General features: G+C 31.8%; 13 protein-coding genes and 2 pseudogenes across 16 annotated transcripts; 2 read left to right on the top strand and 13 right to left on the bottom strand.

Moving 5' to 3' along the window:
• Positions 1–1,731: 1,731 nt before the first annotated feature.
• On the bottom strand, positions 1,732–3,151 carry LOC105633248 (protein VASCULATURE COMPLEXITY AND CONNECTIVITY). Of its 2 annotated transcripts, none has more exons than XM_020678828.3 (3): positions 2,712–3,151; positions 2,121–2,305; positions 1,732–2,009 (listed from the first exon to the last, which is right to left on the bottom strand). In XM_020678828.3, the coding sequence occupies exons 1-3, from the start codon at positions 2,805–2,807 to the stop codon at positions 1,817–1,819; spliced, it is 474 nt and encodes a 157-aa protein (XP_020534487.1). In that variant the 5' UTR covers positions 2,808–3,151; the 3' UTR covers positions 1,732–1,816. The 2 variants fall into 2 exon arrangements, with proteins under 2 accessions (XP_020534487.1, XP_012071213.1); XM_012215823.4 differs by having other exon boundaries at positions 2,097–2,305; positions 2,712–3,145.
• An 8,073-nt stretch (positions 3,152–11,224) lies between these two features.
• On the top strand, positions 11,225–14,011 carry LOC149495029 (zinc finger protein-like protein). Its single transcript, XM_089724100.1, has 2 exons — positions 11,225–12,550; positions 13,160–14,011. The coding sequence occupies exons 1-2, from the start codon at positions 11,878–11,880 to the stop codon at positions 13,789–13,791; spliced, it is 1,305 nt and encodes a 434-aa protein (XP_089580226.1). The 5' UTR covers positions 11,225–11,877; the 3' UTR covers positions 13,792–14,011.
• Positions 14,012–16,925: 2,914 nt separating this feature from the next.
• Positions 16,926–19,637, bottom strand: LOC149495028 (NAD(P)-binding Rossmann-fold superfamily protein). The gene is made up of 6 exons (XM_089724101.1): positions 19,388–19,637; positions 18,345–18,512; positions 18,020–18,237; positions 17,769–17,928; positions 17,324–17,534; positions 16,926–17,248 (listed from the first exon to the last, which is right to left on the bottom strand). The coding sequence occupies exons 1-6, from the start codon at positions 19,527–19,529 to the stop codon at positions 17,092–17,094; spliced, it is 1,056 nt and encodes a 351-aa protein (XP_089580227.1). The 5' UTR covers positions 19,530–19,637; the 3' UTR covers positions 16,926–17,091.
• An 800-nt stretch (positions 19,638–20,437) lies between these two features.
• On the bottom strand, positions 20,438–23,301 carry RPL24 (Translation protein SH3-like family protein). Its single transcript, XM_089723580.1, has 4 exons — positions 23,143–23,301; positions 22,192–22,230; positions 21,350–21,580; positions 20,438–20,845 (listed from the first exon to the last, which is right to left on the bottom strand). The coding sequence occupies exons 1-4, from the start codon at positions 23,245–23,247 to the stop codon at positions 20,639–20,641; spliced, it is 582 nt and encodes a 193-aa protein (XP_089579706.1). The 5' UTR covers positions 23,248–23,301; the 3' UTR covers positions 20,438–20,638.
• A 723-nt stretch (positions 23,302–24,024) lies between these two features.
• Positions 24,025–29,213, bottom strand: CRLK1 (Protein kinase superfamily protein). Its single transcript, XM_089724328.1, has 8 exons — positions 28,925–29,213; positions 27,529–27,892; positions 27,065–27,218; positions 26,208–26,334; positions 25,286–25,371; positions 25,104–25,175; positions 24,795–24,998; positions 24,025–24,671 (listed from the first exon to the last, which is right to left on the bottom strand). The coding sequence occupies exons 2-8, from the start codon at positions 27,840–27,842 to the stop codon at positions 24,336–24,338; spliced, it is 1,293 nt and encodes a 430-aa protein (XP_089580454.1). The 5' UTR covers positions 27,843–27,892; positions 28,925–29,213; the 3' UTR covers positions 24,025–24,335.
• A 10,668-nt stretch (positions 29,214–39,881) lies between these two features.
• On the top strand, positions 39,882–43,188 carry LOC149495025 (chitin-inducible gibberellin-responsive protein 1-like). Of its 2 annotated transcripts, XM_089724026.1 has the most exons (3): positions 40,026–40,198; positions 41,170–41,333; positions 41,418–43,188. In XM_089724026.1, exons 2-3 carry the CDS (start codon positions 41,300–41,302, stop codon positions 43,004–43,006), a joined length of 1,623 nt encoding a protein of 540 aa, XP_089580152.1. In that variant the 5' UTR covers positions 40,026–40,198; positions 41,170–41,299; the 3' UTR covers positions 43,007–43,188. The 2 variants fall into 2 exon arrangements, with proteins under 2 accessions (XP_089580151.1, XP_089580152.1); XM_089724025.1 differs by having other exon boundaries at positions 39,882–40,198; positions 41,170–43,188.
• Positions 43,189–43,541: 353 nt separating this feature from the next.
• On the bottom strand, positions 43,542–44,749 carry LOC149495024 (desmethyl-deoxy-podophyllotoxin synthase-like). Its single transcript, XM_089724027.1, has 2 exons — positions 44,363–44,749; positions 43,542–44,225 (listed from the first exon to the last, which is right to left on the bottom strand). The coding sequence occupies exons 1-2, from the start codon at positions 44,732–44,734 to the stop codon at positions 43,599–43,601; spliced, it is 999 nt and encodes a 332-aa protein (XP_089580153.1). The 5' UTR covers positions 44,735–44,749; the 3' UTR covers positions 43,542–43,598.
• An 8,513-nt stretch (positions 44,750–53,262) lies between these two features.
• Positions 53,263–53,817, bottom strand: LOC149495023 (alpha-copaene synthase-like). The gene is made up of 2 exons (XM_089724488.1): positions 53,635–53,817; positions 53,263–53,550 (listed from the first exon to the last, which is right to left on the bottom strand). Exons 1-2 carry the CDS (start codon positions 53,815–53,817, stop codon positions 53,263–53,265), a joined length of 471 nt encoding a protein of 156 aa, XP_089580614.1.
• A 5,443-nt stretch (positions 53,818–59,260) lies between these two features.
• On the bottom strand, positions 59,261–61,518 carry LOC149495022 (desmethyl-deoxy-podophyllotoxin synthase pseudogene; annotated as a pseudogene).
• A 2,992-nt stretch (positions 61,519–64,510) lies between these two features.
• Positions 64,511–67,514, bottom strand: LOC105633241 (alpha-copaene synthase). The gene is made up of 7 exons (XM_089724183.1): positions 67,378–67,514; positions 67,014–67,272; positions 66,522–66,894; positions 66,201–66,419; positions 65,594–65,732; positions 65,209–65,457; positions 64,511–65,124 (listed from the first exon to the last, which is right to left on the bottom strand). Exons 1-7 carry the CDS (start codon positions 67,489–67,491, stop codon positions 64,837–64,839), a joined length of 1,641 nt encoding a protein of 546 aa, XP_089580309.1. The 5' UTR covers positions 67,492–67,514; the 3' UTR covers positions 64,511–64,836.
• A 1,697-nt stretch (positions 67,515–69,211) lies between these two features.
• Positions 69,212–71,093, bottom strand: LOC105633244 (premnaspirodiene oxygenase). Its single transcript, XM_089723574.1, has 2 exons — positions 70,118–71,093; positions 69,212–69,942 (listed from the first exon to the last, which is right to left on the bottom strand). The coding sequence occupies exons 1-2, from the start codon at positions 71,003–71,005 to the stop codon at positions 69,313–69,315; spliced, it is 1,518 nt and encodes a 505-aa protein (XP_089579700.1). The 5' UTR covers positions 71,006–71,093; the 3' UTR covers positions 69,212–69,312.
• A 6,688-nt stretch (positions 71,094–77,781) lies between these two features.
• On the bottom strand, positions 77,782–79,609 carry LOC119369059 (premnaspirodiene oxygenase-like; annotated as a pseudogene). Its single transcript, XR_016321587.1, has 2 exons — positions 78,691–79,609; positions 77,782–78,555 (listed from the first exon to the last, which is right to left on the bottom strand). The product of XR_016321587.1 is annotated as a premnaspirodiene oxygenase-like (transcript).
• A 3,904-nt stretch (positions 79,610–83,513) lies between these two features.
• Positions 83,514–85,367, bottom strand: LOC119371486 (premnaspirodiene oxygenase-like). Its single transcript, XM_089724173.1, has 2 exons — positions 84,474–85,367; positions 83,514–84,368 (listed from the first exon to the last, which is right to left on the bottom strand). Exons 1-2 carry the CDS (start codon positions 85,359–85,361, stop codon positions 83,742–83,744), a joined length of 1,515 nt encoding a protein of 504 aa, XP_089580299.1. The 5' UTR covers positions 85,362–85,367; the 3' UTR covers positions 83,514–83,741.
• Positions 85,368–88,628: 3,261 nt separating this feature from the next.
• Positions 88,629–91,372, bottom strand: LOC119369127 (alpha-copaene synthase-like). The gene is made up of 7 exons (XM_089724228.1): positions 91,236–91,372; positions 90,872–91,133; positions 90,380–90,752; positions 90,059–90,277; positions 89,452–89,590; positions 89,094–89,351; positions 88,629–89,009 (listed from the first exon to the last, which is right to left on the bottom strand). The coding sequence occupies exons 1-7, from the start codon at positions 91,347–91,349 to the stop codon at positions 88,722–88,724; spliced, it is 1,653 nt and encodes a 550-aa protein (XP_089580354.1). The 5' UTR covers positions 91,350–91,372; the 3' UTR covers positions 88,629–88,721.
• Positions 91,373–100,680: 9,308 nt separating this feature from the next.
• On the bottom strand, positions 100,681–102,671 carry LOC105633239 (premnaspirodiene oxygenase). Its single transcript, XM_089723670.1, has 2 exons — positions 101,766–102,671; positions 100,681–101,657 (listed from the first exon to the last, which is right to left on the bottom strand). The coding sequence occupies exons 1-2, from the start codon at positions 102,648–102,650 to the stop codon at positions 101,031–101,033; spliced, it is 1,512 nt and encodes a 503-aa protein (XP_089579796.1). The 5' UTR covers positions 102,651–102,671; the 3' UTR covers positions 100,681–101,030.
• Positions 102,672–102,930: the final 259 nt, after the last annotated feature.

Genomic DNA, 102,930 nt, shown 5'->3' with positions numbered 1-102,930 from the left:
CGAGAAATGATAGAGTTTTGATGTACTGAGTCATGACTAACGAATCAAACTTTAGTATTAATTAGAAATGTCCGTCTCCAGTTTCATAAAAACTCCAAAATTTGTAGCTTCAATCTCTGCATGATCTGTTTTGGTAGGATTGTTATAACTCTTAGAATGAGCTCTCATAATTTTAACTCGTTCCTTCCTAACTACAAACCTCAACCTGCATCCTTTATTCGTAAAAATTGCAGCACCAATGTTAAGCTAATACCATCCACCAAGAGGTGGAATCCATCACTGATGAACAGAAACTGATCCTTCTGACGCTACCATCAGCATCGATATAGCGAACAAAGGTCGAAACTCAAATAATAAACTCGTGCCTTGATGAATAAATTTATATCTATCGTAACTCTACTTTGAAACTTGTAGAGAGTTCCTTGCTTTTTATATGGTCCAAGCTATCATAGCAAACATTTCCAACTATATTACCTCAAAATCTGCAGATAGCAAACTCAACCAACCAAAAAAAAAAAAAAAAAAAAGAATTTGCACTAAACATGTCAGCATCAAGTGGAAGAGGACATAGTATCCAAACTCTCTTCGCTGAACAAGCTTTAAGAGCGTGGATAACATTTTCAACATCTTCACTGCATACACTACATGTAATGTTCAGATATCCATTCCTCAGTTAGTTAGAGATCTTAACACAGAAAATTAGTTTGTAAAAGCTCGAAAAACAAAAAGTGTTTAACTTTGGGGAATGATTAATGGTGCATACACTAATATAATTTCAAATTGTATAAGAACTAAAGAAGTATCAAACAACTTTAATTCTAAAAAAAAAACATTGCAATTAAGAAAAATAGTTGCATTTAATTACATTATCCTTTTATAGTTCTCTGAGTGTTATGGTTGCTGCATTTACAATTAATGAATTCATATATATTTATGATCTTATTTGCAAATTCATAGATTGAATCTAGGGATCACATTTTAAAGAAGCAGTCTTGCTATTTTATAATGGATTATGACCATTTATATCCATAAAATATATTTTCTTTCTCTCTTCGTTTCTTTTTCCTCGTTTTAGAAGATGGCTATTTTTAGAATCATTGGCATATATTAAATTTAGGGGTGTTCAAGATCAACCTGATCAAAATCTTTTTAGAATCATTTCATTTGTTATCTTATATTTGAATTAGATCTTGTTCTGAAATAAGTTTTCATGTAATGTTTAGTGTTTTAACTTGATTAAAATCACCATTTATCAGTAATATAGCATTTCTACTAATTTTTATAATTTGAAAATTTTGATTATAAAATGCTAATAAATAACTGAGCTAAAACACTTAATTTTGCCGATCAAGGTCTTAATCTAAATCAGCTACTATTTATTAACTACTTTATAGTAAAATAGGATTTTGGACAAAGTTCTGCAGTTTGGATTTTAAACAGCCCTAAATTGAAATATATGAAAATGATAAATGGGTTAATTGTTATGTAATGTTGGGCTTTGGGTCCAACTGGGGATGAAGGAAGGCTGGGCCTTGTCAGTGTGCAATGGACAATGAGTTCTCTTTGTTTGTGTTTGTGGAATTTATTATATTGCAAACATTTTGCTTTTTTTAGTTTTGTTAGAAAAAAATATATATATATATTTATTGTTTATATTAACAATTGTTTTTACTAATTTTTGTGTAGTGATTTACTTTATATTTGAACAATTATAAACCTCAACAACCATGGTTCGCTTCAAGATTTGAATTTTATATACTAATTAATTCAAGATAAACTGAATGGTAGATACATTAGGAATGGAATCCATGTCGATTTAATTTGTTCTTCCATTTCCAAAGCTAATAGTTGCAGAAATACAGAGAAGAAAGCAGAATAAACCATGTACAAAGCAAAATATTCCACCAATGAAAAGAAGATGACTATGCAAGGCTGTGCAGGACTCTCTTGATTTGGAAATTTCTAATGTTCCTGTAACAAGCATAGGAAATGCAATGGCAGCCACAATCCTGCAATTGGAAAAACAACTTGAAACTTCAATTTTGTTTAATTAAGAATCAACATGGCTTATATATATATATAATAATTAGATGTACCATGCAAAAACAAGACATGCAAACCATTGTCGCCTGTTAATGTTGGGCAATCTTTCGAGCTCTTCCATGCAACAAATGCACATGAAACCTCCATGCAAGTTAGCTGTAAGGTGAGCTACTGCTAAAAGTGCAGCTGCAGCTACTCCAAACCTCAATCCATCACCGCTTTCTCTACACCTAAAATTCTTCCTGTTTGTGTGTATGATCATCTGTTCAAGATTTTTATTAGAACTAGGTAGCTGAGATGATTAATTTGATATTACTGTTTCAGCAGATACTGACAAAATTATAATCAATAAGTTTTAATGCAATTCAGACCTAATAGCTCTCAAGTTCGAACCGTAATTAGATCTAAAAAATTACCCAAATGGTGATTTTGTTACAATAATTTCAATTCTAATACCAAATAATGTGTTTATAGTAAATATAGCAATTGAAAGGCATCTAACTATTATTTCAGATTTTGCGAATTTACAGTTTTGAAAATGGCTCTATCGTGTCATTAAGTTAAAACATTTTGCTTAATATTAATTTTAATTTTGATCTCACTATGTAGTTACAAATCACAAATGAAACACTTCTGCAAATGGAATGAACAGCTTCAACATTAATTACCTTATTTCGAGCAATCTCAGCCTCAATGCCAAGAATTCCAGCAACAACATCCATACCCACAACCATTACACAAACAAAAGCTTCAATTCTTGCCATACCCTTTATCTTTTCAAGCAAAAGAAAGAAATGATTTGGCTTACTATTTAGAAAGAAGAGGAAGAAGGTGAAAAAAAATTAGAGAAGTAAAGCAATAACTTAGTTATTAGAGAATTGAGGAGGAAAGAGAGCAATTTGTAAATTCGTAATGAAAGCTAGAACAGAATCATTCATGGCCGTTTTGGATCCATAAAAGATTTTAATGCGACAAAGAAAGCCATCTTCTTTTGTCAACAAGTTCTTTTGAACTTGCACTTTTCTTTCTTGTTATGATTCATTTTCTCCCTATGCATGCTTAGATTCCCATTTCAGACTAACTTTCTGTCCTTCCCAACCAATACGTACTCTACGCACGTTGCGTCTGCCAAATTATAAGCTGTTAGTCTGGCAATTAATTAACCATAAAGCTGAACCGGAGACAGGGTCACATGGCCGTTCCTGCTCTTAAAAGTTGAGAGTTGAAACCAAGTAGCATGAACCAGCCCAGAAATGACTGGTTTGGGGCCCATTTAGTTCTGCTAAAAAATAAAAAACAAATGATTCCAAGATAATTCTAGTATTAGGCATGAAAAAATCAATGGAAATCTTAAAAAAAATGTAACCAGTCTAATTTATTTCAATTCTATAATTATATATTCAATTTATTTAATAATATAAAAATAGAATAAAATATTATTTAGTTCTTGAAATTTGACCTAATTCACTACTTCATTCCGCTAGTTTTATCAACCTAACAAGTAGTCTTCCACATTTAATCTCATCAAACTATTTGGTTCTTCCGTCTTTTTTTTTTTTTTTTTTTTTTAACCATGAATCAATTCATTTTTGCATTGAGAGATTGGTGCTGTGTTTAGAAACATGAAGATATTCATTGCCTTATGCATGATGTGTATTTTGGTGATTTTAATTTTGAAAATCATTATGCTGAGAAAGATGGTTGATTTTGGTGTTGCCCAATACATGCAGTAAAGTGAGGTTGGTGTTGTAGGAGTTATGGCTTATGTCCAACTAATTTATGCACCCACACCCACACCCACCTACATTGCAAGTTGTAATGACCTCTTTCTTGTCCATTTTCAGTACATATCTTCCTTAGTGGCATGATCTTTGAGGGCTTTCACATCCAAAAATGTCTTGCTTCAAATATGGTATAATCCATCTTTTGGCACATATAGATTGTCATAGATTCTTCTAAGAGGATATGTCTTTTATCTCTTTCTACAACCAATTCTAATCTAGTCATTATTTTCATCACTTGACTCCTTTTTTGCACTTATATTAGAACCACCATCAAACAAAACATCATCACCATTGTTGTCAGATTGAATATTTTCATCTACATTTCTTGGCGTTGTTCTCATTTTCAACATCATCTTCACCATCATTTTCAGAGCTACTGAACTCATACTTAGCATCATTGTTTTTCCGTCTTACTTAGGGGTGGCCAAAATCCAGTGGGAAGTGAAAGCGTCCGAATCGGAATCAGAACCGGTTCCACCAGTTTTGGAACCATGAACCGGCGGTTCCAATTTCAGTCGGAACCGATGGTTCTTGTTCCGTTTGAAACCGGTCGGAACCGTTCAAAATCAGCCAGAACCAGTACGAAATCGACCGGAATCATCGAAAAATCGGCTAAATAACCGGCCAAAACCGTCGATTTTGGAACCATTGAGAAACCGAAACTGGAATCGTTCGGTTCCAAACCGTAACTGAACCGTTAATTTTCGGTTCGATTCTGATTCCAAAAAATTTGGAACAAAAACCGGTGATTCCGAAACCGTAGCCACCCCTAGTCTTACTACCCTCTTCCTCTAGCCACCCCAAATCTTCTTTTGCCGCCACCATTAGTTGCACTATCCTATTTACATGATTAGAACCTAAAATACTAATCCAATTAAAAGCCCCAATAGTAAATTTTCTCCTCTAAATTAGTTGCATTTATACCTATTATGTCCCTATTATCTCTGACTTCATTATAACCATTTCTTTCCCTTTTTTCTTTAACACCATCAACACCTGCAATTGGAGTGTCGTTATTTTGCCTACTATCTCGACCTTAATTATCCATATTATCCTTGATTGGTGCACATCCATCACCAACATTATTAGCTTCATAATTATAGCCCCTAATACCAAGGGCGGACGCCGGCCCTGGCCAAGGGGGTTGTGCGCTCCTCTCCCTCCCCCAAAAAAAAACAAAATCAATTTTTTGTGTAAAAATTTTTTTAAAAATTATATTTTAGTTTTGTCACCCCTAAGTAAAAAATTATTTTTGGGTCTCCTAACTATTTAGGCTAAATTCGCTACTATAAATACCTGTGACCGACCATAAACGATATTACCGAGAGCATCTTCAAATATTAGAACACTATCATTAGAATTCTCTACAAATTGACAACCCAAATGTGCAGGATTCTCAACAGCAATTGCTATATTCCTGGTTATAACACGAATAGGTACAGCGACAATTTCTTTAAACATTTCAAACATAAAAAGCATATCATCATCATTTTTCAACTTAATACTTGCTCCAAACACATACTCAATAAGATCAACATATAGTGTAAATGACCTATAAGCATCGTTCGTCAAATCTAGATATGAGTACTTATCATATCTAGATTCATGTTATTAACAAATCCCTCTTCATCTCCATGTTTGAGCTCCAAAGTGTAATGTCAGCAAACAGCAATTTGTGCAAAATAGGTGCAAGCTGAGGGAAAACTCTTATCACCACTTTTAACACAATACTCGGTAAATGGAAAGCAAGCTTCGAATCGAGGAAGAGCAATTTACTAAAAAAAGGCAATCTTGCTTTGTAATGTATATGCGTCTTTTACAATTTTCTTTTCTCATTTTTCTTTAAAGAGGCATTTAGATCTTTACATGTCATCGTAACTATAAAAAAAGAAAAAGAAAAAGAAAAAAAAAAAAGATGAGAAGACGAAGTAGTTTGACGAGATCAAACGTCAGAGATTATTTATTAAGTTTGCTTAACTATAAAAATAAAGTAATAAATTAGGTTAAACTTTAAGGACTAATAGTTATTTACCCTCAAATATATTAAAAAATTATTAGAAAATATTTAATCATTAACTTCTAAATTGAATTGCATGCAAGGAGTGACTCGAGTAGAATATATTTACTAAAGGGGCTCAGTTGTATGAAAGCAAAAAAAAAAAAAAAATTGAAAAATGACTATCATATTTTTTTTCTATATTATCTCTATGCTTCTCACCCTACATTTTTTATTTTTTTATAAAAAAAAAAAGTTATTTTGAGTAAATTATTAATTAAATATAATAAAATTAAATAGATTTGACAAAATTTAGGTAGTGTAAATTAAGTTTAGTAATAAATGAATTTGAAGGGATTTGATATGGACACAGAATAGTAAAATTATTAACAAATATGAAATGCATATTCACAAGGCTGGTTTGGATTAGAACGGATCTGGATTTCCAGTTCCCAACTGAAACTGGCTCAGAATCATCAATTACGGTATTGAACCTGCAGAGCCTCCCGCACCCTTATAAGCTCCGCCATAGATGAACTGGGCCTAAAAATTTACAATTAGACTTTTATTGGGCCTAAAGCTTGTTTCCATTCCTAATGCCCAATGACGAAATCCTATTTAGAGAATTTACATTTATTTATAATCACCACGTTGACTATGCACGTTATATGTTGATTTTTTATACTCATTTAATTTTTTATTTATGTAATATTAAAGTATAAATTCTTATTTAAATTTAGTGATTAAATTATATTACACTTTATAAATATAGTAAATATTTTTTTGATCATATGTCAACACGTTGATTCATATAATTTTTATTATACGTTAGTTGTTTTCATTTTTTTTTTTTTAAGGAAAAACCAAATTGATTTATAAAAATCATCATATAGCTTCTATTATACGATTTATAATTAATTTACATGTTTTGTTAATAACTTTCGTTGTAATCTCTTGTAGTAAATAAATATACGTTAATAATAGAATAAGAAAACAATCTAATAAATCAAATTAAATATCTATAAATAATAATATTTTTTTTTTTTGGCAATCAAAATCATGAAAAAATTTTAAAAAATTATTAATAAAATTATATTCTTTAATAGAAATAGGATTTGAATTATATAAGATATCAATATAACTAACTAAATTTGAGATGTTTAAAAATGATAATTTTTTATCTTATTTTTTGGCTAATTAAAAAGAGTGCAATTTGTAATTAAAGAAATTTAATTGTATCCTTTTTAAATCAAATCTAAATCATCTAAATATATTTATTTGAAATAAATTCAAAAAAATATAAAAATTTTCAAATGCCTCATTTATATATATTATTTAAAATAATAATGTTGAAGCTAAATTATAAATAACAGTAATAATAATAAATTATTAAATTATTATTAATAATTTACATAATAATATAATAAAATAAAATAAAATTAGACACAATAAGATAATAATAGTAAAAATTTAAAATTTTGAAATTATTAAGTATCTATATTTATTTATCTATTAAAAATTCAAAAAAAAATCCAATCAAATTATAGAAATATTATATATACTTTCAGGTTAAAATTTTTTTAATTGGTTAAAACTAATGTTATTTTAAAATATCTTAAATTTCATAAGGACAATATCGGTAATCTCATTATTCTCCTTATTCCCACTGTTATATATGGTATAGAAGCATAGATAGATAGATAATACATGCTGCCAATAAATTATGTTAACAATACAATGATAATAATTTTTTGTTTGTTATTAAATATAAGCAAATTCTATGAATAAAAAGAAAAACTTTAAAGTGACATTGAACAACAAACTTTTAAACTAGCTTTTAACATTTCGATTACATCAAAACTTTATCTCTATTAATTATATTGTTAGACAATATAATTTTTATAGATGTTAAATGAATTTTTTTATAAAATATTAAACACTCTAGATTAATTAAAATTTTTTTAACAACCATATTTATTGTTTTTTTCTCTCAATTCAATTAATTAAATAAATAATTTTATTTTTTGTCATTTTAAGTTAAACAATTATTTCTATTTAATAATTCTAATTTAAACTGTTATATAAATAATTATCAGCTAAAAGCTAACAGTTAACCACTAGAACATCAACATGCGTTGACATCTCAGGTTCGATATGGACTCGTTTAACACACGACACGATTGGAATCAACATAAACATAACCTATTTAATTATCATGTCAAATATTTGAGCACGAAAATTAAACGAGTAACACAAACATGACACATGTAACTCATTTAATTAAATGTATCATAAGCGTCAAAAATTAAACCAAATTTAATAAAATGGACTGTATACAAGTGAGAAACACGATAAAAATAACACGTATAACTACAAAACTCGCTTAATTAATATATATATATATATTATATGAAATTATATTTTTATCTTTAAAAAATGGGTTAAATAGGGACAAGCGGAGAGGATTTTAGGGAGATCTCAAATTAAAAATTTTAAAATTTTTAGAGAGAAGTTTTTTGAAAAAATATTTTAGTTTTCTCCCTATAACTAGTAAATTATTTTTTGGCCCCCTAACTATTTAGGTTAAGTTTGCTATTGCGTTAGACTAGTCAATCTATTACATAATCTATTTAAATTCGTATCATATACGAATCACACATTTATGATAAAAACATATTTAGTTATAAACCTGTTTAGACTCAACTCTAAACTATTTAATTTTTATATTAAATAAATCGTGTTATTGTATCATAATTTATTTTGACACTCTAAAATAATTAATAATTATTGAAAGAACTAATTTCGTCCAAGAACGTTAAAACAAAACATCAGAACAAGAGACCGTCAATGTTTTACTTTTCGTTTATTTGTTTATTTCTGCTAATTATATCATTGTGGGAGCAGTTTTTTAAATTCAAAAATGACACCTTTTCTTTTTAATTTCAAAAAATAAACTTTATTTATTTCTTCAAAAAAGCATTATTTATTTATTTATTTATTTTTGAGAGGTGGTTGGAGGCTGCAACATTTAATGAGGAGGGAAGGTACGAGAGGTGCATGGATTTTTGCAATTTTGCAATTCCACCTCCACGTTTGAATTTATGAAACCACCTCAGTAAGATCAAAAATTTCGATTTCGTAAAGACAGTTATGAAAAAGATAGATATAAACACTGAAATGAAATTAAGCTGATATTCAAAAATTTTCAAATTATTATTATTAATCAAGAGAAATTTCATGTTTAAGATGATAAATTTATATGTAATGGGTAAAAATTGAAGGTCAAATATAATATTCACTCTTAAACTTTATTATTTTTCATTTCATGACACCTTTAATCTTTATTTTGACTTATCAAATACTTCAACTCATAAAATTACATTTGTTAAACACTATAATTTGTAAACTTATTTAATTAGACACTTCATCTCAATTAAATATGTATTAGATAGTTAAAAAATTATTATTATTACAAAAATTATATTAACTACACATCAAAATATTACTAAAATTAGTGTAAAATATTACTAAAATTAGTGTAAAAATTGTATATAATATTACTAAAATTTAAAAGTTGAAAGTAATTATATGATTAAAGTTATAAAGTTAAAAGCCTGAATTTTATATATCCGGCAAAAAATAATTCAAACCTTAGAATTAAGAGAAGTGAAGAAACATAATTGTGGTTGCATTGCATTTATAAAGCCGACCCTTTAAATATGGAATTCATGTTTGGGGGATGCTTTCGTGGCTTTTATTACCCAAATGCTTAATAAATATGGTTTTATTATTATTCAATCTAAAATTCGTGGGCAGATGCCTTTTAACGTGATTTACAGCAACAAGACAAAATTCTCTCTCTCTCTCTATATAGATAGTTCCTGGAATAAATTTTTTTTTTCCAAAAGAGAGATAAAAAGCAAATCACGAAATAATTTGATCTATGGACAACATTGTTATGATAAAGAACATAATACTAGAAGAATCGTTGTCACAAGATACAGGATGTTATAAGCGTCCAATCACATATCAGTTAATGCAATTGTATGACAATTTTGTTGATATAATTTAGAAATAAATCTAAATTCAAGTCTCTTCCCATGATATACAAATTAATAAAAATTAAAAAGAAAAAAAAAACATTAAACACTTGAAGACATTTGAAATGCTACCAAATAGAGAGGTGATATATCCTTGTCACTTCTAATTGCTGTACATCCAATTCTTTTTATATATTAATTATAGTCACAATAAGTACAATAATGAGATTGCTAAATAGTTTACTACATGATTACTGTGTTATATAACTTCTTGTACTTATAATTAGCAATTAATTTTGTACATTTTGTTAAATTGACTCAGGGAAGAGTAGCACCAAGACGAGCAACATTTTCCCTCCTGCTTCAAATTACAGGCAATGGTTTTGTAATTTTGTGCATTTGTCTGTTGTTGGTGCATATAAAAAGAATTGAAATCCTAACCTTTTGATGCTAGGTGCATTTGAAATTTCGATTTTCTATTTATTTGATTTTAGTAATACAACTAAAATAATTTTCTATTTGAAAAAACATAAAATTGTGTCTATAGTAATACATATCAAAAAAAAAAAAAAAAAGAGTTATAGTTCCATTAAACCAATTAATAAGCTCATGAGCCTAATGAATGAACTTGTTCTCTCAGTCGGGCTCATTAAATGAACAGGCTTGTGAGCCTAATACACAAATCAATTGGCGAGCCTATTAAATGAGCTCGCATACAATCGAGTCAGTTCAAAAGCTGGTTTGCAAGTTTAATAAACGAGTTAGTTTTCAAATTCAATAAATGATTGTCCTCGTAAATTTATTTCATCTGTCTCATAAATAAGGCAGTTTGCAAGCCTTATCAAGTCGAATTATTTTATGTTTATGCTTGATTTGTTTAGAAATCGAAATTGAATTGAATGAAATTTTATCACGGTGAACATCAAATAATTTGCAAATATTTTCTGGTGTCAATTTGAGCTTTTACTGTATTGAAATTTATACCTTCGTACTTGGCGTTTATTTGATGTGTCCAATCTCAAGGACCCAAAAGAATAAAAAACAAAAACAAAAGTCAAAATCAACTTTAAAATTTAGTTTATACTAATAATTATTAAAGTTTCATTTATATCAATGAATCTTAATCATTTCTGCTAGTCAAGATCATAGTTCTATCCATTTCTTTTAGTAATAAAAAAATATATAGCTTTACCTTTTTTTTGTAATTTCCACAAAGCTATATAATTTCCGTATTTATTACAAAATCTACAGAAGGTAGAACAGATTTTTAATCTTTTTTTTTTATTTACAAAATCTAAAATAAGTAAAAATCAAAGCCTAGATTTCTATGACACGCAAAGAGTCCATTTTCAGCATTCTTTTTAAGTTTTATGATTTATTTTTCTCAGAAATCCTTACTGCCTATCAGCCATTTAATAGTGTCATCTTCTGTATTGACCATGGTTTTTTTCATGTTACCCATGGACTAATAAAGATTCTCCATGGTTTGTCTTTTTCTTTTATGATGGCACTTTCTTGGTGTTTGGTTTTGTTTTGAGTCTACCTCTCCCTCTCTTTTTTTTTGTCCTTCTTCCATGAAAACCCATTTCAGTAAAAGCTTCAAATTTTGCTTATGAAGAAGGTTACTTGTGTTTTATTGTGGATTGCAGACAATACATTTGTGCTTAGAAATTTCTGACTTTTTGTGGGTGTTTCATAAAAAGTTCGATTCTTTTTTAATTTTGTTACTGTTATCATTATCATCAGATTGACTTGTTGGTTTCTCAAAGTAGAATAGAAATTGCAGAGAAAGAAAGCTTTCTATCAAAGCTAGATATTAGTATACGTGGAAGCTACTGGTATATTAAGGTTCTCCTTTTCATTTTTTATGGTGGACAAGCAAAGAAAAGGAAAATGCGAAGAGATTTGCTTTGTTGGGAAATGGAAAGTGGTGAAGAAGAGTATTTACTGTTTATATTGAAAAGTTTTGATTTTTAAAATTAAGAAAAACAAGGAGGATACAGTGAGGTGAAGTATGCCAACAGTTTGGTTCTCTCTGAAGAAGTCCCTACACTGCAAATCAGAGCAATCAGATGTTCATGACCCAAAATCAAGAAAGCAATTAAGCACAATCTTGACAAGAAAAGCAGGCAGGTCAGGTTGTTCGAGGTCTATAGCAAATCTAAAGGATGTAATCCATGGAAGCAAACGACATACAGAGAAACCACCAAGTTGTAGCCCAAGATCTATAGGGAGTAGTGAGTTTCTTAACCCAATAACCCATGAAGTTATTTTGAGTAACTCAAGATGTGAGCTTAAAATCACTGGTTTTGGTGGGTTCCAAGAAGGGATTGGTAATGGTGCTAATAATAGTAGCAATGGTAGTGGTGGTTCAACTTTTGTGGGTACTTTAAGGCCGGGTACTCCTGGGCCTGGAGGGCACCCAACCATGCACTATTTCAATCCTTCGTTTAGAAACTCAACATCTACTCCTCCAAGAAAATCCCCACATCTTTTATCAGAAAGGGAAGGTTCAGGATTTGGAGGGTCTGTTATTTTTGGTGCTGGAGGCGGCGGCGGGCATTCAAGCACTAGGGTTTCTCTTGAAACAGATTCTAATGGGTCTTCTACAATCACTTGCCATAAATGTGGAGATCAGTTTACCAAATTTGACGCTGCAGAAAGCCACCATTTATCTAAACATGCTGGTACGGGGTTTTCTTCAATTTTAGTCATTATACAAATTATAACGATTTTATCTTTTGGGATTGTTTATATTTTTGTCCAAAGAAATCTCCTTTTGTTCTCTTAGCCTCACTGTATCAACCCACATACATTCTTCTGACCAAAGATTTGAGTCAGCCTTTTACCCTTTTCACTTTTGGAAAAGGGATCACTCAGTAGTCTTTAGATACAGGTGAAGCTTTTTATTTTATTTTATTTTTTAAAAAATTAGATATTTTTCTGACTTTATGCCTATGAACTGAGTTTCATGCTGCATCAGTTTGCTTTTAATTAGAAAACAGAGACTTTGTTTATTAAAGTTTGCTTATTTATTTTTCTATTTAACAGGGTAGTGATCACTAGCCATTTCTGTTTGAGTGCAAAGGTTTTACTGATTAAGAGAAGAACACTTGAGATCATTAATCATTCTTATCTATTTTTCTTGATTTGATTGTGGGATTGTTTTGTTGTTCTGATCTTATAATTTGGTGTTAAATCTCTTACTGTCAATTTGTTCAAGTGATTTGCTGCGTTTCTGAGATTTTTACAGCAGCTTTATCCGTTAACAACTTGGTTGATTTCTCCTTTGACAGTTACTGAACTTGTGGAAGGTGACTCATCAAGAAAGATTGTTGAAATAATATGCCGGACAAGCTGGTTAAAGAGTGAAAATCATTGTGGTAGGATTGAGAGAGTACTGAAAGTTCATAATATGCAAAAAACTCTAGCTCGGTTTGAAGAATACAGAGAAATGGTGAAAATTAAGGCCAGCAAACTCCCCAAGAAACATCCTCGGTGTATTGCTGATGGAAATGAACTTTTACGGTTCTATGGCACCACTATAGCTTGCTCTCTTGGTGTAAATGGGTCCTCAAGTTTATGTGTATCAGAGAAATGCTCTGTTTGTCGAATTATTCGAAATGGATTTTCCGCTAAAAAGGAACTTAAAGGTGGTATTGGTGTATTCACAACTTCCACTAGTGGCAGAGCTTTTGAATCTATTGAAATATTTGAAGAAGATCAATCTATTAGGAAAGCTTTGATATTATGCAGAGTAATAGCAGGAAGAGTTCATAGGCCCTTGGAGAATATACAAGAAATATCTGGCCAAACTGGGTTTGATTCATTAGCAGGGAAAGTTGGTCTCTACTCAAATATTGAGGAGCTTTATCTTCTAAATCCTAGGGCTCTCCTTCCTTGCTTTGTGGTAATCTGCAAACCCTGAAGGAAAGTTTAAAAAAAAAAAAAAATTAATGTCAATTGTCAAATCTCTTTTTCTAAATATTTTGATAAGAGGATTCTTCTCAATCTCCTATTTGGAAGAATTTTGATTCTTCTTTTTCTTATAATCTTCCTGTCACATGTTAGTATATCAGAATTTTTTCCTTTGCTTCTGTAAGTTCTTCTCTAAAGCCCGTTTCTGATGGAAACACTTTTTTTAACAATGCTAATGTTTTCTTTTCCATTTTTGAAGTCATAAAGAGTTCTTCTCAGCTTGTACCTATGCACATAGAGACAATTTTATGATTTAATGACAGATTTAAGTAGAACAAGTGGCCCATCATACAGGTCAAAACAAATTGAGAGCATGTCTAATAATTGATTAACAATTTAAGTTCACAATGCAATTTCTGTTTTAACTATAACACGACTTTTTACAAAAGCTAGGGCTTCAAGACACAGTGCATAGCAATCCAAGCTGAGTAATGAGCTGTCAATTCAATTTGAAATGAACATGGTGCAGAACTTTAAAAAGCATCAAGGACTCTACACACGCGAAGACAAAGTAACAGAATAAAAAAATTTGCTTCTTGCATAGATTCCATTTATTGTTAAAAACATACAGGTATTATGGACCCATCTTTGTTCATCTTAATTTTAAGAATTCAAATTGTTCTATATCAGCAAGAACCATTTGTTTATGACTTGCTATGCATACTTACAAGTTACAAGAATTATAAATATTTATGTCCACAAACTTTTATATCTATTTTATTTAAGTTGCAAAGTGCACATGTGGTCCTTGTTGGAGGGTACGCTTCAAACAAGGATTAATTTAAAACAGAGGACAAAAATTTAGAAGAGTTAGATGTTATATGCTCACTGTAAGACAGATTAATTTTGTCTTTTCTTTTCACATCCCTACTTGAATTTATTCATGCTTAAAATCTTTGTTCTGGTTCTTGTTTTTCTTCACAGTAGCTTCTTGCAGATCTTATTGGTGAAGGAGCAGCTAATTTTTAAAGATAAGGTTAGGTCCTCTTCTCTCTTTCTTTCTCTTTCTTTCTCTTCCTCTCTCTCTCTTTTGAATTTCAAAATGGTAAATTTATTATTCACTATCTTTAGCAGGGACTTGCTGCAAAATCTGTGAGGCCTTTAATGCTGGCACATGCACCTCATAAATATAGACAAACACTTGCTCAATTTCCCTGGATTTTTTACTATTCCAGGAAAATTTCAAATTCTAGTGTTAAATGGTAAAAACTTATCTAAATTGATAGCATGGCTTTATTTTATACACTAAATAATAAAATTAAAGATTCTTATTGAAAAGATAATATTTTTTATTATACATTTGAAAAAAAAAAATTAAAACACTTTTTGAAAAATTTTTAATTTCATTTATTTGGTCCATAAGTGAGATTATAGATTCGGTCTAGATAAATATTTTCTATATTAAATAGTTGTACGATGTAAGTTTTTAGAGCATATGAACACAAATGAAGATATTTAGTGCAGTTGGTATGGGCCCCATGATTCAGACTCCTCATTTGGCTGGTGGGATCCACCAAACGAGACCAACACCTAGTTTGCCATGTCATTTTTCTTGGAAACATTATATGTAAACATGCCTTTACGTTAATGTTCTCTGGGAAGACAATTAACATTAACAATATAGTTATAGTATAAACAACAGAAAATATGAAAAAATGAGAGTGGAACAGGGAATAGAAACATTGTCGTTTTGCTCCATCTTACAAAATCATCCCCCTCCCCTTCCCCATTCTATCCTGCTCTCATCTTCTGCTTCTAGGTATAAGGTGGCCATGTTACTAGCATGTGTAGTCTTTGTTGATACGAAACAAATGTCCTTTTTGAACAAGAATAAGATAAACTAGGCCAAAAAATTAGATTGCTGTCTTATGAGCTCTCCAATACCATTGTTATCCAGTGAGTGACTTTAAAACACTTAATACAGGCTAGGGATATTGCTCAATTGTGGTCCTGTTATGGAGTACCATAAAATATTACAGGTCATGTCCAAACAGCAAGATAATGAAATAGCAATCTGCAATTAGTTGAGAAAGTAGCTTTTACATTAAAGCTGCTTAACTTTTTTTTTCTTTTTCCTTTTTTTTCTTTAATTATAAAGATGGGTATTACTTTTTAAACCTATTCTCCGGTATTATGAGACAAATACTCGATCATTGTTCTACTGAATTCTAGACCTACGACAAAGCTGCATAACTTTATACCTTCGGCTTATTTTATGATTTCCTCTAATTTTTGAAAGAATCCTTGCTACATCTACTTAATCTAATTATTGGTCAACTGCAATTAACTGGTCAATGTACATAATTCTATGATCCCACTTCACAATCAATGTTGTATTCTATTTTTGGGCAATTATTTATCTTTCTGAAGGTAGTTAGACCCCATATATGGTTCTGCATTTGGTATATGGTGACTGGTAACTTTTGTCTTATTTCTATTCAATTCATGATCATGTCTAGCTATGTTTACAATGAATGATTATTCGAAAGTGCGTTGATTCAAATTGCAGAGTTAAGGCAGATGCAATTGCCGGTCACAATTCATGAATTGGTGCTTGATAGCATTTATAACAGCAATGAATTTGGTCAACTGAGACTAGGCGAGGCGGTTCTGTATTTATTCCTTTTTGACGACTATAAGGCCTGCGTGTTGACATGGGTATTTGACTTCTTATTTTCTAAGCCCGTTTTGGTCCAGAAAACTTGGGAGAGAGATCGGAACCTAGTCCACCCTTGGGGCTAGTCATGTTCCAATTGAGGATTGGTGTTTCTAGGCAGGTTTCGGTCCAAGCTTATATGGGGCTTGGTACTGGTCTGAACTTTTTCAGGTCTAGTTTCAGACTCATTTAGACCTGTGGCCGCACTAGTTTCCGCATTCTTTTATCAACAGAATTCATGTCTCGCCATTTAAAACAGTAATGAATTCAAGAACTCAAAGTCTAGGATTTTGAAAAAATTAAGGCATGGAAAAGAATGCTCTACAGTTTTGTTCATTCTAAATATGCCCTTTCATTTATTTCTATCTTACTACTCTGCTTGCATGTAGAACAGGTAGCACTATTCTATTCTCCTTTCCTCTTAAACATGTGCAAGAGCGTAGCGTATTAGCATTAGATTTGTTATATCTAACAATGTTTCATCATTTACATAGCTGACCTCAAGCTTATAAAACTATCCTGACATGGTTTTAGCCATAGCAGAAGTTAGTCTACTGGAGATGGTTAAAGGGTTCCCAACAGCATCAACAACCTTCACTTTCTGAAACGTGGTAGAAAGCCGAAATCCACGCCACAGGCGATAGTTTCACGAATAATATCTTTAATGCCATGCTTGTAATGGAACCCCAAGTCTCTTAATTTCTTTGAAGAAATTTCAGAAGGTATTGAATCTTCTTTTCCCCTTGCAAACCTGAAGGTATAAAGAAAAATTAGTGTTTAAGTAGCAATTATTAATTTATCTTTGAATACTGTGAAGAAAACTTACCTCTGGATGTTTAAGCAAGGATACTCTTCTGCAAGATGATTGACTAATTCAGTCATTGGACAACTTTGAGAACAACATATGTATCTACCTTCTGCTTTTGTTTGCTCCATCAGAAATATATGTGCATTACAAATATCTTCAATGTGGACTAAAGCAATTGAACCCATTCTAGCATTCACTGCTGATAATATTGAGAAAAACTTTGGGTCACCTGTAGAAGTAGCAGATTTATCAGTTACTGCGTACTGTATTTTTGTATGTGCATTTTCTACATGCAAAATTTATCAGTTACAACGTACATAAGTTTCATAGAATTAGTAAAGTCTTTGGTTTATAACTTCTTTCAATGTTTTAAACTCTGGTGAAGAAGGTGAAGAGCGAGCAAAAGAGAAGTTAGTTGTGACATGTAGAATTGCGAGGACAGAAGTTGAAATTTTCTAGTAACCTGTTATTGGAGATAAGAGGACTTGAATACTTGCTGGAATACTTGAAGTCAGGAATGCACCACCAACTGTAGTTGTAATTACTGAAACAAGATCTATACCATTCTGCTTTGCATATTTGAATGCTACTTCTTCCGTGACAAGCTTGGAAAGGACATAAACCTATGAAACACATGAAGATAATTCTCAATATCATTCTGTTAAATTAAATTTTATTGACAATGTTATTAAACAAAGAATTAGAAATTTTTACCCATCCACTTGCTTTTGTGTTCCAGACATGACGAATTGGAGTCTGGCAAGTTTCATCAACTACATGTCTCCATTTTCCAGTGCTGTCTTTACCAGTTTGAGTACTAATGGAGGATGTGAAAACAACCCTTTTAACAGATTTTGATTTTGAGCAAGATTTGAGAAGATTTAATGTTCCTTTGACTGCAGGATCAATTACTTTTGACTGGACATAGTTCTCTTCAAGAATAAGAAAAAAAGAATAAGAAAACAACCTTTTCTTGTTAACAGAAAATAAGAAAACAAGAATGATGTCTTTGCAAGCTTTTCTGGTTTGTTGGCATTACCAACGTTGCAATTTTCGAGTGTGCTGAATTCCATTGAAGCTGCAACATGAAATACACCATCACAGCCCTTGATTGCCTCATCAAAGCTACCTTCTTCTGCCAAATCTGCTTTGAACAATCTCAACCGGTCGCCTCCGTTCCACAGCGATAATAGATGCAACGACTTTGCTGAAAATTAATTCAAATGCTATTTAATTCTTTTGTTTGGGATCAAATTATCAAATCATAGAACAAAAAAGAAAGATTTTGAGTCCGGTTCATGGGCTTGATTCGACTCTAGTGTAATTGATTAAATTGCAATTAACGAACCATAAAATTTTGCTCGACTCCAATTAAAATCAAATTCAAGCTTGATTCAAGTTGAAAATATTGAATTCGAGCTTGGGTTATTCATAATTTATAGTTTAAAAAACAGTTCTTAATAAGTGAATAACTTAGCTCATTTACAGTAATTCAAACTAACATTATAATATATTATTTCTTATTAATAGGAAATTTTATAAATGTATAAATATATGTTTGTATCAAAATTTACATTTTCCAACAAATTTATAGTATATACTTAACTAATATTTATTAAACAAACCATAATATTAAATAATAAATTGAAAAAGACAAACAGGTTTCTTTTTTCTTTCTTTCTTTTTTTTTTAATAAATTCTAATAAACCAAAATGTTAATAATCTAAGATGTGTTAGGAAGGGGTGGAGTCATTCTCATTCCGTTGACAATAGTGGAAAAAGATTCAGTCCAACATTTTAAAATAAAAACTCAATGAAACAAAATGTTCAATTTCTTCATATTTTATTATAATAAATGAAAAAAATATTAAACTATATTAGACATGCCTGTAATAAATAAATTAATGATAATTACGATTAATTAGGTTTAATAAATTCTTCCAAACCCATGATTGGTGACATTTTTTTCTTGATTTAACAAGAATCTGATACTGATATTGTAGTTCAAATGCCACAAATTGAATATTTATATACAGAGAGGGAGAGAGACAGAGAGATGAAAGAAAAAGAAAGAAGACAAACCAGGATGACGAACAGTAGCATGAACTCTATAGCCTCTTTCAAGAAGAATCTTCACCAAGAATGAACCTATATATCCATTTGCACCAGTTACGCAGTATGTAACACCATTACCACCTCCATTCATCTTCTTTCTATTCTCCATTTTTCTTTAATTTGCTCTGTTTCCCTCCTCTGTTTCTGTGTATCTCTATCTGATCTGCATGTGATTGCTATATATATATACACGTCATGTGTTGTATTATAGTAAAATTAAACGTATGGTACCTTTTTATGTATGATACAGATGATACATGATGATGGGATTTGTCAAGTTGTGAATTAGCTTTGAAAATTAGGTGCCGTCTAATCTTTACTTTTCCATTATGGTCTGGAGAGATTTTTTTTTTTTTTTTAAATTTGCATCTTTAAATAATTTCTTTCCGGGCACTATTGTTAATTAGAAACGTGAAATCCAGCAGTCTCTTTCCTTTTTCAAGAAAATGTCGATCACAAATTGGAAATAATAGACAGTTGTACTGAGAATATATTATTAAGAGCAACTTGAGCAATTTGCTTGAGATTTTTATAATAAAGAAAGGTTTATTATATGTAGTTGCCATTTGCACCGAGGCTCATGCAATCTAAAATTACTAGATAGAATCAGAACCAAAAAGATATAAGGAAGATATGGAGCTAAAAAGGAAAGATTTGGAGCTTTATCTATTGGATTTAAGCGGATATTGCTCACAAGGCACCTGTAATTTTTATTTTAAATGGTTGAAAAAAAGGGATTTTTTATTTTACAATTTTTATTAATCATAAGTCAAATCAATATTTTACCACCTTTGATAAGTCTCAGGTAAAATATAGAATGACAATTTTAGGGCATAAAAATTTTTACTCTCTCAGCAAAGCGTGCTTCCTGGAAAAGTGAAGTTTTTTGCACTATCGACAGTTAAATTTATGAATCTGGTCATCATTTTAAATGATCATTAGCTGTCCAAGTTGATATAAAGAAAGATCAGAAATTGAATATTCGGTTTGAGTAATGAAGATAAAAAGCTAAGCAGATTTTCAATCAACAAGTTGCATTAGATACAGTACAGAACAACTTGCAGTACAACCAATAGTCTGATTTAACTTTGGTGATAGACTAATGTGGACTGCAGAAGGCGTCACGACAAATACTTTGACCAAAAATGAAAAGCATACATAACTCATCCTAGAGTTATAGAACCGATATGATCAATTAAAAACTCTTGCATTGTATTCTTATGAAGCAGCAGCAGCTACTTCAGTTTTCTTGTTCTTGTCTTCCTTCAGTTTCTTCCAGTTCTCTGAAGTATCGATGATTTCACCAGTTTTTATGAGGTAACGAACTCGTTTCCCATTGTCGAGGATTTTATGACCTACCCGGCTTACTACATCCTGTTCTTTAGAGTAGAGCATTACGTTCGAACTGTGAATAGGCGCTTCGATCTGTAATACCAAATTCAAAAATCCACTCACTCCATAAGACAGGTTATTAGAAATCAAATCTGTATAGGAAGTGTAAAATATGCTGAAGTAGGTAAAGATTGAAGCAATAGTATCTCAACAACTAGGGTTGAATGGGACAACATAACATAAATCTTATTTTAAGTAGCACTTGTAAAAAGTGAAGATTAAATAAGAAATGAAACGCACAATTACACAAAGAAAACATTAAAGAAACTTAATAATAAATTAAATAAGAAGTAATAGATATGCTCCTGCATCAAATACACAAACTGATAAGTTAAACCAATACAGAAGAAACATCCAAATTTCAGTGATGATATACAATTCGAAGCAGCAAACAAACCGAAAAGCAGTTGAAATACAAAATTTTGAATTAGATGTATAGTAGCACGGCCCTTAAGAAATGGATAACAATAAAGTATAAGAACATTCTATAATTAAAATGAACTCTTGTAATTTGACAAGAAACAGGGTGAAAATAACCTTAATAATCTGGCCAGGTTCTCCTTCTTCTTTGCTCTTCACATGCTTTGTCTTCAAATTTATTTCATTGATTACCACAGTGCTATTGTGCCTGAAGATTTTTGTAACTTCTCCAACTTTCCCTTTATCATCTCCAGATATCACTTTAACCGTGTCCCCTACTTTAACATGCATTTTGTGTAAAATTGGAAGACTGTTTGGCTTACATTCTTTCCGCTCCCATCGCTTAATCTGTAAGGGGGAAAAATAGAATATCGGTATATAAAAACCTGATTCATCAAACCTCAAAAGATGTTAAATTGCACTAATCATATCCCACTGAGCAAAATGGTATATGAAATTAAAAAAGAAGAAAAAAAAAAATACTAGAGTGCTCGAGTAAGCTGTCATTCATAAGCCTTCATGTCGTCAACAGCAAGCTCATTTGTAAGAGCCACTAACCGACTTTTACTACCACAGACAAATTATTCAGATGTAGAACAATGCACTGGGGCAGGCAATCGTCTTCCTCAACAAATTTTCAGGCAGAAGTGTATCCCTCTGTGCTAACTCCCGGAACACATTAGCTAATGTGTACACAGGTGAAAATAATAAAATGGACCCTTACGCATGGGAGATTCTTGAAGTCTTTATATAATATAATTTCTAGAAACATGAATTGAACACTATCAGTCATGTATGAGTCCTTTATACTCTCCTCCTTCCTCTTATTGCTTAGCAATTTTTTGTACTTTTTCTTCTCAGAATGCACACCTCAAAAAGTACTCAAATAAACCAAAAAGAAAAATAAAAAGAAAACAAAAGAAGATAGAATTAGTATGAGAAGAATCTGAGATACCAACCCTTGCAACAATAAGACCTGGATTCTCTGGCGACTTGACCTGTTTGTGAAACAAGCAGAAAGATTGTTATCAAATGGCTACAGCAGTTAACAATTAATATCTAATTAAGTTGAACTGCAATAGGTGAGATATAAACTATAATTAATGTTAATGAGAAAATCAACGGCTAGGTTCAACCATCAAAATTACATCAAGATATACTATAATTAATAACTAATCTAGTGAAGCAGTGAAGTAGAGATGTTTGTCAATTGAACAGCTATAAGATGATAAAAACGGATACATGCATCCAGTTTATAGCGGAACTGCTTGCATGGTTTACTACAAAAAAGCACACTTAAGAATCAAAAAATCCCCAAACTCCGCCCCTTCCGCTGAAAAATATACCAGGCCCGTATGCCCAACATCAGAAACAATATTCTTAAAAATTATCAACAGAAAAAGCTAACACTCTATGAGCTCAGTAGTACTTATTATTAAGATTCAAAAGACTTAAAATCACAGCCCCTCAATTTATTATTTTTAGCACAACTATGTTTCACTTGAGAGGAAAAGAAATTCAACAATAGGAAGAAGAGGCCCAAACTACCATACTAACTAAAAAAAGAAGAACAAATCAACTTATTTCAGTATCATTAAGAAAATCCATAAGGAATTTCTTCAATTTGGTCAAACCCACAAGGAAATCACTATCAAAAGTCCATGAAAGACAATGTAGTTGGGTGAAAATGCTATACTTTAAATGATTCTATAAAATTAACCCAATAAAGAAGCAGAAATTCGAGTTCAAGCAAGACCCTTTCTAATACAGCAAACAATTAAGCGAAGTTAGTGAAAAGATATCAAATTTGAGAATTCAGATGTAAATGTGAATAAATAAATGAACAAACAGAGAACTGAGAATCTTAAAACAAATAGGAACAGCAGAGAAATTTGGAGAAGATAACGTACAAGTACAGGGGATACAGAGGGGAAAGAAAGGCGTTGGCCAAAAAAAGAGTTGGAGGAGATAGAAAGCGAGGTCATTGAGCTCTGAAGCGCAGCCATGGCTGCCATTTTTTGCTGCTTCTTCTTCTTCTGAATTTCGACAATAAACGGATAACAAGAAAGTGCTCAACAGAGGATATTGTGAGATATACGACGCCGTTGCTGAGTTGGCTTGGGCCTCTCGAGCGCCCTCATGCGGGCCCAAAAATTTATCTTAGGCACCGCTCTTCTTTCATACTCCCCCTTTTTTTTTTTTTGGAAAGGACGTTAACCCACCATTTAAACAATGCATTAATTATTTTATAATATTAATTAAAAGAATATTCACAATTTCCTCCCTTATTTTTTAAGAAAATTATAAAAAATGTTAACTTTTCTCTTTATTAATTTCACTGATTGTGAATATAAATTTTAATGTTTATTACCATTATCATTTCAAATCATCACACAAATTTAACCACAATTAAAAGAAAAGAAGAAAAAAAACCCAACTAGTTTGGTTCAATTTTAATATTATCTGGCTTGATTTCAGTTTGTATAGAAAAATCAGAACTTTTTTTGGTTCCAATCGGTTTCTATAATATAATATAATATAAAATAGAAAACTTAAAAACAAAAAAATGAAGAAAAAAAAAAAAAGTTAAACCGAACCAAATCGAATCAATTCAATCAATTGATTTTCCCTGCATAAAATTCGATTTATTTGATTTACGCCAATTCAATTCACTTTGAACCAAACCAGCCAAAAGAATTTCCTATAATTTGCTAATGACTATGAAATGTTTCCTTCTCGGTCATGACCAGCAACAAATAAAATAAAGATAAAAATAAAAATAAAAAAAAAGAGAAAAAAAATTCTTCCATTTCCATTTCTGAAAGACCAATATACAAAATCAGAGATATTTGATTTTACCAAAGCAGATAAAACAAAAAGAAAAAACCTAATTATGTTACAAAAATTACAAGAGAACTGAAATTTTGAATCCTTCATGCCTAACTCACTCAGGCAGAAATTAGAGGAACTAGGATGAATCTACTTGCTTCCTTAGTCCTTTTGGACTGGATGTGTATATCACAAAAGCAAATGAAAACTCAGAACCAAAAAACCAAGGATTTTAACAAATTAAAAAAAAAAAAAAAAACAAGCAAACAAACATCTAAACTTCAAAAGTACCAGCACTGTCCAAAGACTCCTCCCTCCGGTGGCATTCTGAGACAGGAGTCTTTATTTCTGATTGGTCCATATCAATGGAAACTTCTTCTGCTGTAGCAGAAAGAGACTGTTTATGATGCCTTCTATTGTGTCTCAGTTTAAGAATCCTTGCAAGTACTTGCACAATGTCTCTCATGGCAGGTCTTTTTCTCGGTACACGGTTTATACATTTATATGCTAGAGCTGCCACTTCATTCAGCTCCTGAACATCAAATTTCCCATCTAGACGCGAATCCATGATTTCCTCCCACCCAACTTTCCCATCACTATTCATTGCAGCCTATTTATTGTCACAAAATATTCAAATTAAAAAACAAAAAAAAAATGCCACTAACATGATTGATGCAATACTGCATTTAGTTTCTATTAGTAACAAATGAAGATGAAAAGGGAGAATGCTTACAAGCTCAACATATTCCATGAGACCCTGTTGAGGATTTCTGCCAGCTATAAGTTCAAAGAGCAACACTCCATAGCTATAGACATCAGATTTCTTTGTAAAGGTCCTTGTTGATATGTACTCAGGATCAAGATATCCAAAAGTTCCCCTAACATTAGCAGCATGTTTGTCTACCATCTCTTCTCTTGAAAGCCCAAAATCAGCTACCTAGGATGGATCAAAAATCAAGAAAGAAAATATAAAAGGTATTCTGCATATTGCTAGATCTTTAAGCAGAGACTGCAAAGATGTAACATTGAACAACAGACATACCCTGGCTCTCATGGAGTGGTCCAACAAAATATTGGATGATTTAATATCACGGTGAATCACAGGAGGAACTGCCTGGAGAAAAACAAATATATTAACCAATGAGCTATAACTAAGTTACATGAATGCCAAGACATGCACAAAGACTCATACATACAATTGTCTAAATAAAAATGTAAGTTTACCCCATCGTGAAGATACTCCAAACCCCTTGCTACATCTAAAGCGATATGAACCCTCAAATCCCAGCTCAATGGTTCATAGTTTTCATCTGCATGAGAAAGAAAGGCATATGATTTTCAGAATATGAATATGCTGTATACAAGTACTGCAAACCTAGACTCTGGTCCTATTTGGCCTTTCAAAGAAAAGAAAAAACAGGTTGTACGAGAATAAACAGCATATGTTAGTTTCACAACACCAGTTACCTAAACCCACAAAGGATTTGTTTTCACTTTTCACCACAAAATGAGATAACTAGAGGATCATAAATGCAAAACGCATAAACCTTGTTCCTGCCGGCCATCCCCTTTGCCAGTATGGCAAAGATTAGGCATTGCCCAATAGTTAGAATTTAGGATTGCTCTGGGTAATCATAATTACCAAATCATGTTAGTGACAAAGGTTAACGAGTGATGCATTTGCAGAGAATCTATTCCTTGAGGCAAATGATCATAAACAATTTGGCATGTGTACTAGATTCCTAACCAACAATTCCAAAAAAATAAATCAATAGTTAGAATTTAGGATTGCTCTGGGTAATCATAATTACCAAATCATGTTAGTGACAAAGGTTAACGAGTGATGCATTTGCAGAGAATCTATTCCTTGAGGCAAATGATCATAAACAATTTGGCATGTGTACTAGATTCCTAACCAACAATTCCAAAAAAATAAATCAATAGTTAGAATTTAGGATTGCTCTGGGTAATCATAATTACCAAATCATGTTAGTGACAAAGGTTAACGAGTGATGCATTTGCAGAGAATCTATTCCTTGAGGCAAATGATCATAAACAATTTGGCATGTGTACTAGATTCCTAACCAACAATTCCAAAAAAATAAATCAATTTTATGTATCATACACGGTATTGATGCTGACTTACTATACAAATGAGAAGCCAAACTGCCTTTACTCATGTAGACATATATAAGCATATGTTGGCCCTTCTCCGCACAATATCCTACCAAATTCACCAGGTTCCTATGATGCAACCTTCCCAATAGCATAACCTGAAAATAGTCCAAAGAAGTTAAAATTTTGAAAGTGACAAGCAATATGGATGTAAGTTAATTAGTTGCATACGTATGAAACACATGAATTGCACTCATAATTTCATGTTGCTTAAGTTTTGTACAGAGGCAGAAACAAGAACAAATTTTCCATAGAATTGAGTAATTTACTAAACATGTCCATAAGTTACCATCCAGCATCTGTATTCCCTAAAGTTACCATCCAGAATTCATTAAACTCCTATCAGTTGTCCAAGACTCATGTAAAATTTACGTTCATAGCAGTGCAGCTATGTTCTATTTCATATTATTTAATATATTCTTGTGTTCTGTTTTTTCTTTAGCTTACAACAAAACTTTCACCAAATTCTTTCTCTCCCTGTATCTATTGCTCATTTCAAAGGAAAAAATTATACATAGTCAAAAAATGAGAAAACCATGGCAGAAAATTCACAAAGTCAGACCTTGAACACATAATTAAGGATACTGATTCAGAAACCAGATCTAGTGTGGCTCAAGAAATGTCTGTGCAAGTTGTCATTAATATATACATAAAAATAAACATTATTGTATGTTATACATCTCTCAGTCATATTTTAAGACTTAACATAAACATATGAATTAATGTTCACAGCACATGCTTTGGGCAAGTAGTAACATGTTTTGGCAATAAACCAATATTTTTCAGAATGCCTAAGCTAATGAGACATTAACTGTTAAACAACGATACCTCGGTGTGAAATTCTTTCTCCCCTTGCTTCGAATCAGTTGCAAGCGCTTTAACAGCAACAGTCTCACCAGTTGACATCTGAGCCTTATAAACAGGACCAAATGCTCCTTGCCCTATTATTGTCGTAAAATTATAGGTTGCTTTTTGCAAATCCCTGCACGAACAGCACCAGAAACAAAATAATAAGCACGAATAAAGGAAAAAGAAACTTGTAGACTATTAATAGTGATTTTAATGATGGTTTCATAAAATGTCCACTATTTATTGCAATTTCAACCAAACTATGGTCATAATAGCATATTAACCAGAAATGAATGCATAATACCACCAGTTATGAACAAAAGAGATAGCATAGCTTACTCATTAAGGTTTCCATGGCAACACAGATAATAGAGAAAAATCATATAACGCATTCAAAATCAACTTGTAAAACATTATCCACAATGATTTAAAGGAGAACGTACTTATAAGAATACTCAGGTATTCCAGACACTGCCACCACATTACTCCGCTTAAATCCTTCAAGCCACAAGGACATTCCATTGAGCCCAGATTTAACTGGTGATTCTGGACCTAGAGTTGAGTCTGACAATATAGTACATGAATCAGCACCATTTGCTCGGATAGGGATGGTAGCTGCCCTTCTTGAACTGCTATTCCCTATTTGGGATCGCTTCCTGTGATACCTAAAACAAAAGAGTGATAAAATAGCCAAAAGCACTCCTATCACCACCCCTATTGAGATCCCTATAATCAATCCAGATGATTCCCCTTTCATTTCCTTGTTGTTTGCTATTCGCTACAGAAGCCTCCAGTCCATTGATTGATCTACAGCAGAAATAAAAGTCAAAAACCATAAACTACGGCAGGCGTACTACAGAACAAAACTTTCTGCAATTGACCTTTCAATTATCAAATTTCAAGAATTAAATATTGCAAGAAAATGCACATACATACATTTATTGGAAAACTGAAAGGTCAAATTTAGAAAAGAAAAATGCTTAAAATATTCATAGCCAAGAGGGGAAGAGAGTCATTTGGACACAAATGTTGAATTGGTAAAGAAACAAAGAAAGCAACAACTCTCTGTTCAAATAGAATAGTCTAGCTGCAACTGATTCATTATGTCTACACTGCGTAAAAATCCACCAAAACTATTCAATTATTGTCCTTAATTAACTTGTTAAACATGGAATTATTTCACTAAGACAGCAAATTAGAAGAAAAAAAAACCCACCAACATTCCTTTAAAGATCAAACTTTTCACTAACAAGGTTGAAAAAAAGAATTGAAAATTTCACTAAGTTAGCAATGGCAACCAAGTAAGAAAGATGAAGCGAGAAACCCAGTAATAATACTAAATTCTAAACATCAATTTATCTCAAATTAGATTTTCTAAATGGGATTTTCATTGTAATAATCAACGCCAGCTGAATCAATGCTAATAAATAAACCCACCAACTTTATCAGTATAGTAGCATTAATTAACCAAAACTACTCACTCAAATCAGAAACCATTAGTAAACTTTTCACCGTCTGATAAATTTTCTTTGAATACATTAACAAATCTATACTTGGAACTTAAAAAATGGTCAACCATTGATCCGTTCGTTTCTAGAGAGAAAGCAAGAAAAGAAAATAAAAAATTTTCTTTTACATAGTTGTTTCTGTTACCAAACAATCTTTAAAAGAACAAATATCAAGAAAAAGATTAACAAATTGAATCCACAGATCAAGAAAAGATGAGAGAACAGAATTAAAAAGCAAAAGATAAGAGCAAAGAAATGCTTTAAAGAAAAAAAACCTTTAACTCATTAAATATAGAAAACGCAAAGACTAACATTTCCGTTTGAAACTCACCAGTAAACGGTTAAGGGCCGAGACAGTTACAACTTACAAGTGATTTCTAAGCAATAACAAGAACAGGAAACTGAATATTTTCAAAGAAAGCAAGAAGAAGAGAAGAGAGGAAACAAAAATGATATTGGGTAAGTTTCAAAATTCAAGAGAATGAGAGAAAAGAATCCAAACGGAGCACCAATAGGATATGCTTCTTCAAGAAAACACTAAAAAGGCGAAAGCTTTGGCCATAGGACATGAACGAGAACTAAAAACAGTTCTAGTTTTTGTTTTTAATTAACATTTTTTAATTTTTAAATTCCGTGAGTCGCCGTTTGTGTTCTGCAGTAATAAAACGCGTCTCGGGTGTAAGGAATTAGGAGAGAGAATTATGATTTGACGAATATATCCTCAGACAACTTATTTATGTTGTATTGAGGGGTTGGGATTGGCTGTGGTGTGGGACCAGATTTGGCTTGGGGAACAGGACACTTGAGGCATCTAGGGTTTAGCAATTATTATGGAGCACCAAAATTCCAAAACAAAAAAGGAAAAAGAAAGTTTAAGTGCTGCTATATGTCCACACCAATGAAGAGTAGTTAAATTATTTTCTGGCATGGAATTTTCTCATTTTTATTTGCATTTTTCCTGGCATGAAATAAGTTTCACCAGAAACCCCCTTTTTTTTCTTTTTCGAAGCACGTTCGGCCCGATTACATCCGACTTAAGTACTGCATAACCTATATAGGATATAACTCTCTCAGTATGACAATTTTCATATTCAATACTCGAATTCAAGACTTTTTGTTAAACAAAAATGAGTCTCAACCACTCTATTCCAACCAATATTAGTAAAAAATTTTCTTATTTATTATTTGATAAGAGTTAAATAAAAATAGCCTACCGGATTATATTTTAAAAATTTTAGACGAAACGGAAGAATTGAAATTAATGTCTAGCCATCAATGAGAAGTGACTCAAGTAGTAAGAAACCGCTTGTGTAAAATTAGAAGTTGGATTTATAAAATGAAATAAAAAGAGAAAATGATAAATTGGTGTTTGAGTTATATATAGTCAGATTAACATATAAGGACCTATATTTTCAAAAATTGACTATAAAGTCTATGAATTAATACTTTAGTTCTTCCATCCAAAATAGAGGGACCAAAGTGTTAAAGAAAATCATAAGAGAATGATCAAAGTATTGATGATAATTATGAAGTTAAGGACTTTATTATTAGTTTGATTATATTTTAGAGACAAATTTCTTTGTAAATTGCCAGTTAAAAGCAATATTTTAGACAAAAGCATCGACGTGTTAATATAACCACAAGTTAATGATCTTATAGTTAGTTTTTGAAAATATAAGTCTTTATATATTAATTTTACTATAATTCAAGGATCAATATATTATTTTCCTAAGAAAAAACTTATGGAACGAGGCAACTAGCTTAATGTATCAGAATATTCCAAACTTTTATAATTTTACTCTATTGACTATTATTTACATTAGAACCAATTCGAGAAGTATGTAACTTCAAATATTACTCAGTAATATTGAATTGTCCTATTTTAAAATGAGATTTAAAAAAAAAATTATATTGGTAATATTTGAATTCTCATATTTTGCTTATAGATAAGATAAGCTCGTCTTAAAATAAAATAGAAGCTGATATGCACGGTTGCTATCTCTATTGCTGAATGCATAAGAGTTGGTGAGACTATTGGTTGCTTATATAGCAGTGTAGAGTACCAGAAGAGGAAAGGCTGGCTTAGCAAGTGCAGTGGTAGTTGGGTGTTGTGAAGCTTGGCAGTTAATAGGTAAGGAAAAAACATTGAAATTTGGTAAGAAGCAACTGTCTCTCAATCTAACCTCACCTAAACCTAATTTGCATTAATAAAATCTATAGTCCAAGAACCAATTTTTAAAGATGATTGAATAGATAAACACTACATTTGATGACCTTGGATGCATGAAATTGACATTTGTAATAATTAAGATTAAGACATTTTTCATACTAGTAGATTATACAAATTGATGCCTTGCCCAAAAACTAAGGTTGGTGCTTTAGAACTCAAAAAGTTATAGATTTGATTCTCCGATCTTTCATTTTTATGTAATTTGCAATCTTTATTTTTATGGGTTGTTTTTATTCTTATCAAGCGGGATATAATTTGTAATTATGATAATATATTTGAAAAATTGTAATTGTGAAAATCTGTCTAAATTACTCTACCGGATAATTAGTGCAAATTTATAATATATACTTATATATAAGATATTTTATAGAAAAAATTATGATTTTGAGAACCGAACCGATTGGTATAATATCTGCTGTTTGTATGAATGTAATGGTGACTCCCACTCATACATTATATTCACAATTAATAATATAAGATAATAATAGTGTTTGATATTTTTCAACAGATTATTCATGTAGGCCTGGCTAATTACACGTCATCAATTGACCATAGCGCTTAATAAAAATATTGATAAAAAAATAGGATAAAAATCTGAAATGATGTTCTCCATTATTATATTATGTGAATTAATTTTATTTCCAAAATATTACATTATTACATTATTATATTATATAATATTTTTTCCATTATTACATTTTATTCCATTTTCTGGATAAGATTTATTTTAAAAGGAATACTGTATTTCTATAATGACGGAAGCAAAATGGCGTGGTACCATCTTACAGAATTTTTTATTAATTACTGCTATTTAGATGCATGTGTATTAGTGGAAGTCACGATTTAATAAGAAATAGGATAAATACGTAATTTGGTATATTTTAGAAGCTAATGCTATAACTTTTATCGTTATATTTCATTTTACTATAAACAATGGATAATTATATTATTGTAATAAATTTACTACTTTGACATTGATAAATAGTGTTTACGCTCAAAAAATTCATTAATATTATATTCTGTTTAAGGATTAAGATTCATTAATCATTTGATAAAACGGTCAAATTAATAATTAGGCTCAGCACAAGCTCAAAAATAAAACGGGGGGACAGATCCCGTTTTTTCAGTGAGTATAGAAGCCGGTAGGGTATGTCCCCAACCAACAACTGGAAAGTTGCAAAAGCTAAAATTTTCATCATCAACGCCATTTTTAGCTTTACCGACCAGAAAATTTTGACTTCACATCTCTGGAATTTTTTTTTTTTTTTTGTGCAACTTATTCCTTTTTATTATTATATTATAATAATTGTTTATCCATTTTGTTCAATGCTCGAGAACAATGTTCCACACTCAGCACTCCTTTTATGGGGGTATATTATATATAAGATAAATTTTATAAAAAAATTGTTGCGTTGGGAAAATTTTGCCACTGTGTCATACATATATTTTTGGCATAATTAGGAGTTTAATCTTCGCACAGAGAAAAAAGATCTTTTTATCGTCTCAACAAAGTGCGCTATCCGGAAATTGAATTTATATCGTCACTCTTACTTTACTGAAGACGACTTATTATTCCGATTAACATTTTATTGATTTCATATATTAATATAATTTTTTGACATAACTAGGAATTCAATCTTCTCATATAGAAAAAAAAGATCTTTTTATCATCTCAAAAAAAGTGCGCTTTCCGAAAATTGAACTTATATTATCGCTCTTACTTTATTGAAGACGACTTATTATTCCGATCAATATCTTTATATATTAATATAATATGTTGAAATTAATGACTTACATGCGCTTTTTTAAAAGTAAAATGAATTCTTTCCTATAAAAAAGTTACTCTTATAGAAAAATAGAATTTCATGAAAATATTATAGAAAAATTGAATTATCGATTTTGTATGATATTAAAAATTCTTCAGGAAAGTAGCATAATGAAGATGATAGATATTATTATAAAATTTAAAATGTCTTATTTTCATTTAGCTGGTTTTTGATTATCGGAATGCAACTGAGAGATAAAAAAGGAGAGAAAGGGCATATAATACGACATGGCAAGCAACAGTTGGCATTTAGGATTTAGCAAAGCAAAGCAATGCCGTATTGGAGCTTCTAAAGTCTAATATTTCGTTCTCATCTGTCCACAACACCACGGTTTGTACGTAGCCCCACCTCTGTCGGAATCGGAAACTCACCGGAAATTTCACATACAAAAATACTCAATACGGATTAGAATTATCCATAAGATAAAAAGTACCCGCAATACTCAATTTCGCAAAGACAGTATGTAGCACTTAGACTTTTCAAATTCTTTTTTTTTTTTAAATTTAAAGTAGAGATTCGAATATAAATTTATTATCGACTATATATGTATTTACTACTATATTATCATTTAGTATGCAATATACACATTAAATTTATTTAAATACAATTCGCGATCTGAATATAAAATTATATATATAAATAAAAATAAAATCCTCTTTGGAAAATATGGAGTATGAGGAAGAAGAGAGTGGTTCACCACTTAATTAGGATCATGCAATATTCTTTTGGGTACCGATTGATTGTACTCACACGCACTCACGTTAACGTAGAGGCAAGTATTATTATGGTCGCCCAGATTTGAAGCAAGCAAAGTATCCCCACTATGCCTATTCGGCCACGGTCATTGGGTCAATTAGCCATGTGACCATGTGCATTTGTTCTCTCCACATTTTTGTTCCATCCTTATAATTGACTATTTTAGTAATTATTTATATAAAAACATATTTAAATTCTAACATTAATATTGAATTTACTTGTCTCCGAATAAATGATTTATTTTTAAAATTTGAATAAATATATTCAGCGGTCCAAAAAAAGGCTAAGTTGAATGGTTTGTATCATTGTTATGAATTGGTGGCAATTCAGCCGATCAAGAACCTATATATTGGAATTCTTTTTCTTTTCCCTTTCATTTTTCTCAATTTTTCATTTTTAGAGAACAAAAGTTACACTATGATACGTGAAATAAAATGTTTGTTCTCTTTGATCAGTGAAAATTCTAGAATCGGTTTTAATTCGATTGAAAGTCCGATGGGTTTTGGCCCAAACAAATTAGGTTTTTTTGGCCCAAACAAAGTAGTTTTTTGGCCCAAAATCTAAAATGAAATAAATTATAAATCTTTTTTTATTATTATTTTTTTATTTAGTATGTATATGGCATGGGATTTGAAATCCAAATTCAAAAGAAGAATGGGCCAATGACATGCCAAAGTCTTTATGGGTTAATGGTTCCAAAACCCAATTGCTAATTCGTTGGCAAGTCAGCCGAGGCCCAGCCTTCCCCTGATGAAAGATTTGGACCTAGAGCCCAATTTGCTAAGGAATTATCAAGATCCATTATCCAGAATATGGAGACCAAATGCTAGTATGGTTATAAAACAATCTAAGCTACTTCAACTCCGTTTGAGCTTGATTCAATAAAAACTGGATTATATTACCTTGTCAATAGTCAACGTTCTGAGTTTGACCAAATCCAAGTCCAATCACCCAACTTGATAACTCATTGAATATGTGGCACAGGATGTGCCAACGTGGTCCAACAAAAGGATTCCACTGGACCACAAAACAGATCGAGTAGGTTCAATGATGGTGACGTGTCATTACACGTACGCAGAGCACTACATTTTTTTGCTCACGTGTTGAAATACATGCGGCTACAGTTTTGACAAGTGAGAAATGGGAACACTCTCTCCTCTTTCCGACTCGCATTTTCACACGTGACAGTTAAGAATTAAAAAACAATATTTTATATTTCTTTTCATGCTGACCACCGGGATTTCATATTTTATTCCAGAAAGTGATTATTATTTATTTTGTTGGTACAAAATTCCAAATGGAAATTCAAACCCCTTTTGCTCTCAAATCAAATCCTATGATTCAATTTGGATTTGCATATTTATTGCTTGGTACCGACTCAACAGTAACATGACGTGATATTTATTTGCATTCTGGAAAGCACATTTGTTAATTTATGGCCTATATTATTTATATTAAATAATTAAACACGTTTTCTGCATTACAACGTGCACATACTGTCCAAATAAATTACATTTTCAATTATAAACGGATAATTACGAATCTAGTTAATAATTATTTTATTGAAAAAACAATTTTAACTTTTTGTGTTAAAATGATTTATTTTGTGTTAGTAACTTTTTCTTTTTGTTGAGAAGACTTGTCCTAATCCTTTAATATGATTACAACTAAGGATTAAGCAAATCATGAATAAATCAAAATAATAATGAGAGGAAGGCTTAGAATAGTAGAAGATTATTGTAAACTGACCATACAACTTGACACATAAGCACTCACTTCCTAGTTAAGTGCTTTCTTTAATTCTTTGCATTTGAGACCCTACAATAAAGCTAGTAAGAAAGACCCAAAAAAAAAAAAAAAATATATATATATATATATATATATATCTTTTTTAAAGAAAGATTTCATCTTTTTGTTTAGGTACATGTGAAGCTATACATTTCTAGCATTTTCAAAAACAGAATTGAATTCCCCTTCTGGATGCATGTATATGCTAAAATATTTTATGAGATCTTTGATTTGCCTTATCCTTTGAGATGATGCCAAAACTAGAATCCATACATTTCTTTTCTAATTTATTTATTAATTTAGAAAAAGAAGTATAAATATTAAATTATAAATCTCATGTGTCACCTGATATAATTTTATAATTTGTTGGGTAGAAAATGAAGGATAATGTTAATAATTGTTTTTCTGTTTTCTTTTCTAAATTTTCTTTTAGCTCTAAAGATAAAATTCATTTAGTTAGAAGTCAGAATTCTAAGTTCTAACTAGTACTTTATTATTTTTTTTAATGTTTTAAAAAAAGGTATAAGTACTATGTACTTCCGATTCATAATACTTATCATGTCGGAGAAAATAGTTTATTTTAAAATACTTATCACATTTATGGTTTCGAGGGGTAATAAATCTTTTTTTTTTTTCATGTTTATCCTTTATATATGATCAATAATTATTATTTTAATTTAATGATTTTCTTAGAGAATTAATATTAAATTAAGGGTAATTTAGTCAATTTACTCAATAATTTATTTTAATTTAGACAAATTTAATGGTTTTCTTAAGGAATGTGAAATTACAAATGTGAGAAGTATCATGGAAGAGAGATAGTAAGTTCAAATTTCGACTCTCAAATAATTTAAATAATTTGCATTTTCAAAAAAAAAAAAAAAATTCACACTTTAATATTTATCTTGTAACATGAACAAAAGTTGTTTTACTTTTTTTTACCCGTAACTTATTGAAGATATTAATAAAAGTCCCTTATTTAACGAAAGATTATAAAGGTTATTATAGAAAAAATAATTGTTTACATATCTAAATTTAAAAATCTTTCAAATATTTTAAGATATTAAAAAAAAATAACAAGTAAACAAAATAGGACGGAGGGAGTATTAAAATGTCAATCCTATTGCCTTCCTTTTCTTTGGGAAATTTTGATTTGTGACGGCATGAAACATGGAGACTAACAAAGTAGAACAAACATGACAATGGAAATATGAAGAAATTGACAAATAAATTGATGTCCTAAGTCAAAAATTGATGTCCTAAGTCAAACGGATTTGATACTTTTAGTGTTATAATTTCAACAAAGTTGCAATCGACCGCAGAGTCAGGATTTAATTTTCTTTTTCTTTTGCAATTAGAAGAAATAAAATAAAAAAGTCAATTTTAAATATTTTTAATTTTCTCATTATTGGACATGATTCAAATGATAAAATCCTTTAAATTCAGCGAATAATTTCTAAAAAATTAAAATATTAAAGGATATTAGTCTTAAAAAATGTGAAAATATTCGTGAAAATCTAAATATTAGTCGTTGTCATCAATTTCGCAAAATTAAAATTATTATTATTAAATCTAAATAGGCGAATTTCGTCACATCCACGCAAGAAATGATCTCATATTTGGAATTGGTCGTCCGGACCACAAGCAAGTTTAAAAGCAATAGAGCCGCTTGCTTGGAGGGGGAAAAGTCAATATATAAATTGAAAATATAAATTCATGCATGACCCAATCAAGTGTTTTTTTTTATACTTGTACAAGAAGTTTAAATCGGTGTCCGTTTTTACGGTACATAATAAATCCAACTAATCTCCATTCGTTCTTAGGAGCTGAGCCAGAGATAATTTACATTATGAGGGATTAAACTCATCACTTTAAGTTATAGTGATGAATTCCGTAAGTATTTTTTCCCACTGAATTACACACTCACGCAATCAAGTATTTTGTCAGTAACTGATGTCATTTATATTTTAAAATATTAAAAGTATAAAATATATTGAATTATGTGGTTATAATATAAGAATATTAAAAATAGGAAAACTTGTTAAATAGTACTCCCTTCCAATAATTCTTTTATCTTAATTTGACTTACACACATTAATAAAATTTAACATATGTATTTAAAATTTAAATTTTACTTTATTTTTTTTAATACACCTTATAGTATTCTATTAAAATTAAATAATTCATATTAAATTATTGAAATTATTCAAACTATAATCATTTGATCAGATAACTGAAGCAATTGGTTAATGTACAAGTGCAAAATTAAAATTTGACATTTTAATTTTACCTATATTAAAATTTTAATTAATAATAATATAGTAGTTTGATTAATATATTTATTGAGAAATAAGCATATTAAATAAGGGTAAAATATACAACCTCATATATTATTCACTTCTATAAAAATAAGATAATATTTTAAGACGATGAAAAAGAAAAAAAAATTATGAAATGGATGGAGTAATATTTTATCTATATATATATAAATTTGGGATAAATATGTATATTTTTTGATTATTATTCTATTATATATATATATATATATAATTTAAATCTTTTATTTTATGTTTTAAAATAAAAATAAAGCTAAATAATTAAATAAGTTTCGGAGCAAATAATACCAACATTATTAATAGAAAGTGTAAGTGCTTTATCTCATTTCGTTCCTTCATAAAAAATGAAAGCATACATTGGGAGAACAAATGCAATGACAATGTAAACAATAAAGATGGCAAAAAAAAAAAAAAAAAAAATGATAACGAAAACTATTTATTTGGGTTCTTGTAAACAATAATTATGCGACGAGACTAATTAATTAAAAAATAATATTATTTATTAAATCAAATCAAATCAAAATAATTTAATAATCTGCATCTATTTATTTTGCATATTATTAATTTGTACAAAAACAATAACAACGATAGTTCAAATTATTTCGAGTCAGCTATATAATTATTCTTTACCATTTTATCCCCTTGAATTCATAATAATAAAAAATAAGTAAATCATAAAAATATATAAAAATAAAATCCGGACCAACCATTTATAAGTTATTTTTTTTTTGAGGGGAATTTATAAGTTATTATTAGTTAATATTACAATTTTTTTTTATTACTTTTTAGATTTTTATTTTTAACTGCTTGCGACTCGTTGGTGTGAGTATTCTCTGGAAATATCTGCGGGCACTTTCATTTCTGCTCCCTTTGAATCCATTAGCTGTTGCAAATTGAAGTGAACGCGTGGTCAAAGTAGTCAAACGGGAACCAGAAATACATTTCCACGTGTCATCTTATAATCTTTATTAGTGTCTGTCACTTATGAGGTGGATTCTCTCTGCCTTCATTTATACGGCCAACATGCTCAATATAATAAAATAATCACGTCCGCGTCATTTGCCCGTCAAAACACCCGTTTCAGTTAGATTCCGTCCTCTCTCTTGCTCGTGTGAAGAAACTGTCCATGACCCACACTCTACTTGTTGTCGCGTGAAGTCAATTGCTTCAATAATAAATAAATAAAATAAATAAAAATGAGTCAAATTCCAACAACATTTTTTTTCTTTTATTTATTTTTTCATTACCTTGTTGCCACTTTGCCTTATACGAATGAACTAATCCATGCTCTATTTTTCAACAGATTTCCATTTTCGTGTAAAAAAAAAAAAACAGTTTTCCAATTTTAAACTTAGTATCGTCTCCTCTTTACGTTAATATAGAATTAATTTATATTTAGTTCAAGAGTGAAATTTTTCCATTTACGTGAATAGATGTTTAAATATAAATATTAATATTAAAAATATTAAAAATGATATTATTATTATTAAAGTCTCATCATATTAATTCTCATAATTTACTCTAGAATATTAAAAATAAGTTGAATACATAATTTAATTTTAAATTTTACAACTTTAAACTTATAACACTCTAAATTTTATGTAACGCCCTGATTTTTCTGTGTCTAAAATAATAGTTTTAAATTTATATGTAGGTTAGGACGATGCCTCCAGCACCGAATGTGACATCCACTGTCGGGTCTTTCGGAATTGGGCAGCGGGTGTTACATTTTATGACTTATGGTTTTATATTAACAATAATAATTCCTAATATTTATTGATTTCATGTGCAGTTAGCCTAATTTTTCTAACAATAATTTTTATATTTTTAACTATTTAATAAATATTTAATTATTCTAATTTTATGAATTAAAGTATTCAATAAAATAATTTTATAAGTCAAAATATTTTATAAATATAATTTTATAGATTAAAGTATTTAATTGATCAAAATAAAAATTAAGGATGTCATAAAATTAAAATAATAAAATTCAAGTATGAATATATATTTTCGTGAAAAGTAATATTATAACTTTAAAAGAAGTGCGAAAAAAAGATATAGTTAAATTTTTATTTTAAAAATTGTTATTAGTTAGCAACTTTACAGCGAAATATATGTTTAATAATATAAGAGGTTAAATTATGAAATTTGACAAACCAAACAGTAAAAGCATTTGAAGGCGTAGGTAAAAATGTTAGGTAATTTTAACTTTCGTTATGATGAAATAAAAAAATGGGAAGTAAAAGGAAAAAACATATAGAAAAAAATTAAATTCCACTTCCGTAAATAGCGCGTGGGAGCGCAGACACGAGTCCAAACCAAAAGAACCAAAAGAGGGAAAGAGGCTAGAACGTTCAATAGAGTTCTCAGGAATGGCCGGTGAAGTTACCCGTTACGCCGTTAAAATTCAGTACATTAACGACCCTACGTTCAGCCCCCTTCACCTCGCTTTCCTTTTAAAACTCGTTTCCGTCACATTCCTTATAAAATCTCCGTCAACTCTCGCTGTATATAAACTTAAACCTTCGCTTCTTCTTCTCTCGAAACTCTGCGACCAACTGAAAATTGTAGCTGCCTCCAAGAAATTGAAAAGTAGGCCAAGGCACCTGATTGCAAGCAAAAAGACGGAGAAAAAGAAAATTCGCGTCACTTACCTCAGGAAGTTTCAGGTAATTTTATGTTTCATTTCTTGATCAAACCAATAGACTTGAAAAAGATTGGAAATTGAATACTTGTTTCTTTTGGTTACTTAAGATTGAGGAAATATTTGCTGTTTTAAGTTTTAACTACCGGGTTCTTTTGGGTACTTATTATATTGTGTTATTTGTTAATACTTATGCTTGCTTTGAGATTAGCCTCTGCTTTTTTGAACCAATAATGATTCCTTGAATTTTTGATTTTGTTATGTAATATGGTGAAATTCTTTCTGTTTCTTTTGCAAACTGTAGTTTCTCTTGCATATTAGCTCCCTTTTTTTGGGTTCAGTATATATTATTATTAGATGATTGTAGTCCATCCATTATTTGGTTCTTTAGTTTAGCCCATCCATTTATGTGATAACTAGGAACATGATAGTCAGTGTTTGCATATCTCTGCATACTAGTAAATGCTTTTGATATCCAAATAATTTATGTTGAGTAATTTTTAAATTTTAAGCAGTTAGATAGATAAATAGCCCGTAGGTTTTTGATATGCTTGAAATTTGATGTCATGGTCTACTTTAATGTATTTCCTCTATATATTATGTATTTGCTTGTATCTGACTATGTGTGCGTGTGCTTGCTGTTATATGTTTTTCATACAATAAACAGCCTACCAATGGATAATTTTGGCTGTATGGAAATTAGGAGATCATAGAAATTACTAGTCATGCTACAAGATTGAATAATTTTCCAATTTTGCTGTATAAATCTTTCAGATATTTATGTCACTGTTGATCATCTATCAACAAACTCCTGTTATAGGAATTGGGAACTGATAACTGATGAGGTTATACGAGGCATCTGTGGTGCTTTGAATCCTACTTTGGCACCATATACTGGCCTAAAAATGCTTAAATATCAATTCTATTTGTGACCCCTTGTTAAGTTAATTAAACTGCGACTTAGCTGTTTTCTTTTTCATTGTTTTGCTTTTGCAGGCTGATATTGCTTTGATCAAATATACACACTTCTGGGACTGTAAATCTTTTGGTAGTTGTTCAGGACATTGGGCATAGCTAATTACTATTTCTGAGTCACTAGTGGAACAGCGGATGCTACACTTGTAGTATGGAGCACCAGCTTTTTGGATACGGTGTAACTGGTGCGGGCTTATCCTATTCATCTTCTTATCCAATTATTCCTTCAATACCTAATAGGCTTTTTGAGTCCTTCACATTTGATATAGGAAACTCACCTAGCTCACACTTCTCAAATCAGTTTGATTGCGATACCATTACCACGTTGAGTGACAGCCAGGAGCGGTATAGTTCGACTGAGAATCCTTCAGGAGCAAGCCCTTCTTGTAATTCTTCACTGGAATCCAGCAGTTATTTTCATAGGCTGAGCCCTTCATTGCCGCAAGATGCAAATTCTAGCCAGAACATAAAACACGCATTGCTTCAGTTAGAGACTGCTTTGATGGCACCTGATGATGATGAAGGCATGACCGTGGCAGATGCTTCTTTGGGGGAAAGTAATAGGCCGCAAACCTCTGCTCAAAGAACTAGGGCCTGGAGCCAGGACCGCAAAGATTCTATTGTGATTCAGCCTCATTCTTCCTCTGTTTCTAGGAATAAGCAATCTGGTGAAGGTGCTCATGTTGAAAAACATCGAAAGACAATTGAAGAAGCAACTTTACAAAGTATTCCACCAGGCAATCTGAAGCAATTGCTCATTGCATGTGCTAAAGCTTTGGCCGAGAATAATATGAATGATTTTGATAGGTTGATTGAAAAGGCTAGAGGTGCTGTTTCCATTAGTGGAGAACCAATCCAGCGCCTTGGTGCATATTTAGTAGAAGGCTTGGTGGCCAGAAAGGAGTTATCAGGCAACAACATTTACCATGCCCTTAGGTGTAGAGAGCCTGAAAGCAAGGACTTGCTTTCATACATGCAGATCCTATATGAAATCTGTCCTTATCTGAAGTTTGGCTACATGGCAGCCAATGGAGCTATTGCTGAAGCATGCAAAAATGAGGATTGCATCCATATTATAGACTTCCAAATTGCTCAGGGCACCCAGTGGATAACTCTCCTTCAAGCCCTTGCAGCGAAACCAGGTGGAGCTCCGCATGTGCGTATTACAGGTATTGATGACCCTGTTAATAAACATGCTCGTGGTGATGGGTTAGAGGCAGTTCACAGACGATTAGCTGCAATCTCTGAGAAATTTAATATCCCTATAGAGTTTCATGGTGTACCAGTTTTTGCTCCGGATGTTACAAAGGACATGCTGGATGTGAGGCCTGGGGAGGCTCTGGCTGTGAACTTCCCCTTGCAGCTCCACCACACACCTGATGAGAGTGTCGATGTGAGCAATCCAAGGGATGGGCTACTTCGATTGGTAAAGTCACTTAATCCCAAGGTTGTCACTTTGGTGGAACAAGAATCAAACACAAACACAACCCCTTTCCTTACCAGGTTCATAGAAACTCTAGACTACTACCTGGCAATGTTTGAGTCCATAGATGTGACATTGCCAAGAGACTGGAAGGACCGAATTGGTGTGGAGCAGCACTGTTTAGCCAAAGATATTGTCAATGTTATTGCTTGTGAAGGGAAGGAGAGAGTAGAGCGTCATGAGCTTTTTGGCAAGTGGAAGTCTAGGTTGACGATGGCAGGGTTCCGGCAATCCCCCTTGAGTTCCTACGTCAACTCTGTGATAAGGAGCTTGCTTAGGTGTTACTCAGAACATTATACATTGGTAGAGAAGGATGGAGCTATGTTGTTGGGCTGGAAGAACAGGAATTTGATATCTGCTTCTGCATGGAATTGATATCCAGACATAGAATAGTGATAGCAATTACTGCATGTACCTTTCATAGTTGGGTATGGTACATATCTGGGTAGGATAATGATAAAACTATGCTGAGATCATTAGAAGGGTTGAATAATTTTTTCATGTCATGGTCATGTAATACGGTTCAAACATTAAATTTAATGACATTTGTTTCTGTATAGCATTGTTACCACTGTTGTTTAATAGAGGATATGTTCTTCTTTAGCTGCTGTTCTGTTTAGACTTCCATGTATAGATTCAGAAGTAATTTCCAAAGAAATTATTTATTGATTAGTATGCATTCTCTAGCCATCTAGCGCTGAAATTTTATATTTGAATGAGAATGAGAGTAGTAGTCAAAATCCCCGATTTGGGACCTCTCTGCTTAAAAAGAAGTGAGAAGATTTTCCTTCAATGATATTAATTGTAAGTATATTATACAATATATAATTTAGTCTAGGGAATCATACACGTGAGCTTATGATTCTCAAAGGATGTGCTTAGAAGAAAGTATAATATATTACAGAAGACATTTTCTCTCACAAACTATACTATATTACTGTATTATTGAACGTAGATAGTTTACAAGTTATATTTCCAACTCTGAAGTATTGTGTGGAATGGTAATCAAGTGTAGCTCATTTTTTCTCCTAGCTGTAAGTCCAAAGGATTCAGACATGTCTAATTGATGTGGTTCTATTCCATTAGGCAGTTTCCAATCAAAATGGTATAACAGATTTGCAAGTGCAAGCTTGACAACAGCCATACCGGATGCTAGACCAGGACACATCCTTCTTCCAGCACCGAATGGAATAAATTCAAAATCATTCCCTTTAAAATCAATAGAATTATTTTGAAATCTCTCTGGATAAAATTTCTCAGCTTCATTCCAGTAACGATCATCTCTTGCAATTGCCCATGCATTAATAATGACTCTGCTGTTGATTGGTACTTGATACCCATCGATCTCCACTGCCTCTAGACATTCTCTTGGAAGAAGCAAAGGAGCTGGAGGATGTAATCTTAAAGTTTCTTTAATAACTAACTTTAGATACTTCAATTCATAAAGTCTCGTTTCATCTATATTTCCTTTTTGATTAAATACCTGCCTTATCTCTTCTTGTGCTTTTTTCATCACTCTTGAATCTTTTACCATTTCCGACATTGCCCATTCAATTGTTGTAGCAGATGTTTCGGTTCCAGCTGCGAACATGTCCTAAACAATAATAATAATTAAACTTCAGTGTATATACATATAAATTTTTTTACTCGCAGAACAACTAAATAATGACTCGAGCTTAAATTCTCAGATCTGAGATAAATAGAAAAATACGCAGTAGTAATTATACTCACCAGCATGACTGCTTTTATATTTTCTATCGTCAGGGGGAATTCGAGATTATCACAATTTTGAAGATTTAAAAGAACGTCGACAAGATCATCTTCTTTGCCTTGAGAATTGCTTCTACCCAATCTCTTATTTTCTCTATGTTCATTAATTATGTTTTCAAGCATTATATCCGCTTCTTTATGCAAGTTCTCCAATTTACTCCTCATCCCAGTAATTCCATGAAGAAATTTAACAGAAGGGAAAAGATCAGCAACACTAAAACCTTCGAACACCAGCGTAAGTTTCTGCACAAGTGGCAAGAAAGCTTCGTGGCGTTCTGAAACCTTACCGAATGCAGACCTTAAAGTAATGGCGTTTGATAAAGATAACACCATCTTACTTATATTTAAAGGCCCAGATCCGAAAACTAAATCATAATCAAATCAACACCTTTGATTTGGTCAAACATTATATGTATCTTTATGTATCCGGTGTATATTTTCCATATTTGTTTCCTGATTTATAGCTGATAGTTTAATACATATCTGTATAAATATGTGTGATTACAATCAATAATAAAATCAATTTCAAAAAGGCTTACATGGTATCAGAGCCTCTCGACTAAACGTCCTCTTTTTCTTCTCTCTTTTCTCATGGCTAACACCACTCTCCCTGCCATAATATCCCCTGCTGTCACAGCCAACCAGCAGCTAATCTCGTTTAATATTGCTGCTCAAGCCCCTCTCAAACTAAACTCTACAAATTATCTCTCCTGGAAACTACAGTTCGAAAGCCTTTTTATAGGTTACGATCTTCAAGGTTTCATCGATGGAACAAAACCTTGTCCACTAGCCACCATTGCACCCAATGATACCCCTAATCCTGAATCTCGCCTTTGGATCAGACAAGATCAATTAATTCTCAATGCCTTAATTGGTTCTCTATCACCACAGTTGATTCCTTTCATAGCCAAAGCCAAAACATCAAAACAAGCATGGGATATTCTCGCAAACACTTATGCTAAACCATCCCGTGGCCGTGTTAAGCAAGTCAAAACTCAGCTAAAAGCCATTGTTAAAGGCCAATCCTCCATCAATGAATACATGCAAACCATTAAAAGCAAAGCTGATGAGTTAGCCCTTCTTGATTCTCCTATGGCCGAAGAAGACATCACAGACCGTATTCTTGAAGGTCTTGATGATTCCTACAAAGAAACAATACAAGCAATCAATGCCCGTGATGCTCTTATCTCATTTGAAGAGCTTCATGAAAAACTCATAACTTTTGAAGCCTCTCTGGCATCACAATCAGTTCCTACACCTGCTGCCTTCCCTGCAACAGCACACTATACTGTCAAAAATACCAACAGAAACGGCCATTATTCCACTACACCCAATTCTTCTCAATATGGTTCATCTCAACGCAATCCTACTCGTGATGGACATGCTCAACAAACTGTACAGAATACTAATGTTCAGCAAAGAAATTTCAGACCTTACCTTGGTAAATGTCAGCTTTGTAATATGCAGGGACACGCAGCAAAGCGATGCACATCCTATCGCATTGTTCCCATCAATTCGACTTCATCATCTCCTTGGCAACCTCAGGCTCATGTTGCCACAACTTCTGCCTCTCAGACACAGCCATGGCTTATGGACAGTGGTGCCTCGCATCACGTTACCACTGATTTGGAGAGTCTTGCTCTTCACAGCCCCTATGATGGTACCGATGACGTCTTAGTTGGAGATGGTAAAGGTTTAAAAATAACACATCATGGCTCAGCCTTTATGAACACACCATCTCGAAAGCTGACATTAAACGATGTTCTTTGTGTACCTGAAATGAAACAAAACCTTATCTCCGTTTATCAATTCTGTATTACTAATAATGTTACTGTTGAGTTCTCACCAACTTCTTTTCTTGTGAAGGAACTGCTGACGGGGACTCCAATTCTTAGAGGCACACCGAAAAATGGAGTTTATGAATGGCCAACGTCGTCTCCAATCCTTGCGTTTGCGTCATCAGTTGCTTCTGCCATTGATTGGCATTCTCGTCTAGGACACCCTGCCAAAGCAATTCGTCAGTTCATTTTGTCTTCCAATAACATTAAGATGTCTTCAGATGTGTCTAGTGATGTCGTTAATTGTAATGCGTGTTCTATAAATAAAAGTCACAAATTGCCTTTTTCAAAGTCATCTCTGTGTTCCACTGAACCATTACAAATAATTTACTCCGATGTTTGGACATCTCCTGTTTACTCTTTCTGATTCCTACAAATACTATGTTATTTTCATTGATCACTATACCCGTTACACTTGGTTCTATCCGTTTCGCAATAAGTCTGATGTCAAGTCTACCTTTCTCAAATTCAAAGCTGTAGTTGAAAATTCTTTCTCCAAACAAATTAAACTTTTTTATTCAGATAATGGTGGGGAATATTTAGCTCTTACTTATGTGTTTGCCTCATTTGGAATTTCATTTCACACAACTCCTCCTCACACTCCTGAGCATAATGGGTTATCAGAACGCAAACATCGACACATTGTCGAAACCGGTTTAGCTCTATTATCTCATTCTTCAATGCCCACTAAATATTGGACCTATGCTTTTTCCACTGCGGTGTACTTAATTAACAGGCTGCCCACTAAAGTTTTGAACATGTCCTCACCTTATCTTCGCCTATTTCATCATTCTCCTAATTACTCTAAACTAAGGATATTCGGCTGCCTATGTTATCCTTGGTTGCGTCCATACTCAGCTCATAAATTAGATCCAAAATCGGCTCCATGTGTTTTTATTGGCTACTCTCTCACTCAAAGTGCTTATCATTGTTTAGATGTCAAAACGTCAAAAGTTTTTATCTCTCGTCATGTTCAATTTGTAGAATCTGTCTTCCCTTTTGCTCTCCAGTCCTCAGCGATTTCTGCGTCACCTGATTCCACTATGTCTTCCTGGCTTCCACCGACAGCATCAGTCATTCCAGTTCAGCCATCATATTCTTCATTTGCAGGTGCAGCTTCCAATCCTCCCTTGTCACCAGTTGGTAGTTCCTTTTTAAGACAAGAAATGCCTTCCACGGATGAACCTGTGCTTACTTCAACAACAAATCCACCGGCGCAAACAGCCACTTTGGGAGTCTCAAATTCTGTTGAAACCACTATTCCTGTGCCAGCAGTACAAAATCGACATTCCATGGTCACAAGGAGCAAAAACAATATTTCCAAGCCTATTAAAAAATATAGCTTGCATGCACAAGTTCAAACTTCTGATGATTATATTCCTAGAACTGTTTTGCAGGCTTTAAAAGATTCAAAATGGCGTAATGCATGTACTGAAGAATTCAATGCCTTGGTTAAAAATGGAACCTGGGTTCTTGTTCCTGCCACAGAAGCACCTAATTTAGTAGGCTGCAAATGGATATTTTGCATCAAACGAAACTCTGATGGAACAATGCAGCGCTACAAGGCTCGTCTTGTTGCCAAAGGTTTCAACCAAAGACCTGGAATAGATTACGCCGAAACATTCAGCCCGGTGGTTAAGCCTACTACTGTTCGTCTAATAATTAGTTTGGTGGTCATGCATGGATGGACTGTTAAGCAACTAGATGTAAATAACGCTTTTCTTCAAGGCCCCTTAACAGAAAAAGTGTATATGCAACAACCACAAGGTTTTCCAGACAGGGATAAGCCGACACATGTGTGTTTACTTAAGAAAGCTATTTACGGTCTCAAACAAGCTCCGCGAGCTTGGTATCAAGCCCTGAAACAATTTCTTCTTGACACTGGGTTCACTAACTCTATGTCAGACGCTTCATTATTTATTAAAATTTTAGACACTGACATCTTGATTTTCCTTGTCTATGTGGATGATATCATTGTTACAGGGAGCAATTCTAAGCAAATCTCTAACTATGTGCAGTTATTATCAAAGAAATTCTCCTTGAAAGATCTTGGTAGCCTCAACTACTTTTTGGGTATCGAACTTCTGCCCAATGCACATGGCATGTTATTATCACAAAAAAATACATCGAGGATCTCTTGAATGACACAAACATGGTGCAGGCTAAATCAGTCAAAACCCCTTTGTCTACAAGTGCAAAATTAACTGCAAATGGTGGTGAACAATTCACAGATTCAATGCAATACAGGAGGGTTATTGGAAGCTTACAGTACATTTTACTAACTCGTCCTGATGTCGCTTTCACAGTAAACAAGCTTTCTCAATTTGTTCATCAGCCCACAGTTGAACACTGGAATGCTGTCAAAAGGTTGTTTCGATACTTGGCTGGCACTTTGAATGAAGGGCTTCAAATCTACTCTTGTTCGACCAAGTCTCCAACTCTTATTACCTATTCCGACGCCGATTGGGGCGGTGATCGTGATTCCTTTTGCTCTACTGGTGCCTACGTTGTGTATTTTGGTCGGAACCCCATTTCTTGGAGCTCGAAGAAGCAACGATCAGTGGCACGTTCTTCTACAGAGGCAGAGTACAAATCCGTCGCAAATACTGCAGCAGAGCTGGCTTGGATCTGTCACTTGTTGTCTGAGCTTCAAATTACTCTCTCCGAATGTCCAATAATCTACTGTGACAACGTTGGAGCAACACAGCTGAGTGCTAACCCGGTATTTCATTCAAGGATGAAGCATGTTGCTCTTGATTATCATTTTATCAGAGATCGTGTTCAATCTGGAGCCTTGCGAGTTGCGCATATTGCCGGTGATGACCAAACGGCGGATGTTCTAACCAAGCCGTTGGCTGCATCACGATTTTTGGCGCTGAAGGACAAGCTAGGGATCCGGATCCGACCCGGCTCTAGCTTGAGGGAGGGTAAAGGCCCAGATCCGAAAACTAAATCATAATCAAATCAACACCTCTGATTTGGTCAAACATTATATGTATCTTTATGTATCCGGTGTATATTTTCCATATTTGTTTCCTGATTTATAGCTGATAGTTTAATACATATCTATATAAATATGTGTGATTACAATCAATAATAAAATCAATTTCAAAAAGGCTTACAATATTAACTTCCGATAAACTGGAAATTGATCTAATAAAATTCGATGTCTCCTCTTCTCGGATTGCTCTAAATGATCTTACACGTTTTGTGCTTAATAGCTCAAGCGTACAAATCTTACGCATCTGTCTCCAACTATCGCCGTAAGGGGCTAAAGCGATATCTTTGAAGTTATAAAAGATAATCTCCCCTGCAAGGAGAAAAGGCCTTTGGGAGAAAATGATGTCGTGAGTTTTCATTACTTGTTTGGCAGCTTCGGGCGAAGAAATGACAATATTGGAAATTTGGCCGAGCTTGAGATGCATTACAGGGCCATATTGGTTTGATAAATGTCTTAAACGGTGATGAGGGAGAGAGCCGAGGAGCTGATGCATGTTTCCTATTATTGGTAGCTTCCATGGCCCTGGAGCTAATTTTGCAGAGGAGTTTGTGGATATTCTTTGTAGAATAAAGATAAACAAGAGGAAAGTGAAGAAGGCTGGGAAAATGGGCAATTGTTGCAAATACTCCATTTTAGAGTAATAAGACTGTGCTTGGAAATGTTGAAAATATATCTCTACTTTCCTCTCTATATATAGAAAATCTCAAAAAGTGGAAAAGTTGACTTTTTACAGAAAAATATATATTTAAGAATACATAAATATTATAACATCCTTAATTATAAAAATATTTCAATAAATATAATTTTTAAAATACTGTTATTTACCACATTGAAAATCATATATACAATTCTGTGGATTATTTTAACAAGAGTTTCAACTAAAATATTTTTTAAGTAATTGTTAATTAATATTTCAACTAATATATATATATTATGTGAAGAAAAGATATTTAAATTGGAAGTGATAATGTAATATACTCTTTATTAAGTGAAGAAGAGTTCCGTTGGATACTCTTTATTTAAATTGTATGGAAGTATCTGTAAGTATTTTCTTGATATATATTAATTCCACATGCAACTCTGATTAAATATTTCATATTACGGAATCTATAAATACATTAAGAGCCCATTTGAAACAAATGAATTACATAAAATTTTATGGTATTCATTTGAAAATTTAAAATATTGTGTTTGGAGTGAAAAAAAATACAGATTTAAATTCCACGAATTGAATTCCATGGAATTGGATATGCCTAACTAAAACTCCTTTTTTATTTTATTTCCTTTTTTATTTTTGGAAAATTTCAAACCGGTGACATTTTTTTTTTCTTTTTGAAGTCTACTAATAATATTAGTTATTAGTGCCGTGAAACTATAAAATTGAGTATAAACAATTATTTTCAAATGCAATTAAAAATAATAATAATATTCTTAATATGTTTTTAGTTTCCAAATTAATTACTTAAATCAACAAAATTTTTTACATCAATTAAAAATAATTATCATGATGAATGTTATTGCTTATATAATTAATTAATTAGGGTGGGATATTAGTGTACTTATTTATATGAAATTTATTATTGATATTTTAACAAAAAATTACAAGTTATTATATTTTACATAATGAATATAATTAGTGTTTGTTATTAATTTTTGTTAAATTATTATGTAAAGGGTGCTATAAGGAATAAAAAAAAAAGAAATTTTCATTTAAGAATTTATTCTAAATATAATTTTGTGGAATTCAATTGAATTTCTTATTTTTAAATTGTAGCATACCAAACATGACAAATTCGTTTACAAATGAATTCTACTTGGAATTTATTTACAAATTCTTTTATTCTAAACGGGCTGTAAAAGTTATTAATACAACTGATTAATCCATAATCCTTAAAAATACCTTATTTGTAAAGAAAATAATTTTTTTTTTAATAAAAATTAAACATATGTGTATATAGTTGTAATCTATAATAAGACAGTGATATATTAAGATTACTAAGTGATATCCCTAATTGAAATTTAATTACAACTTCTAATTTAGATATTATTATAAAACTTACAAAATCTTACGTTGTATGGTCGATTTTGGTTTGGTCGATCACTATGTTGAGATGCGTACTCCAAAATCAACGACTACAATACTCTAAAAAATAGTATTAGGTAATTACAGTATTGAGGAAATAAAAATTGAAAAAGACTTCAATTAATAATTAAAAGAAAAAAAGGTACATGTGGTTCAAATTGATCCTGATCAAATGCCATTTCTGCATTTTAGGTTGAAATTTGAATTTTAGTATTTTATTTTTTCAACATTCACCCACCAACAAAAATAATTAAAGAAAAGGAAATTGAGATTTGGATAAATCAAGTTAATAATAATACGAAATCCATAAAACTAAATCAATAATAAGAAATGACAAACCAAATCTAACACGATATCTTAATATGTTGCAGGAAGAAAAATCAATTTTTTTGTGCTACTTAAGGAAATCCCTTCGCTACTTTATTTTGGGTAGATTTTTGCAATCCCAACCTATTAATATTTGCTTATTATACGCAGATAAAACTTATTTAAAGTTAGTATATGGTTCCCTTGTTGACCAAACCAACAAAAATTGTGATTCTTTAAAAATTGTTTCTACTTAAATTTATATTTTTCCTAATAAATTATTAGGATTATCACTAATTACGTAAAGTATTTTTTATTAATTTGATATATGCGTAGGACATAAAAAGATTCCGAATAAGTCATTCACATTATGAGTAGACTTTTTTTAGAAGTAATAATTTAAAATTTTGCCAATCGTGTGTAATTTGATTGGTTTCTCATTAGTGTGAGAAGAGGTCTTGAGTTGGAGTCCTTATAACCACAAGAGTTTTCATCAATTTGTTGAGTCGAATGAGGATTGCCCTGTTGTGTAATATATTGTTATTCAGTTCATTGAGCTGGCTTTGTAATGAATTAAAAAATAATTTTAAATTTTTTAATGGAAGACGGTAAAACTCTTTTAATGGTAGCTACGTGCCATTGTTTTGTCTATTCAACTATTACAATTGGCATTTTAGGATAGGAAATGCAAAAAAAATATGCCAAATATTATTATTAGACTTAAGAAAATAAATTATAATTAAGGTTGGTGTCTTGGTCACATCCATCTCTCTCTCTCTTGAACCATTATATGAACAACTTTATCCATCCATATTACTCTGGCCACTGGCTATTTATTTAAAACGTGCATATAATAGTAATGAAATAGTTTTTGAGGATCTATATGTAGTGACCTCTAGTTAATTACCTGATTTGATATATATATATATATATATATATTTTTTTTTCTTGCAAACTATTGGTATTTGGATCCTATTATCATCCTGTAAGGATATTTAGTGGGATCGAACTTGAGAATTCTTCTCACATGTCCAGCTTGTTTTGGCAACTGAGTCATAACCCGTAGGTTGATTTAATATCTTTTAAAGATTATGTTAATAATAATCAGAAATCTCGACCACAATCATGTTTCTTCTGCTCATTTTTTTCAAAATAATCTCCCAATAGTTTAAGAATGTTGGTTTTTGAAGGGAAATACCATTGGCTTACGAAGTGAAAATTAGTCGAAATTCCTGTGCAATATCAATATAATAATTTCAGTACAAAACGTAAATTAAGATGTATCTGTTGTATTATTGACCTTGACAATTTGGCTTAACATTATTCATGTGTTACATTAATTTAAGCATTTCGCTTTATCAAATAGTGGATATTCATGTATCAAATAAAGAAAATAAAGATAACGTCTATGTTCCTATTTCAATGGGAATATACTTGCGTAAACCGAATCCATGGTCCTACTTATAGATCAAATTAATGAAAATAAATTTAAGAAAAACTCTCCTTTCAATAAAAATTTATTTTTTATTAATTTGGTCCATAAGTAGGTACATAGACTGAATTTACGTAAGTCAATCTCATCGCAAAGCGCAAAACCTATGTATATATTTCAAGAAAAGATAACTAATGCTGCTCAAACTGTTGGATCTTTAAGCAGGGAAGCAACATAATCTTTTATAACATGAGAATTAGTGTATCCATCTTCATCTTTGTATATAACATCCATTGCACGCGTAAGATTCAGAACTCGCTCTAACAGAGGCATAGGAACTGGAGTTGGCTTTAGGCACTCCTCATTTATGTCTTTCCATGCATTTCTAATCTCTTTCCGAAACAATTTTTCTACCTCTTCCTCTGAACCACCATGTTGCTTTATGTAACATTCAACGGCCGAAGCCACTTGTTCTCTCTTTTGCTCAAACTATATAAATATATAAGTATACAATCAAAATATTAGACGCATTAAAATCATTATTGAAATATCATAGAATAAAATGTTAATTACCGTATGAGATGTTATATCGTCCATAAGTCTGCAAACAATAGTCGAAGCTCGAACAATCTTAGGATCATTAGATACCCATTCAAACGCATATTTGTTAGCTATTTCACCCATTCCAAAGAAGGAAGTTGTTGCGAGCAATGGATAAGAAGTAGTTATTGATGAAATGTCCATATATTCCTCCATTGTTGGAACATAGCCATTGTCGCGCCATTTGGACAACTCTTTTAAGCTAGGACATACAAAAAAATAAATGAAACATAAATAAAATTAGTATAACATAATAGATTCAACATATGAGCAGGCATGGCCACCGGTTTCGGTTTTAACCGGAACCGAACCGTACTGTAGACGAACCAAAATCGGACCGAAACCGACGGTTCATAATTTTGAACCAGAACCGGCGGTTTAAGGGCCGGTTAAGGTTCATGTGAATGTTAAAATATGAACCGGAACCGGATGCACAAAAAATTGTAGCTTAAAATTATTATAAAAAAATTTATTTGATTTGATTGTAGTTGATTTGATTTATGGTGAAAAAAAGTAAAATGGTACATAAGTTATAAAAAGTTGTGAAAAAAAAACACATTTTTTGACGTACTTTGTATAAAAAATGGTACATGAATAGTTGATTTATATAAAAAAATACTTTCAAGTGTACAAAAAAAGAGTGTAACAGATAGTTTTTGATATGATAGGTGTTTTTTATTTATTTCTTGGTAAATAAATTTTATTCATTTTTAATCATTTATTTATTTATTTACTGTAATTTACTAAATTATCCAAAAATATAGCTGTTATTTTTCTGTTATAAGGGACTATTTGGAAAACTAATAAATGAGAAACATGTATAAATATGATGAATTGATGATTTTTTATTTCACAATCAATTATATCCTAACTCTTCTCTTATTCTCAATCAAAATTCTCTCAAATTTTCATAGTTCATTATTTTTCTATTGCTTTATTTTCCTTAATATTCGAATTATCTATTGTTTATTTTTTATTTTCTTATATCCAATTTCAAATTCTTTTTCTAATTTCAAATTTTTCCATTCATAAATTTACTTCATTTGATTTTTTAAATAATTTTCTTAGTATTTGAAAATAATAATTTCCAACTCATTCCATTAATTTTATATTCCATTTATAATTTTTTATATTAGTAAATTATCAAAAATTGTAAATTTAATGTAATAATAGTTCTAAGTTACTTAATAGAGGTTTTTCTTTTAAATTTTATAATAATTCATTTAGTTAATAAAATTTAAACATTTTAAAATTATTATTTATTCATGAATTCGGAATCAAAATTTTATTATTTTTTTAAAAATTTACGTAATGCCGGAACCGAATCAGAACCGTAATTTGAACCGTCGATTCGCCGGAGCCGTGCTGGAACCGGAACCGGAGGTGTAAAGGTCGGTTCCGGTTTAAAATTTTAAACATCTCGAACCGGCGGTTCACTAAACCGGCCATGCCTACATATGAGTATTAAATGTTCAGTGTGAAAATAATTTCGATACCTTATAAAAATACCTTATTTGTAAAGAAAATAATTTTTTTTTTTATAAAAATTAAACATTTGTGTATATAGTGGTAATCTATAATAAAACAGTAATATATTAAGATTACAATAGATTTTAGTTTGGTCGATCACTATGTTGAGATGCGTAGTCCAAAATGAACGGCTACAATACTCTAAAAAAATAGTATTAGGTAATTACAGTATTGAGGGAATAAAAATTGAAAAAGACTTCAATTAATAAATAAAAGAAAAAAAGGTACATGTGATTCAAATTGATCCTGATCAAATGCCATTTCTGCATATTAAACACGTAGCGGACTGACTAATACATCCTAAAAAAATTCAAATTGAATTTTAGTATTTTATTTTTTCAACATTCACCCACCAACAAAATAATTAAAGAAAAGGAAATTAAGATTTACTTAAATCAAGCTTAATAATAACACGAAATCCATAAAACTATATCAATAATAAGTAATGACAAACCAAATCTAACACGATGTCTTAACACTATATCAATAATTATTTTGTGCTACTTAAGGAAAATCCCTTTGCTACTCTATTTGGGTAGATTTTGCAATCCCAACCTATTAATATTTGCTTATTACACGCGGATAAAACTTGTTTTTTAAAAAAATTGAACTTAGGGGAGAGGACGCTTCACCCATGCACCTTTCTTCTCGTCTTTGCCTCTGAAAAAGAGAAGTTACACTGTAGTTTCCACAACTACCCTTCTTTATGGGCCTAATGGAGAGAGCATAATTAGACTTAATCCAATGAGTCAGAGACAACGGTGATATAAACTATTAAAAAAAAAAAAAAAAAGAAATTCACACATAATTTAATCACTTTAATCCTCATTTTTCTAGCCTTTCGCTTTATTAAAATGCGTACATTTCTAAACACATGCAGATACACATACGATCCTATTGCTAAGTACAGGGGCTTTTTTCTCAGACTACAGGATCTTTAAGCAATGAAACAACATGAGAATTAGTGTATCCATCTTCATTTTTGTATATGACATCTATTGCACGAGTAAAATTGAGAACTCGCTCTAGCAGAGGCATAGAAACTGGAATTGGCTTTAGGCACTCCTCATTTATGTCTTTCCATGCATTTCCAATCTCTTTCCTAAACAATTTTTCTACCTCTTCCTCTGAACCACCATGTTGCTTTATGTAACATTGAAAGCTTGAAGCCACATGTTCTCTCTTTTGCTCAAACTATATAAATATATAATTATACAATCAAAATATTAGACGCATTAAATTTATTATTGAAATAGCTAGCATAGAATAAAATGTTAATTAACTCATGGGATACTATGTCATCTATAAGTCTGCCCACGATAGCAGAAGCTCGAATAATCTTAGGATCATTAGATACCCATTCAAAGGCATATTTATTAGCTATGCATTGGATAGCAAGAAAATGATAGTGAAATGTTCATATATTCTTCCATGCTTGGAACATAGCCGTTCTTGCACCACTTTGCTTGAGTTAAGTAGGCATGGAAACCATTTTCAACTAGGAATACATGTTCACAGAAAATTGAGGGAAGGTTGAATTGCAAAGGCAAGAAAATCAACTTTGAAAAGTTACTTACTGCTTCCTTTAAATAATGCATGCAATATAATCTCCCTTCTCTAATAAAAATTTCTTTAATTAATTTCATTGTAGTACATCTATTAATGTGCAAAAAAAACCTTTCATATACTCGGAGAGTGTCTTAATTGTGCAAAAAATAACTTTCATATACTCGGAGAGTGTCTTAATTTGCTTTAATATCGCACCTGAAAATTAAATAATCTCATCGAGTTACGGCATATTTGGAATTGTTATTGCTATAATAACTTAAGTAAACTCTCCCATCGTCCAAAGTAGCACTCCACCACTCTCTCTTGCATAAGGCAACTTTGTTGGCACTCCACCACTCACTTTAGCAATCTCCTCAGTTCTTTTCTTAGTCCTTCAAATTTTCCTTTTAATGATTGATTATGAATATTACCATATACTAATTTAATGGACAGAATCATACAGGATAAGGTGGGCCTATGACTCTTAGAGAATGTTTTTCGAAAAGAATATACAAACAAAAGTCTTAATACTAGTATCTATTCATAGATGATTTATCTCTCAAAATATTTTACAATCTGACAGAACACTTTGACACTAATACACACATACAACACATGTAGAGTTAGTCCTCACTTTATTTTTTTTATTAAATCACCGGTATCCGGACCCCATTATGAGGGAGCGTCTAATCCGGCCTAAGACTTACTCACCGTTAAGACTCTTTGCGTTTCGTTCCTCCTCGCAGTTGCATTTAGCGGGGATCGAACCAAAGAGCTCTTCTCATATTTCCAGCCAGCATTGTCTGGAATGGGAATCAAGTGTAGTGACAGCTTATTTTCGCAAGTGTACGAAATCGCTACAAGTAATATAGAGTGAGTAGAGTATCGTATTCACAGGGATTGTATACCAAGTACCAAAATTATGTTATCTTGTTATTATTTAAACGATAAATGAGGAAATTGTTTATAGAAATTAAATTCAACAAGTAAAAATAAGAAGTTAAGCAAGCAATTATTGATTAAAGAAATCAAGGAAGTAAAACTACTAGGGGTTTTGATTTCACTTAACTCTATCCAATTTATTTCATTAGTTCATTGATCAATTTAATTATTCAAGTAGGGGAAACAACCCAAAAATCACTAACAAGCTCTCCCGATGTATTGTTAGCTATTTTAACCCAGTCTAATTACCTATCTTCCAATAGCGCAATCAAACATGAATTAAATCATTAAGTTTTATGGTTTGTTTTGTGAATTCATAACCTAAGGTCATTAACTTATGAAAACCTCCCATGAGTCAAACCATATAGCTTCCGCATCAAGTTATTATTCTCATGTGTTTTATTAACCTTTTCATATCAAAGATCCTTCTTCCGATAGTGATAATTGAAATAAATCAATCTAGGGGAAAATTCTGCCTAGAAGCATTAAGTTCATTAATAAATCATAACTTGAATAAAGAAAAATAAATCTAATTACATAAATTGAAAAAGAGATTAAGCTACATCAAACCCCCTAGTATAAGAGTTTAGTTACACATAGTACTTAAATAAAACTCAACAATACTTGATAAATATTCCATAATCAATAAGATAATGAAAGAAATAAACAAGATTAAGAGTTAGAAATAAGAACTAGAGATAAATTGCTTGGATGGCTTCCTTGAATCTTTGCACAACTCTTGAATACTTAACTTTAAAAGAAAATAAAACTACCTGTAAAACTATAAGAAAAGAATTTTTGTGGAGTATGGAAAGAATGGAATTCCTGGATGCTCTTGGAGTGGTTCTTTCTCTTCCTTATATAGACTTCTTGGGGGAACAAGCCTTGTGTTTTAATGAGTAAAGTTCAACTTTGTGAGGTGGAAAAGTTGTAAATCAAGCCATGAATTGCTCTCAATTATGGTTTTCTCAATTGCACATGGTTGAACTTTGACTGGCATGTGAAGAAAGCATCCAAAGCATCTTGTAAAAATGGTAGAAATTGGTTGGCAACTTTTGACTCAAAATATAGAATTTTTGTATTGCACGGGCGTGTTGCCTGGCACTGCCTGGGGCGTGCCAGTCTTTGGAGGGTTAGAGGTTCTGACACGGGCCGTGTTCCTTAGCATGGCCTGGCAAGCTCACGCGCACGGGCGTGCTGTCTGGGCGTGCAGTCTCCTGGAAGTCTTATTGATAGCACGCACGGGCGTGCGGGGTAGCACGGCTTGGGGCGTGCATCTCTCTGGAAGTCTGAGGCATGTGATGCACGGGCGTGCGGGTTAGCACGGCTTGAACAGGTTAGCGCGCACGGGCGTGTTCTTTGGCACGGCTTGGGGCGTGCCAATTGTGTTTTGCTTCATTTTTGTTCTTTTCTTTGCAAAATCCTACAATTTTCTTTCCAATCAAGTGAGTTGTGTTTCAAGGAAGCTTTTGAATAAAAATATATCAATGTTACATAAAAACTAATTAAAAGTAATAGGAATTTAAATCAAAATTACAATAATAACACTATAAAAATCAACACTATCATGTAGTTCAATTTATGTTTCCAACAGTGAGGTGTTGCACGGAATGGGAATCAAGTGTAGTTCATTTTTTCTCCTATCTGTAGCGCCAAAAGTTTCAGACATGTCCAACTGATGAGCTTCCAGTCCATTGGGCAGTTTCCAATCAAAATGGTATAACAGATTTGCAAGTACAAGCTCAACAACAGCCAAACCATATGTCAAACCAGGACACATCCTTCTTCCAGAACCGAATGGAATAAATTCAAAGTCATTCCCTTTAAAATCAATAGAATTGTTCTGAAATCTCTCTGGATAAAATTTCTCAGCTTCATTCCAGTGACGACTGTCCCTTCCAATTGCCCACGCATTAATAATGACTTTGGTGTTGATTGGTACTTCATACCCATCGATCTCCACTGCCTCTAGGCATTCTCTTGGAGCGAGTAAAGGAGCTGGAGGATGTAATCTCAAAGTTTCTTTAATAACTAATTTTAGGTACTTCAATTCATCAAATCTTGTTTCATCTATATTTTCTTTTTGATTAAAAACCTGCCTTATCTCTTCTTGCGCTTTTTTCATCACTCTTGAATCTTTTACCATTTCTGACATTGCCCATTCAATTACTGTAGCAGACGTTTCGGTTCCAGCCAGGAACATGTCCTAAACAATAATAATTAGACTTTAGTATATATAAATATAATCACTCAAGCCTAAAATCTCATATCTGTAATAATTAAAAAATGGCCATATAGTAACTGCACTCACCAGCATGACTGCTTTTATATTTTCTATGCTCAGGGGGAATTCAAGGCTATCACCACACTGAAGATTCAAAAGAACATCAACAAGATCATCTTCTTTGCCGTGAGAATTGCTTCTACCCAATCTCTTATTTTCTCTATGTTCATTGATTATGTTTTCAAGCATTATATCCGCTTCTTGATGCAACTTCTCTATTTTACTCCTCATCCCAATAATTCCATGAAGAAATTTAACAGAAGGGAAAATATCAGCAGCACTAAAACCGTCCAACACCAGCACAATTTTATGCACAAGTGGCAAGAAAGCTTCGTGGCGTTCCGAAACCTTACCAAATGCAGACCTTAAAGTAATGGCGTTGGATAAAGATAACACCATCTTACTTATATTAACTTCCGATAAACTGGAAATTGATCTAATAAAATTTGATGTCTCCTCTTCTCGGATTGCTCTAAATGTGTTAGGACCGCGCGTACCATCCAATCCCGAATTAGTATGATATTGTCCGCTTTGGGCCAAGCCCTCACGGATTTGTTTTTGGGCATCTCCCAAAAGGCCTCATACTAATGGGTTGGGTTTGAACCATTATATTTTGGTTCCTCTTCTCACATTTTTCCGATGTGGGACTTGGGAGGATATCCCAACAAACCTCCTCTCCAACCAAGGACCACACAAATCGTGACCTCCCCTCCAGGGATAATCTGCCCACCATCTTGTACCGCCGCTACAACTTTGCGGGACACGCAGCCCGACCTCCTCTTGTCGGGAAGACTTTCGACACAAGGCACCACTTGCAGATCTTCTTCTGGTTTTGGTCCTGTTGTTACAATGTCACACCGAGATTTTCTCACACTGCGCAGTCCGCTGTTCACACCCGCTCCGAACTTGGGCTCTGATACCACTTGTTAGGACCGCGCGTACCATCCAATCCCGAATTAGTATGATATTGTCCGCTTTGGGCCAAGCCCTCACGGATTTGTTTTTGGGCACCTCCCAAAAGGCCTCATACTAATGGGTTGGGTTTGAACCATTATATTTTGGTTCCTCTTCTCACATTTTTCCGATGTGGGACTTGGGAGGATATCCCAACAAAATGATCTTACGCGTTTTGTGCTTAATAGCTCAAGCGTACAAATCTTACGCATCTGTCTCCAACTATCGCCGTAAGGGGCTAAAGCGATGTCTTTGAAGTTATAAAAGATAATCTCCGCTGCAAGGAGAAAAGGCCTTTGGGAGAAAATCATGTCGTGAGTTTTCATTACTTGTTTGGCAGCTTCGGGCGAAGAAATGACAATATTGGAAATTTGGCCGAGCTTGAGAAGCATTACAGGGCCGTATTGGTTTGATAAATGTCTTAAATGGTGATGGGGGAGAGAGCCGAGGAGCTGATGCATGTTTCCTATTATTGGTAGCTTCCATGGCCCTGGGGCTAATTTTGCAGAGGAGTTTGTGGGTATTCTTTGTAGAATAAAGATGAACAAGAGGAAAGTGAACAAGGCTGGGAAAATGGGCAATTGTTGCAAATACTCCATTTTAGAGTAAAAAGACTCTGTGCTTGGAAAAGTTGAAAATATATCTCTACTTTCCTCTCTATATATAGAAAATCTCAAAAAGTGGAAAAGTTTACTTTTTATAGAAAAATATATATTTAAAAATACATAAATATTATAACATCCTTAATTATAGAAAAGTCTAGTTATTATTACTGTGAAACTATAAAAATTAAGTATCAACAATTATTTTCAAATGGAATTAAAAAAAATAATAATATTCTTAATTTTTTTTAGTTTTCAAATTAATTACTTAAATCAGAAAAAATTAAAAATAATTATCACAATGAATGTTACTGTTTATATAATTAATTAATTAGCATGGAATATTAGTGTACTTATTTATATGAAATTTATTATTTATATTTTAATAAAAAATTACAAGTTATTATATTGTACATAATAAATATAATTAGTGTTTGTTATTTATTTTTGTTAAATTATTATATCAAGGGTGCTATAAGGAATAAAAAAAAAGAAATTTTCAGTTAAGAATTTATTCTAAACATAATTTTGTGGAATTCAATTGAATTTCTTATTTTAAATTGTAGCATACCAAACATGAAAAATTCGTTTACAAATGAATTCTACTTGAAATTTATTTACAAATAAATTCTACAACCATGATTCATTTGTTCCAAACAGGTCGTAAAAGTTATTAATAGAACTGATTAATCCATAATCCTTAAAAATACCTTATTTGTAAAGAAAATAATTTTTTTTTTCAAAAATTAAACATATGTGTATATAGTGGTAATCTATAATAAAACAGTGATATATTAAGATTACTAAGTGATATCCCTAATTGAAATTTAATTACAACTTCATATTTAGATATTATTATAAAACTTACAAAATCTTACGTTGTATGATGAGTGTTATATAATATTATTCTTAATTATTAAATATGTTGTATGATGAGTTTTTAATTTAAACAATAAATCTTACCTTGTACAATAGGAACCCATGAGATTTTGAAAACCTAGTTAATGATATTTTAAGCTCTTAATTGTTGAACATAAATTCATCGTGGTCAAAATAAATGAGCTTTTGAAAATGGGGATAATAATAATAATATCAAACTATTGGTTATTGGAGTCAATGAAGTGATGATGAAGGTTTTATCATTCTTGTGGATGAAGAAATTTGTGTAATGGGAGCTACAAGGAAATGTTGCGAATGTGAATTATGTGAATGATGTGCTTTCCATCCTAATAAAGCCAAATTGGGGGGTTGGTGGCCAAGGTTTAAAAAGAGCTAAAAATTGGGTTTATGGTTCCAGTTCTGATCTTATACGTAGCTAACCAAATTAGTCTTTTATGTTCAGGAGAGGTGATTTGGTTCGATACTGAACCGATTTTTATAGTGTTTGGTCCGATCTGTACAACTCATTTAGTCAGACTGAACCAATTTGATCCGGTTCAGCTAAACCAAATGCTGACCCCTCAGAGCTAAGCGACAAAGTTGATTGTTTGTGCATAATTGTGATTAGAAATTTGTAATCAAGTGGAAGATGTGACTAAAAAGGAGTTTCAAAAACCCAAATTCATTAGCTCAGGAGATTGATTTACATATATAAATCACCATAAAACTGTTGTGAACGTGATGATGGATGTTGGTTAAACTATTGTTATACATCCCAAAAAATTATATCTTAACACTATATCAAGCTTAATAATAATACGAAATCCATAAAACTATATCAATAATAAGTAATGACAAACCAAATCTAACACGATATCTTAACACTATATCAATAATAATTTTGTGCTACTTAAGGAAAATCCCTTTGCTACTCTATTTGGGTAGATTTTGCAATCCCAACCTATTAGTATTTGCTTATTATAAGCTGATAAAGCTTGTTTAAAGTTAGTATATGGTTCTCTTGTTCACCAAACCAACGAAAATATAGATTCTTTAAAAATTGTTTCTACTTACTTTATATTTTCCCTAATAAATTATTAGGAATATCACGGATTACGTAAAATAATTTTTATTAGTTTGATATATGGGCAGGACATCAAAGGATTCCGAGTATGTCATTCTCATCATGAGTAGACTTTTCTTAGAAATAATAATTCTAAAATTTTGCCAACCATGTATAATTTGATTGGTTTTCTCATTGGTGTGAGGAGTGAGAGGTTTTCAGTCGGGGTCCTCATAATCATAAGAGTTTTCATAAATTTGGTGTGTCGAAGGAGGGCTGCCCTGTTGTTTAGCCTATTATTATTTCAGTTTATTGAGTCAGCTTTGTAATGAATTAAAAAATAATTTTAAATTTTTTAATGGAAGAGGTAAAACTCTTTTAATGGTAGCTACGTGCCGTTGTTTTGTCTATTTAACTATTACAATTGGCATTTTAGGAGGAAATGAAAAAAATTATGCCAAATATTATTATTAGACTTAAGAAAATAAATTATAATTAAGGTTGGTGTTTTGGTCACATCCATCTCTTTCTCTCGAACCATTATATGAACAACTTTATCACTTCATGTTACTCTGGGCCACTGGTTATTTATTTAAAACGTGCATATAGTAGTAATGAAACAGTATTTGAGGATCTATATGTAATGACCTCTGGTTAATCACCTGATTTGATATATTTTTTTTGGTGCAAACTAACGGTATCCGGATTCTATTACCATCCTGCAAGTGCATTTAGTAAGATCGAACCTGATATATAGTTCTTCTTATATGTCCAGCTTGCGTTGCTAACTGAGTCATAATTCGTAGGTTGATTTAATATCTTTTAAAGATTATGTTAATAATAATCAGAAATCTCGACCAGAATCATGTTTCTTCTGCTCATTTTTTTCAAATAATCGCCCAATAGTTAAGAATATTGGTTTTTGAAGGGAAATACCATTGGCTTACGAAGTGAAAATTAGTCGAAATTCCTGTGCAATATCAGTATAATAATTTCAATACAAAACGTAAATTAAGATGAATCTGTTATATTATTGACCATGACAAATCGCCTTAACATTATTCACGTGTTACATTAATTTAAGCATTTCGCTTTATCAAATACGTGGATTTCCATGTATCAAATAAAGAAAATAAAGATAACATCTATTATCTTATTTCCACGGAAATATATTTGCTTAGATCGAGTCTATAGTCCTGCCTATAGATCAAATTAATGAAAATAAATTTAAGAAATACTCTAATTTCAAGAAAAATTCATTTTTCATTAGTTTGTTCCATAAGCAGGTACATAGACTGAGTCTAGCTAAGTCAATCCCATCGCAAAGCGCAAAGACCTATGTATATATTTCAAGAAAAGATAACTAATGCTGCTCAAACTGCTGGATCTTTAAGCAGGGAAGCAACATAATCTTTTATAACATGAGAATTAGTGTATCCATCTTCATCTTTGTATATAACATCCATTGCACGCGTAAGATTCAGAACTCGCTCTAACAGAGGCACAGGAACTGGAGTTGGCTTTAGGCACTCCTCATTTATGTCTTTCCATCCATTTCCAATCTCTTTCCGAAACAATTTTTCTACCTCTTCCTCTGAACCACCATGTTGCTTTATGTAACATTCAAAGGCCGAAGCCACGTGTTCTCTTTTTTGCTCAAACTATATAAATATATAATTATGCACTCAAACTATTAGACGCATTAAAATCATTATTGAAATATCATAGAATAAAATGTTAATTACCGTATGAGATGTTATATCGTCCATAAGTCTGCAAACAGTAGCCGAAGCTCGAACAATCTTAGGATCATTAGATACCCATTCAAACGCATATTTGTTAGCTATTTCACCCATTCCGAATAAGGAAGTTGTTGCGAGCAATGGATAACAAGTAGTTATTAATGAAAGGTCCATATATTCCTCCATTGTTGGAACATACCCATTGTCGCGCCATTTGGCTTCAGCTAAATAAGATCGGACAACTCTTTTAAGCTAGGACATACAAAAAAATAAATGAAACATAAATAAAATTAGTATAACATAATAGATTCAATTGCAAAGGCATGAAAACCAACTTTCGAAGATTCAATTGCAAAGGCATGAAAACCAACTTTCGAAGATTACTTACTGCTTCTTTCAAATAATGCAAGCAATATAATCTCCCTTCTTTAGTAACAAATTCTTCGATTTCATTATAGACATCTATTACTGTATTAAAAATAATTTTCATGTACTCTGGAAGTGTATCCTTTTCCTTAATATTCCACCTGAAACTTAAAAAATCTCATCGAGTTAGGATATGTTTGGAATTATTATTAATAACAGGCTTTAGGCCAAAATAAATTTTAGTTTATTAGCCTATGAATGTAATAACATGTTACAATATAGTTTTTTTATGAGTTTAAAACTAATTCGCAAAAGAGCTTGTGCTCAAAACTTTTATTGTAAAAATTTATAATTCATTGGCTGATAAAATCCTTAACTATTAATTACTTGTTATAAATCTGACAATATATAGCAATAATATCAAATTAACTCTTATTTAAACATTGAGCCAAAAACATAATAAATTGACATGGCCGCGGAACTGTTTTGAGCCAAAAACAAATTGTAATTAAACTAAAACAGGTTACGAATTGATAGTTAAAGGGCTTATTCAAATTTAAAATTTTAAAAATTTCGAACATAATAAATTAGATGATAAATTAATTAAGTAGTTAAATTAATGAGTTAACCTCTGGATGGCTTCGGTAAGGATCTCTAGTTCTGCACATGTACCATAGTTGTCAAAAGTATCATCGAGTAGCGATAAAGTGGCTATGACTCTTGTCATCATCCTTCTTCCAAATGAATGTTTGGGTTCAAAATAAATTCCCATGATCCAAAAGTAGCACTCCACCACTCTATCTCTTACATAAGGCAGCTTTGTTGGTACGTCCAAGTTTTTCCACCACCTGAATCACAAGTTCGCTTCAAGGTCAATCTTTCCTAAATCTCAATAGAATAATTTACTTGTAAGCATATGTCACATACACGGCGAATTTACTTGAACTTACTCAGAGACGCCACGTAGTTCCTTCTGATGTAGTTGTTGTAACCTGTTGAAATCTAACTTCGCAAACTTTAGTAATGTACTATTGTGTGATTTCTCCCGTTTATAGACTTCAATATAATGCCTTGCCTCTAACCTTGGCAAACATTTGCGGATGGGTCGATTGAGGGCATGGCTAACTTCATTTGCGAGGTCAGAACTTAATTGAGGTAATAGTAATTGGAGGTTTGTGGTGGTGAAATCTATGGCTTCATCTAAGATGTCTTCCCCTTGAATGCCAAGATGTGCTGCCTCGTATAAACTAAGCATACCCATTACATCATGAGTTAAGGATTCTTTGAACTTTCCTTCACCATCTTTAAATTTTTCAAAGATATCTGCAAAATAAATAACAAGAGACTCATGGATCGGATATGCCCTGAATTGATATCTTTCATTTTAAATGTTCCCCATGTACCTGTATTTCTTCCAAAAACAGAAAAACAAGATTTCTTACCACATGAAACCTTAATGCCGTGCTGTCTAAGCAAACGAAATTGAAGAGCAACAGTGTAAAGATCATTGCTGTCAGTAACGCAGTGATGATGATGAAGTTTTTCCAATGCGTTTTCTATCTCACTAGTAAAATGATAACCAATGCCTAAGCGTAGGACTGCATCAATCAAAGCCAAATTTGGGCTACCCTCACTTAACAATCTCCTCACTTCTTCTCTTAGTCCTTCAAATTGTTCTTCACTTGAAATAATGCCAATTTTCTGCTGAATCAAAAGATACAAACGAATTAATCCCATCTAAAACGCGAGCTAACACGACAAAATGATACGCATAAAACAGCCATGTAGAAGAAATTAATACTTAACCTCGGAGTCTGAATCATGACGTGTGAAGAAATGATCCTCCCAAATTTTTGGATGATAATTAGCAGAAGATCGTCTAACTTCAGATGTAGGAACTGCTGAAACTTGAGCAGACATATTTTGCTTACTTCTATGTTTTATTATATTTTGCTTGTGTTAGCCAAACGGCTCCCACACGCCTTAGTATTTATAGGGAAAATGTCTTTAACTTGTGTACTTGTGTTTGAGTATGAATCCAATGACAATCTTATTCTTGTATTAAACGAAATTAAACTTCGGATGAAATTTTTTATTGTCTTCATAACAAATTTCAGGTTAACAATTAAATTCTTTTTTATATTTTTATTGAAATAAATCCTTCTAGGTATAGGACAAGCTTTAGAAAATAGCTTACCTCAAGTCAAGAGTTTTTTTTTTTTTTTTTTTTTTCTTTTTACATAATCAGAAAGGGTAATTCCTCTTGGTACGTGAATATATAGTTCAAAGTTTATTTTTTAAAGATACATTTTGATTTGGGCTTATTTCAGTTTATCTCAGTTTATCATTTCTAATTAATTTTGGTCACTTAAAAATTTCTAAACTAGTATTTGTATAACAGTAGAATCGACTTGCTCGTTAAATAGAATTTTTAGTAAGTGGATAACCACGTGGAAGACACGTTGTATTTTATTATTATTATTAAAGATTTGAAATATCCCTCTCCTAGTTGGCTACGGAGCCCTAGAATAGTATTGCATTATAAGAAAATAACATTTACTTGAATAATTTAGTGATGTGGAAAATAATTATGGTTTTTTAGACAATATGTTTGTCTTGTTAGAGTTGGAATTGACACATAATTAAAATATTTGTAATAAAAATAAAACGTTATGTTAAGAAAACAATATATTTAACCCTACAATCAAATAATTTTAGATTTGGTCCTGCCAATGTAAGGATCCAAACTTGGCCATTCAATCTCAACCTCCAATAAACCTTGTCTATAAGGGCTTAGGTAGGAATGAATAAAAAATCACATTTAAATATAGGAAAATTAATTATTTTGTCACTAGATTTTATAAAAATAATTAATTCTTCCTCGGTTTGTTGTATATTAAATAAATAGTCGCTGAGATTTTGTTCTGTCTTGTTAAATAGTCCTCTCATCCTCTTTTAACCTCAAACGAGTGTAAAAAACAGGAGAGAGGAGAGGGACATATTTTCAAATGAGAAATGATATCCTTAATTAGATGAAACCGAATCAAACCGAAGGAAACTAACTAAAGACCAATAATTTTCTATGAATCGAATCAAGAACTATTTAAAGCACAAGAGTAAGGGCTGAATCGAACCAGGATTATTTAAAGCACAAAAGACGGAACCAAATTTCAGAGACTATTTATCTAATATACAAAAACGAGGATGACTTAAATAATTTTATAAAATCTCAAGGTAGAATAATTATTTTCCAAATATAGCGATTTTGATATAATTTATTTTAATTTACTAGTATATATATATATGTGTATATATATATGAACAAGTATAGCCATCATCTCATTTTCTGTTAAAGGCACTTAAATGGTTGTAAAAAGAACTGCACTTTTTGCATTTCGAATTATGTTGATACTGTCGACCTGCCGCAACCCATGCATCAATCATACTGCAATTTTTTTTTTTTTTTTTTTTAAATTTTATGATAACGGTGGAAGCTGCATTATTGAGATGCTTTTCGGATACATAAGCAATTTGCTAATTCTTTGTTTTGTAGTACTAGTGTCACATTGACAATTTTTTAATTTAAGTCAAAAAAATTATTTATAAAAATTAACTATTACGTAGCTAATGATCCAATCTATTTAACCTCTTGAGAAAATACCTAGCATTAATTTTAAATTATTCAAAGCATAATCTGCAACATCACAATTTCAAATATGCAACATAAAATCCCATATCTTTTTAGCATACTTGACTGGGGAAAGGATTGTATGGAATGGGAATCAAGTGTAGCTCATTTTTTCTCCTAGCTGCAAGTCCAAAAGATTCAGACATGTCTAATTGATGTGGTTCTATTCCACTGGGCAGTTTCCAATCAAAATGGTATAACAGATTTGCAACTGCAAGCTCAACAACTGCCATTCCATATGCTATACCAGGACACATTCTTCTTCCAGCACCAAATGGAATAAATTCGAACTCCTTCCCTTTAAAATCGATAGAATTGTTCAGAAATCTCTCTGGATAAAATTTCTCAGCTTCATTCCAGTAACGACTATCTCTTCCGATTGCCCATGCATTAATAATCACTTTGGTGTTGATTGGTACTTGATACCCATCAATCTCCACTGCCTCTAGACATTCTCTCGGAAGAAGCAAAGGAGCTGGAGGATGTAATCTCAAAGTTTCTTTAATAACTAATTTCAGGTACTTCAATTCATCAAGTCTCGTTTCATCTATATTTTCTTTTTGATTATATACCTGACTCATCTCTTCTTGTGCTTTTTTCATCACTCTTGAATCTTTTACCATTTCTGACATTGCCCATTCAATTGTTGCAGCAGATGTTTCGGTTCCAACCACGAACATGTCCTAAACAATAATAATGATTAAACTTTAGTATATATATATATATATATATATATATATATATATATATATATATATATATATAAATTTTTACTCGCAGAACAACTAAATAATTACTCGAGCTTAAATTCTCAGATCTGTGATAAATAGAAAAATACCCAGTAGTGATTATACTCACCAGCATGACTGCTTTTATATTTTCCATCGTCAAGGGGAATCCAAGATCATCACAATTTTGAAGATTTAAAAGAACGTCAACAAGATCATCTTCTTTGCCCTCAGAATTGCTTCTACCCAATCTCTTATTTTCTTTATGTTCATTAATTATATTTTCAAGCATTATATCAGCTTCTTGATGCAACTTCTCCAATTTACTCCTCATCCCAGTAATTCTATTTAGAAATTTAACAGAAGGGAAAATATCTGCAACACTAAAACCTCCAAACACCAGCACACTTTTCTGCACAAGTGGTAAGAAAGCGTCGTGGCGTTCTGAAACCTTACCGAATGCAGACTTTAAAGTAATGGCATTAGATAAAGAAAACACCATCTTACTGATATTAACTTTCGGTAAACCATAAATTGATCTAATAAATTTTGATGTCTCCTCTTCTCGAACTACTCTAAATGATCTCACCCGTTTTGTGCTTAATAGCTGAAGCGTACATATTTTTCGCATCTGTCGCCATCCTTCGCCGTAAGGGGCAAAAGCGATGTCTTTGAAGTTATACAAGATAATGTCCGCTGCAAGCAGATAAGGCCTTTGAGCGAAAATGATGTCGTGAGTTTTCATCACTTTTTTGGCAGCTTCCGGTGAAGAAATAACAATCTGGGAAACTTGGCCAAGCTTGAGATGCATTACAGTGCGGTATTTGTTTGACAAATGTCTTAGGCGGTGATGAAGCAGAGAGCCAAGGAGTTGATGCATGTTTCCTATTATTGGCAGCTTCCATGGTCCTGGGGCTAATTTCCGAGAGGAGGTTTTGAGTTTCCTTTTTAGAATAAAGTTGAACAAGAGGAAAGTGAACAAGGCTGGGAAAATGGACGACTGTAGCAGATGCTCCATTGTAGAGAGACTGTGTTTTCATTGATAACTTATAGTACATATATAGAAAAAGTGTTATTGTGTGGTGATAGCTAAACTTTGTACCGAAAAGTCACGTCGGTTAGCGAGAGCCACTCCTTCACAGGTAACCACATTAATTGCAGAATTACATCTACAATTTTTGTAATACCTACTTTGTCCTTTATGCATAATACATGTAGTGATATAATTATACTCAGAATCGACTGAAATTTTATATAATATATTAAAATAGACTTACATATATTTTGAGCACCTATCAATCAAATCAACGAAAATTAATTTTTTTTTACTATTATATCATTATTTTAAATTGTAAAATTTAAAATATACACACAAAAATATTATAAAAACCATTAATAGAAATATAAATCACATTTTAAGAATTTATTTATTCAAACATAATTTTATTTGTTTTATTTTGCTGAAACATTCAAACAATCATATTGCTTTTAGCTTTGGCATCTATTCATAATTAGGCTATATTTAATTTAATGTAATATAATCAAAGATGTAATATAACGAAAAATATAATGTAATTGAATGTAATCAAAATTTCATTATTATGTTTAATAATATAATTAAGAAAATTTATAGAATGTAATCGCCGTTTGTTTATAAATATATAATGTAATTAGCACACCACCACCACCACCACCACTACCACCATCAATTACTCCACCTCTATCACCACCACAACTACCACTCTACCACCATCATCACCTCAAATACCACTCCACCACCACATCATTATTAATACGAAAAAAATATTTATCTTTATAAGATCATTAATAATTATTAATTTAAAAATACTATACAAAGAAAAGAAAAAAAAAACTCAGAAATTCTAAAAAAGCAAATATAGAATGCTAAAAAAAGCAAAGCGTCAAGTAAATATTTTTAAGATATTTTTTGCTAGTGATATTGATTATAGAGAGTAAAATATGTGCCAAGTTTTTCTACAAGCTAGAAGTTAGGCAATAAAAAACAATTGAATATGCTGATCGGGGTTTATTATGACAAGATTTTCGCACTTTTTATATTTACTTAAAACTCTATCAATTATAAATGAATTCAAAATGTAAAATTCGTTTTCAACTTTTTTATTTTATAATAAAATTGAAGTTGTTTAATATATATATTAAAATTTTGGTCTTAATAACTTAACGAAAGTTAAAAAATAACTTACATATATTTTGAAGTTATCTCCACCTGAACGAGTTGAAGAGGCGATTCATTGCTTGCCTTCTTCCTCACCAAGTTCATACAACTCTTTCCAATTCCACCGCTGGACAATAAAGGATTGATTATTCGACAGCCTATACTGCAGGACAAATAACTCCCCGCATGGTACTATTATTGAAAAGATAGATTAGATAATAAGGAACGTCACTACTTTCGCTTAGTAATTAATTGAATGCAGGTGGCAGAGAGATTGATTGCTGCTAGACTTGGCTCTGGAACCGGAACCGAACCGAAATGGTCCGGTTTCGGTTCCGATTTAGAACCGTCCGGTTCCGGTTCTGATTTCGGATTCCGATCCGATTACAAAATCGACGGTTCCGATTGGTTTTCCGACGAATCGCATAATTTTAAATTTTGAATGCCAGTTTAAAAAAAAAATTATTTGAACATAAAAAATTAAAAAATACACTTAAAAAATTTTAAAATTTGAAGACCGGTTAAAAAAAATTATTTGAACATAAAAAATTAAAAAATACACCTAAAAAATTAAAAAATACTTCAATTAAATTTATTTTTTTAAAGACTTGAATTGTTGAGTGTTGAACATATTTTTTTTTTTTTTAAATTTGAACTGATTTTTTTTTTAAAGTTTGAACATAATTTTTAAAAAAAAAAAGGGCTTGAACTTTTTTTTTTTGTTTAAAAAAAAAATTAAGTTGCCTACGTATCCTCTTAGGGTTTAGATGAATCAAAACTCACGTAGTTCTTACTTACCTTATATCAATTTCACCCCTTTTACCTTAATCGTTATTTGCACCACCGGTTGATGTTCCCGTTGAGGACTCATCGTATAAATCAAATAAATCTTCATTTTCTTTTGGATTTTCTTGGGCTCTTAGTTCGGCCTTGGTCCAATCATCCACGCATGCTTGTGCTTCTAGTGAATCGGGTGTCATACGAGATCGTGTTTCATCAAGTATGTTTCCTCCTTGACTAAAAGCTTGTTCAACCGCAACAGTGGAGACCGGAGCTGCTAAAATTTGTTTTGCAAGTAAAAAAAGAATTGGAAAAGTATTTGCGTGACAACTCTACCAATCTAAAATTGGAAAATCAGTATCTGCATAATCATCACCAAACTCAAAAGAAGTTGTTAGATAATTATCAAACTCAGAAATAGAACTGGATTCCCTTATTCTTTTTTGTCTTTGTAGTAAAACTTGTTGAGCAACACCAACACCACTTACCCTTTGTGTTGAAAATTGTGGAATATTAGATTGAGAAGAAGTAGAAGTAGAAGTAGATGAACTAGAAACTTGAACAAATTCATTATATAATTGCATAATATTTTGTTTAACTTCATGCATTACTACATTTATATTAACATTATATTCTACATCAAGATTTAATACATCATAATAAATAGTCAAATAATCACATAAAACATCCATTCTACATCTAGGATCAAATACAATAGCAACAAGATAAAGATGTGGTATATTTTTAAAATAAGATAACCATTTTTTTTTCATTAAAAAAATACAATCTTTTAATAAATCATCATTTTGAAATTCTTGGAGTGCAGTAACAATATTAATACACATAGATAAAAATAAATTAGATGTGGGATAATAAACCCCACTAAATTTATAGGTAGCATCATTAAAAATTTTTAAAATATCTAAAATTTTTGCACAAATCTCCCAATTTTGTGGATATAAATTAATATCCTCAATATTATTAGTAACAAAAAAGCATAATAATTCTTTATAAGAAAAAGACTCGTTTAGCAATTCATATGTTGAATGTCAACGAGTTGGGACATCCTTTGGAAAACATTTTGGTCTTTTATTATTTTCTTTACAAAATTTAGCACAACTTTTCATCACTTAGGGATGTGTCCATAAATATGAAATAGCTTTTTTAATTGGAGAAATAAAAGAATCAAGAATTTTTAAACCATCTTGTACATATAAATTTAAAATATGGTATGCACATCTTATATGAAAAAATTTACCACCAATATTTGGTTCACAAATTTTTTAAAGTTCAATAATTGATCTAGTATTTGCAGAAGCATTATCAAATGAAATTGAAAAAATTTTTTTTGTCAACTTATATTCATCTAAAATTGAAACAATTACTCTATAAATATTATTTGCAGTATGTTTATCATCAAAAACACGAAAACCAATAATTCTTTTTTGAATTTTCCAATCATCATCAATCCAATGACATGTAATACCCATATAAGAATGCATTTGCCAATGATCACTCCAAACATCACAACAAATTGAAACACGAATTTTTAATTGAGAAAATAAAAGCTCTAACTCTTTTTTTCCTTTATTATATAAAGAAATAATAATTCGTTTTACAGTATTTCTTGGTACTCTTTTAGCAGAAGGATTTAAAGCTTTTTGACAATAATTATTAAAACCTACTTTTTCACCAAAACTAAAAGATAAATGTTCCATAGAAATCATTTTTGCTAATTCTTCTTTTTGTATTTTTTCAGAATATTTAAATAAAGAAAGGTTAGAAGGGTACCCGGAAATTTGTTGTTGAGACCGATCAACTCCTATTTTTGTTGGATGTTTTGTCTCCAAATGCTTCCAAAATGATCCATAGCCGCCTGCTTGTTTAAATTTATAAGATTTTTCACAATAATTGCAAATTACATCGTACATTTTCTCACCTTTGAATTTTTTTGTGAAATGAATGGAGAATATGTCGGAACTTTGTCTTGCTCTTGTAACAATTTTTGCTCGTTGCTCTTGCTCTTGCTCTTCATCTTCTTGAAATTGCTCATTAAATTCAGATTCATGAGTTGGAATATCCAAATTTTCATTTGGAAAACCCTCAAAATTAAATTGGTTGGGAATCATATCATAGATGTCGTTTGTAGGGATAGATGATTCTCCAATTTTTCCCTTGCCCTTAACCGAATTTGAGTTTCCTCCACTTGCCATTATATGATAATAAAATATAATTTGGAAAATCGAATAAAAAAAAATTAGAGAGAATAATTATTTAATAAGAGAGATTGTAGAGTAGAGAAGAATAAATGAATAATATAGAGTAGAGTGTAGTATATTGTAGAGAGAATAAGTAGAGAGTGTAGTATATTGTAGAGAGAGTAAGTAGAGAGAGTTGAGATTTTTTTGTAATGAATTTGTAAATAAAATGAGGTATTTATAATAAATCCAAAAATTCATTTTTCCAAAAATACTCTTGAAACTAGCCGTTATGTAGCCGTTTATGGTTGTTGGGAGGGGTAATTAAGACATTTCACAACACATTTAAAAAAAAAAAACTGCAGTTTCTGACAGTTACAACGGCTAGAACCGCCGGTTCGAATCGGTTCGAACCGGCGGTTCTAACCGGACGGAGAATCGGCGGTTCCAGTCCGGTTCCGACCGGTTCTCTAGAACCGCCGATTCTGGTTCCTTATTTGCTGGAATCGGAACCGAACCGAATTTTTCCGGTTTCGATTCCGGTTCGCCCCGGTTCCGGTTCTCATCGGTTCCAGTTACGGTTCCGGGCCGGTTTGAACCGACGGTTCCGGTTCCCGGAACCGTAATATGGCCAAGTCTAATTGCTGCCATCCACGAATCTTCCTCTCCTGCAATGGACATGTGCTTCTTTATTTCTTATCAAGTGGACGATATTTTAAGGTAGGCGACTGAATCAACTTTACGCTATCAAAAAGGTTCATTTATTACCCAACTTTTATAACTACATTATTGAAACTGGAAAGTAAGTGCTCAATCAATAAATGCTCCATTTACTGAAACATTTACGTTTTTATTATTCTCTTCAGTGTAAATTTTGATTTATATTTTAAATTTTAGGTTAAATTTATAATTATAAATATTTTATAGTCTTATAAGTTAAAAATCAATGAAAAATAATTTTTCTTACTATTATATTATTATTTAAATTGTAAAATTCAAATTATACCCAGAAATGTTGTAAAACTATGAATTGAAATATAAATCACATTTTAAGAATTTATCTATTCAAATACTATTTTATTTGTTTTTTTTCGATGAAATATTTATATTTATTTTTATATTTATTTTTACTTCACATATCCTCATTTAATTAATTAGATATAATATTATAAGTTTTAGATTAAAAGAAAATTATAAGATATAGATTTAACTTTATTTGTTTTTGAGATTGGTTTATATATTTCCAACATATTATTGTATTTAATGCTTTTTTTTCCTATCAAATAAAAAAAGAAGTTTTTCGTCAATGGATAAAAATTTTTTCGTAACTCAATTATATAACTAAATAGAGGTTCGCATTTTTTGCACTGTTTAATTTATTACTTTATAATTGATAATTCATAAATGATTGGTATTTATAATATATAAAATATATTTAGTATATATTATAAGATTTATTTTCTCTGCAGATTGCTTTATTATATTGCAATATATAGAAATTATAATGCCATTAATTTATTTAAATAATTATAAACTTCAATTAATCCTAACAAATGCTTAGTTAGAATTTATAATTCAAATAGCTGTAAGGACTATTTCTTATTCTAGATAATTATATATAAATAAAATTGTACAATTCAAATAATTCAATGTGGATAATACACAACAAACTATTTTTATAATTTGATTATTTAATGATAATATAAAATTTAATTATCATTATTAAATATTAATTTTTAAACTTAAAAAAAATCCAATCAAGACATAAAAAATAAAAGAAAAATTTTAAAATTCTTCAAATATATATATATACCAATTACAAAAAGAGTCGAATTTTATATATGTATGTATAGAGAGAGAAATAATTTCAAATAGATAAAATAGTAGCAATCCCAACTTATGTTTATCTACATCAATCAAATTATCCTTTATGTGAAAGCTTAGACATTTTTAACGAATTTATTTTGAGTACTTGGAGAATTCATATCTATAAAATGTTATCCTCTTATATTTGATGTAGTTGATGAATATAATGAAGGAAAAGGTTGCTTCAAAAAAATATATTTAGAATATCTGTTGATTTTAATAGGTTGCATTATGGAAAATCAAGTAACTTCCAATCAACTATTTGAGATGAAGTATAATTGCAAGGTGGACAGTCCACGGACCCGTTCAGTTCGGCCTGTGCAAGCTTTGATAGAAAAATGGCTGGATAAAAAAAAAAAAAATCGATTTGAAAACTGCTCTTAATTTTCTTCTTGATTTGAAAAAAGCTGTCGTCGGACTTAGGTCTATTTTGACAAAACTAGATACAAGGGAAGAATATAAATTGATACCTAAAATATAGTTAAACTAATATAAAGGCTTTTGCTTTTAAAACTAACTATTATAGAACAAGGTCATCTAATTTTTTTATGTAAAAGGCATACTTAGTGGTTGTAAAAAAATAGCACTTTCTTGCATTTCTAATTATGTATTCTGTGGATCTGCCACTACCTATCAATTGTATTGCAGTGTATGGTGGAAGCTGCATTGAGATGCTTTTCGGATATGTATGAATTGAAAATTTACGGCATTATGAGCAATTTGCTACTCCTTTGTTTTGTAGTACTAGATAAAGATCCATAATAAATCCATTAATCTATTTAACCTCTTAAGAAAATACATTGAAGTGACTAGCTAGCATTTATTTTAAAATTTTCAAAGCATAAGCTGCTACATAGCTGGAATATCACAATTGCTCAACATAAAATCCAATATCTTTTTAGCATACTTGACTGGGGAAAGGATTGTATGGAATGGGCATCAAGTGTAGCTCATTTTTTCTCCTAGCTGTAACTCCAGAAGATTCAGACATGTCTAATTGATGTGGTTCTATTCCACTGGGCAGTTTCCAATCAAAATGGTATAACAGATTTGCAACTGCAAGCTCAACAACTGCCATTCCATATGCCATACCAGGACACATTCTTCTTCCAGCACCAAATGGAATAAATTCGAACTCCTTCCCTTTAAAATCGATAGAATTGTTCAGAAATCTCTCTGGATAAAATTTCTCAGCTTCATTCCAGTAACGACTATCTCTTCCGATTGCCCACGCATTAATAATCACTTTGGTGTTGATTGGTACTTGATACCCATCAATCTCCACTGCCTCTAGACATTCTCTCGGAAGAAGCAAAGGAGCTGGAGGATGTAATCTCAAAGTTTCTTTAATAACTAATTTCAGGTACTTCAATTCATCAAGTCTCGTTTCATCTATATTTTCTTTTTGATTATATACCTGCCTTATCTCTTCTTGTGCTTTTTTCATCCTCTTGAATCTTTTACCATTTCTGACATTGCCCATTCAATTGTTGTAGCAGACGTTTCGGTTCCAGCCACGAACATGTCCTAAACAATAATAATGATTAAACTTTAGTATATATATATATAAATTTTTACTCGCAGAACAACTAAACAATCACTCGAGCTTAAATTGTCAGATCTGTGATAAATAGAAAAATACCCAGTAGTAATTATACTCACCAGCATGACTGCTTTTATGTTTTCCATCGTCAAGGGGAATTCAAGATTATCACAATTTTGAAGATTTAAAAGAACGTCAACAAGAACATCTTCTTTGCCCTCAGAATTGCTTCTACCCAATCTCTTATTTTCTCTGTGTTCATTAATTATATTTTCAAGCATTATATCAGCTTCTTGATGCAACTTCTCCAATTTACTCCTCATCCCAGTAATTCTATGAAGAAATTTAACAGAAGGGAAAAAATCAGCCACACTAAAACCTCCAAACACCAGCATAATTTTCTGCACAAGTGGCAAGAAAGCGTCGTGGCGTTCTGAAACCTTACCGAATGCAGACTTTAAAGTAATGGCGTTAGATAAAGAAAACACCATCTTACTGATATTAACTTTCGGTAACCCAGAAATTGATCTAATAAATTTTGATGTCTCCTCTTCTCGAACTACTCTAAATGATCTTACGCGTTTTGTGCTTAATAGCTGAAGCGTACATATTTTTCGCATCTGTCGCCAACCTTCGCCGTAAGGGGCAAAAACGATGTCTTTGAAGTTATACAAGATAATGTCCGCTGCAAGCAGATAAGGCCTTTGAGCGAAAATGATGTCGTGAGTTTTCATCACTTTTTTGGCAGCTTCCGGTGAAGAAATAACAATCTCCGAAACTTCGCCAAGCCTGAGATGCATTACAGGGCCATATTTGTTTGATAAATGTCTTAGGCGGTGATGAGGCAGAGAGCCGAGGAGCTGATGCATGTTTCCTATTATTGGTAGCTTCCATGGCTCTGGGGCTAATTTTCTGGAGGAGGTTTTGGGTTTTCTTTGTAGAATAAAGATAAATAAGAAGAAAGTGAACAAGGCTGAGAAAACGGAGAATAGTTGCAGGTACTCCATTGTTGAGAGACTGTGTTTTCAATGATAACTTTAGTACATATATAGAAAAAGTGTTATTGTTTGGTGATAGCTAAGCTTTGACCGAAAAGTCACGTCGGTTAGCGAGAGCCACCCCTTTACAAGTAATCACAATAATTGCAGAATTAGATTTGACTTTCTAAGAAAAATCTCGTGCATCTAGAATTTGTGTAATACGTACTTTGTTTTTTATGTGTAATTTTATATAATATATTAAAATAGAATTACATATATTTTGCACACCTATAAATCAAATCAACCAAAATTAACTTTTTTTTTTTTTTTACTATTATATCGTTATTTTAAATTGTATACACACAAAAATATTGTAAAAACCATTAATAGTAATATAAATCACATTTTAAGAATTTATTTATTCAAACATTATTTTATTTGTTTTATTTTGCTAAAACATTTAAGAATTCTTATCATTGGGGGTTGAATGAGACCAAATTTTCGTACATAATTTTAGCTCAAATATTTCTTATATTAATAATAATATGAAGATGGTGGCAGTAGTGGTGAGGATGGTTGTGGTGACGGTGGTGATGGCAGTGGTGATAGTGACTGTGAACAATAGAGTTTAAGGTTGAATTTGGTTATGATTTAATTTTTAAGAAATTGTAATAGAATTACTATTACATTATTTTAAGTAATACCGAATATAATTGTAATACTCATTAGATCACGGAGTAAGAAAAAAATTCATCCAAACGCTGCAATCAACTATGTAATATAATATCCATTCTATTACATAATTGATTACATTGAACTAAATGTAGTCTAAAATAATCACAATCATATTGCTTTTAGCTTTGGCATTTATTTATAATTAGGCTACATTTAGTTTAATGTAATGTAACGAAAAATATAATATAATTGAATGTAATCAAAATTCCATTATTATATTTGGTAATATAATTAAGACAATTTATAGAACGTAATCACCATTCATTTTTTTATGTTTGTTTGTAAATGTATAATGTAATTAGCACACCAACACCACCACTACCACCATCAATCACTCCACCCCTATCACCACGACAACTATCACTTTACCACCATCATCATCTCAAATACCACTCCACCGCCCCAACATTATTAATACAAAAGAAATATTTATCTTTATAAGATATCATTAATAATTATTAATTTAAAAATGCTATACAAAGAAAAGAAAAAAAAAAACTCTGAAATTCTAAAAAAGCAAATATAGAATGCTAAAAAAAGCAAAGCGTCAAGTCAATATTTTTAAGATATTTTTTGCTTACCATTTTATAAATATAGGTTAGTGATATTGATTATAGAGAGTAAAATATGTGCCAAGTTTTTGTACAAGCTAGAACTTAGGCAATAAAAAACAATTGAACATGCTGATCAGAGTTTATTATGACAAGATTTTCGTACTTTTTATATTTACTTGAAACTCTATTTATTATAAATGAATTCAAAATGTAAAATTAGTTTTCAATTTTTTTGTTTTTTAATAGAATTGAAGTTGTTTAATATATATATTAAAATTTTGGTCTTAATAACTTAACGATGCTTAAAATACAGAAAAATCAAGACTTATTACTAGCCTTTGTTAAATACATTATCATTTCTATAATACAATGGCAATTTAATCAATAATATATATATATATATATATATATATATATATATATATATATATATATATATATATATATATATATATATATATATATATATATAAGCGAAAGCAGTTTGCTGAAAGTGTGAGCTTTTAAAATTACCAAGTATGAAGATGACAATAATTATTTAGTATAGTTGTAAGAAGATAAGTGTAATGATAGCAATTGTAAGAACATAAATTGTTTTATAGTTTTAGATAATGTCTTTATCATGATAATATCTATTAGTTACATTCCATCAAGCTAATGCGTTAAATTAAATTAAAATTTAATTAAAATACAACCTAAGCCATAAAATAAGAAATACTTGATTTATAAGAGCTAGATTGCATGGACATAGGACACGAGATACGGAACGTACGAGATATATGATAATAAATAAACAATCATTTATAAAAAATGAAAAACATAAAATAAAAATACTTAATTTTTATGTTAATATAATTAGTTTAAATTAAATTAAATTAAAATACATATAACTCAAACTATAAAATAAAAAATATTTAATTTCTTATTTTAATGATTACCTTAATGTATGTGGTAGTCTTATATACCAGAAGGCAGGTTGCACAGACATGGGACACGAGATATGAAAACGTACGAGATATGATAATAAATAAACAATAATTTATAACAAATAATAAGAATAAAATAAATAAAAAACTTAATTTCTTATTTCTATATAATTAGTTAAATTCTCAAAATTATTATCACCGTTGAAAATTATAGATCTATATATATAATATATAAAAGCAGGGTAGTTTGCTTTATATGGAAGATAAGTGTAAGTAGTACAGTTTGACACTTGACATTATTTTGAATTATAAAATAACGAATGTTAGAATTCATACAATTTAACACAATTGTAAGAATTATAAAATTTTAATAAAAAAAAACATGTATTGAGAGAAATATATATATATATATATATATATATAAGGAAAATGAACTGATACATAGCAACTCATTTATCTCATAATCAACTTCAGTCCATCAAAACAAATTCTTCTACATTTCAATTTCCTAAATGCAGGACTTCTGATTTATATTTATACTAAGACCATGTTAGACACACATTCCATGGTCAAGAAGACAATGGTTTGCTCATTGTAAAACTTGAAAAACAGAAGTCCTCCGAGAAGAATATCAAGGCCTGCTCATCGAAGAACACATAAAAAATATAATCAGATAATAATGAAAATAAAAAATGAAAAGAGAAAAAAAAGCAAAAGAAATTAACTTCATTTTGAGTTTTGAGGTAGAATTTATGTGTTCAAATAAGCTAAACATAGCTAGATTTAAGGTTCAAAAATTCAAAAGTTAAGCTAGCTGGATCAAGTTAAATGGTAATTAGATTAGACGAGGTTTTAACAATAATCTTCAAGATATTAAATATTAAATCAATTAAATATTAATATTGGCCAATCGAAATACAAAAAAAAAAAAAAAAAAATTCCAAACTTTCTAGAAAAAAAATAAAATACTGAACACAGAGAATGTCTTAAGACACTCTCTTTGTTTCGGTTTTGATAGTGAAATGATAGTGAAATATTCATATATTCCTCCATGCTTGGAACATAGCCGTTCTTGCACCAGTTTGCTTGAGTTAAGTAGGCTTGGACAACTATTTTCAACTAGGAATACATACACAGAAAATTGAGGTACTAGGTTGAATTGCAAAGGCAAGAAAATCAACTTTGAAAAGTTACTTACTGCTTCCTTTAAATAATGCATGCAATATAATCTCCCTTCTCTAATAAAAATTTCTTTAATTAATTTCATTGTAGTGCATCTATTATTGTACAAAATATAATTTTCATATATTCGGGGAGTGTCTTAATTTGCTTTAATATCGCACATGAAAATTAAATAATCTCATCGAGTTACGGTATATTTGGAATTGTTATTGCTAATAACTAAAGTAAACTCCCATCATCCAAAGTAAACTCTCTCTTGCATAAGGCAACTTTGTTGGCACTCCACCACTCACTTAGCAATCTCCTCAGTTCTTTTCTTAGTCCTTCAAATTTTCCTTTTAATGATTGATTATGAGTATTACCATATACTAATTTAATGGACAGAATCATACAGGACAAGGTGGGCCTATAACTCTTAGAGAATGTTCTTCGAAAAGAATATACAAACAAAAGTCTTAATACTATTATCTATTCATAGATGATTTTTTCTCTCAAAATATTTTACAATTTGACAGAACACTTTGACACTAATACACACATACGACACATGTAGTGTTATTCCTCACTTTATTTTTTTTATTAAACCATCGGTGTCCGGACTCCATTACGAGAGAGCGTCTAATCCGGCTTAGTCACCGTTAAGACTCTTTGCTCTTCGTTCCTCCCCGCATGTGCGTTTAGTGGGGATCGAACCAGAAAACTCTTCCCATATTTTTAGCTTGCATTATCAACTGAGCCGCAACCCGTAACTTATTCCTCACTTCATTACTCTCTTCGAATAATACATTTCAATTTATGTTTCCAACAGTGAGGTGTTGCACGGAATGGGAATCAAGTGTAGTTCATTTTTTCTCCTAGCTGTAGCTCCAAAAGTTTCAGACATGTCCAACTGATGAGCTTCCAGTCCATTGGGCAGTTTCCAATCAAAATGGTATAACAGATTTGCAAGTACAAGCTCAACAACAGCCAAACCATATGTCACACCAGGACACATCCTTCTTCCAGCACCGAATGGAATAAATTCAAAGTCATTCCCTTTAAAATCAATAGAATTGTTCTGAAATCTCTCTGGATAAAATTTCTCAGCTTCATTCCAGTGACGACTGTCCCTTCCAATTGCCCACGCATTAATAATGACTTTGGTGTTGATTGGTACTTCATACCCATCGATCTCCACTGCCTCTAGGCATTCTCTTGGAGCAAGTAAAGGAGCTGGAGGATGTAATCTCAAAGTTTCTTTAATAACTAATTTTAGGTACTTCAGTTCATCAAATCTTGTTTCATCTATATTTTCTTTTTCATTAAAAACCTGCCTTATCTCTTCTTGCGCTTTTTTCATCACTCTTGAATCTTTTACCATTTCTGACATTGCCCATTCAATTACTGTAGCAGACGTTTCGGTTCCAGCCAGGAACATGTCCTAAACAATAATAATTAGACTTTAGTATATATAAATATAATCACTCAAGCCTAAAATCTCATATCTGTAATAAATAAAAAATGGCCATATAGTAACTGCACTCACCAACATGACTGCTTTTATATTTTCTATCCTCAGGGGGAATTCAAGGCTATCACCACACTGAAGATTCAAAAGAACATCAACAAGATCATCTTCTTTGCCTTGAGTATTGCTTCTACCCAATCTCTTATTTTCTCTATGTTCATTAATTATGTTTTCAAGCATTATATCCGCTTCTTGATGCAACTTCTCTATTTTACTCCTCATCGCAGTAATTCCATGAAGAAATTTAACAGAAGGGAAAATATCAGCAACACTAAAACCTTCCAACACCAGCACAATTTTATGCACAAGTGGCAAGAAAGCTTCGTGGCGTTCCGAAACCTTACCAAATGCAGACCTTAAAGTAATGGCGTTGGATAAAGATAACACCATCTTACTTATATTAACTTCCGATAAACTGGAAATTGATCTAATAAAATTTGATGTCTCCTCTTCTCGGATTGCTCTAAATGATCTTACGCGTTTTGTGCTTAATAGCTCAAGCGTACAAATCTTACGCATCTGTCTCCAACTATCGCCGTAAGGGGCTAAAGCGATGTCTTTGAAGTTATAAAAGATAATCTCCCCTGCAAGGAGAAAAGGCCTTTGGGAGAAAATGATGTCGTGAGTTTTCATTACTTTTTTGGCAGCTTCCGGCGAAGAAATGACAATATTGGAAATTTGGCCGAGCTTGAGATGCATTACAGGGCCGTATTGGTTTGATAAATGTCTTAAGCGGTGATGAGGGATAGAGCCGAGGAGCTGATGCATGTTTCCTATTATTGGTAGCTTCCATGGCCCTGGGGCTAATTTTGCAGAGTAGTTTGTGGATATTCTTTGTAGAATAAAGATGAACAAGAGGAAAGTGAACAAGGCTGGGAAAATGGGCAATTGTTGCAAATACTCCATTTTAGAGTAAAAAGAATCTGTGCTTGGAAAAGTTGTAAATATATCTCTACTTTCCTCTCTATATATAGAAAATCTCAAAAAGTGGAAAAGTTGACTTTTTATAGAAAAATATATATTTAAAAATACATGAATATTATAACATCCTTAATGATAGAAAAGTCTAGTTATTATTAGTGTGAAACTATAAAAATTGAGTATCAACAATTATTTTCAAATGAAATTAAAAACAATAATAATATTCTTAATATTTTTTAGTTTCCAAATTAATTACTTAAATCAGAAAAATTTAAAAATAATTATCACAATGAATATTACTGTCTATATAATTAATTAATTAGTATGGAATATTAGTGTACTTATTTATATGAAATTTATTATTTATATTTTAATAAAAAATTACAAGTTATTATATTGTACATAATAAATATAATTTGTGTTTGTTATTTATTTTTGTTAAATTATTATGTCAAGGGTGTTATAAGAAATAAAGACAAAAAAATTTTCATTTAAGAACTTATTCCGAACATAATTTTGTGGAATTCAATTGAATTTCTTATTTTAAATTATGGCATACCAAACATGACAAATTCGTTTACAAATGAATTCTAGTTGGAATTTATTTACAAATAAATTCTACAACCATGATTCATTTGTTCCAAACGGGCTGAAAAAGTTATTAATATAACTGATTAATCCATAATCCTTAAAAATACCTTATTTGTAAAGAAAATAATTTTTTTTATAAAAATTAAACATATGTGTATATAGTGCTAATCTATAATAAAACAGTAATATATTAAGATTACTAAGTGATATCCCTAATTGAAATTAAATTTAATTACAACTCCTGGTTTAGATATTATTATAAAACTTACAAAATCTTACGTTGTATGATGAGTGTTATATAATATTATTCTTAATTATTAAATATGTTGTATGATGAGTTTTTAATTTAAACAATAAATCTTACCTTGTACAATAGGAACCCATGAGATTTTGAAAACCTAGTTAATGATATTTTAAGCTCTTAATTGTTGAACATAAATTCACTGTGGTCAAAATAAATGAGCTTTTGAAAATGGGGGCTCCCATAAGAAAATAGATTTTGGTTTGGTCGATCACTATGTTGAGATGCGTACTCCAAAATCAACGACTACAATACTCTAAAAAATAGTATTAGGTAATTACAGTATTGAGGAAATAAAAATTGAAAAAGACTTCAATTAATAATTAAAAGAAAAAAGGTACATGTGATTCAAATTGATCCTGATCAAATGCCATTTCTGCATATTAAATACGCTGCGGAGTGACTAATACATCCTAAAATAAAAAATTTTATTTTTTCAACATTCAGCCACCAACAAAAATAATTAAAGAAAAGGAAATTAAGATTTACTTAAATCAAGCTTAATAATAATACGAAATCCATAAAACTATATCAATAATAAGTAATAACAAACCAAATCTAACACGATATTTTAACACTATATCAATAATTATTTTGTGCTACTTAAGGAAAATCCCTTTGCTACTCTATTTGGGTAGATTTTGCGGTCCCAACCTATTAATATTTGCTTATTATACACGGATAAAACTTGTTTAAAGTTAGTATATGGTTCCCTGGTTCACCAAACCAACGAAAATAATGATTCTTTTAAAATTGTTTCTACTTAATTTATATTTTTCCTAATAAATTATTAGAAATATCTCAGATATGTAAAATATTTTTTATTAGTTTGATATATGGGAATGATGTAAAAAGATCGTGAGTAGACTTTTCTTAGAAGTAATAATTTTAAAATTTTGCCAATCATGTGTAATTTGATTGATTTTCTCATTGGTGTGAGGAGTGAGAGGTTTTCAGTCGGGTCCTCATAATCATAAGAGTTTTTATCAATTTGGTGTGTCGAAGGAGGGCTGCCCTGTTGTTTAGCCTATTATTATTTCAGTTCATTGAGTTAGTTTTGTAATGAATTAAAAAATAATTTTAAATTTTTTAATGGAAGAAGGTAAAACTCTTTTAATGGCAGCTACGTGCCATTGTTTTGTCTATTTAACTATTAGAATTGGCATTTTAGGATAGGAAATGAAAACAATTATGCCAAATATTATTATTAGACTTAAGAAAATAAATTATGATTAAGGTTGGTGTCTTGATCACATCCATCTCTTTCTCTCGAGCCATTATATGAACAACTTTATCACTCCATGTTACTTTGGGCCACTGGTTATTTATTTAAAACGTGCATATAATAGTAATTGTAATACTCCGTTGGAGTCCAATCGAACGAACGAGATACGGATCGATAGGAGTTATAATTATTGTATTGAATATGTAAACGCAAAGGATAGTGAATTATGAAGTAGAGTTCCGCAATTGTATTCCAACCGAGTTGTAAATGAATAAATAGAGTACAGATATTTATTATATAGATTGTACTTGAGATATATATTGTGACATAAGTTATTGAGCCTGAATCCACAGTTGTGAATAGAATGCGAGTTTAAGTAATACAGGCTTACTACGGGCTTCGGGAGCCTTAAACCCACCCAGGTCCTAATGCCGGTCCGGTCCATAGAAATAGGTCGTGACAGTAATGAAACAGTTTTTGAGGATCTATATGTAGTGACCTCTGGTTAATCACCTGATTTGATTTTTTTTTTTTTTTCGGTGCAAACTAATGATATCTGGACTCTATTACCATTCTGCAAGTGCATTTAGTAAGATCGAACCCGATATATAGTTTTTCTTACATGTCCAGCTTGCGTTGCCAACCGATCACAATTCGTAAGTTGATTTAATATCTTTTAAATATTATGTTAATAATATAATCAGAAATCTCGCCGGAATCATGTTTCTTCTGCTCTTTTTTTTTCAGATAATCTCCCAATAGTTAAGAATATTGGTTTTTCAAGGGAAATACCATTGGCTTACGAAGTGAAAATTAGTCAAAATTCCTGTTCAATATCTATATAATAATTTCAGTACAAAACGTAAATTAAGATGAATCTGTTATATTATTGACCATGACAAGTCGCCTTAACATTATTTATGTGTTACATTAATTTAAACATTTCGCTTTATCAAATACTGGATATCCAGGTATCAAATAAAGAAAATAAAGAAAACATCTATTATCTTATTTCAATGGGAATATATTTGCTTAGATCGAATCTATGGTCTTGCCTATAGACCAAATTAATGAAAATAAATTTAAGAAATACTCTCATTTCAAGAAAAATTCATTTTTCATTAGTTTGGTCCATAAGCGGGTACATAGACTGAGTCTAGATAAGTCAATCCCATCACAAAGCGCAAAGAACTATGTATATATTTCAAGAAAAGATAACTAATGCTGCTCAAACTGCTGGATCTTTAAGCAGGGAAGCAACATAATCTTTTATAACATGAGAATTAGTGTATCCATCTTCATCTTTGTATATAACATCCATTGCACGCGTAAGATTCAGAACTCGCTCTAACAGAGGCACAGGAACTGGAGTTGGCTTTAGGCACTCCTCATTCATGTCTTTCCATGCATTTCCAATCTCTTTCCGAAACAATTTTTCTACCTCTTCCTCTGAACCACCATGTTGCTTTATGTAACATTCAAAGCCTGAAGCCACATGTTCTCTCTTTTGCTCAAACTATATAAATATATAATTATACAATCAAAATATTAGACGCATTAAAATCATTACTGAAATATCATAGAATAAAATGTTAATTACCGTATGAGATGTTATATCATAGAATAAAATGTTAAGTCTGCAAACAATAGTCGAAGCTCGAACAATCTTAGGATCATTAGATACCCATTCAAACGCATATTTGTTAGCTGTTTCACCCATTCCGAAGAAGGAAGTTGTTGCGAGCAATGGATAACAAGTAGTTATTGATGAAATGTCCATATATTCCTCCATTGTTGGAACATAGCCATTGTCGCGCCATTTGGCTTCAGCTAAATAAGATCGGACAACTCTTTTAAGCTAGGACATACAAAAAAATAAATGAAACATAAATAAAATTAGTATAACATAATAGATTCAATTGCAAAGGCATGAAAACCAACTTTCGAAGATTACTTACTGCTTCTTTCAAATAATGCAAGCAATATAATCTCCCTTCTTTAGTAACAAATTCTTCGATTTCATTATAGACATCTATTACTGTATTAAAAATAATTTTCATGTACTCTGGAAGTGTATCCTTTTCCTTAATATTCCACCTGAAACTTAAATAATCTCATCGAGTTAGGATATGTTTGGAATTATTATTAATAACAGGCTTTAGGCCAAAATAAATTTTAGTTTATTAGCCTATGAATGTAATAACATGTTACAATATAGTTTTTTTATGAGTTTAAAACTAATTCGCAAAAGAGCTTGTGCTCAAAACTTTTATTGTAAAAATTTATAATTCATTGGCTGATAAAAATCCTTAACTATTAATTACTTGTTATAAATCTGACAATATATAGCAATAATATCAAATTAACTCTTATTTAAACATTGAGCCAAAAACATAATAAATTGACATGGCTGCGGAACTATTTTGAGCCCAAAACAAATTGTAATTAAACTAAAACTGGTTACGAATTGATGGTTAAGGGTTTATTCAAGTTCAAAATTTTAAAAATTTCGAACATGATAAATTAGATGATAAATTAATAAAGTAGTTAAATTAATGAGTTAACCTCTGGATAGCTTCGGTAAGGATCTCTAGTTCTGCACATGTACCATAGTTATCATAAGTATCATCGAGTAGGGATAAAGTGGCCACGACTCTTGTCATCATCCTTCTTCCAAATGAATATTTGGGTTCAAAATAAATTCCCATCATCCAAAAGTAGCACTCCACCACTCTATCTCTTGCATAAGGCAGCTTTGTTGGTACGTCTAAGTTTTTCCACCACCTGAATAACAAGTTCGCTTCAAGGTCAATCTTTCCTAAATCTCTATAGAATAATTTACTTGTAAGCATATATCACATACATGGCTAATTTAGTTGAACTTACTCAGAGATGCCACGTAGTTCCTTCTGATGTAGTTGTTGTAACCTGTTGAAATCTAACTTCGCAAACTTTAGTAATGTACTATTGTGTGATTTCTCCCGTTTATAGACTTCAATATAATGCCTTGCCTCTAACCTTGGCAAACATTTGCGGATGGGTCGATTGAGGGCATGGCTAACTTCATTTGCGAGGTCAGAACTTAATTGAGGTAATAGTAATTGGAGGTTTGTGGTGGTGAAATCTATGGCTTCATCTAAGATATCTTCCCCTTGAATGCCAAGATGTGCTGCCTCGTATAAACTAAGCATACCCATTACATCATGAGTTAAGGATTCTTTGAACTTTCCTTCACCATCTTTAAATTTTTCAAAGATATCTGCAAAATAAATAACAAGAGACTCATGGATCGGATATGCCCTGAATTGATATCTTTCATTTTAAATGTTCCCCATGTACCTATATTTCTTCCAAAAACAGAAAAACAAGATTTCTTACCACATGAAACCTTAATGCCGTGCTGTCTAAGCAAACGAAATTGAAGAGCAACGGTGCAAAGATCATTGCTGTCAGTAACGCAGTGATGATGATGAAGTTTTTCCAATGCCCTTTCTATCTCACTAGTAAAATGATAACCAATGCCTAAGCGTAGGACTGCATCAATCAAAGCCAAATTTGGGCTACCCTCACTTAACAATCTCCTCACTTCTTCTCTTAGTCCTTCAAATTGTTCTTCACTTGAAATAATGCCAATTTTCTGCTGAATCAAATGATACAAACGAATTAATCCCATCTAAAACGCGAGCTAACACGACAAAATGATACGCATAAAACAGCCATGTAGAAGAAATTAATACTTAACCTCGGAGTCTGAATCATGACGTGTGAAGAAATGATCCTCCCAAATTTTTGGATGATAATTAGCAGAAGATCGTCTAACTTCAGATGTAGGAACTGCTGAAACTTGAGCAGACATATTTTGCTTACTTCTATGTTTTATTATATTTTGCTTGTCTTAGCCAAACGGCTTCCATACACCTTAGTATTTATAGGGAAAATGTCTTTAACTTGTGTACTTGTGTTTGAGTATGAATCCAATGACAATCTTATACTTGTATTAAACGAAATTAAACTACGGATGAAATTTTTGATTGTCTTCATAACAAATTTCAGGTTAAAAATTAAATTCTTTTTTCTATTTTTATTGAAATACATCCTTGTATAAGACAAGCTTTAGAAAATAATCAGAAAGGGTAATTCCTCACCGTAGCCTTTGTCTTAAATTTCAATACATAGTTCATAAATAGAGCGGACAAAAGTAGTATAACATAAAAATTGGCTTGTATTTTATTATTATTATTATTAAAAATTTGAAATATCCCTCTCCTAGTCGGCTACGGAGCCCTAGAATAGTACTGAATTATAAGAAAATAACATTTACTTGAATAATTTATTGATGAGGAAAATAATTATGGTTTTTTAAACAATATGTTTTGTCTTGTTAATTTTCAAGGATATACTAGTTAAAGTTGGAATTGACACATGATTAAAATATTTGTAATACAAATAAAACGTTATGTTAAGAAAACAATATATTTAACCCTAAAATGAAATAATTTTAGATTTGATCGATCCAGACTTGGCCATTCAATCTCAACCTACAATAAACCTTGTCTATAAGGGCTTAGGTAGGAATGAATAAAAAATCACATTTAAATATAGGAAAATTAATTATTTTGTCACTAGATTTTATAAAATTAATTAATTCACCCTCGATTGTTTATATATTAAATAAATAGTCCCTGAAATTTTATGTCGTCTCGTTAAATAGTCCTCTCATTCTCTTTTAATGTTAAATGAGTGTAAAAAACAGGAGAGAGAAGAGGGACATATTTTTAAATGAGAAATGATATCCTTAATGAGATGAAACCGAATCAAACCAAAGGAAACTAACTAAAGACCTATAATTTTCTATGAATCGAATCAAGAACTATTTAAAGCACTCAAATCCTCCATGCCACCAGCTCTGTTCTCTTCAATTTGCTTCCTTTCCTCTTCAGAGATCTCTGCCACAACTGCACTCAAATCCTCTCCAATCGCATTCGCTCTCTCGACCCTGGTAATGTTGGGCATTAGCTCTGATACCAGTTGTTGGGCATCAGCTCTGATACTACTCGTTGGGTCCTTTCAATCAATTAAGAGAAAATTAACGCAGCGGAAAAATAAAAATGGAACACACAGAAATTTACGTGGTTCACCCTCAACTATTTAGGGCTACGTCCACGGGATAAACTCCGAATCATTCTTCCTTTATTAAAAAATAGTAGGTACACAAAGAGAGTAATACAAAAATAGTTGCACTCAAAGTGTTTCCCAAAAACACCCCATAATAATTTCCTCACTATTTTTCTCTTCCCTAGTTTTAGGAAACCCTTCCTAAAACTAGATACACTCTCTCTACATGTTTTTTTTCTTCGTTTAACGCTGTGTGTGTTATGAGGCAAATCCTCTCCTATTTATAGGAGAGAAAGATGAGAGAGCCGTGCATAACTCATTCACGGCTCTCCATCTTTGTCAAAGTTGCATGCCAACTTTCACCTATTTTCAAATAACACGTTTTTCTTTTTTTTTTTTCCTTTTCATACTGTGTGTGAGTCCCACTTGAGTGGGCACCGCCACAACAAATCTCCCCTTGCACACTCAAGTGGGGACGTTAGCTCATTCCTGCAGCTAACCGTCAGTATTCAAACTTCTCCTTTGAAAGAATCTTCGTCAACATGACTGATCCATTTTCTTCTGTATGGATCTTCTCAAGCTGTAACAGCTTCATCTCCACTACATCACTGATCCAGTGATATCTAACACCAATGTGTTTTGATCTTCAATGGAAGGAGGAATTCTTTCCAAGGTGAATTGTGCTTTAACTGTCACAAAATATCTGATATCATTCTTGATGAATTTCGAGTTTAATCAAGAATTTCTTCATCCACAGCAACTCCTTGCACGCTTCAGTAATCTTGACTGCCACGACACGGCTCCCCCTGCAAATGTGATTGGATATCCTGAAAATCCATTTCACTGCAGTCCAATGTTCCTTTCCAGGATTTAAAAGAAACCGACTCACTACTCCAACTGAGTAAGCAATATCTGGCCGTGTACAAACCATGGCATTTATCAAGTTTTCAACTGCTGAAGCATATGGAATCTTTTCCATTTCTTCCTTCTCTCCATCCGTAGAAGGGCAATGTTTAGAACTCAATTTAAAGTGATTAGGAAGAGGAAAACTAACCGCTTTAGCGTTTTCCATTCTAAACCTTTGAAGTACTATCTCAATGTACTTCTCCTGTGATAACCATAATTTCTTGGCTCTTCGATCTTCATGCCAAGAATTTGCTTTGTTCGTCCCAAGTCTTTCATGGCAAAAGACTTACTTAGCTGTTTCTTCAAGCTAGAATTCTGACCAACAATCAACATATCATCCACACAGAGCAAAAACAATGTAGTCATCATCAGAGAATAGAAACACAGTGATCTGAAGTAGTCTTTCTGTAGCCATGCTCCCCCATAATAGACTCAACTTCTTGTACCACTGTCTCAGTGCCTGCTTCAAGCCGTACAAGCTCTTCTTCAGTTTGCAAACACAATCCTCTTTTTCTACGAAATCCTCTGGCTGCTCCATGTATATTTCTTCTTCCGAATCTCCATGTAGGAAGGTAGTCTTTCCATCCATTTGCTCGATTTCCAGTTTAAAACTGGCAGCCGTTTCGAGCACTGTCCGAATGGATGTCATTTCACAATTGGTGAAAAGATCAAAATCAATACCCTTTCTTTGATTGAATCCTTTCACAACCAGTCTAGCTTTGAATCGTGGTTGGGAGCTGTGTTCTTCCTGCTTGATCCTGAACACCCACTTGTTCTTCAAAGCTTTCTTGCCTTTAGACAACTTCACCAGCTCAAATGTTTCATCCTCATGCAAGGACTTCATTTCATCTTGCATGGCTTCAATCTAGTTCCTCTTGTGTTCATTTTCCATAACTTCTTCAAATCTTTCATGTTCTCCCCCGTCAGTCGTCAGTACATACTCATTGACTGGATATCTAGTAGATGGTTGTCAGACTCCACTAGATCTTCTTCATGTTTGAGAACCTTCCGGTGCTGGTGGTTGAACATGAACACCATAATCTTCATCTGGTTCATTCTAATTAGGAACTTCTGGATTTTCTAACTTTGGCACTTGTTCTTGTGGAACATTTTCTTCATCACCAATTTGTCTGCGTTCTATTGGAGGGACTCTCTGTATGTCTGTTGAGTCTTCATCAGATCTATTGGCACTCTGCTTCAATATCTTTAATAGTCTGATCTTCAACAAATACAACATCATGATTTCTTATAATCGTCTTCTGGATTGGGTCATAAAACCTATAGCCACATTGGTCTTGGCCATAACTAATGAATACACACCGTTTAGTCTTAACATCAAGTTTAGACCATTTATCCTTTGGGATATGCACGAAGGCTTTGCAACCAAACACTCGCAAATGATCATAGGAAACATCCTTTCCTAAGCATACTCTCTCTGGAGTATCATACTGTAGAGGGAAACATAGTGAACGACGAACTGCTGTGAGTAACGCTTCACCCCAAATCTTTTAGACAACTTTGCATGTGAGAGTAGACATCTAACTCTCTCCATTAAAGTTCTGTTCATCCTCTCAGCCAAACTGTTCAGTTGCGATGTCTTGGGAGATGTCGTTTGATGTCGAATGCCATGCTCTTTGCAGAAAGCATCAAATGGCCCAGTGTATTCTCCACCATTATCTGTCTTGATACACTTCAGCTTCTTGTTTGTCTGTCTCTCAACCAGGTTTAGAAGACTTCAATGTGTATACCCAGGTCTTCTTAGAATGGTCATCGATAAATATCACAAAATATCGATTTCCACCATATGACATTGTCAATTGTCCACACAAATCTGAATGAATCAGAACTAATACATTCTTCATTCTAGAAGAGGGGTAACCTTGAAAGCTACTTTGTTTAGCTTTCCCACCATACAATCAAGACACTTGTCTAGGTGAACTTCATCCAATCCAGGTAGTATGTTCTTTCTTGCCAAAGTTTTCTCACTCATGTGACATAGTCGTTTATGCCACAAGTCAACTGTACTATCATTCTCCGCTACATTCAAAGTGTCTTGGGAGAGTTTTTGCATGCATCACGTACAGCTTTCGGTCTTTAGCTACCACAAATGAACCTTTTGTGAGTTTCCACTGATAATTTCTGAAGGTGCTACAGAAACCTTCATCATCAAATCTGTCAACCGAGATTTGGACGCATGCTCAAAAGCCCATTCCTCATCAGTCTTGTCTTTCGGTTTAGTTCAACTAAACACAGTCAAATGCATTTTAATTACCATAAGGAGATCTCTCATTTCTCCATATATGGTAATACGCGCCATTCAGACAGATCATTTTGCTTGTCAATTTTGACTTGTGCAGAATATCATCACCAACATAAACCGTATACGTGAACAGTAGTATACGTGAATAGTGAACATGAATAGTAACAGTATACTCGAATAGTAACTGTATGAGTGAATAGTACTATGCGTGAATAGTGCTGGCTTACTTGAAACGGACTCAGCAACAGTAACGCCAATAATACTGTTAACCATAACTGTGAGTTACTATTTTACTATTCATCACTAAGTCGATTCTGCAACGTCTTTCTGAGCGGACAGCACCAATGGACTCGTCGTAATTTTCTCTTCGTCGTGGTATATTTATTTTCAAATATATTTACGGATCCGGTACTGCTATCTGACTGGATGGACCTGCTGAAACCTTCGGCTTTGATACCAGTTGTTGGGCATCAGGTCTGATACCAGTTGTTGGGCATAAGCTCTGATACCAGTTGTTAGGAATCAGCTCTGATACCAGTTGTTGGGCATCAGCTCTGATACCAGTTGTTGGGCATCAGCTCTGATACCACTCGTTGAGCCCTTTCAATCAATTAAGAGAAAATTAACGCAGCGAAAAAATAGAAATGGGACATACAGAAATTTACGTGGTTCAGCCTCAACTGTTTAGAGCTACGTCCACGAGACAACTCCGAATCATTCTTCCACTATTACAAAATAGTAGGTATACAAAAAGAGTAATACAAAAATAGTGGCACTCAAAGTGTTTCCCAAAAACACCCCATAATAATTTCCTCACTATTTTTCTCTCCCCTAGTTTTAAGAAACCCTTCCTAAAACTAAATACACTTTCTCTACATGTTTTTTTTCTTCGTTTTCTACTGTGTGTTTTGTGAGGTAAATCCTCTCCTATTTATAGGAGAGAAAGATGAGAGAGCCGTGTATAACTCATTCACGGCTCTCCATCTTTGTCAAAGTTGCATGCCAACTTTCACCTATTTTCAAATAACACGTGTTTCCTTTTTTTTTTTTTTCAAACTGTGTGTGTGTCCCACTTGAGTGGGCACCGCACAACAGGTAATATGTTTGTTTATTCTTAATTATTTGATTGCAATGTTTAGGGTTTAAGCCGAATTTTTCACTAACTAGAATTTTTGAGTATTTGGGTATACTTGAAAATTGCTGTTGTAGAACTTGGTATTGAAGCAGAACCTTCATATTCAGATAAAACTAAAACTGAACTTGGTGTTCTTGAAATCATTTTTTTTTTTCTAGGTATAATTGATTTCTATGTTTTCGGAGCTTTGATAGTCTGTGAAAGGAGAAAAAGAAAGAGAAGGTAAATAAGAAGAAGTTATTGGTGTGTTTATGTGTTTTGCAGAAAAAAGGGAATGGAAGGAGAATTACTGTAAGGCCAGCGATGGTGATGCCGATATAGTCATTGATCTTGAAGATCCATTTTCTGGTGAGAGAAAAATTTAAAGTTGGCCTTGTTGATACATCTGAGAACCATGAGAGTCTTAGATCGGAGTCCGATAGCGGCAGATCCTTGCTTCACTGCTTCCATCACATAGTGTACCTCGAACAACCGACCAGTCAGACTCCACGTGGATGTGGTTACGTCTGTGTCATACTCTACTCCTAAACGTTTTTTACTCTTTGTTCCTCTCTTTTGATACTTACGCTGCCGTTTTATAAAAACTAACACACTCACTACTATTAGCAAGGAAAAAATTAGAAAGTTTTGTTTTAAACCTCAGGCTATTTTTGACTTTTTACTCTCATCTAACGAAAAGTATTTTATTTTGAACGAGATTGAACCAAATCTCAAAGGCTATTTATCTAATATACAAAAAACGATGATGACTTAAATAATTTTATAAAATCTTAAGGCGGAATAATTATTTTCTCAAATGTAACTATTTTGATATAATTTATTTTAATTTACTATATATATATATATATATATATATATATATATATAATTAGCGTAGTTCAGTAAAAGAAGAGGAGAGAGAAAATTGATTTTATTGATGACATGTAAAATTTGTAATCCACGTGACAATTTAGTTGCTGGAAACTCAATCTAATGGGTAAGAGATTTACTTTATAAAAATATTATTTTTTTAATGGAGACTTTGTATTAAAGTGTGGGTTTGATCTTAAATATTAAAATAATATTATTTTCGTTATTTATTTACTACTATACTTCTTTATTGTCTTCGTTGTTGCGGTCGCCGTTGCTATTGTCGTCACTATTACTGTTGCCGTTGCTGTTGTCGTCAACCTTGCTGTTGTTGGTGTCATTGTCACTGTTGTTTCGCTGTCGTCGGTTGCCATCCCCATAGTTGTCATCGCCGTTCATCTTCATCCCAATAGAAGCTATATAAGGATAATTTAGAGATTACTGATTTTATTTTTGACTAATATTCACATTCTCTTATTTTTTTTATATTTTGTTAATGTAAAAATCTAATTTCTGATATTTATTAAGTTACCTTTTTTTTATTCACTTGGAGACCCAATGGGCGATACTATGCGATATATAACAAGGGTAGCCCTCACTAATTGAAACCTCTCACTTTTCACATAGGTGATCAACTAAATCACACATAATTGACTATACAAATATTAATTTAGAAATTTAAATGAGCACATGAAATTTAGAAACTATAAAATATTTTGTCCGTTTACAAATACTTGTCACATTTGTAAATTTAATAAATAATAAATTATTTTTTATATTTTTGCCTTTTATATATATAACCAACAGTAATAGGATATAATTCAAGAATCAACAGTAATAGGATATAATTCAAGAATAATGGATGACAATAAGTCATTTTTATTTGGTTAGTAAAATACAACAAGTAAAGACAATTGAGTCATTTATTAAATTTTGTACACCTAAGTAGATATTATAGAAAATTATATAAAACATTAAGGTAGCATTCAATCTTCTTACTTATTAACTGTTTTTTCTTTTTGTTGAAAAAACAATTCTTTTATTATAATTTATTGTCGCGAACTTTATGATTTTATTTTTATGACTCCTTAAAATTTTTGAGAGATTTACCGTGTTCTCAAGTTGTAATCTTTGTCATTAATAAGCACCTTTAAGGACATAATGAGTCTACAAAAATTATTACTCCATTGGAAATTATATCCGTCAACCCTAAGGTGTAAAGTTATTCTCAAAACTTACAATTTTGATAAAATAATAGATATCTATTAAAAATTTAGAGTGTTACGAGAATAAATGCCTAAAATTCAGTTGTTTTAAGCCATCTATTTATATCTACATAAATATATAAAAACAGAACTTTCAAAACTGATATGACACAAAACTAGAGCTTTGAAGTGTTGATTTGCATTTTTTTCTTTTTGCATTGTTAATTTATTGTTTTATTATATAACTATTAATTATTATCATATATTAATACAAAGTGGGAATTTATATTTGTAATGTGCTCTGTTTGTATTCTTGATAATCAATTGCCTTAAATTTTAATGAATAGTTCATAAATAGGGCAGACAAAAGTAGTATAACATAAAAATTGGCTATAAAAATAAATAATTCCTCCATTTCCTCTCTCTCTTTCCTCTTTTGGGAGAGGAAGCCACGGAAACCAATAACAACAGGATAGAGGGAAAAATAATAGAAGTTTTTATCACAATCTATGATCGAAGTTCTCCAACACGCCACAATATTTATAGTTGCACCAAAGTTGGTGATCTTCTTGGTTTACAAAAGCTACCCAAGTAATACTTATCTTTTAATGAAAGAAATCGAGATTTAAGTAAATCAATCTTAATAGTAATACGAAATCCATAAAATTATATCAATAATAAGTAATGACAAACCAAATCTAACACGATATCTTAACAATATATCAATAATTATTTTGTGCTACTTAAGGAAAATCCATTTGCTACTCTATTTGGGTAGATTTTGCAATCCCAACCTGTTAATATTTGCTTATTATACGCGGATAAAACTTGTTTTTAAAAAAAATCCACATGTTCTCTCTTTTGCTCAAACTATATAAATATATAATTATACAATCAAAATATTAGACGCATTAAATTTATTATTGAAATAGCTAGCATCGAATAAAATGTTAATTAACTCATGGTATACTATGTCATCTATAAGTCTGCCCACGATAGCAGAAGCTCGAATAATCTTAGGATCATTATATACCCATTCAAAGGCATATTTATTAGGTATTTTGCTCATTCCAAAGAAGGCAAGTTGCTGCAAGCATTGGATAGCAAGAAAATGATAGTGAAATGTTCATATATTCCTCCATGCTTGGAACATAGCCGTTCTTGTACCACTTTGCTTGAGTTAAGTAGGCTTGGAAACTATTTTCAACTAGGAATACATGCACAGAAAATTGAGGTACTAGGTTGAATTGCAAAGGCAAGAAAATCAACTTTGAAAAGTTACTTACTGCTTCCTTTAAATAATGCATGCATATAATCTCCCTTCTCTAATAACAATTTCTTTAATTAATTTCATTGTAGTACATCTATTATTGTACAAAAAATGATTTTCATATGCTGGGAGTGTCTTAATTTGCTTTAATATCACACCTGAAAATTAAATAATCTCATCGAGTTACGGTATATTTGGAATTGTTATTGCTGATAACTGAAGTAAACTCCCATCATCCAAAGTAGCACTCCACCACTCTCTCTTGCATAAGGCAACTTTGTTGGCACTCCACCACTCACTTAGCAATCTCCTCAGTTCTTTTCTTAGTCCTTCAAATTTTCCTTTTAATGATTGATTATGAGTATTACCATATACTAATTTAGTGGACAGAATCATAGAGGATAAGGTGGGCCTATAACTCTCAGAGAATGTTCTTCGAAAAGAATATACAAACAAAAGTCTTCATACTATTATCTATTCATAGATGATTTCTCTCTCAAAATATTTTACAATCTGACAGAACACTTTGACACTAATACACACATACGACACATGTAGTGTTAGTCCTCACTTTATTTTTTTTGTTAAACCATCGGTATCCGGACCCATTATGAGGGAGCGCCTAATCCGGCTTAGTCACCGTTAACACTCTTTGCACTTCGTTCCTCCCCGCAGGTGCGTTTAGTGGGGATCGAACCAAAGAACTCTTTCCATATTTTCAGCCTGTACTGTAAATTGAGCTGCAACCCGTAAGTTAGTCTTCACTTCATTACTCTCTTCGTTTAATACATTTCAATTTATGTTTCCAACAGTGAGGTGCTGCACGGAATGGGAATCAAGTGTAGTTCATTTTTTCTCCTAGCTGTAGCTCCAAAAGTTTCAGACATGTCCAACTGATGAGCTTCCAGTCCATTGGGCAGTTTCCAATGAAAATGGTATAACAGATTTGCAAGTACAAGCTCAACAACAGCCATACTATATGTCACACCAGGACACATCCTTCTTCCAGCACCGAATGGAATAAATTCAAAGTCATTCCCTTTAAAATCAATAAAATTGTTCTGAAATCTCTCTGGATAAAATTTCTCAGCTTCATTCCAGTGACGACTGTCCCTTCCAATTGCCCACGCATTAATAATGACTTTGGTGTTGATTGGTACTTCATACCCATCGATCTCCACTGCCTCTAGGCATTCTCTTGGAGCAAGTAAAGGAGCTGGAGGATGTAATCTCAAAGTTTCTTTAATAACTAATTTTAGGTACTTCAATTCATCAAATCTTGTTTCATCTATATTTTCTTTTTGATTAAAAACCTGCCTTATCTCTTCTTGCGCTTTTTTCATCACTCTTGAATCTTTTACCATTTCTGACATTGCCCATTCAATTACTGTAGCAGACGTTTCGGTTCCAGCCAGGAACATGTCCTAAACAATAATAATAATTAGACTTTAGAATATATAAATATAATCACTCAAGCATAAAATCTCATATCTGTAATAAATAAAAAATGGCCATATAGTAATTGCACTCACCAACATGACTGCTTTTATATTTTCTATCGTCAGGGGGAATTCAAGGCTATCACCACACTGAAGATTCAAAAGAACATCAACAAGATCATCTTCTTTGCCTTGAGAATTGCTTCTACCCAATCTCTTATTTTCTCTATGTTCATTAATTATGTTTTCAAGCATTATATCCGCTTCTTGATGCAACTTCTCCATTTTACTCCTCATCCCAGTAATTCCATGAAGAAATTTAACAGAAGGGAAAATATCAGCAACACTAAAACCTTCCAACACCAGCACAATTTTCTGCACAAGTGGCAAGAAAGCTTCGTGGCGTTCCGAAACCTTACCAAATGCAGACCTTAAAGTAATGGCATTGGATAAAGATAACACCATCTTACTAATATTAACTTCCGATAAACTGGAAATTGATCTAATAAAATTTGATGTCTCCTCTTCTCGGATTGCTCTAAATGATCTTACGCGTTTTGTGCTTAATAGCTCAAGCGTACAAATCTTACGCATCTGTCTCCAACTATCGCCGTAAGGGGCTAAAGCGATGTCTTTGAAGTTATAAAAGATAATCTCCGCTGCAAGGAGAAAAGGCCGTTGGGAGAAAATGATGTCGTGAGTTTTCATTACTTGTTTGGCAGCTTCGGGCGAAGAAATGACAATATTGGAAATTTGGCCGAGCTTGAGATGCATTACAGGGCCGTATTGGTTTGATAAATGTCTTAAACGGTGATGAGGGAGAGAGCCGAGGAGCTGATGCATGTTTCCTATTATTGGTAGCTTCCATGGCTCTGGGGCTAATTTTTTGGAGGTTTTGGGTTTTCTTTGTAGAATAAAGATAAATAAGAGGAAAGTGAACAAGGCCGAGAAAATAGAGAATTGTTGCAGGTACTCCATTGCAGAGAGACTGTGTTTTCATTGATAACTTTAGTACATATATAGATGAAGTGTTATTGTGTAGTGATAGCTAAACTTTGTACCAAAAAGTTTCGTAGGGAGCGAGAGCCACTCTTTTACAACTAACCACATTAATTGCAGAAGTAGAGTTGAGTTTCTAAGAAAAATCTCATACATCTACAATTTTTGTAATACCTATTTTGTTCTTTATGCATAATACATGTAGTGATATAATTATACTCAGAATCGACTGAAATTTTATATAATATATTGAAATAGA

The sequence above is a fragment of the Jatropha curcas genome, chromosome 7, assembly GCF_041381405.1.
Source record: "Jatropha curcas cultivar XTBG-Jc1 chromosome 7, XTBG_Jcur_1.0, whole genome shotgun sequence".
Taxonomy (NCBI): Eukaryota; Viridiplantae; Streptophyta; class Magnoliopsida; order Malpighiales; family Euphorbiaceae; genus Jatropha; species Jatropha curcas.
The sequence above is the reverse complement of the archived record's forward strand: the minus strand, read 5'-3'. Positions and strand labels throughout refer to the sequence as shown.

What these genes read in the sequence shown, in the direction of transcription:
- LOC105633248 (XM_012215823.4), bottom strand. Translation starts at nt 2,807, where the DNA reads ATGGCAAGAATTGAAGCTTTTGTTTGTGTAATGGTTGTGGGTATGGAT. An exon ending in CTGAGATTGCTCGAAATAAG is followed by an intron (nt 2,306 to 2,711) that starts GTAATTAATGTT and finishes AATCTTGAACAG; the next exon opens with ATGATCATACACACAAACAG. An exon ending in GCATGTCTTGTTTTTGCATG is followed by an intron (nt 2,010 to 2,096) that starts GTACATCTAATT and finishes TTCCAATTGCAG; the next exon opens with GATTGTGGCTGCCATTGCAT.
- LOC149495029 (XM_089724100.1), top strand. Translation starts at nt 11,878, where the DNA reads ATGCCAACAGTTTGGTTCTCTCTGAAGAAGTCCCTACACTGCAAATCA. An exon ending in CCATTTATCTAAACATGCTG is followed by an intron (nt 12,551 to 13,159) that starts GTACGGGGTTTT and finishes CTCCTTTGACAG; the next exon opens with TTACTGAACTTGTGGAAGGT.
- LOC149495028 (XM_089724101.1), bottom strand. Translation starts at nt 19,529, where the DNA reads ATGGAGAATAGAAAGAAGATGAATGGAGGTGGTAATGGTGTTACATAC. An exon ending in TGCTACTGTTCGTCATCCTG is followed by an intron (nt 18,513 to 19,387) that starts GTTTGTCTTCTT and finishes ATTAATTTTCAG; the next exon opens with CAAAGTCGTTGCATCTATTA. An exon ending in CCTTGCTTAAACATCCAGAG is followed by an intron (nt 17,249 to 17,323) that starts GTAAGTTTTCTT and finishes TTATACCTTCAG; the next exon opens with GTTTGCAAGGGGAAAAGAAG.
- RPL24 (XM_089723580.1), bottom strand. Translation starts at nt 23,247, where the DNA reads ATGGCAGCCATGGCTGCGCTTCAGAGCTCAATGACCTCGCTTTCTATC. An exon ending in CCTCTGTATCCCCTGTACTT is followed by an intron (nt 22,231 to 23,142) that starts GTACGTTATCTT and finishes TTTCACAAACAG; the next exon opens with GTCAAGTCGCCAGAGAATCC. An exon ending in CAGGTCTTATTGTTGCAAGG is followed by an intron (nt 21,581 to 22,191) that starts GTTGGTATCTCA and finishes TCCCCCTTACAG; the next exon opens with ATTAAGCGATGGGAGCGGAA.
- CRLK1 (XM_089724328.1), bottom strand. Translation starts at nt 27,842, where the DNA reads ATGAAAGGGGAATCATCTGGATTGATTATAGGGATCTCAATAGGGGTG. An exon ending in ATACCTGAGTATTCTTATAA is followed by an intron (nt 27,219 to 27,528) that starts GTACGTTCTCCT and finishes CTGTTCGTGCAG; the next exon opens with GGATTTGCAAAAAGCAACCT. An exon ending in TGGAGTATCTTCACGATGGG is followed by an intron (nt 25,176 to 25,285) that starts GTAAACTTACAT and finishes GTTTTTCTCCAG; the next exon opens with GCAGTTCCTCCTGTGATTCA.
- LOC149495025 (XM_089724025.1), top strand. Translation starts at nt 41,300, where the DNA reads ATGGAGCACCAGCTTTTTGGATACGGTGTAACTGGTGCGGGCTTATCC.
- LOC149495024 (XM_089724027.1), bottom strand. Translation starts at nt 44,734, where the DNA reads ATGGTGTTATCTTTATCAAACGCCATTACTTTAAGGTCTGCATTCGGT. An exon ending in ATATAAAAGCAGTCATGCTG is followed by an intron (nt 44,226 to 44,362) that starts GTGAGTATAATT and finishes ATTATTGTTTAG; the next exon opens with GACATGTTCGCAGCTGGAAC.
- LOC149495023 (XM_089724488.1), bottom strand. Translation starts at nt 53,817, where the DNA reads ATGGAGGAATATATGGACATTTCATCAATAACTACTTCTTATCCATTG. An exon ending in ACGATATAACATCTCATACG is followed by an intron (nt 53,551 to 53,634) that starts GTAATTAACATT and finishes ATATTTATATAG; the next exon opens with TTTGAGCAAAAGAGAGAACA.
- LOC105633241 (XM_089724183.1), bottom strand. Translation starts at nt 67,491, where the DNA reads ATGTCTGCTCAAGTTTCAGCAGTTCCTACATCTGAAGTTAGACGATCT. An exon ending in CTTACCGAAGCCATCCAGAG is followed by an intron (nt 65,733 to 66,200) that starts GTTAACTCATTA and finishes TTTAAGTTTCAG; the next exon opens with GTGGAATATTAAGGAAAAGG. An exon ending in TGCATTATTTGAAAGAAGCA is followed by an intron (nt 65,458 to 65,593) that starts GTAAGTAATCTT and finishes TGTATGTCCTAG; the next exon opens with CTTAAAAGAGTTGTCCGATC.
- LOC105633244 (XM_089723574.1), bottom strand. Translation starts at nt 71,005, where the DNA reads ATGGAGCATCTGCTACAGTCGTCCATTTTCCCAGCCTTGTTCACTTTC. An exon ending in ATATAAAAGCAGTCATGCTG is followed by an intron (nt 69,943 to 70,117) that starts GTGAGTATAATC and finishes ATTATTGTTTAG; the next exon opens with GACATGTTCGTGGTTGGAAC.
- LOC119371486 (XM_089724173.1), bottom strand. Translation starts at nt 85,361, where the DNA reads ATGGAGTATTTGCAACAATTGCCCATTTTCCCAGCCTTGTTCACTTTC. An exon ending in ATATAAAAGCAGTCATGTTG is followed by an intron (nt 84,369 to 84,473) that starts GTGAGTGCAGTT and finishes ATTATTGTTTAG; the next exon opens with GACATGTTCCTGGCTGGAAC.
- LOC119369127 (XM_089724228.1), bottom strand. Translation starts at nt 91,349, where the DNA reads ATGTCTGCTCAAGTTTCAGCAGTTCCTACATCTGAAGTTAGACGATCT. An exon ending in CTTACCGAAGCTATCCAGAG is followed by an intron (nt 89,591 to 90,058) that starts GTTAACTCATTA and finishes TTTAAGTTTCAG; the next exon opens with GTGGAATATTAAGGAAAAGG. An exon ending in ATGATATAACATCTCATACG is followed by an intron (nt 89,010 to 89,093) that starts GTAATTAACATT and finishes ATATTTATATAG; the next exon opens with TTTGAGCAAAAGAGAGAACA.
- LOC105633239 (XM_089723670.1), bottom strand. Translation starts at nt 102,650, where the DNA reads ATGGAGTACCTGCAACAATTCTCTATTTTCTCGGCCTTGTTCACTTTC. An exon ending in ATATAAAAGCAGTCATGTTG is followed by an intron (nt 101,658 to 101,765) that starts GTGAGTGCAATT and finishes ATTATTGTTTAG; the next exon opens with GACATGTTCCTGGCTGGAAC.